The sequence below is a fragment of the Cimex lectularius genome, unplaced genomic scaffold (assembly GCF_000648675.2).
Source record: "Cimex lectularius strain Harlan isolate CLEC.00 unplaced genomic scaffold, Clec_2.1 scaffold155, whole genome shotgun sequence".
NCBI classification, from domain to species: Eukaryota; Metazoa; Arthropoda; class Insecta; order Hemiptera; family Cimicidae; genus Cimex; species Cimex lectularius.
The window spans coordinates 571,070-691,158 of NW_019392710.1; the positions used below are offsets into that span (position 1 = coordinate 571,070).

At 35.6% G+C, this 120,089-nt stretch overlaps 3 protein-coding genes across 6 annotated transcripts; 2 read left to right on the top strand and 1 right to left on the bottom strand.

Moving 5' to 3' along the window:
- Positions 1 to 31,511: 31,511 nt before the first annotated feature.
- LOC106668822 (methyltransferase-like protein 13) lies at positions 31,512 to 37,978 on the top strand. The gene is made up of 10 exons (XM_014397952.2): positions 31,512 to 31,792; positions 31,854 to 31,976; positions 34,568 to 34,784; positions 34,848 to 35,075; positions 35,137 to 35,408; positions 35,464 to 35,638; positions 35,700 to 35,886; positions 35,943 to 36,260; positions 36,492 to 36,620; positions 36,675 to 37,978. Exons 1-10 carry the CDS (start codon positions 31,701 to 31,703, stop codon positions 36,953 to 36,955), a joined length of 2,022 nt encoding a protein of 673 aa, XP_014253438.1. The 5' UTR covers positions 31,512 to 31,700; the 3' UTR covers positions 36,956 to 37,978.
- Positions 37,979 to 43,062: 5,084 nt separating this feature from the next.
- LOC106668785 (SUN domain-containing ossification factor) lies at positions 43,063 to 104,201 on the bottom strand. Of its 3 annotated transcripts, XM_014397877.2 has the most exons (11): positions 102,976 to 103,068; positions 102,767 to 102,888; positions 50,407 to 50,540; positions 49,308 to 49,681; positions 48,735 to 48,940; positions 48,073 to 48,605; positions 47,445 to 47,998; positions 46,452 to 46,684; positions 46,151 to 46,387; positions 45,849 to 46,074; positions 43,063 to 44,648 (listed from the first exon to the last, which is right to left on the bottom strand). In XM_014397877.2, exons 3-11 carry the CDS (start codon positions 50,520 to 50,522, stop codon positions 44,311 to 44,313), a joined length of 2,817 nt encoding a protein of 938 aa, XP_014253363.1. In that variant the 5' UTR covers positions 50,523 to 50,540; positions 102,767 to 102,888; positions 102,976 to 103,068; the 3' UTR covers positions 43,063 to 44,310. The 3 variants fall into 3 exon arrangements, with proteins under 3 accessions (XP_014253363.1, XP_014253362.1, XP_014253365.1); XM_014397876.1 differs by lacking the exons at positions 50,407 to 50,540; positions 102,976 to 103,068 and adding an exon at positions 103,670 to 104,201; XM_014397879.2 differs by lacking the exons at positions 102,767 to 102,888; positions 102,976 to 103,068 and adding an exon at positions 81,817 to 81,984.
- A 2,447-nt stretch (positions 104,202 to 106,648) lies between these two features.
- On the top strand, positions 106,649 to 119,079 carry LOC106668856 (E3 ubiquitin-protein ligase MARCH3-like). Of its 2 annotated transcripts, none has more exons than XM_014398000.2 (5): positions 106,649 to 107,022; positions 112,432 to 112,570; positions 114,137 to 114,300; positions 114,360 to 114,577; positions 118,509 to 119,079. In XM_014398000.2, exons 1-5 carry the CDS (start codon positions 106,969 to 106,971, stop codon positions 118,624 to 118,626), a joined length of 693 nt encoding a protein of 230 aa, XP_014253486.1. In that variant the 5' UTR covers positions 106,649 to 106,968; the 3' UTR covers positions 118,627 to 119,079. The 2 variants fall into 2 exon arrangements, with proteins under 2 accessions (XP_014253486.1, XP_014253488.1); XM_014398002.2 differs by having other exon boundaries at positions 118,530 to 119,079.
- The last annotated feature ends 1,010 nt before the right edge of the window (positions 119,080 to 120,089 follow it).

The following is a 120,089-nucleotide window of genomic DNA, read 5'->3' on the forward strand; positions in this document are numbered from 1 at the left end:
GAGGAGTGTAGGACCTTTCCAATTTACGAATGAAGGTTATTTTTTGAGTATTTTTTAAATACATTTCGTCAATTTCCTTGCAATACGATGTAGAGGTAATGGTCTCACCTCTAGGCAAAAAACAAAAAAATAGTGAATAATTCCAGCCATGGACCACCGTATCTGCACCATCAAATTTTTGGGTGCAAATTTGGTTTTAGCATGGGTCCTGGTTCTTTCATCGATGTTTAATTACTGCCCTGACCGACGTTGCAAATGCAATCTATTTTTCATCGCGAGTGATTATTCTTTCAAGAAAAGGCTCGGTTTGTTGCCTGACGAGAAACGAAACGCTTGTCTCAAGACGCTTTAACTGCGTTTAACTTATTCGACGCAACGCTATGCGACGCTACCCGATGCTACCCGACGCCTTGTCACGTTTTGGTAGGGTGTGCAAATATATGCGACGTCAAGCGCAGGCCACGTACAGTCACACAGCGTACCACAAATCAGTATCACAATCGCAACGCCTCTTTTGTTCTTAATGCATTATTTTGAACAAAACCAGGTAATAAATTGTTAGTTAAATTCATTACATCAAAAAATGGTATTCCGGTGTTTTGACCAATTTTCTACCAAACCATTAAAATTAATTTTTTTAAATAAAAACTAATGAATTTTTGATCTCGGGTAAAGTGGTTTACATTAAAATAAGTATGTTGTAATTAATATAACGACAATAATACATGTAGTTTGAATAAACATATGAGTGTCTGGTTCTTTTCTCTTCAACTTTACTGGATGCTCCCCAACGAAAATCTGTATGGTGAGGACTTGCATCGCGTAGCGTAAAGTAGGGTAGCGTTGCATGGCAACGGGCAAATGTAATACAATCTTATGGAAAATTGGATTTTGGATTTGCGCCGGGTAGCGTCGCATAACGTTGCATCGGGTAAGTGCGTTCCCGGCTTAGATCCGGCGGTATGCCTACACGCTCTCTGTGTGGAGCGTTTCTCTCTATTAATGATGCTATTTACTGCAGGTTTATTTCAGGATAGTTAAATGTTAGGAAAAGGTTCTTCACGTGCTTAGTATACATAATAATCTATATATAAGTGGGAAGTTTATGGGCCGACAAACAGCTAAGGTCATCGCCGGCCCTCTGCGAGTTTTCCATCTTTTTCTTTTCTTTCGTGCATATTTTGTTTTAAACTGCATCCATTTGAGTGTCTCGATCTGGTTACTGACTCTGTGATTTCATATATATACTACGTTGATATTCTAGAATGCCAATCTCTCGTTTGTACCTCAGGTTGTCAAATATAGAATAAAAACAAAACATACAATACATATATATACATCACCACAAACATAGATGTCTGGTCACATTCATTCCCCCAGAGTACTCGATATTCCTCGGGGCGGGGTTATAAGCAACCCCTTCCTTTCACGCTAATAAATTACTTTTACTCTCCAGACGTCATATACTCACCCCAGAGTACTTGATATTCCTCGGGGCGGGGTTATAAGCAACCCCTTCCTTTCACGCTAATAAATTACTTTTACTCTCCAGACGTCATACACTCACCCCAGAGTACTTGATATTCCTCGGGGTACATAATAATCGTTACTAAACTTCTTTCCTTTGCATCATCTTGATTAGTAAATATTGTATGTGCAAAAAAATTGTCTGTATTTATTTTTGTTATTTGATTCGTGTAACGTCAGAACAATATTTCAATTAATCTTTATTAGTGATAGGAAATGTAATTTTGTAAAGCGTATTCCGTTAATTGGATTGTAAATAATGATCGGTTGTATAAGTCATTAGCAAAATGAATACTTTTGATTCCTTTTGACTGTCATGAAATTCCCGGATGTATAATTGCTCGGAATCGCTTTCCGATAAACATTTCCCATTTAATAAGACGGATCCTGTGGCCGGCTCGTTTCAACGTTAAATATTCACCGTTGTTACTTTCCCCGCCCCCAGGACGTTCCGTACGATTTGTTAATTTAAGGGCGATTAGCATTGAAACGACGAACTTTTACTCTGTTTTTCTCCCATAATAAATTAAAACGATTCCAACATAATTCACGCTGTGAGCGGAGCCTTAAAAGTAAAACGAAAGGTATTCTGAGATATCGACGCGGTAATCAATATCCGCTCACTTTCATCAATGTTCTACCTTTTTCATTTTAATTTTTTGTTTTTTAATTCGAACCGGAAGCAGTGATGATTCTAGGTTGTGTCGATTCTACACTGAGAGGCAAAAAAGTGCCCACCCTTAATATTTTTAATTATCTCTTAGCCAATCCTCCATTGATTATGTAATAACAATATTTGGTTCCTTTATAAAGGATTATAAATAAATAAAACACAGATACAATATCCCACTTGTATTTACAATTAGATTGTGTAAATCTTCTTTTAGCTTCTTTCTAACTTCCCGGTGGTTTGATTATTTAAGTTGTACCATTTTGAAGTTTCAAATTTGTTTGAATGATAGTTTTAAGTATATACAGAAATGTTGGATGTTGGAAGAAGCATATGTGGCGCTTAACATTCCCAGAACAGCTATCCAAAGGGTTTTCCATTACTACAAATACGAGAGCTTACTCAAGAAGGCATGGATGAGGTCGCCATCACGTCACATCTCGGAGAGATGATCGATTTATTGTTTCGAACGACCTCTCTAATCGACATTTCACCGTTGAGATGCACCAACGACTTCAACAAGTCAGAAATGCACTGCAATGCGAAAACTTTCAAAACGTGGATTACGTGCGAGAGGTCCTGTCACTGGTCTAGAACTTCTCGAAGAACAGCTCGGTTAAGTTTCGCCAAAAAGACATCAATCAATTTTGAGCAAGATTGAACAAAAATATTGTTTTCTGATGAGTCAAAGTTTCGTTTGAGGTTTGAAGAAGAGCAGGAGAGCGATATATCACCGCAAAATTTCTACTCCGGAGAAGCTATGGAGGTGGCGGTGTTATGGTTTGGGCAAGCAGTATGGAAGGTCGCAGGGGGCCGCGGTAGCCGAGTGGCTAAGGCGTCAGACTCTCGGCTAGTAGATCCCGCGGTCGTGGGTTCGATCCCCACTGTCGCCTCTGGACTTTTTCTGACGCCTAAGGGGACCGATGGCCGCAATTGAAAGAAATTGACACGGCACTCTTCAATGGAAGGGGCGGGATCGGATCTCAACGACCCTGAATTTGGTCCCAACCCCCTTCAAAAATGAGTTTCTTCGATGGAAGAACACCGGTACAACGGGAGTCAAGTTCACATTTGTGTTGCGAGCCCTCCCCCAAAATATGGAGCCAGAGGTAAAGTGCAATAAGCTGTACAGCTCAGCTGCAAAGAACAAAAACAAATATGGAAGGTCGCACAAACTTGATCTTCAATTTCTAAGGTTCTCTAACAGTTGCGTGATACATTGAAGCTTAAAATGTTTTAACATTGTAATGTAACCACTATCGGCAAAACTAGGCTGATTTTTTCATTACTTTATACAGGGGATGGATTTCATGGTCACTATGGCTTGTTAGTTTTCAATGTAGTTTCGAATGAAACAATTAAGGTCTAAGAGAAACGTTTTTACTCAAATTTCGGCGAGGCGCATTTTCGCATTTCACCGAATAAATTGAAATGCGTGAAAGGTTAGCCAATCAGATAACTAGATAATCAACAACTAACTTTTACCATAAGCTGCGAACAGGATTGTCGAAATCGGTGGAATGTAGTGGTTTTACCTGTAAATTCTACGACCACATCCGAACTTTGGTGTTTCTTTTCTGTTTTTCCGTAAAAACCGAAGAGAAAGAACGCTTGGATTGTCTTATTCTTACCAGCCTGCACAAGTCTGACATGGGATGTACACTATTTCAACGTCTAAAGGAGACAGGTGTAAAATTAACTCTTATGTTGAATTAAGTCGTACGTAAAGTGTCTAGTAACACTGCAATTTAAAAAAATACAAATGCAGAACCTTTATGCATAGACAAAATTGAGTGATGTTTCTGAACCTTATAAAGAAAGTAAAAAATGAAAAATTTGTTTTAAAATCTTTGAAAAAAAAATAATATTCGGGGATTTCCCTTTTACAATGATAACTCCTGTTGCTAGTGCACAGTCATCAGTCGACATTATTGTAGGACTCTGTTGACTCAATGGTGACACCGTCCCTCCCACACGTGCAACGAACTGAACACGTTTCTCTTTTGTTGCTACGAAGCGCGACACTAAGAAAATGTTTATTCGTGTTTCTTTCTTTCTATCCAGGGTGTCCTCTTGAGGCACAAGCTATGCCAGTGAATTTCACACTTCAGAATGGCACAAAAGTTCATAGAACCATGATCCAATTCTCGATCCATTCGCAGACATTCAATTTTCGTTTAACTGTTTACGGTTTTAGTCATAAATCTGCTCGTAGCTCTTCAACTATTCATCTTAGACTAAATCCGAAAAAGGCATTGAAAAGAATGTTATATTTTCTATAAGAAGGCACCCTTCTAAAAAATTGAATTTAACTTTTTGTAGAAAAAGTAGATCTTTCAAAAACTGCTTAATTTAAAATTTGTCAAAAAACTAAATTTACAACCCCATCGTAAAAATCCGTGTTTTAGCTTGGCAAATTTCATAACATCTTTGTTTTATAAGCTTGCTAGCGGTTAGCCCTTTTCTTGGATTATATTGAGCCAAAATGCAGAAATTTTATGCTAATTGGGGGAAAAAAAGTGGTGAGGTGTAAAAAAGGGGGAATGGGAATGTAATAATTTGCCTTTTTGTCCTGGACGAAATTTATTTCCCAACTTTAATATTTAATAAAAAAACACAAAAAGAAAGAAAAATGAACCACACACATAAAAAAGAGACAATAAACATAGCGAACCACTTTTTTATTTTATTTTTTTTATTAAGTTTTTAGTTTTTTATTTAATGTATTTATTACAATCTATAACATTATTTACAACTAAAGCAGAAAACAGAAAAGCACAATATATACGCTAAACACAGGCAAAAAAAAGAAAAACAATAAAGATGTTGTAAAACGCAATCCTAACCTAATAAAAAGTACCAAAGCGAAAGAAAATTCAACGTCAATTCAAAAATCAAACAAAACTCTTAAAATAGAGGCAATAAAAATAGTGAAAAACCAAATTACATCGAATTTTTCTTTTTTTATATGCTTTTTTAGGAAGGAAATTTAAGCTCTTTTCAATGCTTTTTTCATATTTCCCAAAAATAAAAAGTTCAAGACCTATGAGACAGACCTATGAGAAGATTTATGACAAAAACCGTAGATAGTTGAAAAAACAATAAAACGTTGAATATCTGCGAAAGGGTTGAGAATCGGACCATGGTGTTTCATATGACTTTTTTGTCACTGTAGGTGTGAAATTCATTGGCTAAGTTTGTGACGCAAGTAGTCAACATCAATATAAAAGTTCCATGTAGTTTTATATTCAGCGAGAATGAATGAACAATAATCGATGATCAGAAATTCCGAAACTTCAATATTAGGTGATGGGCCAAATTTACCTGGCAGTAAAATCATATTGAGTTTAAAGGTTTAAAAATATAATCTATGTTAAATAGATTTTAAGAAACAAATGTATGCCACGATGGTCAGGACAGCAAAACTGACAAGTGATAGGACCTTTAGTATTTTCATCACACTTATCGTCCTGTCAACTGTCAAAAGCTTTCAATGGACTTTCCGGGCTTGATTCCTTGCATACAATTTATTTTTTTATTTTTCTTGTAATTTTAATTTTGTTAATTCGTTGTGTTCTCAGTTAATTTCAAAACAAAGTTTTTTGATATAATTTTGTTTTGTAAATAATTATACTGATTGGAATGATCCACAGTTCTTACCTTAACTGGGTCATTTGCCGTTATAAAGAAATGTCTTTGATTATGCATTTAAAAACCAGTAGATAAATTTAGCCAATTTTTTCAATTTTTCAGAGGCAAGGTCGGTTCTATGCAGACATCCCACAAGGGGTCATTCTTAATCCCATTCTTTACACTATTTATATCGCTGACGATTGAAACATTGAAACATATTGCGGTTCAGTATTTCTTCTAATTATTGGTTAAAATATTTTTTGATATAATCAGTTGTTCTGAAGATTGAACATTAATTTTTCAATTACTTTTTTAATTTTGTGTTACGATCGGAACTCGACTTGTTCAATAGACGTTCCATCCCAGAAGAGTTTATTTACCAATCTAACTTCTATGAAGGGGCGTTTAAGAGCAATTACAAAATCATTAGTTTTAATGGCAATTTCAGCAATTAAAGCGGACTGTGACAAAGCGTTGGTTCAATCCTTTACAATTTCCTGCTATTACGAATTATTAGAGCCTCGGATCCTGTCCCCACTCGAGGATCGAGGCTAGAAAATGACCGGGAGATATCCGGAAGCTAATGAAAAATATTTTCGGAAAATTTATTTGTATTATTTATCCATTTTGGTTCGTATTTAGAAAAATGCATAAGTTTTGTTTTTGATCCGTTTGAGGTTATAAAGTAAGAAATCCAACTGAACTCCGGGGGTCGATGTGCCCTCTGCTGACGCGAACCCCCGAAAAAAAAAAAAATATATAAATCAAGCAGAAAAACAAGAATTAATCTATCCATATTTTTCTCCTGGAAATGAACATGGATATCAATCATTTCTTTTCCAATATTTTTCAGAAACTCCACATGTGGTGTAAAGTTTCTTTACCTTTCTGATTGTTTGGCTGGAAGGTCGAGTAAAGAAATTTATTTTTATTTCCATTTGATGTAAAAGATAATGTGGAATGCAATCAATAGCCTTTCTTTCTTCGAAATTTAAAATAAACTAAAAAATATACATGTAATTTGATCGTTTCAGATAATTCCGTTCTACTTATCAGATGCGTTCGGGATTTCGCAATTGGTCGGTTTGATGTCTTGCCTCGCCCTGCTTATATCCTTGACCATCAACGACCTGACAGCCATAAAAACTAGAGTTAACAGACCAAGATGATCGAAAACGACCAAACCCTCCATCATCCCGCAGACCTATAGAAGTAATCAATTTAACCAATTTAAAATATACAATATCTCCACACGACACGCAAAAATGGCACAATTACACAGAAGACAAACACTTTGAGCCCTGAAGATGATCTCAATAAAGATCGAAACGTTAGCACGATAAAGAAAATGTTTTTCTGAAACCTACATCACACCAGACCGCATCTCACGATTTCTGAATAATTAAAATATACATGTTCATTTTGTTTATAGTGATAATAAATTAACTTTACTTATATTCATTATTTGAAAATAGCACGAATACTATAATCAGTAATAAAACCATTTTAAATTAAGAACTGTAAGTTATCAAATAATAGTCTAAACTGAACAGCGATATCTGCGGTGATTTTGACTAAATTTTACGCAAATAAATTGATCAATTAACAATAAAATTGTATAACTGTAATAAGTAATTAGAATAGAAGTAAGTAGACTTTTTTCTTTTTTATGTTATGACTTTTTGAAGACACCACCAAAAAGGACATTTTCAGCCTGATTCTCAAGCTTTTGGTAGACTAAAGTTTCTTCGGCTGACATTTTAGCCTTAAGGGGCCAATAAGATATAAAAATGACAAATTTGTACAATATTATCCAGGCATATATACTACAAAGGCCGTTGTCATTAATAATTCAGTTTTTGGACACTTGTATGAAAGTTGTAGTTTAACAAACCAGGCTTTTGGCTTTTTAGCCTTTTTTGAGTATCTTTACATTTTGAAATTAAAAAGCAAATATCAATGAAAAAGGAAATCATCCAAAGGTAAAATTCCCAGCATTGATTGTTTTATATCTACAAATTTCCAAATTGCTTATATTTGTCTAGTGTTTCTTTTGTCACAAACTGCTCATTAATGCCAGATTCAACAAAATTTAGTATGGAAAAGCATCGTGACTTTTTGGGATGCCAATATGATACAATAAAAAAATTTAACTTTAAAATTCCCTGAATTTTTGTGGATAAAGTGTATTTTTTATTTTAAGATTCAGATGAATATTGCTGCTCAACAACGATCATTTTATCCAATAATTTCACAGTGCTAAAGCTATTTCAAGCTGATAACTTTGTGTATTTGGTTTCCAGTTCATGCTAACCCTAAAAGAAAAAACGCCAGTTTTGTTGATTTAATTTCCTAATCGTGACTACACATTTTTATATATCGACTGTATTGAAATCTGTTTGCACGTTCTATAGCTTGCATAGTAAATACCAGATTGTCTATTTTGCCAAGTCTATTGTTTCTAGGCTTAATTAATCGAAGGAGAAGTCCGTCGGTTTTGGATTCTACTTTTCGAATATGGCCTGGATTGTAAGTAGGCCGCGTTCTGCACATCTGCTGCCTTCAAAATTACAACCTTCTAATCACGATCGCCCTCCTGAAACTCGATCAAGGTCGGCATTCGGTCATTATCAATTTTCAGATGGTTTTACATTTCACTTTTATAATTGCATCCGATTGTAAAGGCGAACCATTCTTCAAAAAAAAATCTCGTTTCACCAATTTAAAAAAACAAAATTGTCAGAGGCGCATTTCAATCGCTCCCATGATCCACCGGGTTCCCTATCGAAAGGGCTTTGCAAGAAAACAAAAAAAAGGGATTCCGAATTTGGTGCTCCATGAAAGTACTTCTTACCATCCGGTAAGTCAATTCCCTTTTTTCTGTGAAAAGAAATCATTTCCTTTTCCATCTTCTGGGAGTGCGCCCGCCCTTTCATTAAAAAAAAAAAAAAATAGATAAATTTTTGTTTGATAAAATTATTAAAATAGGTTTGTAAAAAGCTTATATATTTTGTTTATGCTAGGAGAAGCAATTATGTTCATTTTTCCTGTGGTTTCATTCTTTTCATTTTAGTCCAGAACAGTTTCTTATTTTATTTTATTTTTTATAATAAAATTAATTTTTTTATGTTCAAAATTTTTATTTATTTCTTTTCCTCATTAAATTTTAATTTGTGGGCATAATCGAAGCACAAGTCATTTTAGAACTTTCAAAAATACTTTATAAAATTGGTAGCAGAGTGTGGTTTTAGAACTTAAAATCAGCTAAACAGACAAAATCGTCAGCCTTCTTGTAAGAAACGATATGTCGGAACATGAAGAAATCTTTACTCCTAAAGAAGACCCTAACAAAGTGATTAATCAATTGCCGGACAGTGAAAAAACTGAGATTACACTTTGATAAAAGCACTAGATTTATCTCAAAACTCATTTTATTTAACATTAATAAGAGACGCATAATCAGAAGTGTTACACAATTCACCAGAAAGCATTCGCTCTAAATTGAAACCACGCTCTGCTACCAATTTTATAAAGTATTTTTGAAAGTTCTAAAATGACTTGTGCTTCAAGTATGCCCACAAATTAAAATTTAACGAGGAAAAGAAATAAATAAAAAATTTGGAACATAAAAAAATTACTTTTATTGTAAAAAATAAAATAAAATAAGAAACTGTTCTGGACTAAAATGAAAAGAATGAAACCACAGGAAAAATGAACATAATTGCTTCTATTTTAATAATTTATCAAACAAAAATTTGTCTATTTTTTTAATGAAAGGAGCGGGCGCACTCCCAGAAGATGGAAAAGGAAATGATTTCTTTTCACAGAAAAAAGCGAATTGACTCACCGGATAGTACCAAATACTTTCCCTTTTTGTTTTTGTTTTCTTGCAACGCCCTATCGATAGGGAACCCTGTGGATCATGGGAGCGATTGGAATGCGCCTCTGACAATTTTGTTTTTTAAAATTGGTGAAATGGGATTTTTTTAAAGAATGTTTGGTCTTTACACGATAAACGATTATCCATCACAAATATTTTCATACCTTTTTGCGTTGTTTAAAGTGTCGGGAGTAAAATCAGGAAAGTACCGAAATGGGCTAACTTAAATAGCATTTAACATTTTATGTAATTCAATCTATTAACTTTCCTTTCAGAAGCATAAAAGATAAGATAAAAAAACCTTTAACAATAATAAAGAAAGTATGGTCAAATTGGCACTGGATAAGCTGATAGACACTGTACCGGACAATATACTTATGAATTGTTAAAAGCATTCAACACATGGCCATAATTACCCAAAACAATTATGGTCAAATCATGTCTGTCTTAAACTATGGAATGAATAAACGGTGAATTTAGAATCTCTTCACACATGTTCAACAACTTGAATACAAAAAAGAAACAAAATAGAATAATGACATAAGCATCAGTTTAAGAGAACTGGTTGGCTTAATTGCCTTAATGAGTTTTAAGCTCTTAATCTTTGGTACTGTAAGGAGCCGACAATCAACAACAAAAAACCCACCAGTGAAGACGGCGTATAAACTAAATAAACTAAAACAGCGAGGATAGACGGACCAGGACAGTTTGTAACGCACATATTACTGGTTTGTCACCCGAAGGCGTCAAAAAGAAGAAGAACTTAGCCTTCATTTACCTATTGGGTATCCGGGTCGAGGGGTCAGAACCACTTTACAATACTTTTTCCAAATTAATCTTAAATCAAAATCCAAGGTCTATGAAGGATTCGAACCCAGTAGCTCTAACGTGACAAAGTCGACCACCAAGGCCCCCATAATTTATCAATCATGAAATTGGCGGAAAACATACTCTTAACCAACTATTGCCTTATCAGAGATAATATAATAATGAAACACACAATCAAACCAAATGAAAAACTTAATTGCTATAAAATTGTTGTCGTTAATTGTAAGTAATCAATATTCAACGGCTGTCTGAACTCCATGGGATCTATCACCTTGCAGAATTTTTACTGGGCTAGTTTAAGTTATGTTTGACTATGAAAATTATTTAAGAATAAAACCAGATCTTATCAAAAACGCAGTAAATTTTTCAACTCAAAGATCTAATAAAACTGGCATTAAATTAACACATCACGAATTTATGAGAAAGTAACGGGCAAAAACCCCTGGATGGCTGAAAAGGAAAAATTACACAATTAAAAACTAATGCTACCATACGCGTGGACCGGATAAGATAAGGATTGTGAGATTAATATCTTACCGATTAAATCAAGATTCGTTCTTTGGAAAGTGTCGGCTCGCCAGGTGGCTTCGAAGCATATGGCTAGCGAGTCGGGGAAGCGGCCTTCTGCACCTTTTATCACCTCGGCTTTTACTATCTTCAGACTTCGGATAAGAAACCCTCTTTGGCAGTAGTTTAGCCTGAGGTTAGGTTAAGAACGTAAATCTGCAAAGTCGATCAGTGATTTTTGGACAAAAGCATACTTCTCGTCTCGTTTATGTATATTCAAAATTCCAAGTTTACAAATCTAAAGAACGAACTTCTAAGCTTATTTGATCTGACTGCAATAGACATTTTAAACGAGCTCTGAGATTTCTTGTTGGTGCTGTGGGACGATGATCTTGTTTATTCTTTTCTGGACAACCTGGACCATCTATTTTCCCTGTTTTGGTCTGTCTAACGCTTTTCTACATTTGTTCTATTTTTTCTTTTTAATAAACAACTATATTTAAGCCTGGCTTGACCATAACAAATAATATGAATAAAATAAATTAATATAATTTTATTACCTGGATATTTCGAACATAATTTTGTTTTGAACCCTCACACATCATCACGATCGATATCAGCTTTCAATGTTATAATTTTGAGTTAAAACCAGGATTAAGTATTATTTAATTACTCAGTATAATTTAATTACTCAGTATGAATATCTCCTTATAATATTGAAATTTATGGTTGTTTGTTCATAGTCCTGACGAAAGGGTTACTCGAATGCACGACGAAGGAACGCAATCGAGACAAAATTAAAACTCACCACTGAGGCGGGCGAAAATACAAAATCAATCAAACCACTTTATCGTATTTTCTCCATATTCACAACTCAAAATTCATGGGTTATGCCGGGATTCGAACCCAGAACCGTTAGTGTGACAAATGCGAGTTGGACGCCTTAACCACTCTACCACCGTGGACCCCTAAAACGAAAATCATTTTTATTTCATATTTACAACTTACACAATAAGCATGTTCAAATTTGCACTGTTTATTATAGTTGGAGATGATGGTTGTTCTGCGAGTCGATGAACACATGTTGCACTAATTGCACTGATTAGTTTACTTGGTCCTTGAAATTTCATTATTTAAGGCAGTGTCCCAGTCAAATGATTAATAACGATTCCAGTTGACTAAACCAACGAACACCACCAACTTTACCAATCGTCCAAGTTATTTCAAAGATAAGTACAAAAAATCTAACAAAAATACACAATACTTGACAATACCAACTGGTTCGAGTAGCCGAGTAGTTAGAGCGTTAGTCTCTCGGCTTATAGAGTCCACGGTCTTGGGTTCGATTCCCATTGTCATCCCTAGAATTTTCGCCGCAAAGATTGCCAATAAACCAGCCAAAAACCGCACATCGTACTAATAAATAATATAATAAAAGACAAATCTAACAGAGACTGCTAGGACTCTTACGTAACTTTCACTATTACACCTGGAAACTTATTAATAATAAGTTTTTCATATTCAAATCTTCACCCATGTTATTTATTTCAATTAATTATTCTTCCTATACGGTCTTACCACTTGAGCTATCGTGACTTCGATCCACTCAGACACCAACTTCGCATCTTAACTCCACCTTTCGAATTTTCCCTCTTTTTGCCATTTTTCAAATGTCGTATTATCTATTTGATTCTCGGCGACAAATGAAATGGCCATGGAGGGCTTCAGTGAAGATATATTTCATTTAACTTATTAAATTCGGTAGATATCGTGGTCCGACTGACAAAATAACATCTTTCAATTAATTAATCTTTATCTAAGGTATTGGCTGAGATACCATAGCTCAAGTGGTAGAGCAGCGGCGTATTTAGCCGAAGTTCGTGGGTTCGAATCCCGCTCGTGACACTGACTTTTTTATCTCAACCAATACCTTACAAAAATATTAATTCATTGAAAGATGGTATTTGGTCAATCGGACCATGAAATCTAATGAATTTAATAATAATACTATGTTAGGCTTAATTTAGGCTTAATGCGACGATTATGAATATACAGTCATTTTAAGTTTCAGATGTTTATCAAAGTAAATTTATTGCCTGAAACCAGAATAGTAGAAATGTAGAAACTGAAATAATTTCTGCAATTAACTTTAGCTTCTTCAGTTATAAACATTTCATCCAATTTATATGCCGATCCGAATTGTTCTGTAAATTTAGTACTCTTTCTTTACAAGCAACAATCAACATAATTATATAGCAAGTACATATTTGAGTTTGAGCCATTTACAAGTGGCTGAAATTTTTATGTGAAAATAATAGAATGAAAGTTTTACGCAATCATTTGAGAAATGTGCCACGGGCCAGAACAAAGACGTCAGTATTGAAATAAACGAAATTGGTTTGCAAATCCTGTCTCGTGTAATTTTCGTCAAGTTTGACGATAAAACGAAAATGAGGTATCAAGTCGGACAGTTGCGTCATTCCGCTGTTGGAAGAGCGGGATGAAAGCTTCACAGGTTGATTTTTAACCGGGAATTTCGTCGACGAGCAGGATCAGATGGCTTGTCTGGATTTGATTAATCAAAAATGAAAGACAAGGCTTAATAAAGGAATAAATCACCTGTCCTTGACAAGAATATTTGAAACTATATTTATTTTCCATGAAATTTGTTAGAAAAGAACATTTTTGAACTAATCTTGAAGGCCTTCAATAAACCTTTTACGATTTGTTCTAGTTTAATTGGTAGTTAAAGAGTGCAACTTCGTTCAACTCATCCGACTACAGTGTAAAAATCCTCCGAAGGCGTCATATGCCGGATTCGCGGCGATCGGCGACCCCAGGTTCAAACAATGGATATAAACGTACAAAAGCCGTAGCCGGTTGTGGTCTGGTTGAAAAAAATTCGATCCCAATTTCCAAGAGGTATTTGACCCTTGAGACATGAGGAACACGGAAGTGAGACAGACGAAAGCCGGTGCGGTCGGCAGGCAGAGATTTGTTCTCGGCCACCTGCGCCCCTGGCATGCTCCTCGAGATAATATCAGGCACACGACCGCCGGCAACCCTTTTCCACCGGAATAAATCAACCGGCCTCCTGACTACTTATTACAAACGTCTTAACTATTACTAATAGCCCACCTTACTAATTCCACAACATTCGACCTTAATTACGCCCGTTATTGCCGGTTTCTTTCATCAGCTTAGAACAATTGCGAATAAATTGTGAAGCATGCCCTAAGAAACGAAAAGGACTTAGCAATACGAGTTTAACAATCCAAAACAGCGTGGACAGGCAGATCAGGATGATCGGAAAACCCAAAAATTCGAAAATTTTAAGAATCATTAAAAACTAGATTTTCGTCAAGCTTTTCACATTTAAACTTGACCAGAACTAATTAAGGTTTTTAGTTGAGATAAAAAGTCAATGGTACGAGCGGGATTCGAACCCACGATCTTCGGTTTGATACGCCGCTGCTCTACCACTTGAGCTATCGTGACCTCGATCCACTCGGACACCAACTTTCATTTGTCATCGCGATCCAACCAGATTACACGACATTTGAAAAATGGCAAAAAGGAGGGAAAATTCAAAAGGTGCGGTTGAGATGAGAAGTTGGTGTCCAAGTGGATCGAGGTCACGATAGCTCAGGTGATAGAACAGCGGCGTAACAAGCCGAAGATCGTGGGTTCGAATCCCGCTCGTGCCATTGACTTTTTTATCTCAACTAAAAGCTTTAATTAATTGTAATATATTAATTGGTCAAGCGGACCACGAAATTAGTGAACTTAACTAGAACATAGAATAAATGCCGTCTGACATATCGTCTTTTAAACGGTTACAGATATTCCCTGCCATCCCGAATGCATAAGTCATCAATGTTATTAGGGAAACAAATATATCGGGGTATTCACGATCTTTGTGTTAACCCTGTCAATCTGTTAGATCGAGAAAAATGATGACTTAGTCTTGTAAGATTCGGCTTGTTAACACTGCTTGATCTAACAGGCCAGGGCCAACGTTAGATGTTAGACTTAATTAAGGTTTTAGTTAAGATAAAAAAGTCAGTGTCAAGAGCGGGATTCGAACCCACGACCTTCGGCTAGATACGCTGCTACTCTACCACTTGAGCTATCGTGACTTCGATCCACTCGGACACTAACTTCCTATCTCCACCCCACCTTTTGAATTTTCCCTATTAAAACAAATCCATTAGTGTTCATGGTCCGATTGACCAATTAACTTTTTTTTCAATTAATTAATATTTATGAAAGGTTTGAAAGGTGTTGGTTCAGATAAAAAAGTCAGTGTCACGAGCGGGATTCGCAATTCAAATAGATTACACGACATTTGAAAAATGGCAAAAAGGAGGGAAAATTCAAAAGGTGGGGTTGAGATGCTAAGTTAGTGTCCGAGAGGATCGAAGTCCCGATAGCTCGTGGAAGAATAGCGGCGTATCTAGCTGAAGGTCGTGGGTTCGAATCCCGCATCCTTAGGTCGAAAATGTAGTCACATTGCTATCCGTTTGGGCGTAGATAACCAACATAGCAGCCATGAATTTAACAGCTGTTTTTTGTTTACACATTTTTTTTATATATATTTTTTTTATTGGCCTTATGATCTTGCATATTAGCCATAGTACGAATTCTTGTGTGTTCAAATTGGGGGTTATCGGGAAAAAAGGGCCAGAGGCGACGGTGGGAATCGAACCCACGACCGCGGCGTGAGAGTCTCTCATGCTAACCACTCGGCTACCGCGGTCCCCACACATATTTTTATTCTTAAATACGCATTAATTATTTCATACCAATACATTTCTTTTATTAATTTCTGACTTTTCTGACCTTACACTCTCATTCATAATAGATACATCCCATATTCGATAAAGTTGTAAACTGTAGGAGGTTAGGATACATGTTAGGCATGTCGGTACGAATTGAAGCGTTTCTTTTGTTAGTATTTTTCGAGAGCATAGATAGCATTTTGAATGAAAGAGTTGATTAATTTTCCTTTTTTATTAACTTCTGGCATCTTACAATTTAACACAAAAGAAAGCCAAAACAACAACAAACCTTCAAGGTCTGTCATAGCATAGGGTTCTACCAATCGCCACGCGCAGCATTGCGAAAGAAATTAATGTTTAACATGCTAAGAAAACTTAGCGGAACACAGATGCATATTTTTGCATAGTGTGCTGCATTTCGCTGCGTATTTTCGATACCCTTAGCTCTCCAGAAGCAAATCGCATTTTATTGAACCTATCAACTACCCAGTCTGTGCAATCTGAGTGCAATTTTTTGTGCGGTGCATGAGGCTTTAGCTTCTCTTTCGCTCTGAGCGCTGCAGCTCTACCAAAAATCCGCGGCACATTGTAATGAAACAACAGAGCACTCCAGAAGGGGTATAATATCAGCTAACCTATATTCTGATGGCAATGACCGTTACCCTTATAAAAATACTGAAGCTATTCATTTAACTTCGCAATCTGCAGATTAAAACGACAAAGGAAACTTTGTATTTGGTGTCTCATGTTTAAATTTTTGCACTATGTGCACCTCACGTCTTTTTAAAACGGGGGCATTTACGATCTTACTGGACACTTCTCTATTCGAGATAACATCTTACAAACACCGTGAATACCCCTAATAATTTCAAGGATAAAAATCCATTAGGAGAAGCTTACTAGGTGATAAGGCGTGAATGAACAGAGGGTTAATGAAGGAAGCAGGGTTTGATGCCGGAGGGAGGAAGGGATGTGCGTGCCCTCGGCCACAAGAGGTGAATCTGTTGTAATGAGGCCACCCCCGACTCAGTTCACCTGCTCCACCTGTTATCCAGCTGGAGCTCCACTATCCCTCTTAAAATTTACACTTTCTTCAAAATGAACAATATAAACTGTGCTTAAAATACTTAGTTATGGAAAATTTCACATAGAACAATACTTCATATGACTTCACTACAATATAACAATGAGCCCTTGCTGTATATTGAATAGGTAATATTGCAAAATTAAACATTTCTACCTTCAGATTCCAAATATTTGAAGTGTTCGTGCGTTATTCTGCAAGTTGGAGAAAACATGTTGAACTGATCGACACTTGGCCACTTTACCGGATCTGTACCTCGTTTGCTCGTACTACTCAAACGTTCCTGGAGTTCCTCACTGAACATGGCGGAAAGCCGAAACTCGTAGGTGTTCCCAGTAAAGCGGTCAAATCTAATTTAAACATTTTATTTAGAGGTAAAAACAGTTTACAGTTTTACATAAAAGCTTCTCTACAATGCATTATTGTGTATATATATACATAATACATAAATATTATTAATGACCATAATTTACATGGCAATGAGGACTGATTATATGATCCCGGAACATTCTTCACAACTTCCTACAAAGTCTCAACACAGGAGAGCATCAGATACAATGATATGGTATACAGATGGCTCCAAACCAAATGAAGGAACTGGATCCGGCGTTTTTCTGTACAAGTCCAAAACATGAGCAATCAAACTCATTGGGGAAGTACACTTCGGTCTATCTTGGGTGCCAGAGCATAGGGGAATTTTGGATAGCGAGAAAGCAGTCTGGCCAGAGGAGGATCTGCAAGACCATACATAGGCCCCGAACCTATACTTGAGATAACAAAAACAAATACAGAATCCTCCATCGCAGAATGAATCCAAACAAAACAAAAGGGCAAGTGGATAACCTCTAGCAGTACTAGACATAGTAAACTTATGATGAAACAACCCTCACCAAGACTGGCAAAAGCATTGGTCCAATTGGAGAGGGCTAAACTCAGAAGAGAACCGGTCACTGGCATCTGAGAAAACATCTACACAGCATAGGCATACACAACGATGATCCCATCTGCAATTATGTAATGATAAGGAGGAAACAGCCACCCATATCATCTTCGAATACGAAGCATCAGATCAATGGAGATAAACCTAACGTACGGAAAAAACTTAGGGGATCAAATTGCAGCAGCGACAGTCAATGACCTGATACTTCTAAGGAGAAGAATTGAGTCTATTGCACTGAACTAAGGCACTAGGAAGGTACAATAAGCCAGAAGGCTTCAGTGTCTCGGGAGCGCAAACCCCGCTTCCTAGTATCCTTTTTTACCATACCATACCATAATTTATAAATGACACCAGACCATAATAGGGCAAGTAATACTATTTTCTTTCTAAGGCAATATCTTTATTTTGTAATGGAGTTTTCCTAGTTGTTTTTAATTTTAATTAGTTCCCCTTTTTTTTAGTAATGTTTTGCCATTGACAAGAAACTAGAATGCTCAAAAAGAGTAGTGCGGTTCTTAGGTAGAGCTAATTTGTCTTTGTGTTGTAGTTATGACATGGGATAAGAGTTGTAAACTTGTCTCGGTAGTCGCTGAAAGTTTGTGGTATATAACATCAAGGAAAAGAGCATTGAGCTTTTTAAACTTTGATGAACAGTCATCTCAATAACCAAGTCCAAGAATCGCTCTAACGGCTTTCTTTTGAAGTAAGAAAAACCTTTTGAAGCAGGCCCGTATCACCGAGACTGGCTATATTGTCCAAAACGCTCAGCGGTCAGTGTACACACCAGGGAAGATATAAAAAGTCAAAACGAAGGTTGTCGTGAAGATCAACACCCTAAAACCTTATTGACTACAATTTTCTATAGGAAGTTTAAAACTACGAGTTTTTGTCCTGATGAAGATTTAGAATGATTCAAGTCAAGCTGTCAACGTTCAAGTCAACGGAGTTTCACTGATCAAAATAATTATTAGAACTCATTTAGTAATGAGAATTCTCCAGTGTATCCAAGAAATACATTCGGATGGGCTGGAAGTTTTCGATAGTGTGGATACAAGCGCAAGTGGGGTTAAAAGGTAATAAAATAGCCGACAAATTAGCCAACAAAGCAACGGAGTCTGGACTCACATTGGTCATACCAGTTCCAAATAAAAAGACGTAAAAAGATACCTACATTTGACTCTTCTCATGGACTGGCAATTGGCGTATTCATCCGCAGGGGCAGCCCAATTTTTTAAGAGAATTTTCCGCTTAGTAGGTCGAGAACAGTGGAGATCACTACGACTGGGCGCAGACCACGACCATAAATAGAATGCTGACGAATCATGAGCTATGTAGCAACTATCTCAATAAGATAGGAAAAAAGGAGCCACCTGCCAAGTGTGTGGTTCCGTGAAAGATCTTCAGCACATCATAATGAGATGCAAAAGATACAAAGAAGAAAGAAGTAGCATCTTAGGAGAAGATATAAACCACGAAATTCTGCTTTCCTCGTGCACCAAAACAACATAGAATAAACTGTATAAATTATTGTGCTGTGCAAAAATAAAAATATAACAAGAGAAAATAAGTGTTGTACATAAAGTTAACCATGGAATAATTATTTTGTTCAAAAATGGTTGTATATATATTAATTATACCTAATAAAAAATAAAAAAGTCAAGCTTGTTACTCACTCTATACAATATTTCAGTCCGGCGTACATCTACGTATAGAGAATGAATTATAACCAAGAAGTTAATCATGAATGTTATGAAGCAATCGTAGGCATTAAGTTCGAAAGGTAAGTCGTTAACATAAAACAGAAACAATAGTGGGCTTCGTATTCCGCCTTGAGGTACTCCCCTATCATTCTTCGAAGGAACTGACCGCATGAAGCTATTTCCAACTTTAATATAAATTGTATAATCTTTCCTGGAGATAAGAGCCAAACTACTCAAGTAACTATCTGGATTTTTTAGTAATAAATACTCATCATCAGACAGAAGATATAAACACGTCTCGTGACGTGAATTTAGGCAAAAGAAAATTGCATTCTACAGTTAACGTCGAAAGACGTGTTTGTATTTTCTGTCTGATGATGAATTTTTATTGCCAGAAATCCGGATAGCCGCCTAAAATTTCTGTGAGTAGAACTATATTTTCCAAAAAGTGAAGTCATGCTCACCCCACCTCAGATCATTTCTACTAAGAATCATTTATGTTGCTCAACAAAAGAGTAGATCATGTTTCGAACTGAGTGAGGATTCAAGTAACGCTCTTGTTTCCATCTTTTTTGTTTTTCCAAGCTTCTCAGGGATCAAGGAATCCGTCACGGCACTTTGCAACAAGCTGTACTGGTAATTCCCAATTAGTTATTTCTGGACGGTAATTTTTTCGGATACATGAATTTTGGCGAACTTTCTAAGAGATACATGTAGGGGAAATGATTGTTAATTAAATAAATCATAATGTGATTTAACGAAAAAAGCTGCTAGCGTAATGAAAATTATAGTTTTTCTAAGAATAGGTTTCGTTTTGAGGCCATGACAGTGAAATCGCCGAAATTGAGCAGTTATCACCCACTGGAGACGAAGCTATCGGGGGCAATCCGTTTGTGCTCACTCGAGTGACTCGTGATAAAAGCTCCGCTCGGGCTTCGTTCATGGTCACTTTTGTTTCATTGTTTCATAGTCTTAAATTATCTAATATAATATTTAAAAAAATTATCCTCAGAAAAAAAGTTTGGGACGAGGCAATTGACCCTTCAATCGTCGGGTAGATTATCTGGAAGGGATGAAAGGTTTAAGGCAAGACAAGGTTTAGGAAAGATTGTGAAACTTCTTATAGATGTTTTTGACAACTTCAAGGTCATGTTGGATATTAATGTCGTTGTGAATGAACTTTGGATACAAAGAATGGTTATGGTAGAGGATTTTAGATTGTAAAGATTGGATAGGTTGGAACTTGATCATGGTGATATATATATAAAGGAGGCAGTTATGATAGTTTATACAGCAGTCTTTTAAGAAGTCTAAGGCGTCTGTTGAATTGCTGTAATACATAGGAGCATTGGTTATCATTAGTAGGGTGAAAATTCACCTCTTGAACTTCTGCTCAAGGGATGTCACATGGGTTGCTGGTTTCTGGTCGAGATGGTTTGAATCGTACCACGCGTCGGCGGTAATGATAATTGCAGAAAGGGTAGGAATGTATGTGATGTATACTTTGTAAAGGATGAGTCCTAAAATACTTCCTTGGCGTACCCCTGCATTTGCGCTGACTGATATGACTGATAAGAAGAGTCACCTATGGCTTGAAAGAGTCTCCCCGTTAAGTTGGCTTTTAGGATCAAGTTGTAGATAAAAGTGAAGATTCTTAAGCTTCTAGAGCAGCCGATCGAAGGCTTGCTTCACTTCTAGGAATACGCCGGAGCAGCATTCCTATCGCGTAAGAGCGGGAGCGATGGCCCTGCTGAATAGTGTAATGAATATGGTTGCGGAAGAAGGGTAGTGAGAATGTGCTATTATTGGCTGTAGACTAATTGGACTGTGTAATGATGGAACGTTTGCGGTTTTTTAGTCTTTAGAATTATCAGGACGAGATGTATGCTGTTCGAAGGTCAGAATTGATAACTGTTCCTTGCAATTGTTGAATTGACTACAGACAGGTAGATTCGAAGGTGTTTTCAATGATCAGGTCGCAAGAGCTTTCTTTAGGGGCAAGGCTTGTGACATAGAAACATAATTTTGTGTTAATAGTTTAGGTTGAGCATTGTCAAAGAGGTTAGGGGATGTTGAAGTCAAAATCATTCAGGATGAGATGTGAAATCTGCAGAGATAGGAGACAAATAAGTAGGTATTTTTTTCGCAGTACGTAGTCCGAGCCATCATCCGGAATAACTGTTAATAATGGATAATATCAATCTCTAACCTTGAAAATAATAAGTGTAAATTAAAATGGGATAAATAAAAGTATAAATTATCTTTTTTTGTGAGATTACATTATGATTTATTTAATTAACGATGATTTACACTACATATATTTGTTTGGACAGAAAGTTCGTCAATATTCATGAACCTGAAAACTTCGCCGTCGAGAAATAAAGGTAATCGCTTAGGCGAGCGAGCATTGAATTCTGTAAATGTTGCATAAGCAGCTCAATCAGTAATGACAGCTGCTTAGCCCAGGTGTAATGCGCGCCAAGTGATTTGTGAGAGGACATGTCTAATTCAGGGATGATTCACCGGCCACCTCTATACTTAAAGGCAACCCCTCCCGTGACAATCCACCCGAATGGCACTGTAATTTGAGCTAGTCATTAGCTCCTGCCTGCATAAAGTAGAGATCTCGTCTGTTTTCTGCTCTTTGAAATATTCAACGGGCTCCCCTGGAAACGGGGCCGACCTTCCTCGATTATTCGCCTAATTTGCACCGGCGGTGAACCGATTAAACGAGAAGTAAATAATTGGAACTGGTTTTTTTTATCAATTTTAAAATTATCTGTATGCAGGGAGGTCATTGGTACACTATGAAAAGTCGTGGTTTGGTCAATCTGATGATTGACTACATGTCCATCTCTATCTGTTTATTTTAAAAAAAGTTTATGCAATGAAATGAAAATGTATTGTAATCAATATTAAAATAAGTATTCTTTTTATGTAAGGTCTTGGTTGAAATGAAAAAGTTAGTGTCACGAGCGGGATTCGAACCCACGACCTTCCGCTGAATACGCCGCTGCTCTAACCACTTTCGCTCTGTCACGATATCTCAAGTGGTTAGAGCAGCGGCATATTCAGCTGAAGGTCGTGCGTTCGAATCCCGCTCGTGGCACCAACTTTTTCATTTTAACAAGATCTTACATAAAAAGAATATTTAATTGAAAGAAGTAATTTGGTAATTAGACCACTAAACATAATGGAATTAAATAAGTTACAACTGTAAATATAAAAATAAATAAAAGCACACTACGGCTATGGTTAACAAATGTATGCGGGAAAAACAGGCAAATTTTTTTTAAAATTATTATTGGAACCTGCGCTTGATGGAAACTTGTTTAATATGTCTGAGAGCGCTAGAATTTACTCCGTTTGTTAGTTTTTTAAAATTAGATATGAGTAATCCAACAAGAGGTAATTTCATCTTTTCCTTATGCAATAGAAAAAGCCAAAGAACGCACCTTCCATTTCTTAGCAGAATGTCCGATTCTGGCAGAATTCAGATTGAGACACTTAGGTCTGTCCACATTAACAAGAGAATATACAATCGTCTCATTAAATAATTCTCAGTGTTTCAACTTAATAAACTTTATAATTTGTTGAAGTCGTGAAGAGCGGTCAAGAACGAGGTAGTTTAGAAAACACCTTTTTTATTTTTTTTGCCAACGTTTCGACCTTTCAGCTGGGAACACACTTACCCGATGCAGTGCTACGCTATGCTACCCGACGCCTCGTCACGTTTTGGTAGGGTGTGCAGACCTATGCGACGTCAAGTGCACGCCACGTACAGTCACACAGCGTGTATCACAAATCAGTATCGCAATCGCAATGGTTTCTTAAACTTAATTGTTTTAAATAAAGTTATTCCGGTGTTTTGATCAATTTTCTTCCTAACCATCACAATTAAATTTTTTTGAAATTTATGAATTTTTGATCTTGTTTAAATTGGTTTAATTAAAATAGGAATGTTGCAATTAATATAACGACAAAATTACATATACTTAGTTTGAAATAAACTACAAAAAATCATACTTACTTACAATATACTTACTTACGACATACTTACAAATGGGCTTTTTTTCAAAAACACCGACATCCTGAGGGTTGGTATGACCTTTGCTGTTGCGAACCCTCGTAAAATAATAAATAAAAAAATAAAAAAATTAAAATAAATAAATAATTTGAGTGTCCTGTTCTGAATGTACTCGACGAAAATGGTATAATTTTATGAGCAAAACTATGAAATAAATTGTTAGTTAAATTTTATGAGCAAATCCGTGTAATAAATTATTAGTTAAATTCACTATATCAAAAAATAGTATTCCTTTTTTTTAATCAGTTTCCTATCAAACCATTAAAATTAATTTTTTTGAAATAAAAACTATCGGATTTTTTATCCCCGTTAATTTGGTTTATATTAAAATAAGTTTGTTGTAATTAATATAACGACAATAATACATGTAGTTTGAATAAAAATACGAGTGTCCTGTTCTTTTGTCTTCGACTGTATTCCATGCTACCCGACAAAAATCTGCACTGTGGAGATGTGCACGGGGGTAATGCAATCTTTTGGAAAAATGGACTTTGGATTTGCGTCGGGTAGCGTTGCATCGTATCAGTGTGTTCCCGGCTTTATTCGGGTCATCTTCAGGGCCTGGGATTGTGACAGGACGCGGGTAAATCTGGGAAAGTTTCTTTGATCATAGACGGTTTTTATTAAACTCAAAGGAAGTCGAGAATGCAGATTTTCTGGATTGAATTTGTGATTCGGCATTCAATATTGGAAAAGAAGTTAATTATAAAAATAAAATTAAAGTTTAATAGTTTATTTGCTTTATGATGTTGACGTAGCTACGGCTGAGTTTGCATTATCTGTTTTGTAATAATTGATGCTGTGGGTGTCTCTGTTAGTGTAAACCATTTCTAGAAAGTTGAGTTTGTGTTTTTTTCCGTGTTTAGTACTTGTATTTTCCTGTCACAACAAACAGCAGAATACAAATTCACGTTTCACAACACTTTCACACAAAACCAACATGACACCACAAGAATAGCACCACACATTATGTGAGTATGAAATATTTGAATCAAAATTTATATTTACATCTTAAATTGTATATTTTTCCAATCAAATAGGTTTTGTAATTTACCCATGCTCTGAAGATGACCCGAATAAAGGTCGAAACGTCAAAAAATTAAAAATGTATATTTCTAAACCACCTCATTCTTGACCGCTCCTCACGACCTCAACAAATTATTAAACAACCAGTCACTAAAAAACACACATTAGTAAACATTGTTAAAGAAGCCTGGAGTTACAGGAAAGAATTGATTTCGTATTTTAACTATTAAAGACGTTTTTATTTCACTTGATATTATATTTAACAGGTCTTTTTTCCCAAGAAGTTACTAATGCCTTGCACAAATTGTTAGAATTTAGTAAGAATAATAGTTTCATGTGCTTGTTTATTTTAAAAAATAATAATAATAACGATTTTTGTCGTATGTTGTAGATCGGTGAAACCACATTTCTTTCAAATTTGTCGTTTTCATCTTTAACGGACGAGAAAGAGAAAGGATCATTTTAGTTAGGGATGGTTGTCCCCCCCCCCCAAAAAAAACGCATCCTTAAAACGGATCGATCGCTCATTATGATGATGTTGCATAATTAATCAAAATTTAACTATTCTAAATTTTTGATTATCCAGCTTATTTTGTTTCAATAGATTTAATTAAATAGAGAATTTATTTTATCTTACATTTAATGTCGGAATTCAATATGGTGTATGGCTTCTGTTGAAAAAGGATACCCGAGGCTTCTCTGAACTCCAATACATTGCAATACGATATCGAAGGCTTCTTTTTATTTTCGACCTCATCTTAATCTTCAAGGAACCTTTCGATCTATGACAAATATGGCGAGGTTTCTATCCATAGCTTCATGCCACAAGATACCTTTTACATACATTGAACTTGAGATGTTCCTTAAAAAGAATGTGTTAGTTAGTGACCGTTAATCGATAATTATTCAGAAATCGTGAGATGCGGTCTGGTGTGATGTAGGTTTCAGAAAAACATTTTCTTTACCTGCCAACGTTTCGATCTTTATTGAGATCATCTTCAGGGCCCGGGATTTACAAACATTGTTTACATTTAACCAATACATTTAGGATGAGAAAAAGTGAATTTGTACAATGCAATTTTTTTTTTTAAATATTCAATCAAAGTATTTCTACTCACTCAAAGTGTTTGTCTTCTGTGTAATTGTGCCATTCTTGCGTGTCGTGTTGAGAGTGCTGGTGAGATATTGCTGTTTTATGTTTATATATGTTGGATTTGGAAGGGGTGGGGAAGAAGTCGGTATAGAAAAGACATTTTTGTATAAGGCGTCGGCTTCAAAACTTCAAAATAGCTTTCAAAAATTATAAAACAATCCAAACACTTTTTTCCAAAATTAAAGATCCCACACCAATAACAAATAAAAATCAACTGTTTAAACTGTCCGACAACTTACATCGGTCTTGCATCCCAATATCTGGACAAGAGAGTAAAGCAACATATCTATGATTGCAAAAAACCCATGCAAAATCCTACAGCACTCACTACCCACCATTTTGAACACCAACACAATTTCGACTTCAAAAATCCAAAAATATTACATACAGAACAAAACAAACATAAACGTATTTTCTAAGAAATGGTTTATATCAACCGAGATAAACACAGCATCAATTACAGAACAGATACATGTAAACTCAGTCGCAGCTACGACAATATCATTAATCAAATTCAATGTAGATAACATATATATATCATCACATTACATTCCACACATCAAATATTTTTCCCATATCTAATTGTCCAACAATTTAGCTTTCCTTTTCCTATTTATCCCTTTCTATATAATCCTGAAAGGATAATCTGGCCGAACCATTACCAACACATTTTTTCCTTTCGTCGGCTTTTTTCACCTCAACGAAGCCGACACCATATACAAAAATGTCTTTTCTATACCGACTTCCTTCCCCACCCCTTCAAAACCCAACATATATAAACATAAAACAGCAATATTCACTGGCACTCTCAACACGACACGCAAGAATGGCACAATTACACAGAAGACAAACACTTTGAGTAAGTAGAAATTCTTTGATTGAATATAAAAAAAATATATTTTACATTGTATAAATTTACTTTTTCACATCCTAAATGTATTGGTTAAATGTAAACAATGTTTGTAAATCCCAGGCCCTGAAGATGATCTCAATAAAGATCGAAACGTTGTCACGATAAAGAAAATGTTTTTCTGAAACCTACATCATACCAGACCGCATCTCACGATTTCTGAATAATTACTTAATAAGAATTAAATGTCATCAACGACCATTTTTGTAGCATTGTTATACTTTAATAAACCTAACCATCCCTAACCATCCCTACTTTAATAAACCAACCTGTAAGTCATTAATTGAAAAAGTTATTATCCGTGATGGTATGGACATGTATATGTGAATAAGTAGCGGAGATTCGAAGATCTCAAGCAGTGCAGCTTATTGTACTTATTGCAGATTATTGTACTTTTCCTAGTTCCTTAATTCAGTTCCACTGACTCGATCCTTATTTTAAAAAGTATAAAGTCATTGATTGTTCAATGCATACCATTAAGTTTAGTACCAACAATGATGGTACATACAGAGTATTGCTATTGAGCAAATTTCGTAAATTTATTGAGCAACATTCGCTTTCTCTTTAGTATAACCTTCAAATGGGGGTCTTTGTTGAATATATCCAACGGGTGGAACTGCGGGGTTTCACCAAGAACCACCACCATCCAATAACCTCTTTATCCACAACAACCTCAACATTCCTTTTGTCAACTTATTGATCCGATCCAGCTTCCCAAAGTTCCACCAAGCTTTCGATCCATCGTAACCCTACTGACCAAGCCCTCTACACTTAACCCCCGATAAGTCATCTCGTATCTTAAAATGACGATTTCCTTGAGACCTCCTCGCTTCCAGCGTTGGCTAGTATCTCTTAGCAACGTCCTTCGGGTGCAGTGTTGGACATAATGAGAATGTTGCGAATGAGGGAAAAAACAATCGCACATATATATGTGATGATGATGATGATGATGATGAATACTAGCAAGTGGGGGGGTTTTTGTTCCACAAGGACTGCCGACTTTTAGCTTATTGTACTTTCCTATTTCCTTAGTACAGTGCATTGAATCTATCCTTCTGTTAAGAAGTACTAGGTCATTACGGCTTTCTTTGTATTCTAGGCTAATCCATTAAGCGGTTGCTTCGCATTCGAACATTCCTTCTCAATGCATAACCTAAAATATAACATTGTTACAAGTATAACCTACATCATTGAATATACCCCATTTTAGATGTTTTCTTAGATGACAATGACAGGTATATAGTCCTATCACTCTTCTGAGTTTACCTCTTTAACAGTAACAGTGAGTTTGCCAGACTTGGTGAGGGTTGTTTTAACATAAGCTTACTGTGTCTAGTACCTCATGGTCTTGCAGATCCTCATATGGCCAGTTTGTCTGCTTGTTCATTAATCAAAATTCTTTTGTGACCTGACGCCTAAGATATTGTTAGGTTATGTTTTCCCAGGTCTTGGAGGTTTTGGAAACATTCACCATAGTAACGATTTTAAGGTTTTCTAGGCTACAAGCAGTAATAATAACATTCAGCTTAAAGTCCGCTGTGTACTTCCTATGAGTTTGATTGCAAATAATATAAGCTTGCACTAAATATACCTGAGTCCTGACCCCGGTTCCTTCTTCGCTGGTTTTGACACCATCTATTTATCATATAACTGTAATTGTTTTTCTTGTGATTTCTTCTCCATCTTGGTAGTCTGGAAAAACTTTGTAGGTTATTGTACAGAATGTTTCGTGGGTCATATAAGTCGGTTGGACCTAATATCCGAGAATGGTGATGATTTTTGATCTTCAGTCCCCATGTAGTTTATTATTTGTTTTTGAAGTCTAAATGAACTTATTCAAAGTTCTCCTTGTATATTTGTGCCCAATTGGGGATGTTGTCGTCCAAATGGGAAATTCATTTCACATGTGGACTGCAGAAAACATTTCGAGAAGTTCAATGCACAAAATCCTGAGAAGTTCTGAGAGGTGGTAATTACAAGATGTCAAAACGGTATTGGAACAAAATGTTTCATTGTTGATTCAATTTTGTTTACAGACGACACAACTGCCGACAAAATTGAATAAAAATCGACTCAACGACAAAGACGTGCCGGTTAATATAAACAATCCCGTCTTAACACGGTGATTCCGTTTCTTATTAATGAATATGCATAAATTATTAATATTCAGCAAATAAATAGACCTAGTTCAAGGAAGGTTCAAGGTGATCACTCTTTCCTCTTATACGTATATATTGTACTACATATTTATTCACACAAAATTAAGGCACATCTAAAAATATATCATATTTGGAATGTTTGTTTCCGAGCCCTCAGAATTCTTGCTGCAACCCCGGCTTTTGGAGTAGCCTATAACTCTTTATTAAAAATCACCTACCCGTAACACTCGAAACGAAGAGCATTTGCTGACGATTAGATGTCTTTAATAATTCAATTCTTCGAAAGATTTTGGTCAATAACCGACAAAGTTCAATCGCCAAAAATGCCAGGTGTTATGCTTGTACAGAGTCAAGAAGGAAAAGAAAGTTAGACGGTTTTTTAAAGGAAATTGTCTGAAATTAGAGATAAACTAAAATACCTAGGAATTACTTTCATGGAATGCTCACATAGATCAAATAAGGGAAAAGTGTGGCCTTGACATGAATAGCAAAAGTAAACTGGGTTTAACTCACCATGCTCTTCGAACCATCTGTACTGGAATATTCCTTCCTATGTTTTTATATGCAGTGCCAATTTGGAAAGATTGACTTAAACGAGCATATAACAGAATTAAAAGTGTACCCCTGTTTGATGGCCATCCGCATAGCAAGAGGCTATCACCAATTCCTACTGCTAATGTAAAACCTATAATCCTACAGGTTTATGACAGTTAAAATGAGCGCTTTAATTTTGAAAATTGAAAACTGCTACAGAATAGATTAACCATGCAGATTACGAAATGCCAGTTCATTGGAGGGCATGGTAAGTTTGCTGCTTATTCGAAGAGATTTAACCTTCTCACTCGTGATTCATGTCGCTGCGACGGTCGTACACGACGAACAGTTCATCACTTACTGTAGACAGCCAACAGATAGCGCCTGCTGGAAGAATACTGACCAAAAGTACAATTACAACTGGTTTTTATTGGTCTTTGAGCAAGCAACATCTGAACCCATAGTGGAAGAAAGAAGAAAGTTTGGTTTGCCATAGATATAACTATACATTTATTTAAGCAATATTTATATAACAACTTAAATTTATATAACACGTAATATTTTAAATCGAGCATATTTTAAAACATACGCGTTTACACGTATAACCATTTGCGCCTATGGTAGTCACCAGGATTGTTGTGTTACGCCAGTGCTCTACCCATTCCTTTTGTACTACAAACATTTATTAACCTAGAATACTTTGGCGGGTCTGTGAGGTACTCGACATACCGTCACAAACTTGCCTACACACACACGCACACACACATGTTCAACCATTCTCGCCAATAAATACAGTCACACCCTAATAAACGCCATATATGAAGAGGGTCCTATATGCAACCATAAACTTTAATTATTCACACGGTTATGGATCGTTGGCGGATGTGTTGCACTTTTTTGAATATTCTTGTACTAGTTCAACGTCGGATATCTTGTCTTGTGGTGACTTTATCACCACAGAGTGGACACCGCTTTGGTCTTTTGCCTGTAAGGAGGTGTTCGTGGGTTAACCGGGTATGGGCAATCCTCGTCAACACTAGTCTATCCCTTTTTTAAAGATCCTGGGACCTTTAAAGACTAACATTCCTAGTGCAAGATCTAACATAATTTTTCGACGTTAATTTCTGACAAATAGTGCTGTAATTTGTATATTTTTTTATAGAAATATTTTATATATTTTTTATGGTACATACGTAGTTAAAAAGCTACGTTCCTCTTCTATTAAATGGTCTGTTTGACGTTAAAAACCTTTTAACCGTTTTTGGATTATAGTCGTTTCAATCAGATACGATAACGATTTCCCAAAATTTGGAAAAATTTGAAAATCGATACATTTAAATTCAAACAATAATTTATATTTAGAGTTCTCTAGAGGTTCAAAAACGAAATCTCATATTAGTTTCACGAAAAAAAATTATGGCTTAATTTACTGGAAAAATATTTGGCTTTTAGAATCTTTTTGGTTATTGATAAATCTTGATAGCTATTATTATATTTTTATTGCAATCTACATAAAAAATACTGTAAATGTATGCAATGTAATTTTACGCATTGTTATATTCACATGGTTGATTTGAGCAAGTAGAACGGCGAAATAAAAAAATTTAAAAAAAAAATCACCTTTCATAATAAATTTTGTCTGTTTTGTGTAAAAATTATGTCTGTTTCTTAGTGGCCTGTTGTTTCATAATTTGTTGAAGAGGAGCGGTCAAGAAGTTTAGAAAAACACCTTTTTTATTTTTTTTGACGACGTTTCGACTTTTATTCGGGCCATCTTCAGGACATAAAGTGTATTTTGCCACAAAACCAATATGGCACCACAAGAATATTACCACACTTTATGCCTTGGAGATGACTCGAATAAAGGTCGAAACATCGGCAAAAAAATAATAAAGGTGTTTCTAAACTACCTCATTCTTGACCGCTCCTCACTTCAACAAATTACCAAAAATTATTTTCATTTATTGTATTTTTGTTGGTTTATTTTAAGAGTAATGTTTATGCATAATATGTTTGGATAACGTATATATTTTTAATTAGGATTTGTTCCTTAAAATAAATAAATTGATGTTGAAGTGGTCCACGCATTTTGAAACCGGCGGGAATACGGTGCCGCTTCTCGCGGCCGTCCGCCTCCGTGAGGCCTCGTCCTTCGGGGTGAACGTCACGCAAGCAGATCAACCATTGAAGTTACCTCCGTGCAGCATGTCTCACGTCGGCGTACCCGCATCTTCCTAGGAGCTGCCCCGTACCGCATTGCTGGGGAATCCCGCCCGACGAGATGTCCCTCCTTCCGAAGAGCTCCTTTGAGTTCAGCAAGGCCGAATACTGGGAAGCCTTCTACAAGCAGCGCGACAAGAGGGAGTTCGAATGGTAACGGCATCCCGTCCCGGCCTGATCACGCATTTTAACGAGAATTTACACCTAATTCCAGGTACGGCGAGTACCCGGAGCTCTCCACCTACCTGCACAAGTACATGAAGACGAAGGAGAAAGTGCTCGTCGTCGGCTGTGGCAACTCAAAACTCAGCGCTGATCTCTATGATGTTGGCTATAAGTGAGCATTTCCAAAATCTAGTTTTTATCTATTTTTAAAAAATCCTATGAAAAGAGCATTCTTGCATAGTTTGCAATACTCACATTTTCCATAATGATAAAATATCATTTGAAAATTAACTGAAAAATAGCATGAACAAGAAAAATTATATTTTCTATATTTATATAATTTGAGTCTCATTTCTCGCAGCCCACCGGCAATTCCATCTTATTTAATTTACAATAAAATACCAGCAGACCTTGAGAATGACCCACACCAGGTTTGGCAGTCTGGGGTCTGATCTCGGTCTCATCCGTCCAGCCACCGAGGTTGGGCTCGAGGAGCTATCACCAGTGCAGTCAATTCCTAAATCCGTTCACACTCACCGTTAAATACATTATTTTCTATTTAGGTAATCATTCATCCAGTTATGGTGGTGCAGTACTTGATATTTTTTCATCACCCTCTACACATCAAATGCAAAAAAAAGTTGGTATGAACCATGCAACCATGCAACCATGATTCTCAACCCTTTTGCAGATTTTTTTTTCTTCTTTTTCAACTAAATCTTCCCATAGCTCTTCAACTATTCAGTTTTGATTAACTCAGAAAAAAACATTGAAAAATGTTAAATTTCCTTTAAGAATGCACCCTTCTAGAACTTGAAACTAAATTTAATTTTTAGAAGAAAGAATTTAATGTAATTTGGTTGTTCACTAGGTTTAGTGTCTCATTTTGTTTTGTTTGATTTTTTTATGTTGAATTTTTCATTCTTTTTGTGCTTTTTTTTATTAGGTAAAAGTTGGGAAATCAATTTTGCCCAGGACATATATTTGAATTAAGATATTAGCAAAATTTTTAATTTTTCCTATGCAGCATGGTACTCGATCCATCCCCAATTTTCAACATTTTATGTTTTTTTCAACTATCTACAGTTTTTATCATAAATCTACTCACTTTCAACTATTCATTTTTGGTTAAATCTGGGAAAAAAAAACTGAAAAAGTGTATTAAATTTTCTTTAAGAAAGCACCCTTCTAGAAAATTTAATTTAATTTTTGGTTAAAAAAACTAAATTTACAACTTCATTCTAAAAAGCCATGTTAGAGCTTGGCAAATTTCATAACAACTTCTTCGTTTTATAAGCTTAAATGCAGAAATTTTTTTCTAAATGAGAAAAAAGTGGTGACAGTAAAAAAAAGGGTGAGAATATAATAATTTAACTTTTGTACTGGGTAAACTTTAATTAACTTTATTTAATAAAAAAAAGGCATTTTAAAAAATAAACAAAATAGAAAAGAGGCAATGGACATAACGAACTTCTTTCTTGCTCTTGCAGAAAAATTGGGCAAAATTTCTACATTCAACAGACAAAACAAAATAAAAAAAATTACAGAAGTTGTGATACACAATTTTAACCTAATAAAAAAGTGAACAAAACCAAAAAAAAAAGAAAAATTCAACATGTCACACAAAATCCATAAAAAACGAATAAATAGTTAACAGTGAATAACCAAAACAAAAAAATTACGTTTAATTTATCTTTTCTGTATGTGTGCATTTTTTGTTATGTTAAAGTTGGGTTTTACATATTCTGTTTTTGTTTTTTTTAATTAATTAATTTATATATTTATTTTTTTGTCTGTCAGTTTAATAAAAAAGCACATAAACAGGAAAAATTAAACATAAAAACAAAACAAAACATAAAAAAAGAGAATAAATATAGTGAACAACCAAAGCAAAAGAATTAATTTTTTCTGTTCAGTGTAGATATTTTGCTCAATTTTTCAATATACACAAAGGAATACAAGATACCTATTAAATATGATACGGTAAAACAGCCCCTGTTTCCTGTAAAAATCAGACAGTGGACCCAGATACTTTTTAAAAGGATAGTTCCTACTCACAGTAAGTTGTTTTTGCAACGATCCGGATTTCGAGCCTTTTAGCTCATCATCAGGTTGAAGGACTTCTACAACCATGTCTCTCGTGGACCCAGATTCTCACTACCCTGCTCAAGCACAATTATCATATCGGATGTAGCCAGGAATAGCTCCATCCCTTCAATTAGGTGGGACCCATTGACCAACCTTTCTCTACATGCCAGACACATGCGTGGGCTTTGGCACAAAAGTAAGTGTCTATGTTTCAACTGACAACTACACCGAATTTAATGAAATCTGAGACAAAAAATATTTACTACAAAACTTGGATTTGTACCCACCAAATCAACCAGGTCTTAAAATCACAATCCTGAAAAGTTGTGTTATTTAATTTATTCAGTTTTGCCTCAAGGTTGCAGATATTTAGGCTTTACTATACTAATTTAATATTAATAAAACATTGTTTTTATTGGGACCCCAGTGACCAAGCGGTTAGGACATCCACTTGTATGTGCTGTGTTAGCTGTTCTGGGTTCAAATCCCAATGGAGTTGAGGGTTTTTTAATGGATTATTTTTACTGGAAAAATTGTAAAGTGGTTTGTCCCCTCCTCTGCGATACCCAACGGGTGGTTGGACATTAAGCCCTTCTATATGACAGGAATTATTTACTTGACTTTTGTTTTTTTGCAATTTTGCTTTGTTTAAAGTGATACATTTTAATTTTCCAGAACTATCCACAACATAGACATAAGTAAAACAGCAATAATGCATATGAAAATCGCAAACTACTTAGACAGGCCTAACCTCGTGTTTGAAGAAATGGATGCATTGAACATGACCTTTGAAAATGAAAATTTTAACGTGGTCCTAGACAAAGGCACACTGGATGCTTTGATGCCAGATGAAAATTCTACTACATATGAAAATATTACTAAATATTTTGATGTAAGACTTTTCATGTAATTCTTATAAATTTTGTATCCTGAATAAAATATATTATTTTTTTAGGAGGTTGACAGGGTATTGAGATTTGGCGGAAGATACATTATAATATCACTCCTCCAAGAGCATGTTTTAGCTTTTTTATTAAAGCACTTCATAGATAAATGCTGGATGATACGAGTCTGCAGGTGTTACGATGTCGAGAACAAATCAGCCATTGAGCAAGGAATAAAACCTTTACCCGTTTTCATGGTCGTGTGCACCAAATTCAAAAAGATGCCTGGATCTCAGTCTGTGAGTTTTACAACTGAATTAAATTGAACAATTTTCGTAAATTATATAAGTATTATTTCAGATTCTTGAACTATGCCCAACGCCCGATTCGGCAGCCCGTAGAGTTTCGTGTCCGGAAAAGATCATAGATTCAGTTGTAGAATCCCAGCAGGTTGCAATCGTATGTGCTGGGCTTCAAAGGTCGACCACATCCGGGAGGGAAATCGTGCTCGAAGTGGGAAAAGGAGACGATGAGATAGCGAGATATATTCTTCACATTGTCGACAGAAATGTCACCGAACCCAACAAAAACATTAAACTCTCTTACGGAGCTTTTATCGTCCCTCTAGGAAGGTAAAATCATAAGTGAAATATTTTTCTGGTCCTCTTTCTGATTGAAAAATTGCAGGGAAGCAGAATGGGTCTTTGGTACACCTGAAGGAAGACAGTATCTAGTTAGCGAAGCGGGTGTCACCAGGTTAGCCGTCATCACGTTAAACAGAGGACATGAATTCACAAGTATGGAATCGATTAAAGCTGAACTTGCACCTATAGTGGCTGATTTTGCACCTTCTAATTATAAGGTACCCCTTTTATAGAATTTAATAAATTAATTTTTTGGAATTCATATTTTTTTTTTTTTAGAAAAAAATAGTTTTTCTCTCAGTTGGAGGTGATGTTGGTGTACGAAATGAAGTGTTCGTCGGAGAGAGCCCTATTTCAGGAAAATATATTGTTGAGGAAACACAAGTCAATAATAACACAACAGTCAGAAGACTATATTTCATGGCTGCAAAAAATATAATACAATCCGAAGCCAAAATTAGAAAAGGTAGATAATTATTTTAATTTTTGTTATAAACTTTATTTGATCTTATAACGTTACAGTAAAGACAAGGAGAGGAAATGAGAGAGTTCTTGTAGATACATGTTCTTTAAGCTGCACTCATCACTCATTTATGTGCGTCGGTGCTTGCTCGGCTGTCGAGGCCAACTCAGAGAGTCAGATTTTGGTCATTGGCCTCGGTGGAGGGTCTTTGTGTTCCTATTTGCGTCGGTGTTTTCCACGTTCTTGCATCACAGCGGTCGAACTCGACCCAGACATGCTTGAAGTTGCAACGTCTTATTTCGGCCTAAAAGAGGACAAGCAGCTCATTGTCTATATCAAAGACGGATTGCAGTTCATCAAAGAAGTTGCCGAAAGAGGTGCGTATGACTGTCTTATAAAACTTATTAAAAACACTTTGTGCGGCATTGGTGGCCACATAGGTAAAATGTTGGCATGACGCTCATCAAGGTTAAAAGTCTTGGGTTTGAATCCAGCATCAAACCCAACATACTTAAATGTGATTTTATTTTTTTTTCAAAAACACCAGCAGACTTATCTGTCCTCTACTGTTGCAAAACCAGAAAATAAGTTTAATTTCTACCTTGTAGGTGCTAAATACGATGTTCTTATGTTTGATGTTGACAACAAAACTATTCAAACTGGTCTGAGTTGCCCACCTGCATCATTTGTCGAAATGGAAGTCTTACAGAGGGTTAAAAAAATTCTAAACCCCCAAGGTAATTTTTTAAATTTTATTTTAATTTTGTAGATGATAACAAATATTATTTTAGGAGTTTTTATTCTCAACCTGGTCTGCCGAGACACGACGATTAGCGCTGATATTTACAAAAGAGTTCAAAGCGTGTTCGGGACCGTCGGGTCGGTGAAGCTCGATGATGATTTGAACGAGATTATTTACTGCTACTCGAAGCCGAAGCTCGACATTAAACAGTGTTTGGAGAAAGGCTCGGAGAAGTTCGCAGACATCATCCAGCACAAGAAGTTGGAGAAGATAGACTGCATCGAGCTGGAGAAAATGTTGAATCTCTTGAACCTTGGCAAGAAGAAATAGCAAAAGTCCAAACCCAAATTTTGTGATAATAGTTTGTAGAAAAAAATCGTTTTCAGTGGTGTAGTTGACGGATGCTCATTGATACAATTTTACTGTGCTATTTTTGCCTGACTGTGTACATATATTTTTGTAATTTGAAGAGAATTTATATAAGGAAGTTGAAAAGGCTACAATTGCTAGTTTTATTTACAAATAGCAAAACAATGTATGAACTTTTTTTTTTAAATAACTTTTATACTCTTTTCAAAAATCAGCAAATTGTCCGATTGTTTATTAGATCAAAACGACAATAGCTTAAATACAGTTAATTATTTCAAAAATTAATTGAAAGCTTCCAGTCAAAAATGTAAATTGTCATTTTAACAACGAGGTTGATCTGTATGTTCCTTGTTATATATTGTAGAAATCTGAGGAATCATGTATTTTTGTACATAATTGAATTAGCTGATCCCACCACACACACAAAAAAAATTTTTTTTTTTTCCTCCCCCTTACAAATTTGGGTTTTTTAATTTGGCAGATGTACATGTAACAAACAAATTCTAGTCTGAGATGTTTCAGGTGGTGCATAAAAAAATTACTTGTTATTCACTAAACAATTTTAATTGATATTCTTAAATTATAATAAAAAATTTTAGTTTGTACATATCACCGTACAAAGCGAGTATTTATAATTTTTTTTTGTCAAAGAAAACCTCATTTGTTATGTTATTTTTATTGCACAAATATTTTTAAATTACTTTTAAGAGACAAGTTGCTGTTATAATCTTCCAAAAAAGTGCAAGAACAATTTTTTCTCCTTATTGTAATACCAGTTTTGTGTATTTGTTGTAAATTTAAAAAAAATCAACATCTGATGTCAATAATAATATCGCTGCCAAATATTATATTGTTGTTGTTGTTACATTTTACGAGTTTTTATTTTGTTAGATTTTTTTCTCGTTAGATACAATGTAACTTATGAAAATATGACATGATGGTATTATTTTTAGGAGAAAATAAATCGAGTTTAACGGTTGTAAATTTTTCCTTCTCTCTTTAAATGAATAAAGCGTTCAAAAGAAAACATCCCTGAAGAGAATATGGAATATGGTAAAAATTATGTATAGCTTTTATTAAAGTTTAGGTTCTACTGTTTTCTAATTTTGATCTCAAACGATTAATGAAAAGTTATAATTTATTATTCACAGACAAGCAGAGTAAAACTGTAAAAAGTTACCGGTAGAATAATGGCAAACCTCTATGCTTCATTATACAGCATGCCAAATTAATGATAAAAGAAATGTCAGCATTATTTTTAACTTTCTTGAAATCCAGCTCATTATTAAAAATAATTCCAGTTAAATATTCTTTTTATCAAAGGTCTTGGTTAAGATGAAAAAGCTAGTGTCACGAGCGAGAATCGAGCCCACGCCCTTCTAACCACTTGAGCTGACTTCGTGAATTCAAGGTCATAGTTTCGAATTCTGCTCGTGACACTAGCTTTTTCATCTCAACCAAGACCTTAAATAAAAATAATAATTTATTGAAATAATTAATATGGTCAATTATGGCCGTTAACATATGTGGATTAAGAATAATATAGACTCCACCATGCGGGGTAAAAATTAAATAGATCTCCCAAAGGTTTATGAAATGAAACCTGTAGTAACAATAAAAACACCAAAAACCTAATATTTATAAAATACATTACTAACAGTGCCCAGCCATGTGAATTATTGGAGTGAGTAAATAAAATATTCCTTTATCAATATTTTATTTGTTTTTAAAAATTCTTTTTTCCTTCCAACCTTGTTATTACTGGATTTTTCAACGCAAAATGAAAAATTAGACAGACACGGTTAGCTCAAGTGTTAGGGCATTGAAATTAAAGATTGTGGGTTCGAATCTCGCCTGTGACACCAATTTTTTATTTTGAAAAATAGTGTTCCTGTTATACAGGAGGGCTTAACGTCCAACTACCGACTGGGAGTCGCGGGCAAGGGGTCATATAATTTTACAATACTTCTTTCTTCAAACAAGCCATAGGTTGTGAGATTGAATTAGAACCCAAGACCTCTAAATGAGGCAAATATGAGCCAGATACTCTAACCACTTGGTCACCATGGTATCCCACGGTTTGCTTCAAATTACAATAAACGGAAATCCAAATGAGAAGTTTGTGACATGGAACATTGAAACCACGGTAGTTCAAGTGGTAGACCATCAGATTATCTTTAAAGAGCATGGGTTTGAATCCTGCCTGTGACAGGACAATGACACAAATTTTCCATTTAGAAAAATCCTGTGTAATAAATTGTATTAAAAAAAGGTACATTACTGGAATTGATTTAATAAATGTTGGTAAAAAGTGTTTTGTGAAATAAATAACTTTTGAAAAGGTATTTTTTTCTCCTCTCATGTTTTTTACTTTTGTCGAAAAACGGTCCAAAAAAGGTTGGTAAAATATGGAGTATGAAGAGGGTAAAATTCAGATATCCTGAAAGAGGAATGGATGGACTTATTCTCAGGTTTATAGAAAACTTATGAGTTTTGACTGCAGGTACTTTCAAGTGAAATGTGGTGGGTGACTCAACTGCCCAACAGGTCAGAGGGATAAAAGGTAATGTCGTATATCTTATGAAAATTCCTACATCTTACATTTGGTTTTATCGTCAATTTCTTTTAACGTGGACATCATTGTGAGCTGGATGCACAATTTTTTTTGTAATCTTTGATTTTTCCCAGGTGGGCATGGGTTGGGTAAGGTTAGATTAGGAATTCTGCATTTAGGTTAAGATTATGTCACACACACGATTCAATGTTTTAATGTGAAGCAGAAAACATATGCAGTACAGAGTGCAAGTTTTACATAAAATCAACCCAGCTGCAAACTTTTTTTTTTCAAACAAGTTTTTGATTTTCATTCAGTTTGCATTATGTATGATACATCTATCAAGTTACTACTTTTAATACTATCTTGGAAAAGTTACAACAAACATGTAAGTTGAGTGAAAGTGTATATTATTGTGTTATTATGTCCGTTTCTTCATTTTTATGTATTAAATGATGCCCAGGGGCCATGATGACAAAAGGGCGATGATTGATCACAAAGGGTGCACCATAGCCATCAAACTTCATCGGAAAATGCAGAAAGGTGTTTTTTTTACTATAGTTACTATTTTTGATTGATTGAGACTGATTGATCATGAAGAATTTATCTTTTAATAAGTAAAAACTACTTCCCAGTGGTTTTAATATACATATAACACAATTACATACAACAAATTAACTCACCAATGTCAGCACAAAGGCTGTCATCAGAACTTGAACATATTCCAATACAAGTTTCATGCTAGCATTATGCAATTTGTCTATTATTTTTATAACATTTATCACTGGTAGAACTCATTTATCACCCACTGATAATCAATTCGCAATTTCACAGGACTTTTATATTACAGCGTGGTACTTGGTCTGCACCTCAATCATTTCTATTAGTGGGCATATTATTTTTTAGGTGTTTCCTACAACTAAGTTAGGACTTGTGTTGAAATGCAAACACCATTTGAAGAAAGGAGTGCACAAGCTTGATAAAGGCTAGTTTCAAACGAGGCAGATTAGTAAATTCAACTATGTTGCCTTGCTGACTCTCACCAAGTTGACTGATGTCCGTTTTCTTGGCCGGTGTCACACCTGGTAACTTGCATCAACTTCTCTCTCTACAGGAGTTCTGATTAATGTTAGAACCTGAGGAACCAGAAGCACTCCTTGCACTTGATCTTCTGCAGTTGGAGGAAAGTGTGGGTCATCCGTTATTACAAAATCAGGTAAGACTTTCTCGCAACTACTGCTGTGCCACTTCATCCAAGCTTTTTGTCGCTATACTATTCACACTTTACGCCCCACACTGCAGGGCTAACAGATGTTTTCAATGAACTGTTCCTCATTGAAACTTGCAATTGTAACATTTACTATTGTGAACTCAGTTAGCTCAACAAGGAGACTTGTGTGAAAGACGAAATGATTGGGATGAGAATATGAGCGGCACTTGTGCTTGTTGATAGTTGACTGCAGTGAAGGGGTTTAGCCAATTCCCAATCATTTGCTACAGAGCTGAACTACTTCACACTCATCTGTCAACTATTTGAATCAACTAACCATCTGAAAGAGGCCTCATATCTGCTTGACCATTATCAAATAAACGAGCATCTTTGCTCAAAATGAAAACATAATCCAAGTAGGCTTGAATAGAAACTGCGAATGTTAGAGTTGATGAGGTATTGGCCTGCAAGTTGGTGAACTCTGTTCCTTGAGCTTGAATAATTCAACAAATCTGTGAGTTAAGACAGACCCAATGTGACTAGTATTAGCTGGTTCAGCATGAACTGCAGATGCTGTATACCTTTAGGGCTATGAATTCACATTCTTGCAGTAATCACGAGAATAAGTCTGTTCAGATGTCTCTTTCAGGGTGTCCAGATTTATCAACTTAATATTTTTCCTTTTTATACGTTCAATGCAGCTGACCTTTATAGGAGCCAATGTATTCCAATCAGCATGTTGGATCGACAGGCACGTCGATGTGTAAGAGAAATTTTTTTAATGTTGCCCATGGAGGGGGGTTAAAATTTTAATTACAGACTGTATTGAATTCCCCCCAAAGAATAAATTAAAAAAAGGTAAGAAAAAATACACCCCTTTAAGGCCCAGTACACATGAAGTGTTTTCTAACAAATGTTTACAAAAGTTCAAAGTAGAGCATATACATGGTAACGTGCAATTAAGCTCAATGAGCAAACGCGCAATTTGAGATTCCCCTCACTACGCGTGTTTTGCCACCCAAGTCAGATACAAATTAACTAATTTTGGTCGTGTTTAACACAACAAATTAACCTTGTTTGTTGAACCAATTTCCTGATGGACAAAATTGAAAGAAGTCCTGCATCGTGGAATGTGAAGTGTAGCGATTATTATATTTATTACAGCTCCTTTATGTCACAACCATCACAAACGACCATGTTCTTCACACTACAGTGAGTTAGAGGCAGCTTTACAGTCGAGTAATTCAGCATCACACCATAACATGTTAGTTCTGGAGCATGTTTAAACTTGTCCAATGTGTGGAACTTTTAACTTGTTCTACAATGTATTTTTATTTATTTTATTATTTATTTATTCATTTATTTTTTATTTTATTTTATTTTTAACAAGGGTTCGCAACAGCAAACGTCATGTCAAATCTCAGGGTACCAGTGTTTTGTGTTAAAAAAAAGCCCATTTGTAAGTGTCAGGTTTTTTTGTGCATTAGAGAATCAGGGCCACTGGATTCGAACCCGGGACATTTACCTTACAGGGATGAGCGCCGTGTCAATGTCTAAACCGTTGCGGCCACTGACACCCCGCAGTCTTTTTTTTTTTTCTAGTTGAGATGAAAAAAAGTTAAAGGCACGAGAGGGATTCGAACCCACGACCTTCGGCTAGATACGCCGCTGCTCTACCACCTGAGCTATCGTGACCTCGATCCACTCGGACATCAACTCCCCATCTCAACCCCACCTTTTGAGTTTTCCCTCCTTTTGCCATTTTTCAATGTCGTGTAATCAGTTTGGATTCTTGACAACAATTGAAATGGCGACGGAGAGCTTTAGTGAGTGTGTGAGTTTTTGTTCTAGCGGGATAGAATCCCTCCAGACGCTGAGGTCTTATGAAATATTGCCCTTAATCAAGTGCAAAAAATCGCCAAGAGCTATTTGGCATTTTAAAATAATTGAAAAATGTTGGTTCAAAATCACATAATTTTGGGTAGAGAGTAATGAAAATATTGTTTGTGAATCTACCTCTTAAAAGAGGATGATCTCCAATACATCTTTTGTCGTAGTCTTCTTTATAGCGGAGATAGAGATACCACAGGTAAATGACTTCCGTTGAGAAACTGCTCTTGTCCAAGCACTTTTTTGCGATTCAACCCCCTTTGGGTACTAAGCCTAAAAATGATTTATTTCACAGAATATTAGCCGACACGTAAATAGCTCACTGAGCTATTTAAAACACCCTAAACCTATTAAATTGATACCAGTAACAATAAAATTGGAAGGCATAAAAGGATTTTAAAAATAAATAAGCAATTGAAAAAAAAGGTCCTCTTTATTGAATCACCCCAATACTCTATAACTTTTTGTTTGTTTTTTTACAATAGAACACAATATGTACACTGAGTCCCATTTGAACTTTTATGCCAGGTAACATTATTTACAATTAGTCAGTCACTTTGGCACTAAGACATTAATGCTTAAAAGACTAGGTTTCAATGGAATGGATATCACATATCTCAATGGAACGTTTAGGAAGTACGTTTCATTATGACAAACGGTTTCAACTGCACTTCAATTACTGCTTTTCAGTCTTTCAATTTTCATTTTACCAGCGACGTGGCCTGCCTTTGTTCTTTACTCTGTCAAGTTATTAAAAGTGTTTTAAAAATAAATATCATTAGATGAATAGTATAAAAAAAAGGTCCTAGTCTTAGCCTATGATAAATATTTAAATAAATATAAAACAATAACAACACAATTAATAACTTTCAAGCGTTTATTCAAGCTGGCAGTGAATGAAAAAATTGTACTATTTTATAACGCATTAACGTTTTGTAATATATAAAATATTTTTTTGAGGTAAAAAAAAATTGCATCGTAAATTGCAGGCTTTCATCGAGCAGTTTATCGGTAACAGTTGAAGCATACCGAGCACCGTACGCCTTGAAACCAAGAGCATACAGATCAGGCATACCGAACAAACCAAAAACATTTTCTTCTATAACCGTCAAGAAATTTTACCCGCTGCAAAAAGATACAATATATATTAAGGATGTTCTTGTTTGGTTTTTAAAGAAAAATGTTTTCTTCTATTTTACAATAAGATTAAACATAAACTTGAATATAAAACTAACACTGCTGCCAATTAGCGTACAGGCCTTAATTTAATTATTGCCTGAATTCTGTACCAATATATTTTACACAAAAAAAATCAAACGTACAAGGAAGCCTATAAAAATAAATAATCAAAAGTAACTTGCAGAAAGCTATAAATTTGACATGACACAAATTTATGCGTGTGTTCTATACTTATCTTTACACTGACAATTACTACATCATTACTGGTGCTATTCACATATATAACAACAACAAAATTCTTGCAAGTGTAAACATTAAGAACAAAAGCTCTATCAGGTAGTCTTGTCGCAAAGTGTAATAAAAGTTCTATCAACAAATTCCAAATACGCAACAATTTTTTTGTAATAATTAAAAAAAACAAGTTCAAAGCCACTATTACAATTCCATTTATAAATATAACTGCTAAAATTACTTAGTCTTTTGTCAAAAAAGTTTTTTCACTATTTTTTTAAAAGCACCAGTCTTCTTTTTGATGCTGCTATTGAGTGAGACGGGCATCGGCTGTTGGAGTGAGGAGAGTGTCTCCTGACTGGATGTCTGCGTCTGCGCCGATGATCTCTGCTGCCGGGTCAAACCAGCGGCGCAGCAGCTTTTGGTACAAGCGTTGACTCCTAGCTGAGCCGTTTCTTCGTCATTACTGCTGATCGTAATGATGTCGATTTCATCGGGGCGGTCTTTTTTCTTTTTCTTCTTCTTTTTCATTTGGTCCCGTGATATTTTCCTTTGAGAACCGTCTATAAGGAGTTCTTCGTGTGTTGAACCTTTAACAAATTGTCAATAACAAAAGAATATTGATTATTATTTAGATTAAAATAATAAAGTTGAAATTAAATAGATAAAAGATAAGATAAAATTAAAACAAGATGTTGGAACTTAACATTACAAAAAATTATAGTTAATTAAGGTTTTTAGTTGAGATAAAAGAAGTCAATGTCACGAGCGGGATTCGAACCCACGATCTTCGGCTAGATACGCCGCTGCTCTACCACTTGAGCTATTGTGACCTCTATCCACTCGGACACCAACTTCCCATCTCAACCGCACCTTTGAATTTTCCCTCCTTTTTGCCATTTTTCAAATGTCGTGTAATCAGATTGGATTCTCGACCACAAATGAAATGGCCACGGAGAGTTTAGTGAAGTATTCATTCCAAATCATTCAATTCACTAATTCCGTGTCTGCTTGACCAATTAATATATTATAATTAATTAAGATTTTTAGTCGAGATAAAAAAGTCAATGGCACGAGCGGGATTCGAACCCACGATCTTTGGCTTGATCGCCGCTGCTCTACCACTTGAGCTATCGTGACCTCGATCCACTCGAACACTGCCACTGACTTTTTTATCTCGACTAAAAACCTTAATTAATTATAATATATCAATTGGTCAAGCGGACCACGAAATTAGTGAATTGGATTACAAAAAATGTTTACGTTAAACATTGTTGTGATAAACCTATAACTTGTCGCCATCTCCCGTCATCTTGACCTAATGTATTATAATGCGCCTATTTTCACGTGTTTTGTTTATTTTCAACATTTCACCAGCACCAATGGTTGCACTGTGTGTTATTTTGTCAATTTATGTCCTCTTATGTGTGTAAAATGGTGGTGAAAGCGGTTTGTAGGTAATGTCTCTTTTTTGTAAGAATTTTGGTCTGGATTTTTTTTCTGCTTCCACCAGTCGTAATTTTGAGAATTGGGTTCATTTTCTTTGGATATTATATTGTTTTTGTGTTTACAATGTATAAAACCAGCAAGAATAGACAGACCATGTTGAAGCAACTAAAATGTATCTCAAAATTAAATTAAGTCTTCCAACAATTGTATTTTTCAATTAAAAAAAAAAAAAAAAAATCAACAATCTAAATAGTTTTTATTATTTAAACCATGATAAACAAATAAGCATGCAACATTTGATTTTGAGTGCAATTTTTCGCGGTTCCTTAAAAAAAACTTACTCGAAGGTACAAAAGCTTCTTCAGAAGGCCTTCGCTGCTTGACTGGTGGTCCAGCGACAACGATATTCGTAGAATGCCTCCTCTGTGGCACTGGTTGTTTTTTGTTTTTATTATCTTCTATCGATCTTCCATTTCCAGCAGTGAGCCATTTACAAAACGCAATACAAAGGAAGAGCATGACAACTTCAAATGCTATTATCATTCCGTGTTGTCCGTAGAAGTAAGCCTAACATAAAATAAATAAAATTATTCGAACGTTGATAAATCAAATGTTTCAGGTATTGAATTAAACAAATTCACACCTTGGGCCCCCATTCGTCTCTATCTTCGAGTAGTTTGTCCAGTGTAGCAGTCAGCTGTTCAACTTTGGCTGAAACTGTTTTCAGTTCATTAGCGAGGTTGTTTTCCCTTTCCGCAGAGAGGCGAATCTCTTCCATCATGTTGGACAGGGATCGCTGTAATTCCTCGACTTGTCTTTTATATCTTCTTGATAGTTCTTCGAGATACTGACTCGAAAGGGACATGTTCACTTCTAAAGCCTGTTAAGATGGAAAGGCAAAGTTGATAAATTATTTAACAGGCGTTTATCATGAATATACGTACTTTAATACGGTTCGCCAAACGAACGAAAACACTTTCTTTCTGTACTTTTAAATTCATAGTTGCTTTGGCAGTCGAAGCTTCCAGATCTTGGGTCTGTTCCTCTTCCAGCTCCGGAAAAAGCGAATCAAGTGCTAGCGAGTCCGCAGTGACCGTTTCATCTTGACTTGGAGCAGGTTGTAGAACAGAATCCTGGGCTGTCACATTTACTTGTCCTGTATTATTTCTTTCCTCACCTACAAACAAAAACATTAGCAAACTTCAAATTATAAATAACTTTCTAGTACAAACTAACAAAAAAAATTATATTATTTATTGCTATCTGTTCAAAGTAAATATACATTGACCAGGAGGCAGTATGGAGAGACCATCCAGCTCATTTATTTAGTTTGGGGGGGGGGGTTAGGATAGAAGGCTACCAGGCAATCGTTTCGGACAGTATGAGGATAATAAGGTTGGGATGTTGAGGAAAATGTTCGGGCTAGTGGGTCATGGTGGATAGTTTTCAATGGAAATTGAGGAAGCGAGATCAGATCTTTATTAATCATTTGATTGGCAATGCAGAAGAGATCGTTGAAGATGCGGAGCCCACAGTTCTATTCTGCTAGTCCAAATTGGTCTATACGTGTTTTGTAAGCAGTTAGTTTGGTCCCAATAGATGTCTGTTAATCCATATCTTTTGTTAAGCTCTTTTCTTTTGAATCTTGTATGGGGTTCTATGTAAGTGTACTAAGGTATGTGCACTGGTGCAATGGTCTTACGCTTCAGTGTAAACGTGATTTTTTGCGTGTTCAACCTGATCCGCCCCTGAGTCCACCAGTCAGTAAGAAAATTCAGTTGTTCAATTGTTTCTTTGGCTAGGGATAGGATGGGAGTGTGCAGGATTGTAGTGTCGTCTAGGTTTTGAGTAGTGTAGGTGTCAGCAGTGTTGATGGTGTAGAGGATTGGACCTAGGAAACTTCCTTGTGGGACACCAGCTAATATAAAAATTCTTACTAGATTTTTGTATGTGTTCGACATCTAAAGGTGGAGTTGCTTCAACAGACTGAAATGAACTTAAATCTTCATTTTTTCCTGTATCGTTTGCCGCTGGAACCTCATCGGAAATAACCGTCTGATTTGACTTGAGCTCCGGAGCTGTCGTGTTTTCTTCAGACAAAGTCTTTGTTGGGTGAATGAAGGAGGACGTGGTGAAATCCGAGTCCTCTTGATGATCGACTTCGACTTCGAGAGGCTGGGGTTCATTTAGTGTTGTTTGCACGAGAGGTACAACCTCAGGCAATTTATCCTGGCTGACGTTCAAAGGCGTCTTCTTCTTTGTCACTGCCAGGTAGTTGCAAAGGGCCACAATAGTTTCTTCGTTTAAAAATGATTTGATATAAGATACTCCCAAGAAATCGCGCGCTGAAGAACGGTTAGAAGAGGTCTCGTTAAACCAGGAAAACCCATAACTTGAGCATATTGATGTGTTCACAATTATATTGTTTATGAAAGGGTTGAGAAGTAAAGTTTTTAATTTTTCTCCTTGGCAACACATAACATCAAATAGCCTAGAAAAAATAGAAAAATTATGAAAAAATTTGTTTTGTTAACTATTATTAAAATTTGAGAATAAGGTTTTCACCTGTCATAAAATTGCTCAGAACAGTTGGTGCAGACAACCGCATAGCTTGGTGTGAAGCAAGTGTTGGACAGGGTGTCATTGGAACAAGTGTTATTTCTTTTTCCCCCTTTGACGACTAAAACTTCTGCTGCTTTCTGCACCACATGCATTACAGCGGCTTTTACCGGGGCCAAAAAATACCCTCTGTCGCCTTCAGATAGTTCTTCGTCTGTTTCATCCTCTTCGATGATTGCTTTTGTGGGACCATCATCTTCGGCATCAACATTGTCCAGCACTTCAAGCTCACTGGTGCCAAAAGCTTTGAAGAGAGAAATCGGGCAATAGTGCTCCGATCCATAATGGGAGAGCATTTCGACCTTGATTATTTTAGCAAAGTTGGGCAGAGGTGGAAATGAAAATGTTTGAACAGTACGTTCATCCTTGGCCTGGACTGTCGCCACCAGGCTCCAATCTCTTGTCGGGTATCTATCGCTTACAAATATATTTAAATCCTGAGGAGACGATGAAAACAATTCAAAGTTTGCGATCTCAAACTGAAAACAAATAAAATTAATTATAAACTAAAGTTAGGCTTATCTCAACAAGTAAAAAAGTCAACTGACAAAACAATTCATTAAAATTTGACCAGTGAGATACAAATACAAAAAAGTTAGAAAATTTACCCTTTGAGGTTGAATCGATTCGCACAGCTCAACAATAAACCAAATCTTCACATTGCAAGGGTTGAGCATGTAGTCATCCCTGCTGGGTGAAAGGATTGCATTGGGGTTGCCTGCTTCAGGATTTGCAGCAAGTACCTTGGCGCCACAATCGGGCGATGCATAATTTTTTACTCGCACCTTCATCGTCCCGACTGTCAGGTTCTCCCCTGAAGAGAAAATAAATAATATTAACTATGAAAACCGTTTATATGGAGAATTTTTCCATGGAGTATATGGAGAATATTTATTTATAATTTATATGGAGAACAAGAAGAAATGGTTTTAATTTACTCTGTTGATATGACTAATCCATGAGAACTTTTTAAATTAATTTTAAACCAATTAATATGGACTTAATTGACTGATAAACTATACTTCCACTAAAAACTATTTTGGGTGAAGTTGCACATTGTGATTTATGCACTTTATTAAATTATGGAAATTAAAATGAATATTATTTAATTATAAATATTATCAATGTTTAGTGTGATTTTAAGTTGTTTTAGTATATCATTGAATATTTAGAGACTGTACCTTTATTTTTTCCAACTTCCGCCATCTGTTTTTTGGCCCATTCGCTGAAAGAAGGTATATCATCGTGTGAGGCATTCTTTCCTTCATGCCCCAATTCGTGGACTTTGCTGTCAGAAGGTGCCGCCGGTTCAGCCACTTTAATCTGATCGTGCTGAGGCTTTTGTTCAGGCGGCGCTGGCGGCTTTCCCTCCTGGGTCTTCGGCTCGCTGACATTACTAGCAATTTCCGTTTCCAATTCCTGAGGTAGTTGTTCATCGGGTAACGACAAGGGGGTAAGCTCGGAGGTGAGATTCTCGACTAGTCCAGGGCTTTGGACTACCGCCTCCTCCAGTATAGTGTCAAAGCTGGCTGCCGAGGAATCATTTTCAACCACCCTAGAAAAAAAATCGCCAATGTGAACAATTGTAATCGAACTACTTAAAATTCCTGACAGTATTTGAAAGAAAAGTCTCCTCAAAAAGTAATTAATCTTCTTTTTTGTCAAAAAATAAATAAAAAAAAGAAAATTAGTGCTAATAAAATAACTATAAAAATCGATCATTTTTTTAATAAAAAAATTAATGGTTATAAATGATTGTTTTTAATTAAAAATTATTGAGAGTTTTGTATGATTGCAGAAGAAAGCACTATTCTTTAAGCCTAAAATATAAATTTTGTCCACATCTTCTTTTGAGTGTGCGACCACTTATTGCTGCCACCATTGGCAATATTTGTCACACATATTTATTTTTTGAAATATTTTATTATACCTGACTAACAATTTACACAGTCACTTAGTAACGCAACATAATTCCGTAACAATAGTTTAACGACTAATTATTGATTGATAACTGTTGATTCGTCTTATTTCTTTTCATTTTTTTTTTTTTAATGTTTAAGCGTGATTAATTATTAAAAACCACATGACCCTGAAGAAATCGACATAACAAAACCCGAATGCAAAATAAGTTCAGTGTTATGAATCCACTTGGAATTCAAGGTTCCTATAATTGCTACTATACATTGCTTCTTTTTTTCTTTTTAAAAGCGTCCGAGTTATTGTTTTTTGAGATCTGGTGCGCAAGAAGAGTTAAAAATACCCGGGCAATTTCACACTTACCGAGTAAAGAAAATCCACCCGGAGAGGATGACTGTGTAAAAAATGCACATCTGCCATAGTGCAAGGCTGGAGGGCCACTTTTCCTTCGACTTCTTCCTACATCCTGTAGGAACCATTCTTTCATTGAGTCATACCTGCGAAACTCAATAACGTCAAGAATGGGGATTTTTTTTTTTTTTTTGGTTTTGTTCTTCAACATTAACGACAAGCACACTCACAAGAGGTCCCTATTTATGAAAAACAGTGGCATTGTAATTTTGTAAAAATGATTAATGAATTGGAAAACAAGGAAACTATATGGTACAGGGAAAATCTAAAATTAAGATTTTTTTCAAGTTAAAAAAAACAACTATAGTTTATTCTGTTGAATAACTCGCCAAGACTGCCGAGGCAAAATCCTCTGGGACATATAACATGACTCAGATTTAAGTTCTACTCAAATATAATTTTGTAAAAGAAAGCTAAAACAGAATATAAAGTCATTCCCTAAGAATTTTAAACTTCGAGGGCATTTTGAATTTATATTTTCCTACAAATTCTGGGATGTTTTTGAGACCCAAGCGCAGCATGAAACGTTTGTCTGTTTAACCTAATGTTCAATCAGTCATGACAATTTATTAGGTCACTTCATCATTTAACAGACGGGCCAACATACTCTGCCCAATTGTCTATGAATGTCACCATTTAGAAATGATCAATAGATTATAATTTAGAAAGATCAAACTCTGGAAATAATAATACCATAAAAGTAAAGCAATTAAATTAATTCCCAATAATTCATAACAACTCAGTCTTATGTTCATTTATTTTACTGCTTCTGATATTTGCTCTTTTGGCCAGTTTGGTCAAATTTTCAATAAAACAAAGCTACTGATTTAACATGCGTAGACAAATGTATTTGCATGTCCATTCTCACTTTATCAGGGAAGTTGCATGGGTTAGGGCTAGGTTTAATTTTGGTTATGTAGGGTTTGAGATGGGTTGGATTAGGTTAATTATAGTTAGCAATGGGTTAGGGTTAGGTTAAGCAGGGTTAGATTAGGTAAATTATGGTTAGGGGCTGGTATGGTTAGGTTAAGTAGGGTTTGAGACAGGTAAGATTAGGTTAATTAAGGTTAGGGATGGGTTAGGTTAGGGTAAACAGGATTAGAGATGGGTTAGGTTACATATCCATGGTTTACAGCAAAGAGGTGAAAATACGCGTTTTTACATACTATTCATAACAACTACCCCATACAATTAATATAGTTATTAAAAAATAAATAATAATAATAATAATAATGGCCTTCAACCACTTGGGTCATTGATTTAGACCGGTTTCTTGATAGTCAGGTAAAAGTGTTGCTGTTGAATATGAAGAAGAAAAGGAAGAGCAGTGAACAACACCGTCCCAAGGGACAACCGCCATCGCCGCCCCCAAGACGGATGGGTTAGCATTGACTTTTTGAGAATCCGTCCTCTCCTCGACCACGGGCGTTTGTGGGTTGTGGATAAAAACCATTTTCATCGCAAGTATTGCGTTATGGAACAGTCCACATCCACCTAACTGACCCTAAGATAAACCTGCTCGAGGTGTTCACTCATACGGCCCGCAAAGCATCCCCTACCAAACCACCTGTTCCAGGGTTGCGAGGTGTTGAACCTTAAATCGTTAACGACCTTTTTGGTTGGTACATCTTCACTGTTTTGCTCTGTCAAAAGCTTTTCGCCATAACATTTGTCAAGGGTATAAGCAGGGTGAGACAAAGCATCGAACCACTTAAGATGGTAAGATGATAACCAGCATAGCCAAGCTCAAACGTTAATAATCTTCAATGTGAGATTTTTTATCGGGTGTGCGGGGTAATGAACATGTAGTTCATATATAGTTCCAAAACGACCCAACTAGGGGCGTCGGTGGCCGCAAGGTTTAGTCTTTGACACGGCGCTCATCACTGTAAGGTAAAGGTCCCGGGTTCGAATCCAGCGGCCTTGCATTCGAACCCGACATACTTACAAATGGGCTTTTTTCAAAAACACCAGCACCCTGAGGGTTTATATGACCTCTGCTGTTGCGAACCCTCGTAAAAAACAAAAAATAAATAAATAAAATAAAACGACCCAACTACATAGAAGTGATCTTAAGTCAATTCCTAGATAACTATCGCAGTACCATTAAAGGTAATTAAATGTATACACTAACAAAATTCAATAATATCTATTTGTAACCTCTAAAAACGTCAGCACGTGCGTTATACTACGATATACGGTTGTGTGAAAGTATTAGTAGTAAAATGCAATAAGATGGCTATTAAAAATAGAAGAAAATACAGAGTAGAAGAAAAGCTTCTATTCCAATCAGATAAAGTGTGTACCTCGAGTAAGTAAAAGGAAGAAAATTGCTTTTATTTTGTATGTAAATGCCTCATTCTCAGTGGATTTCGTTTCAAGCACTTTTTATTAAAGAAGTACACTTAACATATACGATTTCATATCACTTTTGAACGGAAATTAATTGTCGTTTGTAAGCATGCATTGAACAATGGGTACTTTTCAATTCAAGAGTTTCAACGTGATTAATTAAGAAAGAAAAAAAATAGCGCATTTATTGCATGTGGATTTATTTTCGTGTAAAATATCTTTTGCCAAAAGTACTGTATGCAGTTCAAATAATATTTTAAGACTTAAGTTTTGTCTTATATTAGATTAATTTTGTAATAATCACAGTGCAAAGTGTAATTTGATAGCTATGTGCTTTATATTTCAGTTTTATTTACATGGAATATTTATCTGTTTTATTATATCTACATACTGTCAAACTAATTCGAATTATAAAGACGTTCGAAGAGGAAAGAAAAAAATTTGTTACGTATGATTTGGTTATGGATTTTTATAAGTTCTTACTTTAATGGTACATAAATAAAACATAGTAAAAGTATTGACAAAGCGGAAATAGATTCAATGATAAAATTGAACATTTTTACGCATTATTAAAAAAAATTTGAAGCGGTTTTTGTTTTAATGTGGCCTGGCGTACTTTGTTAAAATGATTTTCCAAGGTGACCAGTGGTGAGAACTCATTTACAAAACACTGATCGCAGAAGATAACAAACTAGAGAAATATGACAAAGAAAAATGTGAAAATCATAAAAATGGGAAGTGGCTCCATTTCGATTTAAATCATGCTTTATCTTGCCCTTTTACGAAAAATATTTTCTATCACCGAGTGTATCAAATAAACGGAATTTTTTTCGATTTACCAAACTGACCTGCTTGCTGAGGAGTTTGTATTATCAAGAAATTCGAATTATCAAGTTTAGAAATAACACGAGTCGAGTTGGACTATGCGACGATTAAAAAAAAACCTCATAATAGTTACATCTGACGAAGGCAATTTAAAATGAGTCTAGGTCAATAACCACTGGGCTGGTATAAATCAAAATTAATTTAACGAGCCCGATGGACGTTTAATTAAGAACGACGCTAAGAAAAATGCAAAGATGGGCAGACGGATCAATGCGGTGGCGAACGTTTGACGATCTGGGGTGTGGCAGGCGCATTTTTACACCCCCGACTTCCAATTTTGAACACTGGTCCAAATCTAATTAAAAATTTTATGACATTTTATTTGGTTAAGTAATTCCATTTTATACACTCAAAGACAAAAGACCGGGCACTTGTATTTATTTGTTTATCCTCCATAATAACTAGGTATAAAGATAGGCATAAAGTTGACTTAAAACGTAAACACAACATTAATAATCCTATAATAACCTTAAGGTTGTGTACCTTTAAGGATTGCTACTAATCCTTTTACTCTCGCTTAAAAATAAATTAAATCAGTTTAATTTCATCATTTCTAAAGCCAACTTGTAATTGTTTTCTTTGATGAAACAAACTTGAGTAAAAAATTAATCATTAACTTTTTACTTAAAAGCATGTTTATGTAAGTTACGCCTGCACAAAACCCTTAGTTCAGCGACATATGATGTTGCGTCTGTACAGATTCGAAGAATGTTTGTAAGCAATAAACCCTTCCCTGTTCACTATTCCTTTTACACTTGTAAAGACAGATTCAGATTAATCATATCCGTGAACAGGAAAGGTTCTTCTCAAATTATAACTTGTGTTTAACTAATAAAGTTCTTTTTAAAAAGACTCTCGTTTAGTCAACACACGTAACTTGTATGGATCTCGACCGGGTAGAAGCTTTGGCCAACTTTAGCGTCCATTGCACAGTCCAAACTACAAGTTCTGGATGTGCCGCGCACTACCATTCTCGATGGTCTATAGCGGTTTAGGACCACTGGAAGTCTCAAGAGAAGGTCTATTGCGATGTAATGTAAAGGTGAGCTTTAAAACAGTCATTAGAAGGCTTTGTGAGAATAGCCTAGTCACTAGAAGTCCCGCGTCAGGTTTTCTACTATTGGAGAGGAATCGAGTAGAGTAGTATATTCTAGATTTTAAATGGGGGGGAGGGGTGTTTTCTTCATGAGTGAAATCAGATGACCGAGAAGACGTGGAGAACGTTTTGCTTCATGTGCATGCGTGAGTCACAGCCTGTTCAAAGATAGTTATAGTATTGGGTGGAATCAACGTCCATGCCCGTATCGAAATGATTTTCATACAGAATGGATCTTTCGAATGCATTGAGATACATTCAGGACTTTCTTACTGTTCGCTCAATTTATTGATGACAACTTCGTGTGCAAATGCATGATAATGCTTATTGCCACCCTGGAGGATGTAGGGATTACGACAATGAATTGAAGGGACACAACAATGAATCCCATGGTACATGAAAAAGAGATCGTTCGCCATCTTCAACAAATATTGAACAGCTCGAAACCGTTCTTGAAGAATGGGATTCTGTTTCACAAGACGAAATCAGATCGCTTATTTACTCGATATGCTTAAGGCTCTCCAGGAGGCCTGGAGATAATAAGCGTGATTAAAAACAAAACCAGGTAATGAAATGTCAGGTAATTTTTTTTTATAGAAGTCTTCATTTCAAAGAATTTACAACCAACATGTGCATACCTAATTAATATTCAAAGAAAATTAACTAATTTCGTGGTCCGCTTGACCAATTAATATATTACAATTAATTAAGGTTTTTAGTTGAGACAAAAAAGTCAATGGCACGAGCGGGATTCGAACCCACGATCTTAGGCTTGATACGCCGCTGCTCTACCACTTGAGCTATCGTGACCTCGATCCACTCGGACACCAACCTCCCATCTCAACCGCACTTTTTGAAAAATGGCAAAGAGGAGGGAAAATTCAAAAGGTGCGGTAGAGATGGGAGGTTGGTGTCCGAGTGGATCGAGGTCACGATAACTCAAGTGGTAGAGCAGCGGCGTATCAAGCCGAAGATCGTGGGTTCGAATCCCGTTCGTGCCATTAACTTTTTTATCTAAACTAAAAACCTTAATTAATTGTAATTCAAAGAAAAGACTTTTTTGTGGGTTTGATTTTCCGGTGTCTCTAAATGACCTTTTGTTTTCTATTAAGAGTGAATGTATTTATTAGCATGAACGTTTAGTGGTACTTCTGGAGAGTAAGGGGGCTAAGGCGTTCCGTTCGAACCTCTTGACCTGACTGTGAGGTCAAGAACTCTTATTTTTGAGCCAAGGCCAGATTTATTTATTTAACAACATTATTTAAAACAATTAAATTTAACTAACAATTTATTACATGGTTTTGTTCAAAATAATGCATTAAGAACAAAAAGGCGTTGCGATTGTGATACTGATTTGTGACGCACGCTGAGTGACTGTACACGGCGTGTGCTTGCGTCGAGCAGATGTGCACACTCTGCCAAAACCTGGCAAGGCGTCGGGTAACATAGCATAGCGTTGCATCGGGTAAGTGTGTTCCCGGCTTTAGAATACTGTCTATGTTCTTCTTATGTTGTTTTGCCATAATTTTTGTACTTATCCGTAAAGTTTTGTATAACTACTTCTGCGAGCATGGCTGTTTGGCCAAACACCGAAAAGCGTGTGGCAGGCCGTAACATCTTACAGGTCCATCATATCAAATCTGCATTCTTGAAGATGAATTTTGTAGTCTACAGCTGACTGTTACCAAAAAGTCATGACTCTGATCTTCACCAGATCTATAATATGCCATCTTCTGTGAACCAAGCAATAAGCAAGGGGAGGGCACTTTCTGACGAGATTTTGTACGAATGAAGTTTGAGCAAAAAAAAACCGCATCGGGTATTTACACACAACACAGTCGTTGCGCAAGTCGTCTGATCGTGATTTACTTTCCATGTTCCGACGAGATGTGACCGTTATCTTGCTGGAATAACTCTTTTACAATTAAACAAAGACGTTCGTTACGGCAATGATTTGTGATACCACACCCAAAATACGGGATTTTTAAATGCAGTGCAAGGACTTTGTGTCGTTCGGAGTCTTCTCTCCGTACCCAAAATTGCAATGCAATTTTGCGTATTCTTTCTAATTGTTGCGAGTAGGGTACAGAGTCCATCGGGAACAAACTCATGGAAAATAACATTCGCATATCATGGATTTTTTCACAATGCCCTATTGAAGCTGCTGGGAGCGTTTGACCGCGATCTAGCCCATCCATTGTCCGGGGGAACTAGAATTTCGCCATTAAACCCACTTTTTATCACACAATCTTCGTATAAAATCACACTTTCGCAATCAATTTTTACCCTCTTAGCGGACAGATGAGTAAGTTTCTACGGTTTATTTTCCCTATGTTGAGCAGGTTTCGACTAATAGTATTTTTCGATAGTTCACACTCAATGGGAAGAACGTGGGTACTTGTGGATTTGATTCTAAATCTTGCTGTAAAACCCATCGATAACATGACTGTCCTTGCTGGTCGCCTTTCCTTTCCAAGGACGTATCTCCACTGTTAAATTTTTCAAACCAACGCTGCGGGCACAACAAGGACCAAGGACGACTTCCTCCTGTTTTAGTAATTTCACAGAGTGCTGTAAATCTACATATCCGCTATTGCCTCAATATGACGAGAATTTCGATAGAGACCACTTTCGTCTTTCTTTTTCGAAATAATTAATTGAACTGTGACTTTATTGAGCGGGTCGAATGTTTATAAAAAAGCTTAGATAGATTGCTACAAGACAATATTAATTATTGGTAACATTAAATAAAATTAGCGTATTTGTCGTCATTGGAATTCGTGCATTGGATAAATGGTATTTTTGTTAAACACTCCATTATTTATTTTTTAAGCCATATTTAAATTTTCTATATCGTAGCTTGCTAGTTCTAAGTTTTGTTCGAACAGGATTATTTTCCGTCAGCATTATTTAGGGACTAAATTGTAGGCCATCCCCCTTTGCACACGTTTCCAAATGATACTTTCAGCGAAATAGAACAAACAAGATTTGTTTTATTACCTTTAAATCAAACACAACGATTTAAAAATATACAGGGTGATTCGCTACTCGTACGACAAAGTTTGACAGGAGGTTCTAAACCCCCAAAGGCAACAAAAAAGTTCGTATGAACCGTGGTACGATTCTCGACCCTTTCGCAGATATTTTGTCATATCTAATCGTAGTTCTTGAACTATTCGTTCTTGGTTAAATCCGAAAAAAAAACATTGAAAAGAGTTAAATTTATTTTATGAAGGCGCCTTTCTAGAAAATTTAATTTTGGATAAAAAACTAAATCTTTCAAAAACTGCTAAATTAAAATTTGCATAAAAAAACTAAACTTGTGACCTATATGGAAAAATTCATGGCAGAGTTTGGCAAATTTCATAACAACTTTTTCGTTTAATAAGCTTTCTAGCCGTGTACTCTTTTCTTTAATTACATCGAACCAAATGTACACATTTTATGTAAAATGGGTAAAAATGGGTGACAGTATGAAAAAGGGGAATAGAAAATATAACCGTGGTTCTCGATGCTTTCGCAGATATTTTGCCATAAATCTACTCGTAGTTCTTGAGCTATTCGTTTTTGGTTAAATCCAAAAAACATTGAAAAGAGTGTTAAATTTATTTTAAGAAGGCACCCTTCTAGAAAACTATCCCTAACCATCCTTAAAAATAAATAATTAAATTTACAAAAATTAAAAAAAGGAGAAATTCAACGTAAAAATAGAATCCACCCACATTCACTCACTCTTAAATACATTATTTTCTATTTATATAAATTATTCGCTCGGTTCCGGTGGTGCAGTGCTTGACATTCTTCCATCACCCTCTACACATGCAGGTTGCTCCTTGCTCAAATGTAAAAAAAAGGGTAAGAACAGTGGTCTAATTCTCGACCCGTTCGCAATTCAACATTTCATGTTTTTTCAACTATCTACCGTTTTGGCCATAAATAAGTCATAACTCGTGGCTCTTCAACTTTTCATTTTTGGGGAAATAAAAAAAAACATTGAAAAGAACGTTAAATTTTCTTTAAGCCGGGAACACACTTATCCGATGCAACGCTACGCGACGCAAATCCAAAGTCCAATTTTCCATAAGGTTGTATTACCCCCGTACACATCTACCCGATGCTGTGCCACGCTAACCTACTCTACACTCTGCGATCTCCACTGTCAAGATTTTCGACGGGCAGCATCGTGTACAGCCGAAGACAAAAGAACCGGACACTCATATTTTTATTCAAACTACATGTATTATTGTCGTTATATTAATTACAACATACTTATTTTAATATAAACCAAATTAACCGGGATCAAAAATTCATGTTTTTATTTAAAAAAAAAATTAATTATAATGATTTGGTAGAAAATTGATCAAAACACCGGAAAACCATTTTTTGATATAATGAATTTACCTAACAATTTATTACACGGTTTTGCTCATAAAATTTAACTAACAGTTTATTTCATGGGTTTGCTCATAAAATTACACCATTTTCGTCGAGTAGCTTCAGAACAGGACACTCATATTTTTTGTAGTTTTTTTTTTCTTTTCAAATTAATATATAATTTTATATAATACATAAATATATTAATTACTAATATATTAATTGCAACAATCCTATTTTAATGTAAACCAAATTAAACGGGACCAAAAATTCATAAGTTTTTATAAAATTAATTAATTATGATGGTTAGGAAGAAAATTTATCAAAACACCGGAATTACTTTATTTAAAACAATTAAGTTTAACGAATAATTTATTACATGGTTTTGCTCAAAATAATGCATTAAGAACAAAAGAGGCGTTGCGATTGTGATACTGATTTGTGATACACGCTGTGTAACTGTACGTGGCGTGCGCTTGACTTTGCATAGATGTGCACACCCTACACAAACGTGGCAAGACGTCGGGTAGCATCGGGTAAGTGTGTTCCGCGCTTTAAGAAGACGCCGTTTCTAGAACTTCAATTTAAGTGTTGGTAAAAAAAAATTGGTTATTCGCTATATTTAGTGCCTCATTTTTATGTGTTTTGTTTGATTTTTACGATGAATTTTCTTCTTTTTTTTGTGATTTTTAATAGGTTAAAGTTGTGTTTTCCAACCAACAAACGATGGAACTGGAATATTTAAAAAAATGGAAATATAATGAAGATTGTAATAAATGTATAAAAGTTTTAAAAATCGTACTTCAGAAAAGTTCTTGACTTAAGTTCTTAACTCGATTAGCACAATTTGCACGAAGCCTTATCCTTAACATAAATATAAATATAAAGTATACCATAAATATTCCTAGTATGAAATGTTAAAATTTCAACATATCCCATTCCATATATAGTTAAATTTCGTTAATGAATACAATCTGTGATGTAGTACCACTTGGCGCCTTTGTAATGGTTCCGCCTCATTAAACTATTCAAATGACTTGCGTTTTGTTTCTAGCACAACCTTTTCGTACGAGAGAAAACTCGGACCTATATCAACTTGATTAACGTTTCGGGCCAAGTTCTTTTCTCACACCGCCTTATAGACAGCGAGGACACGTTTTATCGGTGTGATAAAAATTAGTTTACACCGGTGTGACTGTTCCCATGTCACCACTATCGGACACAATTAAATATAACAAGGACTAGAGAATGAAGAGATGCTTGAAATTCAGTTTTATTTTAAAGGGGGTGAGAATATTGAAAATTTCTCCACTTCCCTATAAAGAACGCATATAATAAAAACCAAGAACGAAAAATTAAATGCGTTTGATCGTGACGTTTGGTTGTAAATCAATTGATAAGGAAATTTTGACGGAGAAAAACGGTTTTAAAGCGCCGGACTATTTCTCCCAATATTTCGTACTTTTTTTTAAATTTTATATTTTGTATCAGGAAAATATCTCCTTTACGGTACAATTTTGTCAAATTAAAATTGCCATGATGTTTGAACAACCTTAAATATTTGTTGACGCAACGCTCGGGTGCGACAACGAGGAGACAATCTAAATTGGTTTGTAAATATGCTGTTAATTATCTGGCGCAGGCCAATCTCTCGGAAAGCAAATAATTCTGACGCATTTTATTCGGTTTAAACACTACAGCGAAGGGAGGTTTAAAACTTCTGAAGGGAAGGGAGTAGAAAAAATTTCTTTTCAAACTCATCAGTGAGTCCGCGCCCTTCACGGAATCTTTAGTAAAAGGGGAAAGAATTCGTGATGAATAGTGACCAGTTTAACAATCTATGTACCAATTCAAAAGAATGTCGAAAAGAAAGAAGATAAAGATTTTCTTCATGATCGTATGATTTTATTGATTGACAAAGCTTAATTTTTTATAAAAAGCAGTCATCACAGATAGATTTTCTAATTGACAGAATTACTAAGAACCAGAAAATACATTAAACTTTGTAAACTTTACAGAAACAGTGAGAAATTGTTACAGGAAGAGCAAAATGAGACAAATGACTGTTTAAAACCATTGTTATACTTGAGATGTAAGTCGTTAGTTAAGCAAAGGCATGCAGAAATAAATCATCAGTCTTTTCAAGGAGCGGGTTACTTCGCGATTCCACAGACTAAAAAAACTAAAGATTTACAAAATTTATTAAAATCTGTTCAGAAAATTATATATGATGATCCAGTCAACATTAATCGGTTAATATTTACATGTACAAAAAGTCGAGTATTTTTTAGATTGTAAAAAATAGTACACAAACAAATTGTTGAAAGATGTATAAATTAAATTCATTAGATTTCGAGGTTCGATTGACCAAATAACATCTTTCAATTAATTAATCTTTATGTGAGGTTTTGGTTGAGATGAGAAAGTCAGTGTCACGAGCGGGATTCGAACCCACGACCTTCGGCTAAATACGCCGCTACTCTAACACATGAGTTATCGTGACTTTGATCCACTCGGACACTAACTTCCCATCTGAACCCAACTTTTCTAATTTTCCCTCCTTTTTGCCATTTTTCAAATGTCGTGTAATCTATTTGATTCTCGCAAAAAATGAAATGACCATGAAGAGAAGTGCAGATATACTTCTTTTAACTTATTAAATTCATTAGATTTCATGGTTCATAATTAATTAATCTTTACGTAAGGTATTGGTTGAGATAAAAAAGCCAGTGTCACGAGCGGGATTCGAACCCACTATCTTCAGCTATACGCCGTTGCTCTACCCACTTGAGCTATCGTGACTTCGATCCACTCGGACACTAACTTCCCATCTCAACCCAACCTTTCGAATTTTCCCTCCTTTTAGACATTTTCCAAATGTCCTGTAATCTATTTGATTCTCGGCAACAAATGAAATGTCCACGAAGAGCTTTAGTGAAGATATACTTCTTTTAACTTATTAAATTCATTAGATTTCGTGGTGCGATTGAACAAATAACATCTTTCAATTAATTAATCTTTATGCAAGGTATTGGTTGAGATAACAAAGTGGGTTCGAATCCTGCTCGTGACACTGACTTTTTTATCTCAACCAATACCTTACATAAAGATTAATAATTGAAAGATATATATGTAAAGATGCGTTTTTAAGGTAAATAGTTTCGCTTTGTTCTCGTTTGTTTTTTACCTGAAACTAAAAATAGCGACAAGGAACAACAATTTTGTTTGTCTTGTTATAATTACATTTTCATCCGTCTATTATTAATGCTAGGTTTTTAGTTGCTAGTTTCTTAAATGAAAGTTGTTCAGGGTCTTATTGATTTCTTCACATTCGTCGTAGTTTTTCTGGTATTTTCGTCGTACAAGAAAAACTTATTGGCCTATTACCGTTATTTGATTGATTTTACTGTTTTATACAGGGTGTCCTTTTTAAAAGGCCCGGCTGAATTTCTCTTGAACCAATGCTTTATCCAAAAAACAAACAAAAATTGCCGTTTTTTTGGAGAAAGGATACCTCAGGCCCAATTCAACTTCAAAATTTCAAACACGACCCTATACATCCTGACACAACTTTTAAAGGTTGTTTTTATGCTGAAAACAGTGGTGCAATCGGTTTTTAAATTGATCAAAAAATAAATGTTATGGCAAAAAGTTTGAAAAAATGCAATTCGTTTGTTTCGTTCCAATAATTTGCTTCTTCACTGAAGAAAACATTAACTGCCTTTATTGTTATTAATAACTTATTAATACCGAAATTAATTTATTTCTGAGAAGTTCACACCAAACGTTGATGCTGTGAACCATCTGATGATGACAAGAGTACGAAATTCACGAATTTTCCTCTGCCTATGTTCGAAACTTCCAGCGGTTTAGTATGCCATTAGAGGTGAAGTTGGATTTATAAGTCCATAGGATGTATGAAAGCCTCCCACCCAAATCGACATTTGTGCAAGGGGTCACCTATCATAATCAGAGTCCCGAAGTCCCTGAACAAGATCAGAGCGATACGGCATAAAATTGTAAGTCCGAAGTACATTTCTAATTTTATTTTTTGAAAAACCTAAAACCCTTCCAACGTTTCAGAGAGGAATTCAGATTTTCGCGAACATGGAGTAAAATATTCAGCTCCTAGTTGAAATTACGCCGCCGTATTGCGTAATCTCATATTGAGCAACACGAATTTTGAATTTTGTGATTTTACTCTGGGGCGATTAAGAAATTTTTGGGAGTACAACTCGACAGCACGATGTGCAATACCACCACTAAGCAGTCATACATACCAACTCGTTGATCAGAATGAAGAAAATGTGCTCGTCGGTTCATTTCGAATAGAATATTGAATGTAACGAATAGGTGCTATTGTAAAATTTATTTATTTCCAGGAATTAAGCTTTGCTCTCTTAAAGTGACAGAATGTAAACAGTGGACGGCAATACATGCCGTCAATCCTTGTGACTTAGAAAATCTTAAAAGTGGTTTCACCGGCAAAGAAATCGTTATAAAATCCGATAGCCAAGCAGCTATTAAAGCTTGCAAATAAATCGCATCAATACTAGTCAGTGATGCATTCAAAATCTCTAAAACCTGAGGAAGCAATAACCTGATGACATTTTGTGCACCAGGACACAAAGCAATTTTGGGTAAAGAAACAGCAGACACACTGACCAGAGGAGGATCTGCAAGAACATATATAGGTCCTGAAACTATTCTTGGTATAACACAAACACAGCATCCTCCTTCACAGAATGAAGACAAAACGAAAAGTGATTAAACTCTAGGGGCGCTAGACACAGGAAACTTTTGTTAAAACAACACTTATCAAGGCTGGCAAACTGCTACAATCATAGATGGTTAAACTCAGAGGAGAGATATAACTAATAACCGGCCACTGGTAACTGGAAAATATCTACACATGGGCATATTCAATGGTGACCCCCATGTGCAGATTATGCAATGAGGAGGAAGGTTAAACCATTCAACAGAAACATAACCTGGGAAACAAAGAAAACCCAGGAAAAGAAATTTAAGCAAAGACAGTCAATGAAGTAGTCTCTACCTATTGATCTACTACAACACATTTGACGTTTTCCACTAGGGTTTTTTTGTAAATTGAAACCTTATTTGCTTTTATACATATTATCGCCTAATTCAGTCGTATATAAAGGGAAGACGTTCTAGGTAAAATATAAACTAACGTTTCGGCGTCTAATAGCGAGTTAAATTTACACTTCATAGAGTTACACTAATAACTTAAGCCAAAATGAGACAACTATACCACAAGAAGTTCCCGTTCAGTATCTTGGCCAGTACCTTGGTAAGGAGAGTACATTAATTGCCTGGTTGCAAAGATCAGCCAGAGAATCCACCCACTGAAGCCACTGCCGGAAGTAAGACACCAAACAAAATGTTTTACCTATCCATCATCAAACCGATATAGCAATACTCATGGGGGCTTTGGGTGAAACCAACTTGATACAGAATAGACCTTTAAGAGTTATCACAGGCGCATTATGGTACGTGAGCAACATTACGTCACATGCAGATTTGAATGAAGGTATCCTTCGTCATTTAAGACACCAATGAAGCATATACTGCCCTAATTGAGAAAATAAAATACCTCCAAAACATACTTATTTTTAAAATAACAGAAGCTAAATACGTTTTTACTTGGCTGATCGTTGACAATTTCTACGTTTTAATTATTTTTATCTATCGATTGACAATTTTCTGAAGGCCGGGGCCACCAGGACGATTCGCTATCGAGCAAATCGATTCGATCTCATATTTATAATAACATTGACCTCAAAGCCACTCGTAAAACTAATCCCCAACGGTATTTTGACAATGACCAGAAAAAGGAAACCTTGATGTAAAAGTAATAACATCGATTTAATGATTATTGTCTGGAAGATATGTTTCAATCTCGTTTTCAAATTGCGCGTTTGTAGATATTTATTTATGTTCAATAAGAATTGTTTTTATTCAACGAAGCAGGTTATAATTATTTTTTTCAAAGCGTATTTTCTTCATAGATATGATTTTGGGTTGATAGAATTTTTTGTGTGACAATTTTCGGCCATCGATTTTGACTTGCCGGGAATGGTTGGGTTGGGTTGGGTTAGGTCAGGTCAGTTTCAGTTGGATTGGGTTAGGTTAGCGTTAGGGAGGGCTATGGTTAGGATTAGATTTGGCTATATTTACATATCCATGATTCGTTTTTACGTTTATCGATGAAACTATGCGAGTGAGTTGTAGTAAATTTGAACTAGGTTCACTGGAAGCTCGTTCATAATTTAAACCAACTTCGGAGAAAGAAGCGTTGTACAACCAATGATGACGCCTCTTAATGAGTACAAATATATGAGCGCTTAAAATGACACGTTTAAAAGCGCAGGAAATAGTTTAAACCTCCAGTTTGCAAAAGGAGAAAAGTCCCTTGTAAAGTTTTAATTCCTGTTTTTATCTAGCAATTTTACTTTCATTGAATCCAAAATTTAATATAATTATCACCAAGTGAACAATTGTATTGTTTTCATTCTTACTTTTAAATCGAACAATGAATAGTTGGCAAAAGAAGATGCAAAAAGCATTTGTTACCAAGTAAAATATTTTAATAGACTCTTTTAATTAATTAATTTAATGTAAGGTATTGGTTGAGATAAAAAAGTCAGTGTCACGAGCGGGATTCGAACCCACGACCTTCGGCTAAATACGCCGCTGCTTTACCACTTGAGCTATCGTGACTTCGATCCACTCGGATCCACTCCAACTTCCCATCTCAACCCCACTTTTTTAATTTTTCCTCCTTTTTGCCATTTTCCAAATGTCGTGTAATCTATTTCGGCAAAAAATGAAATGGCCACGGAGAGCTCTAGTGAAGGATACTCCATTTTGCTTATTAAATCGATTAGGTTTCGTGGTCTAATTAACCAAAATAAATTCTTTCCAATTAATTAATGTTTAAATAAGGTATTGGTTCAGATAAAAAAGTCAGTGTCACGAGCGGGATTCGAACCCATGACCTTCGCGGCTAAATACGCCGCTGCTCTACCACTTGAGCTATCGTGACTTCGATCCACTCGGACATCAACTCCTCATCTCAACCTACTTTTCGAATTTTCCCTCCATTTTGCCATTGTTCAAATGTCGTGTAATCTATTCGATTCTCGGCAAGAAATGAAATGGCTACGGAGATTGAAAAATGGCAAAACGGAGGGAAAATTCGAAAGGTTGGGTTGAGATGGGAAGTTGGAGTGGATCCGAGTGGATCGAAGTCACGATAGCTCAAGTGGTAGAGCAGCGGCGTATTTAGCCGAGGTCGTGGGTTCGAATCCCGCTCGTGACACTGATTTTTCTATCTCCACCAATACCTTACATAAAGATTAATTAATTGAAAGATATTATTTGGTCAATCGGACCACGAAATCTAAAGGATTTTAATAAACATTTGGATATAAAATAAAAGTTTAATAGGACAGTGATTTTTTTAATGATGTTTATTTTTTAATGTTAATATCATAAAAATGTAATAAATTGTTATTTTGTAAGCAAATGTAAAATAAATTATTGGCAAAGGAGCTCTGCTCACTAAATCTTGACGCGTTCCGTACGATCGATAGAAAAGTAAGTCTATGTCAACTAGATGTAGCCCCAAGAAAATGTTTATTTTTGGTTAAATAAGTTTAATGTAAATAACAATTTAAACATAAGAATAAACAATTTATGTTGATTAGTTATAAATTTAGTGAATTTAGAATTAAAAAAAGCATTTTTTGGCCTATTAATTAAGGACACGACATAAGCACTCCAACTACTTCGACCTGTCTAATTTTGGTTTATTCTACTTATTTTGTTTCAATTTGTTTTATTAGTTTATTGACATTCGATTAAGTAATATTTTATTTCATTTATAAGCACATTTGTTGATTATAATGCTATTTGGTAGATTCTTTACTCTATCGTAATTTTTTGCAGTCATCATTACATAAGGTACACAATCACTATTTTCTATCCCTCAAGAATAATATAAACTATTAGTTCCTTCGGTTTTGCTCAATAGACCAATAATATCGTTCATGGTATGTAAAGAAGTTAAAAAAATAATCTAGTGTGAAACTAAATAGAAATCCCTCGTTTATATATCCACTGCAGTAATCGGCGTGGTATTTGCGCATTCTCTTGGCTCAGATCCCATTGAAAAAACCCCTGGCATATCAGTGAGAAACAGGTGTTGATTGACAAAAATACGAAGCTGGGAAAACGACATCGATCTCTCTGACATGACCGATGCTTAACGGACAGCTTTCTGACATGTTTTAAACGGCGAAAGCATTTAGAAAGCCTATGTCCCAGTTGGTTATTAACCACCAGACACATAGACACTTTCGTCCGAAGAAATCGAATACGTATTTTTACGTTTTAAATTATGTCCTAGGCAGAGGAATGGTGAGAACACAAGCATCAAGGGAGGACCAAAAACATAGCAAAACAATACAAAAACTAGTTGTTTATTATACCAGCTTGGATTATTTTTCCCTAAGAATTTTCACGTCATTTTTATTTTGTATTGATTTTTACTGAAGCTGAACTGTCTAACTACTTAAAAACGAATAGAAAAACGGTTAACTTATAAAACCTTTCAAGAAAAGCAGTCTAGTTCTAAGCAGTCTTAGTTTTTGTTTTTATTACCTTCTAATAGATTGTCCGTAAATAACCCCCCTCTATTTTTAACAACGTCGGGCACGGATTCTTTGTCAGGACAACACCGCCTCTCTGGAACTTCTTTACGCTGTGATATTACAGACTATAAACTTGGTCTGTGAAAACGTTTATGTCGTTAACCGAACTTGGAACGTCTGAAACGAAATAATCGTGCTTACGATCAGCCCAGTGTTAAACAAGCTGATATAAATGACGATTCTAATTTCTACTTTTTAAAAATTTGAATACAATCGCTAATTAATACAAACTATTGTTCCTGGCATTGACGAAAGTAATAAAAACGTTAATAAATCATGAACTTTTCGAAAGACCGGAAATATTACGGTTGTATCGCTTATCTTTATACATTTCATATTAGGTAAGCAGATATATCGCGAAACAGAGATGTACTTGGTTCACTTTAGATAGTAACAAAGTTCATAAACCGGTGCATTTCTACATAAAAATATGAAAGGGCGGGCAGAAACGATTGAGGGTTACAATAAAAGAAACATAATTATAACAATTGCCTAGAAAGAGCAGGCCCATAAGTTGGGTTAGGTTAAAAATAGTTACGTTAGGGTTACGGACGGTTAGAGTTTGAGTTAGGGTTAGATTTATAAAATCAACGATTTATATTAGAAGTTTTAAGTATAATACCAATTTTTATGAAAAAATCAGATACACAATATACATTTAAAAAGAAACACAATTATATTCTTTTTAATAAACGAACTCTTAAACTAACAGCATTCGGTAATCAGTGGCCGTTTTACATACTTTTTTTATTGGACATCCCAAGGATAAACTTTTTAAGCACGTTTCATCATTTAGCGGGTGAAAATTCGTTCACCTATGTTCGTACTATCTTAATTGAATCGTAATTAATGAGTGAATAATATAATTATCTTGAAAACAAATTAATCCGAATGAATCGTTCCACCGAGATATTTAGATTGATGGTGATTGATTAAACAACATGCAACAGACAATCATGAATATGTGGTGGTGTGAGAGAAGGTCGCATATAGGACAGATGAACATATGGCGCATCCATCTTGACTAGTGGTTTAAACTGTACCAACCAGATCGTGGATTAGAGAAAATTCCAAAACCTGCCCACATGTGCTCCTAATTATTATTAATTACTAAAGTAATAAACCTAATAAAATAATGAAGTGCTATTTTTCATTTGTTATTGCTTTAATACCAATAATCAACATTTCGATTTACATTGCATGGTTAGACGTTTAAATCACGTAATGCCAAGCGGATAATACGTCAGTTCATAAAAACAAGTTTCCCGAATAGTTCACTGTAGATTTCTAGAACAGTTCACTGTAAATTATAGAACAGTTCACGCTAAATTATAGAACAGTTCACTGTAAATTATAGAACAGTTCACTGTAAATTATAGAACAGTTCACTGTAAATTATAGAACAGTTCACTGTAAATTATAGAACAGTTCACTGTAAATTATAGAACAGTTCACTGTAAATTATAGAACAGTTCACTGTAAATTATAGAACAGTTCACTGTAAATTATAGAACAGTTCACTGTAAATTATAGAACAGTTCACTGTAAATTATAGAACAGTTCACTGTAAATTATAGAACAGTTCACTGTAAATTATAGAACAGTTCACTGTAAATTATAGAACAGTTCACTGTAAATTATAGAACAGTTCACTGTAAATTATAGAACAGTTCACTGTAAATTATAGAACAGTTCACTGTAAATTATAGAACAGTTCACTGTAAATTATAGAACAGTTCACTGTAAATTATAGAACAGTTCACTGTAAATTATAGAACAGTTCACTGTAAATTATAGAACAGTTCACTGTAAATTATAGAACAGTTCACTGTAAATTATAGAACAGTTCACTGTAAATTATAGAACAGTTCACTGTAAATTATAGAACAAATTACTAGAACAGTTCATTGTAAATTATGATTTCAAAGCCCATAATTCGTGCTTATTTTATGAATTTAAGTTCAGTACTATGGCGGCTGATGCAGCTTGTACTTCATTCTGTGATCAAACAGGAATTGAGCGCACCAAAATTAGTACAAAAAGTTTACTTCTGGGAATGAGGAAATCGAAGATGAACCACGGTCTAACGATGAATTGAGGGTAGCTATCGAACTTTATTCGATTCAAATATGTCAGGAACTTGCCAGTGTTCGATGTAAGAGAAACCTTCGCTCTAGCTTACATACTTAGGATGACGTGTAAACCGAGTAAATGAGTTCCTCATAAAATGACGACCGTAACAAGCTGTAGCGCACATTTGCCTTTCATTGCATTCACGGCACAAAGTAGACATGTTGACTGAATTTTCAAGTGTGACGGAAATGGATCCTGCCCACCAACACCAGGTCGTACGATTGGTTGTCACCAAATGATTCTGTCCAATTGACGGGAAAGCTAAACATCCACCAACAAAAGTTGATGCTTTCTGTTTGGTGGAGTACGCAGGCAATGTGTACCGTGAATTCCTGCTACGTGGCTAGACAATCATCGCAGAAATTTACTCAAGCCAACTGCAACGAGTACCTCATGCCCTGGCCAGGACAACGCGAGACCTCATATCGCCAGAACGACAAAGCAGGTGATTATGAATTTAGTTTAGAAGAACCATAACCTAACTACAAATTTACTCTCCAAACTGTGGTTCTACTTTTCTTAGCAATGGATTATCATATGCGCAGTCGGGAGAGGTCGATAATCGCCAAACCTTTAAAAGAAGGGCAGAACTGGGGCGTTAGGGGAAGGTCATAGATGCCGAAGGAGACTATTTCCTCGAATAAATCTAAATTAATTGTGACAGTTATTAAATCCGCACGATATTTTCTGGTTAACTGGTAGCATTGTAAGTTTTAAAGTTAGAGTTCTACAGATTCGTAAGAATGTGACTGGAAGAAAAATGAAGTATTTAGAAAGCCAATAAACCCCAGGGCGTAATCTTTACGGTACGCTTGGAAGAACAATTCTGGTGCATTTGTGTACGAGGACGGTAAAAAAGAATATACCCAATCCCAGTATTGGCAGGATGCCCTGTCCTGTTTTGATTCACGATCTCGCTGTAGGCACTTGTTTATACACCGCCTTGCGGACTTATATCCTCGGCTGCGATGCTGTTTAAATTTCAACAAATTATTAATAGAACTTTTCCACGATTTAAATTGAAAGCGGGCCCAAAGAATTAAATGCAGTGAAGAAACTACGTTTCAAAAAGCCTTTAGTCGCAGAATGTAGAGTGTATGGAGGGAGAATCAATTGTGCGATTTGCCGGCCAGGTGTGGATGTACAAAATTCATGATTGCGTGGAAAAACCGTCCAGATTTTCCTTAAACATCATTTCGGCCGTCAGTTCTAATTAAATAATTAGAAAAAATTAAGAATCCCAAGTACGTGTATATTTACATTTTTAAAATTACATTTTAAATACAAATTAGCGGGATTAAAAGTAAATTGTCGCCATAAATGTTAATTATATGTAGTTAGAAGATTTTAATGAAATATTGGAAAACCAATTTAGACAAATTAATACTAAATTAGAAATGGAAAAGGAAAGTTAAATGCACGATTACAAACAAGGCAAAGGCAATATCACAAAATGTACGAAAAACTCAATTATATCTTTACATACATTTAAAAAACTCTTTCAACTTTTGTCGATATAATTTAAAAACCGAAAAGCGACATTTTGCCTTATTATATTATAAACCTTTCCAATAAAGATCATCACTACTCCTTCTACACGGTGTCAAGCGACTCGCGTCACAAACTTTGATAGTGAATTTCACACCTCCTGAGTGACACAAACGATACAAAGCATTAAAAAATGCAATAGACATGGCGAACAACAAAGGAGAAAAATTGGACGAAATATCTATACTAAACACAAACAAACAGACAAAACAAAGAATAACAATACAAAAGTTGTAAAAACCAACTTAACCTAATAAAAAAATATAAAAAATAAAAAGTTCAACGTATAAAGTAACTACTTCTGTATTGTTCTTTTTTTCTTTTGTCTGTGTTTAGTGTAGATATATAAAAAAGAATAATTCAACGTAATTTGGTGATTCACGATGTCTGTTGTCTTTTATACGTTTTGTTTGATGTGTATGTTGATGTTATGTGCTTTGTGCATTAGAAGAAAAATTGGACAGAATATCGACACTAAAAACGGACAAAAGATAAAAAAGAAAACAATCCAGAAGTTGTAAAAACCAACTTTAACCTAATACAAAAGGAAAAAAGAGAAAAATTCAACGTCAATTTCTCAATCGTTGTTCACGATATTTGTAGTCTCTTTTATGTTTTACTTGATTTGTATGATTTTTTGTGCTGTTTATATCAGCAGAAAATTTGGACCAAATATCTACACTAAACACAGACAAAAGAAAAAAAAGAATAACAATACAAAAGTTGTAAAAACCAACTTAACCTAATAAAAAAATATAAAAAATAAAAAGTTCAACGTATAAAGTAACTACTTCTGTATTGTTCTTTTTTTCTTTTGTCTGTGTTTAGTGTAGATATTTTGTCCAATTTTTCTGCTTTGTTTTTCGCTATGTTTATTGTGTTTTTTTTATGTGTTTTGTTTTAGTTTTCTTTCTTTTTGTGCTTTTTTATTAAGTTAAAGTAAAAAAATTGAATAGTTCAAGAGCTACGAGTAGATTTATGACGACAACCGAACATAGTTGAAAAAAGAGTAAACTGTTGAAAATCAGAGAAAGGGTTGAGAATCGGACCATAATTCATACGAACTTTGTTGTCACTCTGGAGGTGTAAAATTCACTGGCAAAATTTGTGACGCAAGTAGTCTGACACCATGAGTAGGGAGACTCAAAGGATTTCTCAAAATACAAAACAGTTATTAAAACTAATAATCAGAAGATCAAAATTAAATCTAATGCACAAACGTATTAGGTACAAAACTTTCATCAGACCGATACGAGCTCGTGAAGAAATATGGGCTCTACCAAAAATCCTATTTACTCATTCTTCTCCAATAAAATCATCCCTAACCATCCATAATGACCTTTCATTCGTGACCTAATTTAAACCTGGTGCAGTAAATTTCACTATTCCCTTGTCTGCCCATCCAACTTCTCTCATCCCTCCATCTGTTCCATCGTGCCAGCAAGTTTCTCCCCTTAAGTCGCGTTAACTTTTACTTTCCACCCTTTCTCTTTTGTGTATGGAGGAATCACGGTGAGTTTGAATATATCCTTAAACTTCTAATGAATTATTTTGTACGTTTTGTCTTCGGATATCCAACTACAACTGTACAACTAATTTAAAATTGTTATAACCTTCCTACCGGAATAATATTTCCTTGGCTTCTTCGCCTCGTATATATAAGATATTGAAATTTTTTTAATTGTCCGTTTTTAGTTTAATTTGTTTAATGTGTTTATAAACAACTGAGTTACAAACTGAAGCCTGACATATACGGAAAATCCACAACAACAGATACCAACAGAATGAGACACACCATGGGCCCATAAGCCTGCTAGACTTATTTGGTTAATGGTTAAATTTCAAGACGAACTCTAACCAACAAACATATATTTATGATTATTTTGGTATTCGATATTTTATTTAAAATTACCAGGTAATTCACGCAATGTCGTTTCGTATTATAGGTACTATTATGCTTCAATACGACCTGAAATTTTATCCTGCTTTGACCGCCTGTTTGATCTTTCCTTTCTCCATCTATCTTTGTTCAGTCCTTTCTAATTCTTTTGTGAACATTTTCATTATAAGGAACTAACCGTAAAAGAGATTAGGAAATAGCACACTTGCACATCGTGCTAGAGTCAGGTGTGCTATTGGTTCCAAAGAGCACAACAGCTTTCATTCCTTAGAATTTGTACGAATACTGAAATGAAAAATAGGTCAGAAATCGATCGTTTTTTAAACTCAGTAATCGTCAAGTAAAGTGGGTGAAGGGTGATCGCAGAAAGCCAGAACGATAAAGGTGAGCAACTGAACCATTTCCGGAATGACAACCAGTCGAGAGTTACGTTCTGTTGGCATTTTGCTAACTCGAGATTGTGTAAACATCAAAAATATTACGCAATTACTACATACTTATGTTTGAAATTTTCTAGGATTTCTATTTTGACTTAAAATATATATATTAAAAAAAAAATATATATATATATAGCATCTGTGTACACAAACGCACCAAGTTGTAACTTTTTTTTTTCAATTTTAATCTACTCGAAAAGTACTTAACGTTTATTGGCTCTTAAAACAACTAAATTCAATATTCTGCTCTGATAATTTTGTTTTTCCATAATTTATTATATAATTTAATTCAGTATGAATGGTGAAAAAAAATCAATAAAAAAATTAAACGCGATCAGACGATAAGATATGGCAAAATTGTGCTCAGGGGCTTTCAGCTTTATAAAATGTTTGCATTGTTGTTAAAGGAAAAAATTAATAATTTATTTTCCCTAGATTTCCTAAATAGATTTCTACAAATAATCAAGGTAAAAGTATAAAAGCGGAAGAGTTGGTTCTGCTACTGATTTATTTAAGCTCAAATCTGCAAATTCACGTACATATGTAAAACAGGTGTACAGAGTTAAGCCCATCACTTCTCGCAGTCAACCGGCAATTTCATCTACGGTTTACAAATTACAAGAAGGCCTCGAGAATCGCCCAACCTCGGTCTCATCGGTCCAGCCATCGAGGTTGGCCTCCAAGGGCTATCGACAGCTATGCCATTTCAGCCCTCAACGCAGTCTTTAGATCCAACCATATTCACTCTCTCACACTCTCACAAAATACATTCATTCCTATTTACATACCATTCCTCCATCATCCTCTACACATATTAAATCACCTAATTGAGGGTTAATGTGGTATTCCGCCATCGACCGGCACACACATTCACTTTAATAAATACATTCACTCTCGACACAACACTATCATTAGTATGTACAATAAAAACAACCCTGTTTCCTTCAAGAATCGGAAAAAGGGACCCGTATACTCGCTGCGGTGCTCAAACATAATTTTCATAACGGGTGGCATTTCTGCGCGCAGTGAATATGGAGCCATTGCACCCTTCAATTATGTGGGACACACCGAGTAACCTTTCTCGACATGTCGGACATATACACGGGCTTTCGTCCAAAAGTAAATCTCCGTGTGTCAACCTCGCGTGGTCTGAGTTGAAATTTTTTATTTTAAAATTTAACAAATCCCTCCAATAGCCATCTTTGGCCACTTTGATTCGCATCGAACAGTTTCAACCGCAAACAAGCATCGTAATTAAAGTGGGCTGAATTTAACGAACCGTGGCTTGCTGGATCAAATCGTTACTGGTAGAGAAGAAAACAAGTACTCGTTCCAAAAAATAATCTGGTCAGTGGTACAATTCGAAGAAACGGTGCATTCGATTTGATAATCTAAGGAAAATTAGGGAAACCAACGAACCTTGTTGCTTCCACTTCAAACGCCATCGCCGATTTCATTTGCCGTGGAAATCACAGTGATTACAGATAATTTAAACACGAAAACAGTACTCTGATTCAAAAGGCGATGACCCAAAGTATGATCCCAATAACATTGGTTGCTTATAGTCTGCCTAGTTTCGCTGTGATGTTCGGTCACGATTAAATTATTGAAAAACGTAGTTAAGTGCCCTACTTTCATAAACTGTCAAAAAAAGCGTGAAACTTTACAATAATTTAAACTTGAAAAGTTCATTTTACATGGGAAAATTTCCTGTATAAACGTTTAATTTGTTTTTAATATAAAACAACCGAACTTTTTTACTTTAATATTCAAGAGTTATTCGATCGAGCTTTAAAAATTGTAAGGCGTTTTAAATAAAATTGTGTGATATTTTCTTAACAAAACGGGTAACTTTGTCATATTCCTAGTCATTGTCTGACAGACGCATTTAGGCATCTCGCCAACTTCAGTGGGTGGTCAGAGATAAAGATATAAGATGATAATTTCATTATGTCTTTCAGCAACTAGGTAAAGAGATTTTTGTTAAATCAGGAGGTGCGTTGTGAACTTTCCGCTTTTGATGAACCTATACTTTGGTTATTTCCGATCAATTTGGTATGCCTAACTTTCCTATCTTCTCGTCATCTTTAGTGGTGGGTATGCGTTATATTCATATTCTTTATAAGTTTGACATCATCACCGTAGCTAAAGCAATGTTGTCCTTGGGGTGTTCTTGGATGTACTCCAAGCCTTTGACCGGTTATGGCACTGTAGAGACTATTGTGGAAGCCCAAGAACATCCTACCAGCAATCTATACTAAAATCCTGTCTGTCTTAACGATCCTATTCATCCTATTCTAGCAGGTGTCCCACAGGGCAGTTTCCTCGCACCTAAATTTATATCTCCGACCTACCTACACAGCCTAACAATAGTTCCTTCGCCTTTGTCGCTGAAACGGCAGTCTTTCCCCAGATAAAGATCCCCATAATTACAAAATCAACTTGCCTACACTCGAATCCTGACTCCGACAGTGGAGAATCAAGGCCATCGGAACTAAATCTACATACATAATATTCACACTTAACAAGAAAACACTCCCCCTTTCGAACTTCCTTGTTGCGAACCATGCACGATATCTCAGACTCAACTTAAACAAACGACTTACGTTGAAATCCCATACACGACTTAGGCGCACAGACCTAACATTGTAGGTTCATCATGTTAAAACGACAACTCTAAATTCTCACTGACAAACAAAAGAAAAATTTTCCTTTCCCTGCTGGCACTCATTGGGACATACCGACTTAAAACCTACGGGACTGATAAGCGTTGCAACCTTAATCGAATCCAATCCCTTCAATCTAAAATCCTTAGTACAACTGTCTATGTCCCTTTCTAGGTTTCCTCCAATCATACCATCCATACCGACCTAAATTCCTTTTGTTAATCCTTTAGCTCAATCCCGCTATAAAAGGTTCCATTTCAAACTATCCCATCAGAACCTTTCGACAAAAACTTGTCTCCACGACAATAACGGCTTCCATCACTGGATGGTTACAGTTCATGTTTCCATGTTATTATTTATATGCGTATACTATATGTTTTACTTGTTGCATCGAAGGAATCGTGTTCTTTATAAGTTTGACATCACAATCGGCAGTAGCCAGTGATATAACCAGAGTGAGGCAAGTCCATCGAAACCCACTACTGAAGAATGTCCAACCAGGATTATCGGAAACGACCAAACCACAAACGTAATAATGGTCAATATTGTATTTAACTCTAACAAAATTTCTGTCCGTTTTTCTATTTCTAATGCGACTGATAAAATTAATAAGGTACATGGCTATTTTTAAATTAAAGAAACCAAAATTAACAACTCAATCGACAACTATTGTTTTCTAAAAATACTATCACTGAAAACAAGATACATAAAAACAATGACACATAAGAGGAATAAGACAATTAAAGGTATAGATAATATTTTATTTCTAAACCAAACGATCTTCTTTGTCAAATTAAAACATTTTATATTTTACTATAAACTATATTGGTTAATTATTGGCGTGTCAAGGCTGTACCAATGGAGAAAAATCTTAAATTACAAGAACAGGATAAGTAAAACTAAGTAGCCTGTTGTAGAATAAATGGGATTATAACAGGCTTAATACGGATTATTTCCTTTTTTTAATCAAATTAAAGTTTTCAACTGTTGTTATACTTCTAATTGTTTTTGCTCCTCACGGAATAGAAATTTAAGCAAAACGTTATCGTATTTTCGCTTTTATTGTCTGTTTTCGCAATCATAAAAGGTCTAAACGCAAAGAAAAACCTTTCAAATTTGAAATTTTAAGAAGAGTAGATGGATTATAAGCACAAATTAAAAACGTTGATATTAAATGCCAAGTTTGCGTTTGCATTCTGACCTTTGCACCATATCCGATTGTAGAAAGTTATCACAGAAACATCCCGATAGATAATCTCAAGTTAAAATTGTCGAATATGAACAGTCAGATTTAAAAAGAAATAAATGAAGGAAAACGCTTTTATTTCGTCAGATTATTTCAGCTAGTCGGATAAAAATTCCAAACCGCATATTTTTCACGTAATTTTTCGTCAGTTTTGTTTTCCTCTGAAAATTCTCGATGTATCACGTCAAAGGAAAATCAAACAAATACACACTTGAATAAACCCCACAAATTTACTTGTTAGTCTCTCTCCGAAATGAATCGAATTGGTTTGTAAAAAAATCTAAATATTTAGGTTGAACCTTTGTTTTCTGGGAGAAATGGTTTAATTTTGTCTTTTAAAGCCGGGAGATTCAATTATTTCTGCTTTTGTGATAGGGTATCTCCTGTCGTGGGCGGCGACGTCTGGTACACACTGGCCCAGTTGGGTATTTGATTAAACTGCAAAACTAACACACAAAAAATACCATAGTGGTTTTATGATTTGCATGGCGTAATGAAACTTGATATTTTAAATAAATTATTTTATTGCCCACCAGTTTTATCTTTTATTGGACGAATCCCTTCAAAATAATATACCTGTGAATTTTCATAAAAGAGAGATTTTTATTTTTACATTGCTTATTTTATCATCATGCATCGGTTCCAAAGTTTTCGAGTAAAATCTACTGGCGCTATTAAAATTTTAAGTTGGCGTGTTAAGCCCACCTGGTGATCATTTATTAAAATGTAATGTCCAATTTTGCTCACTTTTTGAGGTTTTTTCTATCCTAAGCAAAGATTTCAGAAACCCAAAATTCATTCATTTATTCTGGAGAAATTAAGGTTTTCGAACTAAGAAGTCAGAATTTCAAAACTCAGTTGTTCTGATCGGCAGTATTCGTTGATTTCAACGTATGTTTCAAAATTTCAATATCGCCATAAGGAATCGATGAATTTTTGAAGAGAATTTTTTTCCACACATTTTGCAAGTCTTTCCCATCTTAAAAAACAGAACTTGTTGTTGTTTGTAATTGTTTAAAGTTAAAACCAACACAAATTAAATTTTCACAATGTATTCCATTAAAGTTTCAATTGCCTTCAGTTACACGACGATATGCAAATGATCGAGTTTTGAAGGAAAACTTCAATATCTCCAGAACTAATCGATGAACTTTTTAGTTTTTAGAATCATCTAGTATCATTTTTTTTAACAATCTTATAAAAACATATAAAAACAATCTTATTATAAAAAATGATCTTCAAAATGTGTGAAACAATACGTCATTGCATTTGAAAAAAGTTGTTAACTAAGTCGCATAACTCGTCAACTTTTCAGATTTTATGTGAAAAATTCCCTTTGAAATTGGAAAATTTAGTTTAAGAATCAACGAGACATCCCTCTTCTATACAAGCTTCACTTATGTTACAAAACCACATATCAACAATTGAAAAAAATGGAGCAATCTTTGGAAAATAAAGTTTAACTCCTCAAAGTCACAACATTTCACCTTTACACTCCGTCGTGAGACTTGTCCTAGCATAAATACAATGAACCTTATATACAATGAACCTCCTTGTTCCTCAATCCGACAAAGTTATTTATTTGGGACTTACATTTGATAGAAGACTAACTTGGAATCGACACACACGGTTAAAACAACGGACACTCAACAAACGATTTAAAATGCTTTATTACCTGCTCGGCCAACAATCAAAATTACCATTCAAATAACAACTTTCGGCTACTTACTACTGTACTTAAACCTATTTGGACATACGGGTTCCAAGTTTATGGATCGGCCAAATATTCCAAGATTACAAAATTTTCAATCCAAAATTCTAATACTAATATTGTTTCTGCCCCTTTTTACGTAAACAATAACACACTTCACAGAGATCTTCACATGCCAACAGTTCAATCCGTTTTAAAAAGATAGTTCCTACTCACAGTAAGTTGTTTTGCAACGATCCGGATTTCGAGCTTTCAGCTCATCATCAGGTTGAAGGAGTTCAACAACCACGTCCGAATTCTACAACGACGTGGTTGTAGAACTCCTTCAACCTGATGATGAACTAAAAGCTCGAAATCCGGATCATTGCAAAACAACTTACTGTGAGTAGGAACTATCTTTTTAAAAAGGATTGAAGAACACCGCACTCCCTCCATCAATCATCACTTCTGCCAACAGTTACTTCAACCATCAAAACGTATTACGTTTCATAGTAAATTACAAGCCCACACAAATGCTCCAAATTACTCCATTCCCCACAATTATCACGTAAACGTCTAAAAATAATAGATATAGAAGACAAGAGACCTCTTGAATGAATAATATCGTTTTATTAATCCAGATTGGCTGCCATTGGGTAGCTTTCTCTATTTAAGATTTTCGACTAAGAATATCGAGTGCTCTGAGGTGAGTGTGTGACGTCTGAAGGGTAAAATTAAGTTATTAGCCAGAATGGAGAGGTTTGGCTCCCCACGAGGAATATCGAGTACTCTCGGGTGAGTGAATATGACCGTATAAGTTGATGTAGGTATATACACAGATTGTATGTTTTGTGTCTATTCTGTAATTGATAACCTAAGGTACAAACGAGAGGTTAACATTTTAGGATGTCGATATAGTATGCATATAAAAGCAGAACGTCAATAACCAGATCGACACGCTAAAATGGGTGCAGTTTGGGAAATACGCGTGAAAGACTGGAAAAAGAAAGAAAACAGGGGCAGGCTATGACCTCAGCTGTTTGTCGGCCCCCAAACTTCCCACATAAGATTTTTGACAAGTGTCAACGGCCTATTTTATCGCTGGAACGATCAGTTTAAACATACGGCGACCGTATTTAATGCCAACGAAATTTAAAATCACAATAAACACAAAATCGAGGAAATGCATGGAACAACCTGGCATGGGGGGACGTCAACATACCCTTTTAACAAGTTCTCGACATTATAAAGAAAAACGTTTTCTTTATCGTGCCAACGTTTCGATCTTTATTGAGATCATCTTCAGGACTCAAAGCGTTTGTTTTCCATGTAAATGTGTCATTCTTGTCTGTCGTGTTTAGCCGGCACCAAACACTTTGAGCCTTGAAGATAATCTCAATAAAGATCGAAACGTTGGCACGATAAAGAAAATGTTTTTCTAAAACCTGCGTCACACCAGACCGGATCTCAAGATCTCTAAATAATCATCAAGTAACGGTCACCAAACACCACACATCATAAAGGAAGTTTTTGATAACAATTAGAGATCAAGTTTACCCGCATGGCTTAACAAACGACAAATTTATAAGTACAATATATGAAATCGATGCTGAGTGATGGTCTGGCAAATCGGTGTTGAACCGTCATTGGGTCACGTATTGGATCCGTCTTCCCTCGCTTGTTTGTTGAACTATTCTTAAAGCCGGTGGGGAACTATCTGCCATTTTGTACTTCTAACCCTTCCCGTACATGAAGATATAAAATATTAATATTAAAATTACGATACGTGATGATATATATATACTCTGATATATGTACATAAAATACACTTATGGTTAAAAAAAAATACTGTTTCTCCTGAACTAAAAATTTTTTAACGCGATAATTCAGAATGTAGAGCATAAAATTGTGAGGAATAAATTCAACTGAAGGTACATGTCAAGTTTTATTCACAAGAAAACAACATTTCACAGTGAACGAACTAAGAGATTTTCTCCCTGGTTCTTTTTAATCTTTTAAACAATAGAAACATATTTTCTCAATCTTTGGTTTATGAAGCATTTTGAGAATATTAATTCGCCCTTTGAAATGTATAAAATATTCGGGGATAAAGTTTATGTTTAATAAAAGTTCTTTTGGGCTGGTGATCTTTTAGGTGATGAATGGTACAGATCATGTCTGGGTTCACTACTTTTCTGTTTTTCTCAGTAAACAAAAATTTAAAAAAAGTAATATCATTTTCATGGGAGGATGAATGAATGCCACTGTCGTTCATAAATACTATTGTCATGACCTACCTCAACCGAGTCACGTACACATTCAGAAACAGACATCAGGCACAGGGAACAAGTTCGAAAATTCAATGAGAACCGGACACAAAAGCCGGAACCCCGGAGACGAACGCAATTTTGAACTGAGAGACGGAGGAAGGACCGACGTTGACTGACGGGTAACAACTGGCGGAACGATGCGGGCCGCGCCGGGCAGGCGGAGGGGATGGGAGGCCCCTTTCCTTACGGCCCCCCTAGAACCCCCTTTTCTTCCTTTTACACCGTTATTCGTCCCCCAATTACAAATTTAGAAGTACACCTTGATTTGTGTACTGTGGAGGAAAACCACGTCAAAAACATGGAAATAATACTAAAATCAGAGATTTTTTTAAAATTATTCAATAAATAAATGAAGTAAAAAAAAAATCAACAAAAGGAAATATAATGAACCATCGTCCAAATAGAAACTAATGGGACTGACTAGTGAATAATCGTGTCAGACGAAAAACAACTAGAAAACATTAGTCACACTTTTATCTAATACACTGACAGGCAAAAAATTCAACCCACTTGTAATATAACTTTATTTGTATATATTTTTATATATTAATCAAAGTTTAACGTTTTTTATCGTTAATAATTGAGCCTTTGTCTAAAAAAGAAAAAAAATGTAAATTGCTAAGGAAAATACAAAAGTTTGTTTGGGATTTTCAATTAAACTTTCAATATCGCGTATTTCCTCCTCTTTCCTTAAATTGCATCTCTAAGATGGCTCGGCATACTGTCTACCGTCTGGAAATGTCTCTTTACTGGAGGTTAGCTTATACTTTACGAAGAGTCCTTTCAAGATCGTGGAGTGTATGGTGGATGTGAAGTGATGGACGTCTCTTATTGGAATTTTGAGGTTATGCCATAAATGTTCGATGGTGTTCAAGTCTGGAAAAAAGGCTAAGGCCCTGATGTTCTGTTAAAGGTACGATTGTACTATGCGAGCGATGTGTGGACGGGCATTATCGTGCATTAGAATAGGATTGTCGCTGGCTTCATCGAGGATAGGCAACGTGTGATGTTCCCATCTTTACTCGTGGGTGTTGAGACCCATGAGGATCTTTAACGTCCGGACATATCCCCGAGGGTACTTCTCAGACGCCCAGTGTTCTCAAAGAGAACACCAGGAAGATTTTACATGCATGGACTTGTCACATCCCTGGCTAGCGAGGTGGTGCGATGCTAACAAAGTTCAGAAGTGCCCTGAAAAAGGTAGTTTTGTGGTTTCCACCCCCGAAGAGATAGAAAATGCACTCTACCTCCCGCTCCGGTTGGCCGGTACCCTCCAGCTAAGGTACAATTTGTTTATAAACCACGACCACCACGAGTCCAACTCAGTTAGTATAACCGCTTGGATGCTCTACTCCCGTGGTTCAATATTATTTTTAAGGTGGGACTGATCGCCCATCCGGGAGTTCATACGAACCCCCTACAGATGCACCCGTTGCCTTGGAAAAATTACAACCTTTGTACCTTTCATTTCGCCTTCTCCACACTCTTTCATGCCCTTCTGGAGATCGTAGAGCAAATCTTCCCATCCGTAGAAAGTACAGCAGACCAATCGTCTAAAGACCAATGGCCTCGAGCAAATGGGAGCCGTGAACGCTGTTCTGGTCAATTCTGGCCTTCTTACGGGGCGAAAAGTCATCAGTCCATACTCATTTAATCTTTTTCGAGCAGTGCGTTCAGAAATTTGGACACCTCGAACCTCCTGGAGCTTATGAATCGCTTGAACAACAGTAAGGTGGAATAAATTCTCAAAAAACAACAAACGATGATCCTGTGGTTCTCACGGCGTCCAGAACCGGGCCTTCTATGGTAGGATCCAGTATCTCGAAAACATCTAACGGCATCTCGCAGTTTCGTAGGGAACTCCGATGACAATAGCCGCCTACTTGATGGAACGTCCACCGTCAATACGTGCCTTAAGTTTAAAAGTTGAAATTAGGAAAACAAAGACAAAAACTGAACAGTTTATTGCTTCAGAATTCAAATGAGACTGGCTAAATATTTTAAACAGCAAACATTGAAAAATCCTTTATCCTTGTTTTGGATTAAGGATTAAGTGTGTTTAATCTAAATTGATATTCCCAATTTAATATTTTCCAATTAAAACAAATATTTATTGATAAAAATGAGACAAATTAAGGGCAGAATTTTCTTTTATCAATAAACAATTGGGTGGAAATTTTTACCTGTCAGTGTATAATGAGATAAGGATGTAGCCTAAAACAACACAAGAATATGGTATGCACAAAAGAGAATAATAAAACGCGTCCATCGAATTGTTTCAAATTCTAAAAACAGGTCAAGAAAATAAATTTGACTTGTAAATAATCCCGTTGATTAACTGTGTTTGTAAATTTCAACAAAGACAAGCAGAATCAGTACATAAACATGGATGTACGTTTCGCTATCAAAATAAATGCTTTTGTCACATTTTAAACTCGTGGATGCGAAACTTAAAAATTAGACGTTTTATTGAACTTCGAGGTTTTTAAAGGTTGACTTATCTTACAGAATTTCTTCTCTTTTAATCTTCAACAGCTTCGTTCTAATTAAAGACATCCTGTTACTTACCTGAAACACAAAAAGAAATCATAAGCCACAAGCATAAAATAATAAAGGTCTAAATTCATACAAATTAATACAAAATAAAAAATATGTTTTATCGTTTGTATTTTTAGAGAGATTTTCCTATTGAGGTCTGCGGGGTGTTGAACTGTGATGACTGGTGTAAGTTACGTGGGTTAGGGATATAAGCAGGGTGAAGCAAGGCTATCACTGAAGGCGGATAACCAAGACGAAAGGAATTGTTCAATATTTTGAGATTTACTTGGGGATCTACGAGGTGATGAACTTGTAATCTGATTTTTTGTCAACCTATGCTGGCTGTTTCTGACAGATGCCTATCGGCATAAGTCAAACATTGGTCAATGATATAAACTGAAGGAAGGCAATAAACCACTGAAATGTCGAACTAACCAAAGTACAGATTTTATAATGTTCACTTTGTGACATTCCTTTTACGGTTTTCTTTTCATCAACCGATTTGTTACACAACTATTTCCCAAAATTTGCAAAACTATTTTTCTTAGTACTTGAATGTTTTTCCTGGGATCTGCGGAGGGCTATGAACCAATGGTTTGGTCGTTTTCGATTAATTTTGTAAGCGTGTTCGAGATTCTTATACTTTAGAAGCTGTATAAGTTTGAAATCACCACCGCACTTTCAGCATAACATTGGTCAGGGTATAAGCAGGGTGAGACAAGGCAAAAACCCGTTGAAATGACGGACTACCTAAGAAACGGCCAAACTCTAATACAAGTATGTTTAATATTGTATGCTTTTATCTTGGTGTCTGCAGGTTTATGAACTTAAGGTTGATCGGTTCTGCTTGAATGATTTATTAGGCCTGTTTTTCTTTTTTAATTTAAACTCTAATGCCAGAAGCTAGGGTTATAAGCAGGGTGAGGCAAGATAATAAACGACTGAAAAGACATGTTGCAAGTGTTCAAGATTGTGAACGGCCTCTTTCGGTCTGCGAGGTGATGAACCGGTAGTGTTCGGTCATCCTGGCCTGCCCTTTATTCGCTGTTTCCTCTGTCAGGAACGTCGATTTGTTTGCATTCGTAGGCAAAGGATATAAGCAGGGTATGACAAAAAAATAAACACAATACTCAATGGCATAAGAAGGAGAGATGAAAAATGACAGCATAAATGGCTATTTTTTCTAGTATCTACTATCACCAAAACGTAGTACTATAGCAGTACAATAACCAAAAAGCAATCATGTAATACCAAATAAACTAAACAAGGCAGCGACTGTAATAAGTGAAGACGTCCAGATATTCCTTTTCAAATGGAAAAAAAATCGTTATGACATAAATAATGTGTCATCGGCTTTCGAGGTCCGATTAACCAAATAACATCTTTCAAATAATTAATCTTTATGTAAGGTATTGATTGAGATAAAAAAGCCAGTGCCACGAGCAGGATTCGAACCCACGACCTTCGCCTAAATACGCCGCTGCTTTACCACTCGGGCACTAACCTCCCACCTCAACCAAACCTTTCGAATTGTCCCTCCTTTTTGCCATATTAATCTACTTGATTCTCAGCGACAAATGAAATGGCCACCGAGGGCTTTAGTGAAGATATATTTCATTTAACTTATTAAATTCATTAGATTTCGTGGTCCGATTGACCAAATAACTTCATTCAATTAATTAATCTTTATGTAAGGTATTGGTTGAGATAAGGAAGCCAGGGTCCGAGTGGATCAAAGTCACAATAGCCCAAGTGGTAGAGCAGCGGCGTGTTTAGCCGAAGGTCATGGGTTCGAATCCCACTCGTGACACTGACTTTTTATTTTAACTTTTTATTTTAAATCCTGTGTTACGCTGAAAGACGCCTGAAAAACCAAATCAGCGATGATAGCACTAAGACACGAATATTATTTTTTCTTAACATGGAACTTCAGTGCTAATTATCCATCATTGCGACTTTATCCATCTTTGAGTACGATGTCTTCAATGTATTTCAACCCACCAGAGAAGAGTGACATACGAAATGACTTAGTCCCTTAATCGTAATCTTGAATCATTGCTGACAAGAAACAAAATTGTTTACATCACAGTTGTGATAGGGAAGAGACTAAATCAATAAACTCTTAAGAATCCTCCTATCGTAAATAAGTATTATCAGTTTATTCCATCCCATCCCTAACCAACATTTGTAATTTTCATGCTGGGCACTGAAATATATAGAAAAGGGATCGTTTTTTTCAAGTTAAAATGATCTATTTTCACTGCCATTATTATTAGAATGGATCTAATTAGATATAAAATATTTTAAGCAGTGTTTAATCATTGTCATCGGCTAAATGTAACTAACGCTGAAAAATATACGAATAGTGAAAGGATCGAAAGAGGAAACTGGTAATCCATACCGGACCCCCCCAACAAGACGTCCAAGTTAAGATAAAGCAGATGCCATGGAAGCAATGAAATTATTTAGAAAAAAAACAGGTTCAAATTATTTATTATTTCTACAACCAACGGTAGTATCAGTATGACGTGGATTGTGTGGTCATGTAGTCACAATAAATCCGACAAAAAAATTGAAAATGTCTTTTACACAATTTGACGATAAATTAAGCATGCGCATACATTGTCGTACTTTTTCAAAATTTAATTCCATTTTGAAAGTATTTCTCGTGGTAAAGGATTTGCATTGATATTTTACAAATTGTAGTTCTTGTCTCTAGATAGACGACCGCATTGCTACGCAAGTCGGATTAAATGAAAATTCCATGCATTCCAAAGTGGAATCGTACGCGTCATATCCGGTCATAAATATTACAGACTAAATTTTTATTTTATTTCCGTCGCTTGTATTGCTACTGTATACTGTAAACAACCGTTACGAAGCATTGCATACATTTTTTTTAACGGTTTTTCTTTTATTCGTGGGCTTTTCAAGGTTCAACGTTGTCCACATGTGGGCACGAATATGAAGTGGAACAAGTTACATAACGAAAAGGTCAACCTCGCTTCAATTATTTCACTTTTTAAACAATGCATATACGTAGGATGCAGAACATTTATATATTATTAAGCTATAATAGAAATTCTGAGAATTGTTTTGCGTTTTTTGACATTCAATTAAGCCTATTAAAGGTGGACCAACTAACATGATTAGCACAACACTAATTCTTCTTATCAAACCAATTCAGTCGACACAAATAGTTTGTTTTATTTCCTACGATTTACAGATTTCTTCTTGAGGTTTGCGTGGTTATTTTATTTTGATGGTTTCCCATCCTTTTGATCTATCCTCTTGCTATCTCCTGTGTGCTGCTACTATATTAAAAATATTTAAAAAACACATCAGGCATTTGGCAGCAACTTGGAACATAGTTTTGAGCCTGAAACTCTGAAACTCAGAAACAGCGAGGAGACTGGCTCGTTTTGGCTTTCTGCCGTCAATTGTAATTAGTGTGTTGAGAGGTGACAAACCCGCCAATAGAAGCCAACACGCTTCCGACAGACCAACACAGCTAATTAAAACAGGTCATCCAAACATGGCACTTAGTGTGAGATTAGTCAAAAATGTACAAGGCTTCTTTTCAACATTGGAATATTAGACAAGCATAGCATTTTAAAAACACTTAGTATCTCTACAATTATGTATATTAAGTAAAGATTTGTTTAAAAAAATATATTTAGTCAGTTTGAGAAGGAAAATTTATAACTGTAATAAGAACTTTATGCGTACTCTTATGTTCACCAAAGTAAGTAACATATCGTACATCTCGGTCGTTTCAGGTCATAGTGATATACCTATTCTCGTCGTTTTGATATGTCTGTCGTGTTTCAGTTCTTCGACATCATCAGTGTCTGTTTTTCTTTTTCCTTTTTTTCCTGTGTCCCTATAATATGTATATTCTCGACGAGGAGTTTCAGATGGTTTGTTGTCTTTCCTCACCCGACTTATATTTTTAACTAACCTAGGTCTAGATAATACTGGTCTACATAAGTAAAAGGTCAAGAGTTTGCTCTGCCTACCTTCCCTGTTTACGTTTGTCTTTAGTGCCTTGGCAAGAGAGACATGAATCAAGAAAGACGGACCAATCGGGATGGTCAGAAACGATGACAGTAAAAATGTGATAATTGTGAGATTTCTCAATGTAGTTTGCGGTGTGATGAACCGCCTTTACGTTGGGTAAACACCATCCTGGTCCGCTTATCCCTGCTGTGTTGGTCTGAAATGCTTATCGGCACTGGTACTGGTCAGAGTATAAGCACAACAAACCCATCAAAATAATCCGAAACGCGTCCGACACACCAAAAATTTTTACTAAAACAAGGGTCATCCTTCATGACACATAGCCTTTTGGGACCCAAAATGGACAAGAATTGTTTTCAAACATTGCGTTTTAAAAGTACTAGTAATTCTACATTAATATATTCACTAAAAGCAAAATTTGTTAAAAATTTATCCAGCAATCATTTTGAGCACATAAGAAAAAATTTTACGTTCATTAAATGTAATCTTCAAATAATTATACATTTCTCGGTCGTTTCTCATCATTTCGGTTCGTTTAATCTCGTTGTTTTGGTCAGTCAAACGCATTTCACTCTTTCGCCATCATCAGCATCGGGTTTGAGAGATTTTATTTTGGCTTCTATTAGCGGGTTTATTGCCTCTCAACACCCTGACTGATTACCACAGACGGTGAAAAGCCGAAACGTGTCTAACCACTTTTTTTAATTTAAACTACGAGGTTATATGAACCCTCGAGGGTGTCGGTGATTTGAAAAAAGGCCCATTTATAAGTTTGTCGGGTTGGAATGCAGGGCCACTGTATACGTCTATCCTCGCTGTTTCTGAATTTCATGCCCAAAACTACGTACCAAAATACAAAACCTCCCCGATGTTTTTATTGTTTTGTATAGTGGTTTGTAGAGAAAAATTGGAACGCGGCACACAGACCGGCGAGGATAGATCAAAATAATGGGAAGCCATCAAACTTAAAATTTATAACCATGCTGACTGACCTCAAGAAGAAATCTGTAAATCCTGGATATAGTAATAACACAAACTATTTATGTCGACTGAATTGGATGGACGTTTATCAATCAAACCAATTCAGTAAACCCTTCGCTGTCATCTTTCCAATTTAGGTTCAATAAATCATAACAAAATTATCCATGCCGTTTTCTGGATAACCAGGCATCCGTAAATATTTCCCCAAAATTCGGCTTACTAATAGTGATGTTTTTTTTAAATTTTGTTACTAATATAGGTTAGGTTTGGAACTAATTAGGTTTGGAACAGGATTAACCGTTTAATACGATAAATCTTATTTTTCTGTCAGGCTATTTACGTATTTCATGTAACATCGGGTATCCCACGATACGATCCAGTTTCTTGAAAATGATTACGCTTCTATTAATTTTAATTTGAAGAAATCAATGGCTGAGGCTGATAAGAGTGAATGTACGTTAATTTACTATCAGTCCTAAAATGAGTAATAGTTTATTATGATTGCCTTCGTATCGGCATATCCATCACCCTACTTTAATCATAATTCAACATAGGGAGATACTATTTAAACTAAAGGCCTAGTTTAATCAAGTGTAGAAAGGATTTTAATTTTTGTACGAGTGCAGTTCGTGCCAATTGATTACAATTTTAGCACGCAAAAATTTGAACACGCCTTGGGAAAATAAGCAAATAAAATTAACCCGTATCACCTTGACGGTACAGAAATATCAAGGGTGGAAGACCTCGACCTTCACGATTATCGACTTACGGCGTTTTTCGGTCGCCGGTCGAATACGCCCATATCTATTGCACAATTATTACTAAGTCAAGCAAAACTTGGACGTGGGCAAGGGCGGCCCATAAGAGGGAAGTAAAGGGACTTTCCAAGTACGGGCATAGCATTCCTTGAACTGATTTCGCTTTGAGTAGTAAAAAAGGATTTCCTCCGTAGATCCTAGAAATTGATGATCACTAGTCAACAGTCCGATAGACCCTGGGCTGCTTATTCTCGCTGTAAAGGGGCCCATAGTCGGCAAACTTGGATTTCAACCTTGTAAGGTTGAAGACGATGTTGAACGTCTATGGGCAGGTTGATGGTGGATATTCAAGTTGACTACAAGGTTGAGGTAGGATCAAAACGGTTTGATATTTGGTAGGCGGAGCCAGAGGTTCCAGGTCATGTAGATGCGTCTGTGGGGAAGTTGACGAGGTCGACCAACATCTGTTTTCACGAACATGGTTTTTGGAGTTGTGCCGACCTCTATTCCTTTCGGTTCTTATCTGCGTGTTGCCGTTTACCTACTTTGTTGTTTGTTTTTAATAAATTTCCGGTTGTAGTTATGATTAGTATACCAAATACATAAATTTGAGTTGAATTTTTTGACAAATTGAAAGAACTGCCGAGTTGTGGCAGGTGAAATCGGAAGTTTTTAAGGATAGGTTAAAAAAATGTGCGTCCAAGTTAATTCACACACCAATTTTGTCTAGGTACTGCTCCTACACCAATAAAATACGTTGAACATCTTTTCCTCGTTTCTTTTTCATTGTATGTAGGATTTCATCAAAGAGTTGATTGAAGTTTTTTTGCTAATATTTTTACGAGGGTTCGCAACAGCAGGGGTTATATCAACCCTCGGGGTGCCGGTGTTTTTGAAAAAAAAAACATTTGTAAGTATGTAGGTTCGAATGTAAGGTCGCTGGATTTGAATCCGGGGCCTTTAACTTACAGTGATGAGTGCCGTGTCAACACCTAAACCGTTGCGGCCACCGACGCCCTGTCTGGTTGAAGTTCGTATAGTTATAATTAAAAACTGCAACGAACGTCATTAATTTTTTGTAAATAATAAAATAAAAAGTAACAACTGAACTATCAAAATGTACCTAAAATCACACCGTCGCACGAAATAAGATCACACTGATGTTTTTCAATGTGGTTGGCAACAACTCATTTCGTCTGTTTCAAAATTGATCTGCTTGGTTGATGGGGCCCTTAACACAATCAAACTGCTTAAAATCTCTCTTAGGATAGGAATGTAGTAAGGATAATTGCTTCGGAAAGAAAATCATAGGGGTTTATCGTTTTAAAGGTCGAAATCTTGCCAAACGAAAAGTATTCGTGTTTGAGAATAATAAATAAGTAGAAGAGAAATAAATTGAAAAGGAATGCAAATATTGCATGTATAGTTTTTTTAGTCGGTATTAGTACACCCAAAAACGCAACACCGCATTTCAATGGGCTTTAACAAAATGTTCATATGAGCTGTTTATTCAAACCTTACTTTCTCTTCTGTTAATACGATATGGTGCGCTTTTATTTGCTCTCTCAATATATGAAGCAAAGAAAAAGTGATTGCCATATTGCCAAGAAGTCCCACGAAAGTTACTAGAAAGGAACCCTTTCCCTCAGAAACACCGGAACCGGTCGAATCGCGCTTTATCACTTTCTAAAACAAGTTAATAGAATTATTCGATGAAAGTACCACTCTAGTCTCCTCTCATCTTGTTAGAAAAGAGCAATTAGCGAGTTTTTTTTTTTAAGTTTTTAAATTTATCTTTCGTCCTTGTAAAAGACCTCTTTGTCTACATAAACATGAAGTCGATGCAGAACTAGTATTAATAGTTTTACCGTCGGCAAACGTGAAATTTTGAAATTCTGAAATAAAACTGTCATCAAATTTACTCGTTGACACGTATTTATGCAATTTTAAACAAAAACAACAACAAGAGAAACACAATCTTAAATTGACTGAACTGCACACCCTTTTGACTTTTTGCCAAAATATATATTAAATGAAAAAACAAAAACAAATGCGGTTCTGTATTTAAATTTTGCAGTATAGGGTTGTCCCGCTTCAAAGAGACATATCAAATTGGACTAATATGTCCCTATAATCCAAAGTCTGATTCTCAAATCGTATTCGAGATATTTCTCTTTTCATGTTACTTCTACCTTTAACAACGTTTTTCCATAAAATCCCTTGTATCTCATAAAATGTTAATCCCTATGTAATTTTGATTATAGCAATGGAACGAGCATTGAAAATCCTATTAGATTCGTTTATTAGTATTTTTTATTGTAATTATAAGCACACAAAATACAATAAGAATATAAACTTTTACTAGTTTCTTAAGTTCTTGCCCGACATTTAGTAAGATTTTCTTGAATTTACTTAAATTCTAAAGCTAATTAAAATTAACGTTTAATTTATAAAATCATGATTTTTTCTTATAATCGGTTAGAAAATTAGTCATTAACATTTTGAAAGTTCTATTAAAAATAATGAAAGTAATGCACAGTAAACAAAAAAAGACTCTTTGGAATCAAATTGTACATGAAAAACAAATAGTCTAAACAAATCCAGCATCATTTTGAGCACATAAGAAAAATGTTACGTTCATTAAATGTAATCATAAAATAATTATACATTTCTTGGTCGTTTCACATCATTTTGGTTTTGGTCACTCGAACGCATTTCAGCCTTTCGCCATATTGAAAAGTTGGCCCTACTAACGACCATTAATTTACTTAATTTCTAAAGCTAATTAAAATTACCGTTTAATTTATAAAATTAACGATTTTTTTCTTATAATCGGTTAGAAAATGAGTCATTAACATTTTGAAACTTCTATTAAAACATAATGAAAGTAATACACAGTAAACTAAAAGCCTCTTGAGCACAAAATTGAACATCAAAAAACAAATAGGGTCGAAAATTTAATTAAATGTTCACGAATCCATCATTTTCGTTTCCTGACAGATTTTACTACGCTCAAGCTGTTGGTTTTTTTCGTGTGTTCAATTTTGTAACAAGTAGTCTTTGTTTAATTTGTAACACTTTCATTATTTTTAATAGAAGTTTCAAAATCTGAATGACTAATTTTTTAACAGTTTGTAATCCAATTTTTTTGTAATTAAACGCTAATTTTTTATGTGTGATAGTTGACCTTTGGGTAATTAAGTACATGTTTTTTAAGCTCATCAGTAGGGGCAAATTTTACGTAAGCGGTTTGTCAGTATTTATAGAACCAAGAAAATCTTACGAATGACTATTTTTTTAATAGTATGTAACCAAAAAATCAATTTTTTCGCAATTAACGTTAATTTTACATTGGTAATAATTAATAAGTGACAACTGGCCTTTGAGAAATTAAGTACATCTGTTTAAAGCTAGCTAGTAGGTGCAACTTTTCTGTAATTTCCGTCAGTATTTACAAAACGAAGAAAATCTTACTAATGACTATTTTTTTAATAGTTTTTAAGGAAAAATAAAATTTTAACAATTCAACGTTTGTTTTACATTGGGGATAATTGATCTTTACTAATTAAATTGTGTTTACAGTCTGTTAGTACGGGCAAATTTTCTGTAAGCGCCAGTGTCGGTATTTACAGAACGGAGAAACTTACTTTTGACAAGAGCTTCAGAAACTCGTAAAAGTTTATCTTCCAACTGATTCTGTATTTTGTTTGCTCAAGATTACAAGAAAACAATTAATTACCGAGGGGTTTTACTGCTTTTTGCATCGACGTATTAAAATTTACAGTAGGATTAATAATGAATGACTTATGAGATCGGAATCTTTATGGAAAAAAATTGCGAAAGGTTGAAAGTAACACAAAAAGTTAAATTTCTCGAAAACAATTCAGGATCAGGCTTTTTAGTACAATTTGACATGTAGGTTACCCTCGTAAATTATTGAAGATTATCATAAAAAGTAGGGTATGGGATATTTACGACGTCTCTCCAGCCGTAAGGAGATAAATAACACGTATACCATATTCCATTAGGCTTAATGTTTCAGAACATAACAGAAATAAAAATGGCAAACATTTTTTATCAGAGATGAGTACACTGTAGATTTATACATTTACACGATTTATGAGTAACATTGGGGTATCTCTTAATAAAAAATAATCTTAAAAAATAATCTCCCGTTTGTTGCATCTTATCACACCCATGGAAATTGAACATCGAGATTAAAGATAACGACAGACTTCCTTTGAAATCACTGGTAAATATTTTCAAACTAACAAAACAGAAATATTTTAATTGTCGTATTACCTATACGAATTCCACATTCCAGAATATTTGGGAGGTCATGTAAAAAGAGAGCGAATAAGGTTGGACCATCTTAGAGAAAAATCCAAATTCACTGAGTTTTAAAAACAATCCCCGACGATCTACACCATCAAAAGCAGCTCTCAAATCCATAAAGAAGCAATACGTATTCTGCTTTGGTTTCAACAGTCTTAAATTGACTATATTGGTCAATACTGATTGTCACTAGTCTAAAACCCTTTTCTACACCCCATTTGACTTTCACCTAGTAAACCGTTGGCATCAACATAAATTTCTATCCTGCTAAGCAGAAAGCAAGAAAAAATCTTGGCCACACCATTCAGACATGAAATATCTCTGTATTTAGTGGGATCGTTTCTATCTCCTTGCTTAAAAAGGGGGAAAATAATGGGGACTGACTATACTATCCATATTCTTTACAACATCCTATAAAGTCTCAACGGGCTATAAAAGAGAGAAGAACACAGGAGAGCATCAGATACAATGGTATACAGATGGCTCTAAATCAAACGAAGGAATCGGATCAGGTGTTTACTGTACAAGCCCAAAATATGAGCAATCGAACTCATTAGGGATGTACACTTTGGTCTTTCAAGCAGAAATCATGCCATCAACGCTTGTGGCCTGGAAAATCTTAAAAGAGGTTGGCAGTGGCAAAATAATCCTCATAAGATCTGATAGCCAAGCTGCCATTATAGCATGTAAAAGAATTACATCAAAATTAGTCAGTGAATACATCCAAAATCTACAAAACGTGGGGAAACACACCAACCTGATGATATCTTGGGTGTGCCAGGGCACAGAAGAATTTTGGGTAACGAGAAAGCTGACATACTGGCCAAACGATGATCCGCAAGACCATACATAGGCCCCGAACCTATACTTGGGATACAAAATATACAAAAACAAATATAGAATCCTCCATTGAAGAATGGATCCAACCAAAACAAAAGGAGAAGTGAATACTCTAGCAGTGCTAGACATAGTAAACTTATGATGAAACAACCCTCACCAAGACTGGCAAAATCACTGCTGCAACTGGAGAGGGTTAAACCCAGATGAGTGATAGGACTACTAACCGGTCACCTGAGAAAATATCTACACAACGTGAGCATATACAACGATGATCCCATCTGCAGATTATGTAATGAGGAGGAGGAAACAGCCACCCATATCATCTTCGAATGCAAAGCAACAGCTCAATGGAGATTCAACCATACGAAAAAATTTAAGGAATGTAACTGCAGCAGCGACAGTCAATGACCTGATACTTCTAAGGTGAAGGATAGAGTTTATTGCACTGAACTAAGGAACTAGGAAGGTACAATAAGCCAGAAGGCTGCAGTGCTGCTCCTAGCATCCTTGTTACCATACCATACCACACAAGATCCGATAGCCGAGCAGCCATTAAAGCATTGGCGTGTAAAAAAGCTTACATCAAAATTAGTTAGTGAATGCACCCAAAACCTGTTGCAACACAACAACGTGATGATATCTTGGGTGCCAGGGCACAGAGGAATTTTGGGTAACGAGAACGCAGACAGAGGACTGCATGACCATATCATAGCTCTGAACCTGTTTTTGGGATAATAAAAACACATATAATCAGAGACTAGTTCCAAAAAAAGACAAAATGAGAACTGGATAAACTTTAGATGGGCTATTCACAGCAAGCCAACACAACCCACACTAGGTTGGCATACCCACTGCTGCATATACAGATGGCACATCTTCAGTCTAGATATTTAAACAAAAATTGCGTTAGTTTTAATTAAGATGAACTTAAAACATATTTTATTACATCAAGAACGTTGTCGATTTGCTCCGTTTACCATTTTATGACCCAGTTACACCAAGAAAATTGGAAAGCATCTGCGAGAATGGACCTTACAGGCTAATTAAAGGCAACATGCGAACTTCCTTCGGTTTCACTTCGCCGGCGGATTTCCCAGGTTTAATTGGTTTAATTGGCAAATCCAATTCCATTCAAAGTCGATCCAAACCGACGAATTTCAGTCGAGGTAAATAAAATCTTTTATAGGTCGTATTCAAATTTATTTCCAAATCGAATTCAAAGCAATTCAATATAAATGGAACACTTTATTGACACAGTTGCGCTGGATAAATAGTTTTCAAAAAAATTTCTAGTTATAGTCCTAGGCCATTGACTTTTTGCTTTATTTGGAACAGTATGGTGGGAAAAATCGTAGCTGCTTGTAACAATAGCTCATAAATGTTTAATTATCCAATTGAATGTTGGATTGTGATGGGTTTAAATAGTAGAAAGTTAAATTTGTCGATATTTTTTCTTACTGGCATTATGACTCTTTTTTAGGGGGGGTTGATAAGGTTTATAAGATAAGGGGTGCAGGTGAACTGTATGAAGTAATAGGCTCTATAAATGTGTGTGTGAACAAAGAGATTTGAGCATACAAATCAGAAAATCCAAATTATCAAAGGAAAAGAGATAACTAATCTCTACATTCATGAACTCACTAGCAATGTAACAAACTTATGTTTGTTTGAGAAGGAATATTTATAATTTGAAAAGGATGGTTTTATTATCTGGTTTTGCATTGTTTCGGATTTGGCGGTCTTTCTTTTCTTATTGATATTACATCAGAAATGTTTACTCTATATTTCGCATCCTTAATCATGCATGAAATAGTTGGTGGTATAAACAAACAATTGCAAGTTCAAGTGTTTTTGCCAATCTGAAGTATTAGAACCGAATTGACAAGAATTTATGTACTGCAAAAGTTATGATGCACAATTGCAAACAGGCGACATTTTAAGTCATTATTGTTGTCTTTGTTGTAATATTCAGGATGTGACGGATCATTTTTAATTTTTATGTAAAGATTGGTGAGAAGAAAAATTAGTGCCACGAGCGGGACTCGAACCCAAGGCCTACGGCTTCACGGAGCGGAACGTCGTTGGGTTCGAGTCCCGCTCGTGACACTAATTTTTCTCCTCAACCGTCTTTTGCATAAAAATTGGAAGTAATAATTAATAATAAACAGATAACTAATTCGATAATGACGGATCAATTTTAATTTTTATGTAAAGACTGGTGAGAAGAAAAATTAGTGCCACGAGCGGGACTCGAACCCACGACCTACGGCTTCACCGAGCGGAACGTCGTTGGGTTCGAGTACCGCTCGTGACACTAATTACGTTCTCCTCAACCGTTATTTGCATAAAAATTGGAAATAATAATTAATAATAAACAGATAACTAATTCGATAATGACGGATTTTTAGATTTCCAGTTAGCCCAACCTGCAAAACCGAGAGAGAGACAACTTGCCAAGGACGATCTGACGTGGTTTAACTCTGTTGGACGGCCTCCTTTTCACGTACGAGGTGATGCCGGGACCGAAATCGTCCTTAGTAAATTAAAACCTACGCGAATTTAAAAGTAGATTTGCAAACTCGGAATAGTTTATTAAAATGTTAAAAATAGCGTATCATGTTCCACTTAAACAGGGGGAGGACAAATCTAAATTAATTTTACAATGTACGGTTAATTATTGCGGCCTTAGCCAATATCGATACGCCAACTGTACTAAATGACTTATGCAACAACTGTGTCCTTCTACGAATTTCGTCAATAACCGCAGAAGGATGAGAATCCGATTTGGTCGGACGCCTCTAGGGTTAACTTGGTTTAGCTCGTCCATCGACGTAACCGGCTTCTAATAATTGTAAAATATTTACAGATTCAAAATATTTAAATCCTAGCATTTACTTCCAAATTAAAAGAAATTATCTTTTTAAAAAAATTGAGATTGATTATAAATCTTTCTTCACCATACCAATGCCTTTGATAGCCCGGCAATAGTTATTACTGCCTACGCACCCACTCAATTTTATGGAACAATCCTTATCTATGACGGAATCATCGAACACAAGATCGGTGTCTTCATGTGTCACCATGACTGAACAGGCTGGTGCAAAATTATTGCAGGTTTTGCAAATTTGTTTTATTTTCGCAAATGCTTGTCATGTAAACAAAGCTAAATCCTCAAATATAATTTATGGATTATAATAAATACTTATACTGGGCATCTTTTATACAAAACATTTCAGTTTTTACTGAATTTTATAGGAGTGAGGACCTGCGAAATTAAATATGTCCAAACTAGATTTTCGTTAAATCTATTTGTATGATTATTTAGAGATGGTGAGATTTATTTGTATGACTTTACACTTGGTCAAAGTGCAGCTCAAACTGCGCCTAACAACAATACAGTTTGGGGGGCAGGGAAGCATCAGATTCCTCCTGGAGATTTCGATCTCGAAGATAGAGAAGGTCGCGCGGGTAGACTGACTCAAAACGCTGATTGAAGAAAATTCACGTAAGACAACACGGGAAATTGCGGAAGAGGTTAGTGTAGACCACTCAACCGTTGTTCGCCATCTGGAGCACATCGGTAAAGTGAAGAAGCTAGAAAAGTGGGTAACGCACGAACTAACCGAAGCCCAAAGAAATCGACGTTTTAAAATTTGCACGTCTCTTCTGTTGCCCCATCAAAATGATCCATTTCTCGATCGAATCATCAGTGCGATGAGAAATGGATTCTGTACGATAACAGGAGGCGTTTAGGTCAGTGGTTGGACAAGGATGTAGTGACAAAACACTTCCCGGAATTGCATCCTAAAAAAAAGTTTATGGCGACTGTTGGGGTTGTTCACTGTGATTTCCTAAATTATGGTCAAACTATCATGGCAGAGAAATCCTGCCAAGAAAATGACAAAATGCACGGGAAACTGCAACTTTTTTGTCCAGCATTGGTAAACCGTAAGGGGCCGATTCTTTTTCACGATAACGCCAGGACACATGTCGCTAACACATGCCAACCTGAGGAAACTTAAAGAACCTCCATATTCACCCGACCTCTCGCCTACAGACTTCCACTTTTTTAGGAATTTTGATCACTTATTGAGGGATAACATTTTTAGTGAACGTGGTGAAGCCGAAAACGCCAAGACTCTATTGTGAGTCGAAATAAAGATTTTTATGTTAGCGGAATAAAACCGCTTATTACACGTTGGCAAAGATGTGATGGAAAATATTTCGAATAAATTTTCTTTATTTTATAAAAATTAAAAATAGTTTTGACTGCCTTTTCAAAACCTGCATTATTTTTACACCATCCCAATAGTCTATAAGTTTATAAACTTATAATTTTGTAATTATCAATCATTTTGGTTTGCACGTCCCTCGCTGTGATGGCCTGTCATATTTCGACTTTTCCCCATATTCATGGTTAGTCAGGGTAATAAGCAGGGTGAGACAAATCGACGGATAGATAGCCAGACCAAACGATCGGAAACTACCAAATTACAGACAAAGAATAAGGTTTAGTTTGACTGTCGGGTCACACAGTTTATCCCGAGAATCCAATTAAATCCAACGGCTGAAAAGACACAGAACAATTTTGGTTGCTCATTCCAAATAGATTTATTAGGTTTCGTTGTACGCTTGACCAAATAAATTCTTTTCAATTAATTAAGGTTTTGGTTGAGATAAAAAAGTCATTGTCACAAGCGGGATTTGAACCACAAACCTTCGTACCTAAGAGATCATCAAATAGATTAAACGACATTTGAAAAATGGAAAAAAGGAGGGAAAAATTTAGAAGGTAGGGTTGAGATGGGAAGTTAGTGTCCGAGCGGATCGAAGTCACGATAGCTCAAGTAGTAGAGCAGCGGCGTATTTAGCCGAAGGTCGTGGGTTCGAATCCCGCTTGTGACACTGACTTTTTTATCTCAACCAAAACCTTAATTAATTGAAAAGAATTCCAAATAGAACACAGCATTTCCTTCAGCAGCACCAATCATGTCAAAAGTCGAAACTTCACCATTACAAATACACAAAAAATAACAATTTTGTTCATTCGCATTTCTGTCGTCCCAAATCCTCTTTGTCCGCTATCCCTCTTTAAATTGTTGGACTCTGTAATGACATAAATTTATTTGCAGAATGACCAGTCCTATATATGACAAACTCTACTACAGGTAAATTTCTCAAAGCATAACTGTACACCCTGCTTTCAAGTGCAGTTCTATAGGAGGCAAACCCGAAGGTGTCATTGATTGTGTTAGTGTAAACGTACGTTTTCATTGTCGGCTTTGTCACCAGCTAGTGACTCGGTATGATCTATGAAAACCCCATTTACAATTTACCCTGGTAGTTTCACAATAAGATGATTGATTTTTCACGTCATCATTTCTAATATAACTCTATTACTCATTCTTCCTCAGATAAATCTAATGCATATAAATTTTCATTAAATTACCGCACATTTCCTGGGGTACTTCTAGTGTTTTTATGATATTATTTCCGTTATCTAATAACCAATCTGAGAATTCAATTGAATCTCCATCCGCGCGCATAATCTTGGATAATTTGAATTGCTGAAAGCTATTCCATAACAAATATGTTTTAAGCATTCGTCAAAAATTTGTTTCCTGCGTACAATGTTTGACTGGTAAAACTTCTCGAAAGTCACCACCGGGTATAAAAAATTTTCCGCAAATGAACAATCTTCATTAAAAACATCTCTAAATTTCCTATTGATAATGGCTTTGGGAATCATCGACGCTTCATCCCAGATGAACGTCTATTTCTTCATTTTACGTGACCAGTTCATTTGGTTGCGGTTTTCAAAATAAATATGATTCAAAAAAACTTCCGCAACTTCGCTAATAGTAATCCGTTTTTAGTGGATTTTTTTTATTCGATTGGTTTTAAATAGCTGTTTAATACTATGTAAAATAAAATAATAAGATACAGTTCTCGTGGAAAATCTTTCTCAATTTTAATCCAAACAAAAAGTATAAAGTAGCTTACTTCTGTATTAAAATAAGTAACAAAGTAGTAGTAATAAGACAGCAATTGTTTTCAATGTTTAAATTAGGATTATTTTGTAGAAAACAAAACGTTCCTCTTTCCGACGATATATAATATGACATTGTTTCTTAAAATTTAAACTGAGAGTGCAAAATTGTATGAAAACGTTATTTTTATACTCCAAGTAAAATTGTTGACATGAACAAATGTGAAAATGAACTAAAACAAAATCTGGGACTATTTGGCACTACGGTGTGAAGAATCATCCAGTGATGACATGTTTAGTAAAGTCTATGTCTATGACTCGCTGCCCAAAAAGGTCGCAAGGCCACTGCCGCTTCATGTCTTAAGGGGATTATCATATAGGATTGGGCCGAGGATACTACCCTGCGAGACTCCGGGCATAACGGATAGTCAAAGCACGATGTTCCTTGGCTTACCAGAAAGAAACAGCCATTCAGGTATAATCGGAATATGAGGAAGTAGGTGAAGGGAAGGATGCTCTTGAGCATCCACAGCAAACCCAGCCAGATCCTAACAAATCCACATCAATGAAAGCAGCCGAGCACTACTGTTTCAGCTCAAGAGAGGTCGAGATTGCGTCTACAACACTGTGGCATTGCTAGATTGTGAAGTGGTGTTTACGGAGCGTGGTGAGATGGAATGGATGGGACTTTTCCTTCTTTCCAGAAGAAACTTCTGTAGGATTTTTTCTAGTATTGGTAGGAGGATTGAGGTAAATGGCTAGGTTTATAGTGCTTTGGGATCTTTTTACTATGGAAAAGAAAGCTAGTTAGGACATCATTAAATGGCAGGATTGCTTTTTGGGAAAGGACTGAAGACTATTCGGAGGACTAGTTCCTTTTCTGTGTTTTTGTTATGATCAGGATCATTGTAAGGATGAAGGCGGAAAAGCTTTGAAAATTGTTGGGCGAAGAGGGATGCTTTTTCTTCGTTGGACTTGGCCCATGACCAGTCGTAATTGCGAAGGGGATAGATTACTTAGGAAAGGATGCGTTGGGTTGCTGTCCAACATCTTCAGTGGTAAGGTTAGTTGTTTATGTCTGGTATCGAATCTTAGTTTGGAAAGTTCAATTTTTAATTTATTCGTCAGTTTGTTAAGAATTAGCAGTCTGAGCCCTGAGGAGTACCTAGTGCGTTGCCATTTGGCGACGTTTGGAACTCTTTCTGCACCATTAAAACCGAAAGGTTTACTTTAATGATAGTTCTACACGCAGATTGTAATGAAATCTATGAGTAGAACCATCATTTACAAAAAGTGAATCTACACATTCACCCCAACATCACCATTTCTATCGTACAGGTCCTTTTGTCTCTTACATCTTCAGCCGAAACATTTTTAATATTATATAGATAAATCTTGAAGGTACGTTTTGGAGGTAAACGAAAAAATGCTATATCTAAGGAAAGGTTTTACTCACTCTGACGGCACTGACGTCTCGATTGGCGTGACGACGAATTCTTTCTTCGGCTTGAGAACTTCCGTCACCAAGGGCGGAATTTCATCGATGCTGCCTACGATGTCATGGATCACAGAATTCACCTGAAAGAGAATCATAGTTCACACTTTATTGTAAAAAATTGAGAGAAAAAAATCAAAAACTAAATCGGGGACTCAATGATCTTCTACCTTGCTATTTTCAGTCTGGATTTATTTACAACAGTAAAAAACTACAAATAAAGAAATAGGGAGGTAATTTAATGCTTTTATTTGCCGGCGGCTTCTACTAAAAAAAGCCCATATGAACTTTTTAGCTTGGGTGTTTTTTAAAAATTGTCAGAAAGCTCTAGTCGGTGCCGGTCACCGTCGTGAACGCGCTTGCTTGAGGTCGTCCGTGAGTCAGTGACATTCGTTATTGACCGTGAAATCAGACGGTCCTGTGAATGACTCCGGCCACCGAAACCGTTCGCGATCATTCACGGCCGTCAACGTGACGATCATCACAAAGCTGTCTTTATCGGTCAAGACCAATTTTCCAGATCCGTTATGAAACGGGGCTCTACTAAATATCTAGTTGATTAGCATTATCAATAAATGTAAATAGACTAATAAAATTACAATTTTTATATATTTAAATAAATTTTGTAGTCAAGGACTTGTTTGTTGCGGCAGACATATCAGGTCCGTCAGTTTTCGCTATGAAACGCCGTAATACAGTGAAAATAATAGGGTGATGATTTTTTTTCTTTGGAACAGCCGTCGCCTACATGAAAATCATTCTTGTCTTCTCATTGACACATTTAGATCTCTTATCATTAAACTGTTTAACTGGAGCGAAGGATAATTTTTGTTTTTTAAATAAAAGATTTGATTGGGTTTTTACCTTTCCGTGGATTACTTCTACGAGAGGCGGAGGATGTAGTTTCTGGTCCTCCTTGGCCGTCGAATTGTCTTTCGACGTCTCCTCGGCGGCTTGGCCCGCGTTGGACCTGACGCTTGTCTGTCCGACGGCCAACAACAATATCACAAGACACAACGTTTTGTACACCATTTTCGTCTGTTTATAAACACTTAAACACACAAAGACACTGTTTAGGATTTAAATAAAGGAGAAATCTCTTCGAGAGTTCCTGCGAGCTGGCGGGAGGCGGCGATTTACGAATCGGACCGGAACGAACGTCCAATACATGGCGCACGGATGGCGAGGCATGATTAAAGCGGCCGATTCGCCGTCGGCGGCTTGAGACGTAGCGAAGCCGGGGAACGCTCGACATTGAAAATGGGCATCATGTCGCACTGTCTCACCTCGGCACCAATCCACGGACCACGGACGAAAGAAACCTCTGCCTTTTTCCTCGTAACCTGCCACCGCGGTGACCTCCACGGCTCCACCTGCGTCTAGGGCGAGACGGACATGTCACGGCTCCCTTCCCAATTCATTAACTATATCCCGCTCGATTCGAATTTTTTGTAGTTATCACTTTCTATTTACTATTACATTTTCAACCTTATTCGTTTTATTTCAAAGTTTATTTCGAAATATTACACGCGATTTAGCCGTTTCCGATCATTTTAGTTTATCTGTTCTCATATTTTTGCTAAATTACCACTGAATATGGCAAAATGTTTGTTGTTTTTTTATCTTGCCTCACCCTGCTTATAACCCTGAATAACCCCTGAAAATGGTGAAAAGAGGATACTCTTAAGAGTTTGCAACTGTAATAAAACCTAAACAACTATTGAATTAGCATGCTCCCTCCTTTATAGCCATTTTGTATTCAATGACTATTATTTTAATAAGAAACTATTAATTTTCCAATCATTTTAACACTATATGAACAAAACGCCTTGTGTTTCAAAAATAATTTAACATTAATATGGAGTTCCATAAGATTAAAAGTACTAAAGAAGATATTTTTCAAGAATCGCTGAGCTGTTGAAGTATTATGTTATGGCAAAATATTACAAGTTGTTTAGCTGTTTCCGTTGATTTTGTCTCTTCTCATATTTGTGCCAAACGATCACTGAACATGGCCAAATGTTCGTTGTGAGTTTTTTTTATCTTGCCTCACCCTGCTTATACCCATGACTATCCAATGAAAATGATGAAAAGAGGATACTCTTATGAGTCTAAATTTTTCAACTGTAATTAAAGCTAAACAACTTTAGAATTAACATGCTCCCTCCTGTATAGCAATTTTGTATTCAATGACTATTTCTTCAATATGAAACTATTAATTTTCCAAATTCAGTCAACTTTAACATGATGTGAACAAAATGCCTTGTGTTCCATAAATAATTTAACGTTAATAAGGAGTTCTATAAGATTGAAAGTACTAACAAAGATATAAAGAAGATATTTTTCAAGAATCACTGAGCTGTTGACGTATCCAATCATTTTGGTGTGTCCATTCTCATATTTTTTCCAAACGATCACTGAAGATGGCAAAATTTTAATTGTCAGTTTTGCTTCCTTGCCTCACCCTGCTTATACCCGAACCACTGAAAATGGTGAAAAGCGGAAACACTTATTAATCTAGTATTTGGAACTGTGGACAATAAAAACCCTCAAATATAATATGCATTAATAAAACCTAACCTCCTTCCTTTACAGCCATTTTGTATTCAATGACTATAATTTTAATAAGAACCTATTAATTTTCCACATCCAGTCAACTTTAACAAAACGCCTTGTGTTTTATAAATAATTTAACATTAATATGGAGTTCCATAAGATTAGAAGTACTGCACTCAAAAAGATATTGAATTCAGTCAACCTGGCGTTTCAAGGATTTTTTTTAAATTTTGTAATCTAATTCTTGCAACGAACTTGATTTCTGTTTTATGTTGAATGGAAAAATTTAGCCTGCTGTTTTAGAAGAAGTTGAAGTTCCCAGTTTTGGCATTTCTTACTAGGATGAAAATTCAATATATGACTGAAATTGGCTACTTGTGTGTTAAATATGAGGCCCTTTTCTACAATCAGACTACTTCACATAACGTAATTTTTCAGGACAAATTATGCCCCTAGAAGTTTAGGAAATAGGGGCTCAATTAAAATGGTTATTTCAAGAGAATAACCATAATAAATAATTATTATATTATATCATAAACAATTTTGTGTGGGGTGATGTCGATGGCAGAGTGGTTAGGATGTCTGACTCATATTTGTCATGGTAGTGGTCGTGGGTTCGAATCCTGTACAACCAGTTTTTTTTTTTAAATTGAGAATAGTATGAAAGAAGAATTGTAAAGTCGTTCGACTCTTGTGCAGATCCACAATATATAGAAAGACTTTTAAGCCCTTCTAAGTTTGTTTTCTGTCTGGAAAGTTAATTGAAATCCAAATTTTTGGCTGATTTTTTCTTTCAACTTCTTAGTTTCTTTGCTTATTTTAATTTTTCTAAGTAATCAAAAATGTTTCAAATTTGCAATATTCCTTAAATATACAAATTGTCGAATTCGTGAGGAGAGGACAAGAAACAACATTTACAAATACATATTTTTTAAATATACAAAAATAAGCAGAATAAAATTTGAACCCCCTACCAAGGAGGTTCCAAATATGGTCCAGACAAATATATGACCACCTTGGTCATAATTGTTAGCACAAATAATATGCAATTGTATACAAATCTGGACTCAACTTATGATCAATGTAACTTGTAGAATTACGATGGAATAGGAGTAGAATTTCAACATTTTGCAATGTTAATTTCCTTTATAAATACACTTTTTGTTTACATAGTTTATAAAAAAATACTCATTTGTTTTTCTTCTGTAAATATCTTATATTAATACATTTTCTTGAAAAAAAGTGCATTAAGACAATTGTGTGAAGGAAAAGAAGAATGCAGAGATCTCTGCAGAATCTGCTGACAACCGAACGTCAATGAATTCCCTCGAGATCGTCTAGATGTCTCTCAGATAGGAACTGGCCCCGTTTTCGGCAGCTATTTACCGTCTTTCAAATGCAGTCAGTTATTACTTTTTATAATCCATTTATAATCTATAACAAGGAAATTTAACGAAAACCAGGGAAAAAAATTCTCATTCACCAAAACAAAACGAAAATTAACAAAAAACTGACATACACCGCTCTCTCTCATCTTTATCATCACAACACAACAACAAAATAAATAATCCCTAATCCAGATTTTGTAAACAATATTTTTAACGCAGATGCACTATCCACTTACTGAACTAAAACAGGAAACGAACATGGTCACTATGAGTGTAAGTTCTTTTTTTAAATATTTTATTTTTTCTCATATGTCTGTTTTTATAATTAACAGTCATCATATGTTTGCTAGCCATGTTTTTATTATTCAGATACTGTTTTAGCTATTTAATATTAAGCCAAACATTATTTTACAGATTTATGTCGATTCAATCTTTACAGTATACCAATAGTATCAATAACACCGTCCTATTCAAATTTTTTAAGCAAAAATACGCATCTTCGTAATAAAAAGAAAACTAAATATATATAAATTTTTAAAGTTTATAAATTAATCAATGATTAAAAAATATTAATATTTTTAGATATGTTACTGGTACTTTTTTCGTAAGGAAAAAAAACACGAAAATCTGTGCATTTTCGGTTTTGGATTTTCATCGAATATTCCGACTCGATTCAGACAAATTTCAATAAAATTGCGCAAAATTTTTCACTGTTTAAAAATTTTCAACCACCAACAAAAAATCTCATAGGATATGGCATATTTCGTATAATTATTAACGATATTTTGAAAAATAAAATATAATATTTGTTTCAATTATTATTTTTTTAATCTAAGGTTTTGGTCGAGATGAATAAGTGAGTGAGACGAGCGGGATCCGAACCCGAAGGTCGTGGGTTCGAATTCCGCTCGTGACACTAACTTTTTCATCTTGACCAAGACCTTAGATAAAAAGAATAATTAATTGAAATAATTAATATGGTCAATTATGACCGCCAAATATGTAGGAATTAATATAATATTTATGTTTGGTGATTAGTGACCGTTTGTCGATGATTATTCAGAAATCGTGAGATGCGGTCTGGTGTGATGTAGGTTTCAGAAAAACATTTTCTTTATCGTGCCAACGTTTCGATCTTTATTGAGAACATCTTCAGGGCCTGGGATTTACGAACATTGTTTAAATTTAACAAATACATGTAGGATGTGGAAAAAAGTGAATTTATACAATGCAAAATATATTTATTATATTCAATCAAAGTATTTCTACTCTGGCACTCTCAACACGACACGCAAGAATGGTACAATTACGCAGAAAACAAACACTTTGAGTGAGTAGAAATACTTTGATTGAATATAAAAAAAAATTTTTTTTGCATTGTATAAATTCACTTTTTTCCACATCCTACATGTATTTGTTAAATTTAAACAATGTTTGTAAATCCCAGGCCCTGAAGATGATCTCAATAAAGATCAAAACGTCGGCACGATAAAGAAAATCTTTTTCTGAGACCTACATCCACCAGACCGCATCTCACGATTTCTGAATAATAATATTTATGTTTATTTATCCCAGTTAGGTAGTACTTAAAGACGGCTAATTCTTTCGCTGTATTTTTTTTAGTTTAGTTATACTAAAAACTAAACATTATTTTATAGATTTATTTCTATTCAATCTTTATAATATATCAATAGTGCTGTTCAAATGGTTTAAGCAAAAATACGTCTCGTAATAAAAAGAAAAACTAAATATGTAAAGAAACTTAAAGTTTATAAATTAATCAATGATTTAAAAAATAATATTTTTAGATATATTACTGGTACTTTTCATAAGGAAAAGACACGAAAAATTGTGTATTTTTGGTCTTAGATTTTTATCAAAAATGCTGATTCGATTCAGACAAATTTAAATAAAATTGCTTAATTTTTTCACTGTTTTCAACGTCCAACCGTGCTACTAGCGAAAAATCTCATAGAATATTGCACTATTTCGCACAATTATTACCTATGTTTTGAAAAATAAAATATAATATTTTTTGTTATTTATCAAATCAAAATAGTACTTAAAGAGAATGTAATTTAAGTTTAGTTTTAATTTGTTATAAAAGATTCTTGATTATTTGTATCGAGGTCTGAACTCTGTAATTGTTTATTTATGTTTGGCAATCTGACGATTTCTATGAACAGCGCTAGAACATAATAACTTGAAAAATTTTGTGAGACAAAATCTGATTAGTGAACTTTATATATTTATACTAAAAATTAAAACAAATTAAATGGTCTGGAGATAAGTTGCTCGATGTCCCACCTAATTGAAAGGTGTAATTCCTTGTATCCATATAGGGAGCGCGTAGGAATACCACCCGATCAAAGACTAGCGCTTCAGCTCGGCGAGTATTTTAGTCCCGATTCTTGTTGTTATTTTGAAACGAGGCTGTTTTATTGCAGTTTTCTTTAACTGTGTTCCATAAGCATAAGCAGTACATTCACGTCGTCAATAGCGTACTCCTCACACTGGACAAAACATCTCCATTCCAGCCACCATGACAGGAGCTTTACCAAGACTCCTAGTCAACCAGCCGGACCCTCAATCAAAAGCGCACTGCCGATTTTGGCATAAATGATTTGTATAAGCATTCGTAGTTCATAATCCCTCGAGCTCAAAATAGTATTGAGATTAACGGACAGGAGATCATGCGGACCAGTTTGTCTAAGGTTTCTTTTTCAGATCATTAAATTTAGAGCAATATGTCAAGATCATACATTCCAAGGTTTCCGCAGTTTGGTACCTTTAGCCTAATGGTGAATTTTTCAACCTAAAGCGATGTAAATAGGCATTACAGATAGCCCGTTCTCAGCCTACAATTTGAAAGACAAAAAGCCTTTCCCATCCCTTGTGTCGAAAACCATGGAATTGTGTACCACTTTGCATTCGTTAGATTTATATATTTACCCTGTAGATATTTGGTCCATACTTTTGGTTTTTTAACCCTTTAGCTCTATTTCTAGGTCCTCTCCATTAACCGTGACTGCTTTAGCCAGTTAATTTTGTTGTATATATTATTAATACAATGTGTCCCCTAGTGGGTATTGAGATTGAATGTATTTATTGGCGTGAATGTGTGAGAGGGCCGATGTGGAATATTGAATAGTCTGTCGGTTAGGGGTAATGAGGAACATTAAGTACCCGACCAGCCTAAATGAGTGAATGGTATGTAAATAAGAAATAATGTATGAGTGAATGGATCTGGTTTTAGGAACTGATTGTGTTGAGAGCTGAAATTATCTAGCTGTTGATAGCCCCTGAAGTCCTACCCTGGTGGCAGGACGAGCACGACGGAGATCTGATTCCGGGCTGCCAACACTCGGACGCTTGCCGGTAATATTGTAGATTACAAAGCTGGAATTGCCGTTGGACTAGGAGACATGATAGGCTCAGTTCTGTGCCTGGACAACGCTTCTCTAGGAATTATCTCCGCTAACTACGCGGCCCTGTCTTCCAAATGCCACATGTAGCCCCCCAGTAATCCGAATTCCACAACGAATGACTCACCACTGAAGACTCATGGGACAAACCAAACCAACGATAATAATCAAACCAAAATGATCGATAACAACCAAATTATTCATTCATCAACACGAGGTCCTCATAGAGAAATATCACGCTTTTTTATTATATAAATATTAAAAAGAACTAAACTTTTTTCTTTTAAAGTTGGAAATGTTGATACTGTAGTAACATTCAAATATAAAATACAATTTGACTTTAACAATTAAAAATAAGTAAAAGTTGATCTCTAGAGTCAAAATATGGCCTATTAATAAAAATATCATCCAAAGTAACGCAAATATATTATCAGCCTTTGGTGTACTAATATTAATATATGAACGAAATTTTCGTTTATTTTGAAAATACACATTTGGGAAGTCTATTTTCAATAATATAAGGTACATACATACTTTAACCATGAACAAACCTATGAAAAACTCATCTGGTCATGTTTATATATACTTGTTATTAAATTATTTATTTATCTATTTCCACATAGAAGAACGATTGTGCATAGAAATGTATGTACAATTTAATAAGAATTTGACTGATGTACCTCAATGTGCCTCCTTTGTTTACACTTCTGACTGAGTATTTAGGCCTGAGGAAGGCTTACTAAAAGCCGAAAGCTTGGCAAGATACAGCAATATTCATTTTGGACCACATCCCTGATCCTCAAACGGAAACATCGTCATACATACTTTAACATTCATACGGAAGTTAATAGAAATGTTGAATGGTGGAGTGAGTGTGTGTTCAATCTTTGTAAAAAGAAAGTTTCTACTCACAGTAAATAGGAACTACCTTACTGTGAGTAGAAACTATCTTTCTACAAAGATGTAACACTCATATTCTGACTTGTGTGGTATGGTATGGTGATAAGGATACTAGGAGCAGCACTGCACCCTTCTGGCTTATTGTACCTTCTTAGTTCCTTAGTTCAGCGCAATAGACTCTATCCTTCTCCTTAGAAGTATCAGCTCATTGACTGTCGCTGCTACAATTTCATTCCCTAAACTTTTTTCGTATGTTAGGTTGAATCTCCATTGAGCTGTTGCTTCGCATTCGAAGATGATATGGGTGGCTGTTTCCTCCTCATTACATAATCTGCAGATGGGATCATCGTTGTATATGCCCACGTTGTGTAGATGTTTTCTCAGGTGACCGGTTAGTAATCCTACCACTCCTCTAGGTTTAGCCCTCTCCAGTTGCAGCAGTGATTTTTCCAGTCTTGTTTGTCAGTGTTGTGAGGGTTGTTTCATCATAAGTTTACTATGTCTAGCACCGCTAGAGTTTATCCACTTCTCCTTTTGTTTTGTTTTGATCCATTCTGCGATGGAGGATTCTATATTTGTTTTTGTTATCCCAAGTAAAGGTTCCGGGACCTATGTATGGTCTTGCGGATCCTCCTCTGGCCAGTCTGTCAGCTTTCTCGTTACCCAAAATTCCTCTGTGCCCTGGCACCCAAGATGTCATCAGGTTGTTGTGTTCCCCCATGGTTTGGAGATTTTGGATGCATTCACTGACTAATTTTGATGTAATTCTTTTACATGCTAATCCTTTAATGGCTGCTTGGCTATCAGATCTTATGAGGATTTTAATGTCAGTGTAACCACTTTTATGATTTTCAAGGGCACTAGCATTGATGACATGTATTTCTGCTTGAAAGACCGAAGTGTACTTCCCTAATGAGTTTGATTGCTAATGTTTCGGGCTTGTACTGGAACGCCCGATCCGGTTCCTTCGTTTATTTGGAGCCATCTGTATACCATATCATTGTGTCTGATGCTCTCCTGTGTTCTTCGTCTCCTTTATAGTCCGTTGAGACCTGGCTTCTGTTAATGATGTTCGAAATTTTTTTGAGAGAGTATATAACGTTGTGAAATCGTCTACGAGGTGAGAGAAAGATATTTCGATCGTTTTCGTTCATTTTGGTCTTCCTATCCTCGCTGTTTTGGTCTGTCAAATTTGTTTTTTCTTCTAGTCATTTTTGATGGTGAGTCTGACAGGCGGACCAAAACGATCGTAAACGACCAAACTACTATAATCTTATTATTTTATTTAATAAAGTTTAAAACAATCAAAAGAAATTGATAGTTTTTTCGCATCGAATTTAAAGAAACTGTGTGATAGGAAGGACAAACAAAGGAGATTCAAGAAGTGACGATCAACACGAAAGTTCAGTCAAACACGCAATTGACGGTGAAAAGACTTTCCTCTCCAGCCAAAAGCTGTTCCAGCGTGGCGTCAGTCTGCCGAATCTGCCATGAAGGTGAGAATTTATTTTTAAATTTATTAAATGTCCGATAAAGTTTACTTAACACGCGGATCTACTTCTCAAGTAGGTTCTTTTGAAAAGTTCATTGTGATTCTTTTAATTCAGCTCGGGTTTGAAAATAAATCGTGTCTAAGACGACAAATCGCTTATCATTCGCTATTGTCTTTGGAAGTTTTACTTTTAATTGTCACGAACATCGAAATTTTCTAATGCTCACCCAATCTCTTAACCCAACAAACCACACCACCTACCGAATTACTACCGTCCTATTCTATTAATTTACTGCCAATTCATGGTAAACTCCTTGAAAACCTCCTTTGTAAACAAATATTCTCCATCCTCGAATCCTCTAAAGTAATCCCCGACCATCAATTTGGATTAAGGTGTCACCATTCCACTGCTCAACAGTGCCATCACTTGATGGACATCATCGCATCCTCCCATGAGAAGAAAGAATGCTGCTCGTTTTTCTCCATGTCGAACATGCTCCGAGCAAGTCTGGCACCTGAATTTGCTCTGGAAAGTCAACGCACCCTACCCTCTGAACACTTCGTGTCAAGTACTGTAAAGTATGGGTCCGATTCTCTCACTCTCCTTTGTACAACTTGAACGCAGGAGTTCCTCAGGGTCCTCGGTCCGCTGTTGTACTCAGTATCTACCGCTGAGATCCCGTCCTATCCCGAAACCACAAAACATCAAATCCTGATGGCACATCATTATATCCTCTAACTCCCATTATAATTCACCTCATCCTCCAGACACAACTACATCCCATTGAACAGTAATTCAAAAAAAGCTGACCGCTATTAATCCAAATACATAACCTTTACCTTCCTTTGCCTCACTTTACCACCACTATATTATTCACCGAAAACCTATTCACTACCTTGGATTGCATCTAGAGAAGCGACTCACCTGGAATCCACGTACACGACCTAAAAGGAATGAATCGAACCGACGATACCGATTACTTACAGAAGTCTGTAATTCTGATTTTTCTTGACACTAGTCATTGCTCCAATTGATCCAAATCTTGGGTCTGATACCTAGGCGCGTAAAGTCTTTATCTGTCTTTATTATCGTTCGTTCTTTTAACTGTCAGCTTAAAATTTTAGTTTGGAGGGCAATGTCTATTGGTAGAGTAGATGCAAAGATGAGGAGGTCTGTTCTATGACACTTTGTTATTAGGAAGGAGCTATTCTTTGGCTTAATTGAGGATGGTCCTTCTCTTATTTGGTATTGTTTCCCCCAGCCTGCTCTTTCGTACGTGTCAATGAGCACAAGTCACCTAGAGTTCTCTCGGACTGAGTATCCATTTTTAATTTGCTGTAACACTCAGTTTCGAGAAGGCTCATCTCATTATTTCTCTTATTTGGATGGTCAAATATGGCTTCTTTCTCCCAATGCAATACCTCGATAATTTAACTTTACGCGTCTGTTGGTTTTTTTGCAATCAGTACTGATCACGGGATTTGTATTTAATTTAAATTTTAGCATCAGCATTGGTGACATCGCTATCCACGTGTTTTTAATTTGTGATTATTTTAAATACTTTTCCAGCCGAAACTCCAGAAACGCTTATATCCCCGTGCGAGTGTAGTGGAACGATGGCTCTTGTGCATGTCTCCTGTTTGGAAAGATGGCTGTCGACTTCCAACACCGACTATTGCGAACTGTGCAAATTCAATTTCAGGACGCACAGAGGGCCCAGGCCGATCACACAAGTAGGAGAAGGAATATATTTTTCCAAAATGGCTTGTGATCAATTTCCTCCTTTTTCCAGTGGCTGTGCTCGCGCAACATGCCGGCAGGGCCGAACGGCTTTTACGGAGACGTCCTCTGCCTCTTGATCCTGACACCCCTCTGCTTCGTCTCCGTATATCTCTGCTCTGTGGGAGCCTACGTTTACATCCAAAAAGGACAGTGGGAAGGCGTCGGATTAGCCTTCATTAGTATATGCGTTCTTTTAACTTATTTTTTATGGTCGTACATCACAGTTAGGTGAGACCTACATTTTTTTAATAACAATTGGCTTTTTTTTCATTTATATAAAATATATACTCACATAACTAACTAAATGGTGTGATGAACATTTAACTCCATTGCTAAAATGTTTACAATCATTCGTGACAACAGCATAAATTATATGGTGAACCGTCACTGGGTCACTTACTGGGCCTGACTTACTCGCGGGTTGTGTTAGTTAATCGTGTTTCGGCTTTCCGCCATCTTCAGTGAGGAGCTCTTGACGTTTCTTTGGTTGAGTAACATCAAAACCCGCGAGTGTAGACGAATCCAGTTGCGGTTCAACAATTGTTCATGACTCGCATACCCACCATCAACCTATTAAAATGCTACAAATAACTAATTATATTGATAGTTTCTGTAAATATGTATTAATTGCTAGTTTTACAAATATTACTATTCGAAAGAATAACAATTAATCCAACACGAACAAATAAAAATAACAATTTGAAAATATATAACACTAATTAGAAACAAAAATCTGCGCGTGTCATTTGCTCATTTGCTTTAACAAAAATTGACTTTATTCATTTTTGATTAGAGTTTCTATTGTTTTCTAACATTAATAAACGTGAAATCTTTTGTATTGACAAGCATACAATCGATCGAAGACATTTGTTAGTTAAAAAAAAGTTTAAGTAAAGCCAATGATGTCGAACATTAAAATGTGCGAAGCGGATCTAGGAATCCGAGTGACTGCAATTCTTTCAATTTTGAAAATTCAATTTTAATCATAAGATTTTAATAATACTTTGTAGTCTATGCGTTTTTCATGTAGTTATATTTAATTATAAAGTTATACTTAATTATTATAGTGGTAGAACAGGGGCATATTTAGCCGTTCGATTCACATCCGTGACATTTTTTTATCTGAACCAAGACTTTACATAAAAAGAATAATTACTTGAAAGAAGTAACTTGGTCAATTGATCACTAAAACGTAAAATTAATTAATATTTAATTATAAATTCACTAATTTCGTGATCCGCTTGACCAATTAATACATTACAATTAATTAAGGTTTTTGGTTGAGATGAAAAAAAAGGAGGGAAAACTCATAAGGTGTGGTTGAGATAGGAAGTTGATGTCCGAGTGGATCGAGGTCACGACAGCTCAAGTGGTCAGAGCAGCGGCGTATCTAGCCGAAGATCGTGGGTTCGAATCCCGCTCGTGCCATTAACTTTTTTTCATCTCAACTGAAACCTTAATTAATTGTAAAGTTTTAATTATAAAATTGCAACATTTGAAGCTATTCATGAGGACTTATTTTCTAATACGAGCAGTAATTCTGACATTCTCCATGCTATAATGTTGACACAAAGCGCACCTCTTCTTCAATCCTTAATGCTTACCTTGAATCAAGGGAGCGATGTAGTACAAAAAAGAGTAGCATGAAGGGTTGGCGTCGGATATGCTTCACTAGGTAGAAATTCTTTGTATTTTTCCTCGATGTGGCCTTTTTCTTCATGCTGCAGAATTACATTTTTGATTTCACACTTTCGAGATGTTTTTCTTCCAATATTTCTTTGGCTTAAGCAATTAGATTTCTTTGGCTTGCAATTAAAAATTCCACCAACCATGTGGCGAAAAACCTTTCTTCAAACTAAGAAATAATTCATTTATGTTTAGTGGCCTAATTGACCGTATTAATTATTTCAATTAATTATTCTTTTTATGTAAGTTCTTGGTTGAGATGAAAAAGTTAGTATTATGAGCGGGCTCAACACACCGCTTCTCTGACCACTTGAGCTGTCGTGACTCGGAAGGTCGTGGGTACGAATCCCGCTCGTGACGCTAACTTTTTCATCTCAACCAAGATTTTGCATAAGAAGTAAGAAGATTAGTCAAATGTACATTATGGCATCCTGTTCCATTCTCAATTACAATGTTTTATTTGTGTAAAAATTATTTTAATTTAACATTATTATTTTTAATCCATGTCAGGATAGTTCAAGTGGTTAGAGTAACGGCGTATTGTGCTGAAGGTCGTGGGTTCGAATCCCGCTTGTGTCACTAACTTTTTTATCTCAACCAATACCTTACATAAAGATTAATTAATTGAAAGATGTTATTTGGTCAATCGGACCACGAAATTTAATGAATTTATTGTTGTCACAGTGTGACATCAATTTTTGTATTTTCCGTTAGAAAATTAACATCCACATCGAATAGAAACACATTTTGATGGTAAGTATTTGCTGCTCTGCAACTATCAAAACCAAAGATTTATAATTAATTACTTTTTTAATAGGATTTTATACTACAAGTTCATATTAACGTCTGTTTTTTAAATGAACGTGTCAACATTACAGCATAGAGAATGTCTGAATTACTGTTCGTATTAGATTGATGCAAAATAAATGCAGGTTTTCCTTTTAATACCAATTGTGTAAACAAAACTCCATTATGCTAAGGGATACACATCATTTTAAAGCCTATTTACCTCGCTTTCTTTCTCTTCCAGTCCTTTTAGTAAAAACATTTAATTCAGTCTGTTCAGTGCCATCAAACAAAATGATGTATAAGAGCGATTTTTGTCAAATTTATTTCTACGAATTTAAACTTGGGCGGAGTGCAGCGCAAACCGCTCGAAACAATAATGACATTTGGGGGAAGGCACCATTCATGAATCCACAGTGCAGCGTTGGTTTCAAAAATTCCTTAATGGAGATTATGACCTCGCGAGCAAAGAAGGTGGTGGCCGACCTTCTGCTGTTGACAACGACCAGTTAAAGGCTATAGTTGAAGCAGACCCTGCAAAAACTACTCGATAAATGGCGAAGAACTTGGTGTAGACAAATTCGCAGTCGTTCGTCATCGGGAAGCTATTGGGAAAACAAAGAAGCTCGCCAAGTGGGTTCCGCAAGAGCTGAAGGATCGCAGGTATGAAATCTGTTCAACGCTTTCTGTACGGAACAAAAATGATCCATTTCTCAGTCGTATAGTAGCATGTGACGAAAAATGGATTTTATACGACAATAAACAGCGTTGTAGACTTGGATAAGAGTGAAAAACCAGGGCACTTCCCAAAGCAAGCTTACAACCAAGAAAAATTATGGATTACTGTCTGGTGGTCATCTGAAGGACTAACTCATTGTAGTTCCCTCTAACCGGGTGAAATGACTGCTGAATAGTACTGTAGTGAAATTAATGAGATGGTCCGAAAACTGCGACATTTATGGCCAGCATTAACCAATCGGAAGGGGCCTATCCTCCTTCAAGACAGCGCACGCCCACAAGTCGCACAACGGACTCTGGCATGACTTCATGAGTTGGGACGAGGCTTTACCACATCCACCATTCTCGCCGGATCTTTCTCCTACTGATTATCACTTTTTGTTAAACATCTCAACAATTTTTTGTGCCAAAAACAGTTCAGAAGGCAGAATGACATTGAAAAAGCATTCCGGGAGTTGGTCGATTCCATAGACCCTGGTTTCTACTCTTCTGGCATTAACTCATTGGTTGTGCGTATGTAAAAATGCATAGATAGTAATGGACGTCATTTCCATTGAATGTATTATATTGAAATTAAATGGTAGCTTATTTTTGCTGAACATCAAACACTTGCATTATTTTTGCATCAACCCAACATGAACAGCTTCAAAAGTTGTTACATTTTAACATAATTATATTTAAAAAACGCATGAACTGTAGAGTATTATTAAAATATTTACAGATTTAGTTAAAATCATAACATTAAAAGTGATTTTTTTCTAAATAAATTTATTCCAACAATTATTCCAAATTGATCTTACTGCATATCCAGCAGGCTTTATATTTTGTTTGAACGGTGAAGGATTATGAGGTATTTTCATATTATTTATCCAAAGAGTGGCTGATGCCAAATTTATTTCACACCGTAGCATAACTGCTTCTGCATGCATTGTAGATAATTTTCTCCCAGGTACCATTTGCGTTGCTTCAGGGCTTGGCGAGGATCGAATCAGATCATCCAACTGGTCAACAACCGTGTAGCGCCGACGGTGAGGGTCCCGGTCAGTCATCATCTCGAAGTCCTGTGACTCGCGTGTGGACACGAAGAGAATTCTCCGAAACTGAAAATCTTGACTTACTGCAGGATTTCAATATCACGAGAGAATAACTAGTTCGAGCATTTGTCACCATCAATTGTATCCAGTGCGAAACGATCGTCGGACTGTACAATATAATTTTATGAGCTTTGCACTCCCTGCCGTGCTGCAATAAATGACATGGAAACCTGGAAGCGTTTAGGGGATTTTAATATTTAAAATTTTATTGTTTACCTGTTATCGAATGTTAAAATTTTATTTAGTTTCTTGATAGAGTTTTTTGCTTTTGCAGGAGGCATCAATTACTAACATTACAATTTTTTATAACGGAAATAAAAGTTGAAATTTTCTTTCAAATTATTGTAATGACTCTTTGTATTTAATTGGTTGCAATGTAATTTGTTGATTCCTTAATTTTATATTATTAAACATATTTTCAAACAACGTTGTATTTATGTTAAATTCAACCACATGAGCAATCCATTACAGTTTGTGGTCCGATTGACCAATTAACATTTTTGAATTAATTAATATTTATGAAAAGTATTGGTTGAGAAAAAAAAGTCAGTGTCACGAGCGGGATTCGAACCCACGACCTTCGGCTAAAAAGAGTAGCGACGTATTTAGCCGAAGGTCGTGGGTTCGAATCCCGCTCGTGACACTGACTTTTTTACCTCAACCTTTCCTAAATATTCATATGAGCAATATTATTCTAAGTAATAAATTTAGCTAACGAGTTAACTATCATGTCGCTGTGTCTAAATGTGCCAATATTTTTGCTTGGCTCCTATTTATTTTGGTGTTTTGACATTTAAGACAGAGACATAACTCAAATAAACCATCTTGTCTACATCGTCAGTTATTACATTATATTACTTCATTATATTCCTTCATTGCTCTTTATTTTCTTTTTATAAATTCTTACGGATATTAACGTCATTGACAGTCCGGTATTGAGACCTTGTTTATGTATCACAAGTACAATTTATAATATTTTTGAACTATGAGAACGGGATTTGACACCTAAGTCTTGTGTCAGACGTTATCTACGATTAGAACAATTTATCCTCGAAATGTACTGGTTACAAGCTAAACTTACACCCTAACATTTTTCACATCCATGGTTAAATGTACCATTGATATATGGTGTAAATTCCCTCCAGAAAGCGATGAGTGAATTGTATTGCTGATCTTCACTCTTCACGGATAAATATTGCATCATGGGCTAACCAGTCTTTAACATAACCTAACCTAACCTGCGTCATCCTTAACCCTATCCCTGTATAAACTTAACCTATGCTGAACTGGCTCTGGGTTCATGGCACTACTCAAAGGCGTTTTGGCATTGTGCCATCTTCAGTGAGGAATATTGGTTACTTTAACTAGTACCTCAGTAAATATGGCGCAACGTCGAAACGCGTTTGACTAGTTCGACAAACCCGCCAATGAAGACA

What these genes read in the sequence shown, in the direction of transcription:
- LOC106668822 (XM_014397952.2), top strand. Translation starts at nt 31,701, where the DNA reads ATGTCCCTCCTTCCGAAGAGCTCCTTTGAGTTCAGCAAGGCCGAATAC. An exon ending in ATATTACTAAATATTTTGAT is followed by an intron (nt 34,785 to 34,847) that starts GTAAGACTTTTC and finishes TTATTTTTTTAG; the next exon opens with GAGGTTGACAGGGTATTGAG. An exon ending in CAAAGAAGTTGCCGAAAGAG is followed by an intron (nt 36,261 to 36,491) that starts GTGCGTATGACT and finishes TCTACCTTGTAG; the next exon opens with GTGCTAAATACGATGTTCTT.
- LOC106668785 (XM_014397876.1), bottom strand. Translation starts at nt 103,837, where the DNA reads ATGGTGTACAAAACGTTGTGTCTTGTGATATTGTTGTTGGCCGTCGGA. An exon ending in TCTGAGCAATTTTATGACAG is followed by an intron (nt 47,999 to 48,072) that starts GTGAAAACCTTA and finishes TATTTTTTCTAG; the next exon opens with GCTATTTGATGTTATGTGTT. An exon ending in AGAAGCTTTTGTACCTTCGA is followed by an intron (nt 44,649 to 45,848) that starts GTAAGTTTTTTT and finishes AATTTGTTAAAG; the next exon opens with GTTCAACACACGAAGAACTC.
- LOC106668856 (XM_014398000.2), top strand. Translation starts at nt 106,969, where the DNA reads ATGCACTATCCACTTACTGAACTAAAACAGGAAACGAACATGGTCACT. An exon ending in CGAACATGGTCACTATGAGT is followed by an intron (nt 107,023 to 112,431) that starts GTAAGTTCTTTT and finishes ACTGTGTGATAG; the next exon opens with GAAGGACAAACAAAGGAGAT. An exon ending in GGCCCAGGCCGATCACACAA is followed by an intron (nt 114,301 to 114,359) that starts GTAGGAGAAGGA and finishes TCCTTTTTCCAG; the next exon opens with TGGCTGTGCTCGCGCAACAT.